The following is a 138928-nucleotide window of genomic DNA, read 5'->3' as shown; positions in this document are numbered from 1 at the left end:
TGATGCTTCCCTAGTTTAGTTGATCATGATGAACAAGTATACCATCAACCTGTTACTGTTAAACTATTGCAGGATTTAAAGAGTGCCTGCTCCCAATATGGGCCAACTGCCCCTTTTACTCAAGTAATATTGGAGGCCGCGTGTGCTGGTATTGCATGCCCAAATGACTGGAAGCGGCTTGCCAGAGCATGCCTTAGTGCAGGAGAGTACTTATTATGGGAGACAGAGTTCACTGCACAGTGTCGGGCTAAAATTGAAACAAATAGGTCTAAGAACCTGCCTTACACTTTTGATCAGTTGTTAGGAGAGGGAACCTATAAAAACACCGAAGATCAATTGGGTTATGCAAAGGAGGCCTATTTACAAATAAATGCTGCGGCGAGAGAGGCTTGGAAAAGGTTACATAACTCCAATCGTACAAAAAAATCTAGTAGAAGTTAAACAGGGACCGAATGAACCTTATCTAGAATTTTTGTCTCGATTAATGGAGACTGCAGACCGCCTAGTACAAGATGAGAATGCAAGGAAGATTATAGTTAGACACATAGCCTATGAAAATGCCAACGCCGCCTGTCAGGCGGCTATCAGACCCCATAGGAATAAGGGAGGAATCACGGACTTTATTTCACGGTGTGCTGATATTGGACCCTCCCATGTACAAGGCCTTACTTTAGCCGCCGCTCCTCAAGGAAAGACTGTTACTGAATTTCTAAAATATAGAGGTCAGGAACCTCATTTTATCTGTGTCCCATATAATCTACAACAACAAGATTGGCTATTCGCCCATTGCGATCCTTGGGCCATTGCTTGGGCCAATTATACGGGAAAAATTTTGCATCACTACCCGTCTAACAAATTTCTCCAATTTGCTGCGTGTCATACATTTCTATTTCCTTCCATAGTACAGGCCTCGCCTTTATCTTCTGCCGCTTTGGTATTTACAGATGGATCCTCTAATGGAACGGCTGCTTTGACCATTAATGGGAAAACTCAATCTTGGGTTACAGGTTTTTCCTCTGCCCAAGAGGTAGAATTAGAGGCTGTTTTACAAGCACTCGTCCTGTTACAAGACGAGCCCTTTAACTTATACTCAGACAGTCAATATGTAATTCGTGCTCTTCAAGTCATAGAAACTGTTCCCTTTATTGGAACTACTAACTCCAATATCCAGACCCAATTTCGCCAAGTACAAACTTTGCTTTGTTCTCGCAACCACCCTTGTTTTTTTGGCTTCGTTCGAGCTCACACTAATCTTCCTGGCCCTTTAAGTGAGGGTAACACAGTTACTGATTCTACCACCAGAGTTTATTTAACTCAAGTTGAACTTGCTAAGCAGTCACATGCCATCCATCATCAAAACAGCCAAGCCTTGCACCGACAGTTTAAATTATCTAGAGAAGTGGCACGTCAAATAGTTAAAACTTGCTCCAACTGTGTGCCCTTCTCACCAGCTCCTCATTTAGGTATAAATCCACGAGGACTGCTTTCTAATCATATTTGGCAGATGGATGTCACACATGTTCCATCATTTGGCCGATTAAAATATGTTCATGTTACTGTAGATACTTATTCTAATTTTATCCTGGCCACCCCCCTTGCTGGGGAAGCCACTAAACATTGTATTTCTCGCTGCATTCGATGTTTTGCTGTGATGGGGATTCCCTCACAAATAAAAACAGATAATGGCCCTGGCTATGCAGGCCGAGCATTTCAATCCTTCTGCCATTCCTATAATATCACTCATATTACAGGCATTCCTTACAATCCTCAAGGTCAAGGCATCATGGAGAGAGCTAAGGGATTATTAAAACATCACATTGCTAAAATACAGAAAGGAGAGTCGTATCCCGCTACCCCTGTGAATATACTTAATCATGCTTTATTTGTTTTAAATTTTTTGAATTTGGATTCAAATAATTTATCTGCTGCTCAGCGATTCTGGGAAAAAAGAGAGCAGCGTGCTTTTGCCTTAGTAAAGTGGAAGGATCCCCTAACTGGTGCTTGGCATGGACCCGATCCTGTTCTAACCTGGGGTCGAGGGCACGTATGTGTTTTTTCACAAGGAGAAAATGACGCCCGCTGGCTGCCTGAACGCTGCGTTTGGATTGTGGAGAATGACAGTGGCCATCCAAGCAGCGACTCACTGGGCCTACAGCCCCAACCCTCCAGTGGTGCATCCTGCGATGTGGGAAGGACCTGAGTTATTTGTGCATGTCAATTGGGACTGCTACTGATCCACTTGTTCCACACATTCATATGAGCTGTGTTTCTCCTCCTTTTACTATTATGTAGGGACCTTTTAACATATTCATTGACTCTACACAATTTAATATGTGACATTATTTTGTCTTTACCATCCCTCTTCTTAATAACCTTTTTTGTAAAAGATGCCCAGGTGAAAAGCAAAGGCCTCCAGAGGTAAGTAGAAGTCGGCCGACCCCCCTGTATGTCTGCGTTTTATTTTATTTTATTTTATTTTATTTTTGTTTGTTTGTTTGAAAAGGTGCACTGTGGGCCTAAAACAGAGGCCTGGGTGGTCAAGGGACGCCTTGACCCCCCCTCCCCTTCTGAGTTTCTTGTCGATAACAAGGCATACCTGAGAGTCCCACCAGCAAGACATGTCTAAATTTAAAAATAACTGTTTGGTGAAAACATTCATTTGAGCTCATGTTTTTTGTGTTAAGTGTATCTGATTGAGTCCAATTTTCTTGTTATATGTCAATGTCTGATTATTTAAAAGTCTCCGTTTCTGTCTTGTTCGTGTTACATATTTTTCCTTGTCCAGTTTTGTCTTTAAAATTGGTACCATTTCTAAGTATGGATCCTTATGGTTTTTCTGTGCGTACTCAAGCACACATCCTTGTTATTTATTTGAACATTTCTGGGCCTAGCATGGCCGCTCCCCCATGTCTGCAGTTGTAACAAGCCCTGGAAAAATAAATTCCAGCTAAGTTGCCTTGCAAAAAGTTTTGTTTTGAACCTGGTTCTCACCTGTAAGAGTAAAATTGGCAAAGCTCTCTTGACACAAACTTCTGGAAAATGAACGGCCGATATTAATTTTGCGTGCTTTATGATCTTTGAGTATGAATGTGTGTGAATGAGTGAGTGAACATGTTCAAGGTTAAATTGTCAGCATGCTGTATAAAACAATGGATAAATTTATACTTAAACACAAAGACAATTGGGTAAATCTAAGCTTAAAACTTCAAGAAAAATATTAGGTTTGAATGTTTTACAATGTCTCAAAGGATTATTACATTGGTTTAAAGAGAAATTGGTAAAAAGTACTTTTCTAAAGACCCGGGGGGGGGGGGGGGGGGGAAATCTGGTTTTGTAATACATAGAGCTGTTTACATTGTAAACATTGTATCCTGTTTAACCCAGAGGTATTAGGGAATTTGGGATTTATTACCTTTAAAGTTTGGAGACATGTATTAGAGATTTAAATGTAAAATTGTTCATTAATGTCAGAAACTTTGCCTATCTGTCTTTTCTTGCAGACTGACACTGGAAGTCTGATGATAACTTTTGGTGCACTGATGTTTGTAATTCTTGCATTAGGGAAAAACTGTTATTTGAGTTTAAACTGTTGATGGAGTTCTAGGCAGTAATAATCTAAACTGCAGAATACTACAAAAAGTCTCTTCAAAGGCAAAGGGAGTGACCTAGGCCCTAGGGGGCCTGGAGGCAAAGGGAGTTCCTTTAGCCTTAAAGGTTTTTCAAATGCAAATAAAGACCAAAGTGTTAAGAGTTTAAGTTAAAAAGTGTAAAAGTTTTAAAGAAAAGTAGAAATGGTTTCTGAACAAAATTTAAAAGTAAAGTTGTCCTAAAGTTTTGTTTCTAAAAAAGGAAACAAGGAAAATTAGGACTATCAAAATGGTTGCTTAATTGCTATTTCAGCTTACTCTTGTAAGTTACTTTATAGCAATCTCCAGCAGGCGCATGGAGAAGGACAGCAGATCCTCATTCAGATGTAAGTTTGGCCCTCATCAAGTTCTAGGTAGGCTCATGCTTAGAGACTATTTCTGAATTGACCACCTTGTTGCTTTAATTGGAGTAACGTGGCCTTTTGTAGGGCTCATTGATCTGAAAGCCGCAGCTTTGAGCCTGCCCGGGCAAAGCAAAGTCCCTGTGAGACTGTGGTGTCTAATCTGCCAGCAGAATGCTGGGACAGAGTTGCTTTGGAGCTTGAAGTGGCAGAGTGCTAGCTCTGAGCTGAAAAGCTGGGGGGAAGCACTCAAGCACCAAGCTCGGGACTCATAGTGGTAGGGTGCTAGCCTTGAGCTGGAGAGCTGAGAGACAGTGCCCAGGCCCCGAGTTCAAGTACAGCAACCAACAAAGTGAAATGCCAATGGCATGTTTATCCCTGTGTGGAGAGACACTACTGGGACACGAAAGCCTCTGCTTGGATGGCAGAGATGGTGTCAGATCTTAGTCACTTGTGCTTGGCCAATCAAATTAATCAGAGCCGGGAGGTCATAGAATAGTTTGTAAGCATGCCTTACTAATGCCCGTGCCTTTCATAACTGGGCAGGAACTTGTTAATCTTCTGTGATAGTGGGTAGTTTAAAGTCCTAATTGAGCAAAATTTTTATTTTGACACCAGCCACAAATTCAGGAAAAGTTTGTGGATCTGAGGCTTGTGTCTCTATTAATCTGTTTAGATCTGACAACTGAAGCATTGTTAAGGTTGCAGAAATTTAGTTCCCCAGACAATCAAGAAAAAGCCTTTGCAAATGGGTGCTATGTAAGCTACACTATTGTAGCCAAAGATGGTTTGTGCAGTTGTTAAATGTTAAATATGATCTCTAGTTTGGAGTAAATTATTGTTCCTAATATCTAATCCTTGCAACCCCTTGATAAAACAGGCTAGGCTTCTTAAGGTCCCTGGTCAAGCACAAAGACAACGCCCCTGAGTCAGCTTGAAGAAGTCACAGAAGCTGAATCTCCGCCCATCAATCCCCATTAGACGAAGGGACCAAAGTCATTTTTGGAAAATGTGACTGGATAAATTAGAGGTATAGGAAAGAGTAAAAATTGCACTTGTGTTTCTTTTAAAATAAAAACGGGGGATATGTTGGGAGCCAGAGTGGAATCAGACTGTACCTTGATTTGCATCAGACAATGGCTTTATTGTCTTATTGTTTTCTGGCCTTATTCTGTTTAAATGACCTGAGATTTACCATATGAATGTAACACCTGGAAGTTCCCTGGGTCTCAAGAAGGGAAGAAGCAGGAGTGGAAAATAAACGGGGCAGTCTTTACCTGGACTGCAGACATCCCGGACCCCGTGTGTCTGTCTCTCTTCTATTTCTTCCTAGTCCTTCCCCCCTATTTCAGGAACCCCAATCTGCGAACCCTGGTTTGCTGCCGGCTGGCCCCGGCAGTTATACTGGGGCAAGTAGGTTAAAACTGAACTGTATGGTATTTGCATTTAGGTTCGAAAGGAAAGAATCTGTAGAAAAATCTGTGCAACATATAGTTTGTCCAGATTTGTTTTCATTTAGAGAAAGGAGTTCTGAAGTATCTCTAAAGCAGTTTTTACTCAACAATTGAAAGTCCCCAAACAAAACTATTGGGAAATTATGGTGTGTGGTGGTGGAAAAGAAAAGCTCCCTCAGTTTTTGTAGGGAATAACTTTAAAAATACTTAAATGACTAAGTTTACTTGGTGCAGTTAAGATAAACTTGTCAATTTTAACATTGTTGTTACATCTCAAATAAACTTATGTGATGTTCTGGTAAAAAAAAAAAAAATGAGTAAGGAAGCCCTGGGTTTGATTCTTCAGTACCACATAAACAGAAAAGGCCAGAAGTGGTGCTATGGATCGAGTGTTTGGAGTGCTAGCCAGAGCAAAAGAAGCACAGAAACAGTATTAAGACCTGAGTTCAAACCTCAAGATTGGCAAAAAAAAAAAAAAAAAAAAGAGTAAGATGAGAACACCACTGTGGAAGCAGAGGCCTGACCCTTGCCAGAAGTTATGGCTGCAGGACCCTTGCTCTTGGACTTCACAGCTTCCTTACAGGAACTCTGCAAGGTTTTTATGTGATTATAGTTGTTTTCATCATGGATGGGAATCTGCTTTGTTCTCATCACTCTGTTGTTCCCATGGCTCAGCCCATTAACTACCCAGGGACCTTCCTGAAATTCTCCAGCCCAGGATCTTAATCAAAATGGGAAAACCCTCTTCCCCACCCCCACCCCTCTGAGGTCAGCTGATGTTCCTCATTTCAGGTCATTCCCATGAACTGGACATCCAAAAACTACTTGCAATTCTGCAGGTCCTTTCCACACTGCCCACAAAGGGCCTAACTTAGGGGCCCTCCTGCTAGCACCGGTGAGGCCTCCTGCCTCCAGGGTCTCCTCAGGTCACCATGGCAGCCCTCTTTAACTTTCCATTAAAGCTGATCTGGTCTGTTGAGGTCGTTTTCTGCTCTTTCCTTATTCTAATATCTTTGTGACTCAGTTTCCTAAAATTAAAAACTGTATAGAAAAAAAGAGCAATTAGAATTAATATTCACAAGCCGGGCGTGACGTGGCTCACGCCTGTAATCCTAGCTACTCAGGAGGCTGAGATCTGAGGATCAAAGTTCAAAGCCAGTCGGGCACAAAAGGAACTGAGACTCCAGTTAACCTCTGGAAAAATAGGAAGTGGGGCTGTGGCTCAAGGGGTAGTGCAGTAGCCTTGAGCTGAAGAGCTCAGGGACAGCGCCCAGGCCAGAGTTCAAACCCCATGACCATCCCCCCCCCCAAAAAAAAAACCGAATTAACATTCACAGTTAAATATTTCACTTATGAAAGATAGCAAAAAGAATTGGACAGGGAAGGGGGAAAACCAAGAGGGGGGGTGGGGGGAGGGTAATGGGGACCAAGACATGTGGAAGGATATCAATGTATGTGAATTAATGTACCTTCTATCTGGCAAATATCATGTAACCCTTTTTTAAGTACAATAAAAATTATAAAAAAAAGAAAGATAGCAAAAAGAATTTACAGTCATGACTGAATATTTTATTTTTACTTATTTTTTTGTTGGTCATGGGGCTTGAAGTCTGGGCCTTGGCCCTGTCTCTCAGCTTTTCAGCTCAAGGCTACCACCCTACCCTTGAGCCAAGCCCCCACTTCCCATTTTCTTTTTTCTTTTTGCTAGTCCCAGGGCTTGAGCTCAGGGCCTGAGCGCTGTCCTTGGACTTTCTCAAGGCTAGAGCTCTACCACTTGAGCTCCAGCACCACTTCTGGCTTTTTCTGTGTATGTGGTACTGAAGACTCGAACCCCGACTTCCTGCATGCTAGGCAAGCACTCTACCACTAGGCCATGCTCCCTGGCCCGTCTTTCTTTTGAGACAGAGACCATGTAGGATAGGCTGGTCTGGAACTCGGGATCCTTCTGCCTTAGCCTCGAGTGCTGGGATTACAGTGTGCACCGCCCGCCCCCTTGAAAAGTACATCTCAAATACAAGACAAATATTTTCTTTTACTTTAAAATAAGTGTTAAATCTAAAAACAGTGTGTTATATACAAAACAAGAGAAGCCTGGGCAGACCCGGCCGGGGGCCCTGGCTCCTCGGGCGGTGCTGCGGGGGCCCTGTCTCCTGTTTCCCCGAGTGGGAGCCGCAACTCCGCCCCCTGGCGGCGGGCTGCGTGAAGCGTCCCCTCCCCGTCACCGGAGCCCGGCCGCTCTCTGGCGCCCCCGTGTGGAGCACTGGCGTGTGGCTCAGCCCAACGCAAGGCTGGCAGGACAGTCCAGGCCCAAGGAAGCCTCGTGCTGGTTCCACAGAGACAAAGGTGGGGCTGAACTCCCATCCAGGATTAACCAGGTCTACCCTGCTTCGTTTCTACCTGTGTATGCTCATGCATGGGTACTAGGGCTTGAACTCAAGGCCTGGTCACTCCACACTACTTTTTGGTGTTGAACTGGAGATAAGTCTCCAAGACTTTCCTGCTAGGGTAGCTTTGAACACTCAGATCTCAGCCACCAGTGCTCAGATTCTTCCTTAGTTTCTACGAGCAAAGGAGAGCAAGCCTTCATAGGATGATCAGTGCAGCGACCAAACCAGAGCTGACTCCTGAAGAGCAAGCAGGCTTTCCTACACTGCTTTTCCCAGGCAAGGTCTCTTTAGAAAGGGAAGAGCTCTCAGGCTTAGAAAGCAGAAGCCTAGCTGTGCCATGGCTCACGCCTGTAATCCTAGCCACTCAGGAGGCTGAGATCTGAGGATCAAGGTTCAAGGTTCAAAACCAGCCTGGGCACTAAAGAACCTGAGACTCATCTCCAATTAACCTCTAGAAAATTGGGAAGTGGGGCTTGCTTGTCTCAAGGGTAGGGTAGTAGCCTTGAGCTGAAGAGCTCAGGGACAGTGCTCAGGCCCAGGAGTAGGACGATAGCCTTGAGCTGAAAAGCTTAAGGACAGCACCCAGGCAAGTTCAAGCTCCAAAACCCACAAAAAAAAAAAAAAAAAGGAAAAAAGAAAAGCAAGCAAGCAGAAGCCTATACCTCTGGCCTTGCCCTACAAACACTTTCTGACTGACCTTGGTAATTTCCTTGAGCTCTCCTTGTCTGTTTTGTTGTTGTTGTTGCTGTTGTTTAATCTATAAAATCAGCACATAGTCCTGGCCTTCTTCTACCTCATAGCTGCACAGTTGATAAGGCAATGCCATCCACATACTATTCTACTTCCTGTTTCTATGAACATGATGAGGTACTGCATGTATGAGTAATCACACAGCATATCTTCTTTGGAACTGTCTTTTTTTACTGAGCACAAAGTTCTCAAGATTACTCCATGTGGTAGCACATGTCATGATATACATTTTGTTTATTCATCTGGTTGCTTACATCTTTAGACTACTGAAAATAATGCCATCAAGAACATAGGTGTCTTTGGGATCCGGATATCACTTCTTTTAGGCATATGACCAAAGTGGACTTACTAGATCATATCATAATTTTATCTTGTGGCTGGGGACAATACTGGGGTTTGAACTCAGGGCCTCAAGTTACACACATACACTATTGCTTGAGCAATATGCCCAGCCCTTTTATTTTTCAAGTAGTGTCTCCTGTTTTTGCTTGAGTTAGCATGTATCACAATCCTCCTATTGAGACTTTCCTATAGCTGTGATAATAGACGATATCCCCACACCAGCAGTTAGTTAACAGAAGGGGTTTCACTAACATTTTTCCCAGTCTGGTCTTATACTGTGATCTTCCCAATTTCTACCTCCTGAATGGCTGGGATTACAGTCATGAGCTATCACACATGGTGGTAACTCTATTCTTTCAAAAATATTAAGAAACTTTCATACCATTTTCCAAAGTAGCTATAGGATATTGCATCCCCACTTATAATGCACAGGGTTTCAATTTCTCCACATCCTTGTCAGTGATGGGTATGTTCTGTCTTGTTTTGACAGAAGTCATCTTAATGGTTTAGTCCTGCTAAATGATTAGGACAAGACTACTGAGACAAGAAGTTTGGATATTTTGAAAAGAAATTCTTCTGTTAGGAAAAAAAAAAAAGCAATTTAATGAGACAGATTGGCTGCCCAGGCAATAAAGAGGCTGAGAAACCACACAGTACAAATCAATTAACACATTAATCTACGCTAGAGAAAATGGACGCACTACTAGTCCACTCTAAGGCTGCCAAGGGAATGCCTTGGTGGTCGAGGGAGCTGGGGAGGCAACTCACAGCAGAGACAGGGAAAATGGGTTCATTTTCCCATCAGTACCTCCCATTGGCCAAACCTATCTGGGAAAACCAGTGGGAAGGATGGAAATTCAGCCTGTGGAGGTCAGTGCGTGTTCCACTCCCATCACAGGAGAGAGGCAAGGACTGGCCCTCAGCTTCAAACATGCCTCAAATATGCACGTAACTTACTTGCATCACACTTTACATGACACAAAATATCGTCAAGCCGGGCATGGTGGCTCACACCTGTAATCCCAGCTACTCTGGAGGCTGAGATCTGAGGATCAAGGTTCAAAGCCAGCCCAGGCAATAAAGACCGTGAGACTTTTATCTCCAACTAAACTCTAGAAAATGGGAAGTGGAGCTGAGGCTCAAGGAGTAGGGCAGTAGCCTTGAACCGAAGAGCTCAGGGACCAAGCCCAGGATCCAAGTCCCAAGAACCACAAAAAAAAAAAAAAAAAAAAAATCAAATATCACACTCCTAAATTTGCAAACCACTTATAAAGTCTAGCAAATTAGGCTGAGTGGTTAGCCAGTGGCTTTAGAAAACATTTACGAAGACTTCCCAGGACACAGACTACACTAAAATGGACATCTGTATCTACCCATGTCATATACACTTGCTATATGACGGAGCAAGTTTAGCAGGTCCTAGGAAGGGGTGATAAGGAGATGCTGTCCACAGCAACGGCTGGCTCAGTTGTAAAGCAAGGCTCACCTCTTGTTGGAAAGTAGTACAAGCAGGCAGGCAGGGTAAGCCTTGGAGGGGTGTGGTTGGAAATGGCATTTTCACAAAGAGACTAAGGAGGTTGGTAGAAGAAAATGAATACTGTGTGTGGTTCTTGAATGTAACAGAGAAAGGAGTTTAAAGACAACTCGGGTAAAAGGCTGGCAAAAACTTTTATTAAGATTACACAGTGGGGAACAGGAAAATGTGAACACAGTCCAAGTGTTTGCAGTGTTAGGCACTAGAGTCAGTGGTCCTTTCACCTGACTTATTGATACCAGCTAAATGTTATAGCTAAATATGCTCTCCAAGAACCACTGGAGTCATCATAGACATGAGAATAAAGAATTGTCTCAGCAAAGCAGTTTACTTCTCTGCAGAAGGGTGCACCATCAGCCAAAAACCTAGCAAGCAAGCACACATACAGAGCAAGCTGGCATTTATCACTAACACAGCAGGCCCTGCCCTTCTGCTCAGATTGGTTGAGCACAGGTTCATAAATCTGTTCAAGACTGGCTAGACTGAATAGGGTAAAATGTATATACTAAGATGATTTCCAAATAAGATCAATAGTTTACAAGTAATCTCAAAATTCCCCCACCCTCTGCTATTTCTTTTCTTTCTTCTTTTTTTTTTTTTGGTTGGTTGTGGAGCTTGAATTCTGGGTTGGGGCACTGTCCCTGAGCTCTTCAGCTCAAGGCTAGTGCTCTACCACCTTGAGCCACAGAGCTACTTCAGTTTTCTGGTGGTTAATTGGAGATAAAAGTCTCACAGACTTTTCATGCTGAGCTGGCTTTGAACAGCAATCCTCAGATTTCAGACTCCTGATTAGCTAGGATTACAGGTGTGAGCCACCAGTGATAGAACGCTAGCCTTGAGAAAACCCAAGGACTAGCAAAAAAAAAAAAAAAAAAAGTCCTTTCTTATCCCAAAGCAGTGACTCTGACTCTTTTCCTTAACAAGAGCCAAACAAGCAGGCCGAAGCAGGAACTTTGGTAGAAAAGACAGTTTTTCTCTCACTGAAGTATGGAATTAAGCTTAAATTCTTCTCAAGGTAAGGCACCTGAGGATGTTTTTGTTTGCTTGCTTGATTTTATAGTAGCACTGGGGTTTGAACTCAGAGCCTCATGCCTGGCAGATAAGCACACTACCGCTGAATCATGCCTCCATCCCTTTTTTGCAATTGCCATTTTTTAGGTAGGGCCTCAGTGATTTGCCTGTTTTGGGCTTCCCATCACATGGGGGATGCCCGTGAGCACAACATGCCCAGCATGCCCAGCAAAACCTCACACTTCCGCCTGGACTTGCCTCAAACCCATATCCACCCCCTTTCAACCTCTGGGGCCTGGCCTACTTCCTTTTAGTCATTTTACCATTGCAATTTTTTTAATGTTTTTTTGTTTGTTTTGCCAGTCCTGGGCTTGAGCTCAGGGCCAGAGCACTGTCCTTGGGTTTTCTCAAGGCTAGAGCTCTACCACTTGAGCCTCAGCACCACTTTCAGTTTTTTTCTATGTATGTGGTACTGAGGAATCGAACCCAGGTCTTTGTGCATGTTAGGTAAGCACTCTACCACTAGGCCAAATTCCCAGCTCTACCATTGTAGTTTCAACAAGCATGTTTTAACCCAAGCATGAAAACTTTGATCTAGAGTGATCTTGTGGCAGGAGAGCCCATTTCTGATTACTTTCAGAAACATTCTTCTCATCAAAAGAATTGGTGCTCCAGCCATTCTTTTTGGTTGTTGTGACTTGAATTCAGGGCCTGATGCTGCCTCTTGGCTTCTTCTACTCAAGGCTGGCACTTGAATCCCAATGCCACTCCTGGTTTTTTGTTGGTTAACTGAAGTATCTCAGACTTTGGCTGCCTGGGCTCCTGGAAACATGATCCTTAAACCTCATTCACCTGAGTAGTTAGGATTATAGGTGTGAGCCACGCGGCCAGCCTATACCAGGCATTCTTCATTCTCAGGGAACAGTGTTTATGTGCAACAGCATCAGAAGAATTATTTCTCTACTGAATATTATAGCTAGTGAGGAAAAGTGTACTTTAAGGCATGTGAGTCTCCAGTGTTTTCTTAATATTCAACACAATGTTTTATTTTGCAGTTTGGCTTGGCTTGCCAAAATTCCCATGCCAACTACCAAACTCTAGCTTGCCTCTGAACTACAGCCTGGAGTTGTCAGAGAGCAGGACACTGGACAGGTCACAATGACCAAGACTCACCACACATGTGCCTGTGCTACAGGAAGCCAAACCAGAGACACGATGCACCACCACATCCTAGGCACAAACAAGAATTGAGTACTAGTGGTTCACACCTGTAATCGTAGCTACTCAGGAGGCTGAGATCTGAGGATCATGGTTCAAAGCCAGCACTGGGGGGAAAAGTCTCATGAGACTTTTTTTTTCTTTTTTTGCCAGTCCTAGGCTTAAGCTCAGGGCCTGAGCACTGTCCTTGGATTTTTCTCAAGGCTAGAACTCTACCACTTGAGCCTCAGCACCACTTCCGGCTTTTTCTAAGTATGTGGTACCAAGGAATCGAACCCGGGCCTTCATGCATGCTAGGCATGCAAACTCCCCGCCCCTCATGAGACTTTTATCTCCAGTTAATCAATCAAAAATCAGAAGTGGTGCTGTGGCTCCAGGAGTAGAGCGTTAGCCTTGAGCACAAAGGCCCTGAGTTCAAGCCCACAGCCAACTAAAAAAAAAAAGAAAGGGAGACGAGGGGCCAGGAGTGTGGCCTAGTGGTAGCCTGCTCACCTAGCATACACGAAGCCCTGGATTCAATTCCCCAGAACCACATATACAGAAGAAGCCGAAAGTGGTGCTGTGGCTCTAGTGGCAGAGTGCTAGCCTTGAGCAAAAACTGTCCAGGCTCAGAGTTGAAGGGCTGAAAAAACAAACAAACAAACAAAAACCCACCAAAGTACAACAACAGAAAAAAACACCTTTGTAATCTCAGCCATAGGAGGAAAAAACAAGAGTATCTCAACTGTAAAGCCTTCCCAGATAAAAGTATCGGAGGCCGTACTTTTTCTCTTTTAAAGGCCAGATGCCAGTGGCTCACAACTGTAATTCTTGCTACTCAAGAGGCTGAGATCTGAGGTTTGAGGTTCAAACATTGCTCAGGCAGGAAAGTCCATGAGATTCTTACCTCCAATTGGCAACTAAAAAGGTGGAAGTGGAGGTGTGGCTGAAGTCCCAGTGCTAGCCTTGAGTAAAAATACTCGGGAACAGCACGTAGGCCACGAGTTCAAGCTCGAGGACACACGGACACACACACACACACACGAGATGAAGCTCAAGTGGTACCGAGCATGCCGAGCACGCAGGAGACCGTGTTTTGATCTCTTCAGTATCAATATGTGGGAGGGCAGAAGAAAAAACCTGGATGGTTGCAATGGGATTTAAACCTTTATAACTAACTTTCCCAAGGAACTCGTCTATTTTCTGCAGTTCTGGGTGTTGCCAGAGATACCTGCAGAGATGCCCGCCCTTTGAGGCATCCAAGCGGGGCGCTGCGCCTGGTTTCAGACGCGGGCATCTCAGGAAACCACCGCGGATGTCGGGCCCACTGTGGACAGGCAGAAACGCAATACTCCCATCAAGATGGCTCTCGGGACGACCACCCCCCGCCAGCTGTTCCAATGCCGGCAGGCCTGCTGGGCCGCGCGAACGTGAGGGTCGAGTTACCGAAGGGCGACGGCTGCAGGCTGCGGAGAGCCGGCTTGAGGACCAGCCCGGCAAGGCCGCCCGGCTCCACCGAGGGACAGCCGGCACTTCCGCCTGCGTCACAGTGCCCGCCCCTTCCTCCGCGGCCGACCAACCGCCGCCCGCAGGCCGAGGAATGCCGGAAGCGGGTGGGAGCCGGCCCGTGCCCACCGCCGCCCCTGCAGGAATGGCGGACCTCCACCGCCAGCTGCAGGACTACCTGGCGCATGGGAAAGCGAGCAAGCCTGCGGATGGGGAGCCGCTGCTCGCCTCTGAGGCGGCGGAAGAGCCCGCGGGGGGGAACGGGCCGGCGGGGGCGTGGCTAGGCCGCGCCGGCCTGCGGTGGACGTGGAAACCGGGCCCTACAGAGCCGGAGGCCGCGCCGGCGTGTCTGCCGAGCGTGACGCGCGGGCAGCGTTGGGCGATGGGCGGCTGTTGCCTGTTGCTGGCCGCGCTCTGCTTCGGCCTGGCGGCACTCTACGCACCCGTGCTGCTCCTGCGCGCTCGCAAGTTCGCGCTACTGTGGTCGCTGGGCTCCGTGCTGGCGCTGGTAGGCGGAGCGCTACTGAGGGGCGGCGCGGCGTGCGGGCGCCTCCTGCGCGGCGAGGAGACGCCGTCGAAGCCCGCGCTGCTGTACGCGGCCGCGCTGGGCGCCACGCTGTACGGCGCGCTGGGCCTGCGCAGCACGCCGCTCACTGCGCTCGGCGCCTGCGCGCAGGTGGCCGCGCTGCTCTACGCGCTGGCAGGCCTGCTGCCCTGGGGCGGGGTCTCCGCGCTGCGTCTGGCGCTCGGCCGCTTGGGCCGCGGCGCCAGCCTGTCCGGCGCGTTGCCGGTGTGAGCACCCGAACCCGCCGCCTCCGGCCGGGCCGCGGGGTCGGCACCGGGGCCAGCCACTGGCCGAGCCAGGGACCGCAGCCGCCATCCGCCCCGCGGCGCCATCCGCCCCGCGGCGCCATCCGCCCCGCGGCGCCCGGGCGCACAGGCGAAGGCCTGGACCTGGACTGCAAACCAAAGCCGCAGACGGAACCGAAGCTCCCGGATCCCGCGTTCCCCGCAGCCCGAGCTCCGCAGGACGGACGCCGGCCACGCACCAGCGGAGCTGCGTCTGCACCGGCTGGCGTTCGAGTGTGTGGAGTTTAATCAGCTGCAGCTGTGGCCTTTCTCGACTTTGTCACTTGAAAAATCCAGTGGTGTATGCAGTTTGCATAGATCTTGATTTGGGGGTTCTTTTTGGCGATGCTCAAGATTTTATTTTCCCTGGTTCTGTGTAAATGAACATAAAAGAGTTATGAGATTAAATACTTGTAGCAGCTGGATTTTAAAAGGCAACAACGGCTTATCTCTCTTTTTGAAAAAAAAATAAATTGTTAACATGGTGCCTTTTAATGTCGAAAGAAAATTAGACAAAGAATGCCATGGACAGAAAGAGAAATTATCTGGTATTCAATACCAGGCATTCGACGCACGAAAAGCTCCTGGAGGTGTCTGCGGAACTGACCTGTGGAATCCCAAAGATAATTCTATATCCAGACTGCCCTGTCCGTAGTCTCATCAGATCCTGCAGTTCGTTTTCGAAAGCAGTTTGCCGTCTGCGGACAGGTCCTAATGCCGTAGAAAATACTTTTCCTTCCTTCTAACTTCAGAGGCTCGGCTTGGTTTTGTTTGGGTGGGGAGAGGAATTATTTTGTGGTGATGCTTTTACAAAGCCTACCTTTATTTATTGCCAGAAAGTATGGATCCAGTTACTGACAAGTCCAGAAAAACTACACATTTCGTCACTAACTATAAACTGCAAAATAAAACGTTTAGAATTTAATTATATGCCAGTAGTTCTCACTTGACTGGCATACTGCTTGAAGAGCCACACTTGGTTCACACATGCTAGGCAAGCACTCTACCACTAAGCCCCATTTCCAGCACCATATATATATATACTTAGGTTTTTATTTTTTTAAGCTACCCAGATGATTTCATGTTTGGCCAGAATTGAGAACTTTTTTTGGAGCACAGTTGTTCACTTATTGCCACTTCACTATATTGCTGGTTTACAAAACAAAAAAGTTTAAATAGTGATCCCCACCTATAGCAGGAATTCGTTCCAGAGACCTCAGTGACAGGATCAGGGCACTGGCATGCACAATGTTAAAGTCGTTGGTGTTGGTACCGGGTTCCAGTGTCTGCCTACCTCAGTAAATGCTGTATTTCCAAGAAGAGATTTTTGTTTCGTTTTTATGGGGAAAGTTTTTGTCGCTGGATACTTTTTTAGTCCCCCCTATCTGCAAACCAAAAATGATCCTGAGCATCTTATGTTTTCAATAGGGTATTGATGAATAATGCTTTTAATTCTGAAGTAAAATAAAAAGCTACATGAGCAGGGTGGCTAATGATCCTAATCCTGGGAGGCAGAAATGTGGAAGGATCACTGTTCCAGGCCAGTCCAGACAAAGCACTTCATGTTCAGGCATACTGGCACATACCTGTCACCCCAGCTACAGCAGGTAGTACAAATAGGAGGATCTTGGTTCATGTCTGTCTGGCCCAGAAGATAGTCTTTGTCTCAAAAGGGTTTAGGTCATGGCTGAAGCAGTGGAGTGCCTGCCTAGCAAATTCAAAGTCCTGAATTCAAACTGAGTAAATCGTTTACATTTGGTTCCATAATAGTCCACATGGTCAACATTTTCTCATTCTAAGGAAATAAGTTAGCAATTAATATTTTCCCATTAATAGGGCCCAACTCTGCCATTATCCCTTTTCCCAGCAACCACCAAGACTTCTAGTAAACCTGTATCCAATGCCAAACTGAAGCTGGCAATGCAGTGACTGTGCATTGTACTGGCTGGGCTGCCACAGACTAAGAAAAGTAAAAGCTTCCTTATAAAACAAAGTTTCAGCATCAGCATGGAAACTGGAAGTGGAGAGGGGGGTGTTTTATTTAAAACAAGATTATGTCATGGATAAGAACTTTCGTCTTACCATAAATTAGAACTAGCTTCAACATTGGTATTTCCACAAAGCTAGTAATAGAAAAGTAGGAGAGTATATTTTGAAGAATGTAAAGAGATCCCTTGTGTCATTAGCATCTATCTTATGGCACATTCCTTTCCTCATGGAAACAAAGCAGTGAGTCTAAAGTGAGATTACTAAAGATCCACCCAAAGCAAAGCTGGACAGCTAGAGGTCAAGTGATTTTGCATCTGCCACAGCTTGTGTGAGGCACTGAATGTGCTTCCAACTACATGAGTTATAATCCATTTAGAGGATAGCAGTTCCCATCAGATCTGAGCATGAACACCAACAGTAAGTAAACATGAAGCCCCAGCAAATCAGATATGATGGAAAGCAAGGGTCTTTTGCTTTGTTTTTGCCGGTCCTGGGGACTGACTTCAGGGCCTGAGCACTGTCCTTAGGCCAGTGCTCTACCACTTGAGCCACAGCACCACTTCTGGCTTTTCTATGTATGTGGTACCGAGGAATCAAACCTAGGTCTTCATGCATGCTAGGCAAACACTTTACCACTAGGCCAAACTCCCAGCCCCCAACCCCAGCAAGGGTTTTCTTAAGGCAAGCACTTGACAACCAGGTTTTTGTTTTTTGTGTTTTTTTTTTTCCTGTTAATTCTTGCGTAAATCACATTCTGTATTCATACAAAAACAATTTTTTTCTCTGACAAACTGTACATATAGAAACAAATTTCCAATTGGACATGAACTCAAATTTGTAGAGGTGCTCCATGTCTTGTATACTTAAAAAAAAAAAAGGATTCCAGCTTTTATCTTCACAAAACAAAACAGGAGTTGGAGCAATGAAGGTGGACAGGACAAAACAGAGCCAGTCACTCTAGGTGGCCAGCGGCAGTCTCTTCATCTCCAAGACCTCAGCAGGGCTCCTGGGACTTTCAGAAGAGTTCAGAGCTATATTGATGCAGGCTTCTTCTTGCTTTGCTTGAGAAGTCCACATGAATTCTTAAATACTGTCCAGAGAGGCCTAGGGTTACCTTCGGCCTCCACTTCTACCGACCCCTTCCTCCACCACCCCTTGAAGCACCTCTCCTTGGTGGCCCGGAGTTCATGTTACTCCCTCTACCCCAGTTACTGCCACTCCTACCCCCTCGAGAAGGGGTGCCACTGCCCGGGGGACCACCAAAAGGTTCATCTCTGTGGTATCCGTCGTGGTGGTCTCCATCCAAGGAGCTGGAGCGTCCAGATTTGGGCACTCTCTGGGAAGGTCCTGGGCCCCCTCGGCCTGAAATGAAACATTGATTTCACAAGTGACTTTTTCTGTTAGGGGTTTCTCAACTCCTAGTATTACAAGCTTTTACTGATTCCAATAGATCATTTCTGAGAGGTTCTAAAGAGATTCAGTACACTAAAGGGCAGGCCTCCATCCCTACTTCCTGACCTGCCCCTGCCCCATTACCAGCCTGGCATGTAGCCATGGCCCCGAACATTAACTAGGCTGCAGTTCCCTGTGGCTGTGGAGCAGAAGACAAAAAGCTAAGAGGAAACAATCACACTGGAACATGCCTTCTACCTAACATGCCCTTGCCATCTATTTTAAGGAAATGTTTCAAAAGCACTGGCTAGACTCTGGAAGCAATTACAATACACAAAAAGGCATCTAGTTATGTAAACACAATAGAATTTTAATTATCCATTAGAAAGAATGATATTGGGGGGGGGGAGGGTAAAAGGTACCAAGACATGTGAAAGGGTATCAATGTATGTGAATTAATACACCTTCTATATGGCAAATATCATGTAACCCTTTTATTAATTACAATAAAAAAAAGAAAGAATGATATTGTACCATTTGGGAAGAAATGGAAAGACCTGAAAAAATTATGTCCAGTCCAGAGAGAAAAAGGATACAGGTTTTTCCCTTATATGTAGAAACTACATTTAGTCTATAAATTTACAAGTAAATGTGTTGAGTGGAACTCAAGTGTGTACAAACGTATTCACTGAAATACAGTAAACCCAAAGGAGAACTCAGTGTAACTTCTTAGAAAGGCAAAGTTCAGCAAAATAAAACACCAGGACTGGGTACTTGAAAGGGGTGGCTTGGGGTCAAAGGAAAAGGGGTAAGCAAATGAAGAAAAGGATGTAGTCAAGAATCCAGTGATGGGGCTGGGATTGTGGTCTAGTGGTAGAGAGCTTTCCTAGCATGCACAAAGCTCTGGGTTCGATTCCTCAGTAATATACACACAGAAAAGGTCAGAAGTGGTACTGTGGCACCATTGGTAGAGCTGTAGCCTTGAGAAAGCCCAAGGACAGTACTCAGGCCCTGACATCAAGCCCCAGGACTGGCAAAAAAAAAAAAAAAGGCAACTGATGTAGGTTAGTGACAGGGTTCCATGTAGAACCAGAGTTTACTGTAACTATTCCATGACTATTTTGTGAGGTACTTTGGATTCCTTTTCCATTGTTTAAGGAAATAAAATATTTCTTGAAAAACCAAACCACAAAGAGAGCGAGAGAAAGAGAGAGAGAGCACACGCAAAACACACTGGCTTTCAGAATTACTTCTATTAGGTTTGGTTTAACTTGTTTTAGCCTTGGACAAATATGTTAATTTTATCTTTTTTTTTTTTTTCTGGTGAGTCATAGGGCTTGAACTGAGTCTGACATTGTCCCTGAGCTCTTCAGCTTAGGGCTATTCCCCTATCCCTTGAACCACAGACCTACTTCCTGTTTCAATTAACCACTTCTAGTGGTTAATTGGAGATAAGAGAAAGCCTGGGCAGGCTTTGAACCATGATCCTCAGATCTCAGCCTCTGGAGTAGCTAGGATTACAGGCTTGAGCCACTGCTCCCGGCGTAATTTTACCTTTTAAAAACATTTTCTCTGGCAAAAAGTTTGCCCTGGTGGTACACTGCTTACCTAGCATGCACAAAGACCTGGGCTGGATTCCTCAGTACCACATACATAGAGAAAGCCAGGGGTGGAGCTGTGGCTCAAGTTGTAAAGCTCTACCTTTGAGAAAAAGCCCAAGGAAGTGCTTAGGCCTTCAGTTCAAGCCCCAGGACAGGCAACCACCCTCCTCCCCCACCCCCCAACCCCCGCCACATACACACATTTTCTCGGCCAGGAAATGTAGTTTAGTGGCAGAGTGCTTGCCTAGCATGCATGAAGGCCTGGGTTGATTCCTCAGTACCACATAGAACCCTCCCACCTCACCCCCCCCCAAAAATAACCCCAAAACCAGAAGTGGTGATATGGCTCAAGTGGCATAGTGCTAGCCTTGAGGAAAGGAAACTCTGGGACAATGCCCAGGCCCTGAGTTCAAGTCCCAGAACTGGCAAAAAAACAAAAACAAAAAAAAACAAAACAGAAAAACTCAGCTAAAAGATATTGGCTCACACCTGTAATCCTAGCTACTCAGGAAGTTGAGATCTGAGGAGCACAGTTCAAAGCCAAAGCCAACCCGGATAAGAAAAATCTAAGATTTTTTTTTGTCTCTACCAAATACTTGGAAGTGGAACAGTGGCTCAAGTGGTAGAACATTAGGCTTGAGCAAGAAGTACAGGGACAGGGACAGGAGTTTGGCCTAGTGGTAGAGTGCTTGCCTAGCATGCACATACATAGAAAAAAGCTGGAAGTGGTGCTGTGGCTCTAGTGGTAAAGCACTAGCCTTGAGACAGCCCAAGGACAGTGCTCAGTGTCTGAGTTCAAGCCCCAGGAGGCCAAAAAAAAAAAAAAAAAAAAGAATGCAGGGACAGCACCCAGGCCCTGCATTCAAACATCAGGATTGGCACAAAAATAAAACAAAACAAGGGCCAGGAGTTTGGCCTAGTGGTAGAGTGCTTGCTTAATATGCAGGAAAAACCAGGTTCGATTCTTCGGTACCGCACATAGGAAAAAACAAAACAAAACAAAACAAAAAGCTGGAAGTGGTTCTGTGCCTCAAGTGGTAGAGCTCTAGCCTTGAGAAAGCCAAAGTGCTCTGGCACTGAGTTCATACACCAGGACTGGCAAAACAAAACAAAAATAAGAATACTTCTCAGGCAAATGATGTAGTTCAGTGGTACAGTGTTTTTCTCATGTGCATAAGGTCTTGGGTTTGATCTCTAGCACTAAAAAATAAATGAATACATAAATAATGACATATTTACCCATGAAATACGATTTGATTCCATCTATCATAATGTGGTATCAAAACACTTTTGCCAATTTGTGCTAAAATTTTTAATGGAAGCTAAAGTAAAGACATCAGGGGTGCTAGCCAAAGAACCTCTACTTTTCTCAAAGCACCTTAGACCAACCTACAAGTGCCAGGCAATTGCCAGCTAGTGCAAGATTTCTATGCTAGCCCGATGTCCTTGGCCAGGAGACTACAGGGCATGCTTAGTGACCAGTAAGTTGTCTAAAACCACAGCACACTGACAACAAAATGTACTTGGGTGAAGGAGGTCTCTTGGTGATATATCAGTCATTTCCGGAAGCATTGCAAATACACCACCAGTGAACTTGGTTCGTGCTGCACAAGTTGGAACACACAACAGCTGCATTTCTAGAGGCCCCCAAGCATCCAGTGCAAGGCATTGCCTAACCCAACCTGAGACCTGACCTGTAGTCAGTATCTGGTGGTTGCTATACCTGGCTCAAAATGCCACCTTTAATAAAATACAGTTTCCAAGTATAAATATACCCTACTGCCTCCCGTAGAAACACACCCTGAATACCACAACGTCTTGTGATCTGCTCACAAGCCGTGGTCCCAGTGGTCCGCTCAGGTTAGAAAAAGAAAAAGAAAATAAGGCAGCATAAGCAGGGTTCAAATGGCTACAACTGTAATCCTAGGTACTCAGGAGGCTGAGATATGAGGATTACGATTGGAAGCCAGCCCAGGAAAGTCTGTGAGACTCTTATCGTCAATTAGTCACCCAAAAACCTTAAGCTGTGACTCAAGAGGTAGAACAGCAGCCTTGAGTAAATAAGCTTAGTGACAATGCTCAAGCCCTAAGTTTAAGCTCTGGAGACAGCACAAAAATAAATAAATAAAAGCAGCACAGAAGTTGGGAGAAGGACAAGTCTTTCCCCGCTGAAGACAACTTCTAAAGCTCTAAGCAGTCACTGGTAGAGGACATGACTGCTGATGAGTCACCAGGAAGCAAGCATTGCAGAATGGAGGAGTTCTTTGCAATTTGAAGCATCAAACTGGAAACCCTGAGTAAACCTGGAATTTCTGGAAGCTGAGCTTGCCATTTCTGGGTACAGCTGCAGATACAGAATGAACCCAGAAGATGCCTAGGGCCCAGGAATAAAAGAGGCCTCCCTTCCACATTCAGCTCCTGCAACTATAACTGCTGGCCTCCTCCTACCTTTGCTTCCTCGGTCCTCAGAAGGGCCCCCTGGAGCCTCCATTTCTCTGTGGTCAGAAGTACCGGGCCCATCATGCCAGGGGCGCTTTCGAGGTGGTAGGGAAGCCATATCCATGCCTTGAAGAGAAGAAGACCGCTCTCGGCTGGCTGGGGAAGGGCCGTCGTGAGGGGGGTGATCGGGGCGAGGAGGGTCACGGAAATGTTCATGACCTGGCCCTGAAACAAGAGGCATATAATACTGTAGTTTCCAAAAGCCTGATAATACCATTCAAGTGTAGTGTGAAGGTAAACAGATGGAAAGAAGTTGTTGGGAGCAGGCTCTGCCCCATTAATGAGCAAAAGAATCAAACACAGAGTTAAGAGTCCCCATCTTGGACAAAATGAGAGGGGCATGGGGAAGAAAATAGAAGGAAATGACACAGAGAATACAGAACAAACAAGAATCGTTGACTCAGGAAACATCTGCCTAATAGTCCAGGTGTAAGTCACACTATGAACTCACAAAATTGTTGCACCTCCTGTAATAAGAGGCAGGTGCAGTCCAAAAATAGCTCTCAGTCATTTTAGTCTTTTTCTCCCACCTCCTAAATCTATTTTTTTTTTCAGGGGCTACTGGGGTTTACACTTAGAGTCTTGAACTTGCAACCAATACTCTACTATTGAACCTGTTTTCCATTGACTAGGATCTCACTTCCTGCCTGGGCATGGGTCTGGGCCTGTGTCTATTCTAGGCTTTCTGTTTTTGCTGGGATGATGACAAGATACGCTACTACACCCAGCTTCCCTCTATGAAGTCGGTGTCTGGAGAGGTATTTCTGCCCACACTGGCCCCAAACCATAGTGCTCCCAACCTCAGCCTGCCACACCGTTCAGGATGATGGATGCAAGTCACTGTGCCCAGCTATGGCTCAGAAGTGCCCTTCTGAACTTTGTTGATGGGGCTAAAGTTAAACCTCAATTCTGGGCCACTGGCACCAGGCTCAGGATGTTTTTATATTCTTCAGATTCTTCAAAATGCTCAGACAGGGCACTGGTGGCTCGTTCTTAAAATCCTAGTCACTCAGAAGGCTGAGATCTGAGGATCAGGGTTCAAAGACAGCCTGGGCAGGAAAGTCCATGAGACTCTTACCTATAGCTCAAAGAATCCTTGCCTTAAGGAAAAAAGCTCAGTGACAGTGCACAGGCCCTGAGTTCAAGCCCGCAACTAAAGAACAAGTAAATTACTGAGGATCCCAGAGAGATTCTAATCATAAAAACTGTATCTCCAAATACAGATAAAGAAAAGTTTAAGCTGGCAGAAAATTCCATGAGACTCTTATCTCCAACTAACCACCAAAAAGCTAGAAGTGGAGCTATGGCTCTAGGGGTAAAACACTAGCTTTGAGAAAAACTGCTTAGGGACAGTGCCCAGGGCCAAATTTCAAGCCTCAGAACCGGCACAACAAAAAGCATAATCAGTGAAAAGAATGGCATTATTTTAAAATTAGATTACCATCTGACTCGAAAGAAAAGGCTGAATTCGGTCATCTGCTTCTGAACTCCATTTCCTGTGGTGAACTGCTTTGGTAGAGGGACAAGAAGACAACCAGCCCCCCAAGAAAGGACCTGGTTGTGGTCCCTGGAACCCCAACTTTGTAAACTTCTAGCCTACCAGCTAAATATATGCCTGGAGAGATAGCACACATGCCTTTCTTTCTTACCTGGCTCTCGGTTCCCATCCCATGAGTCTGGTTTCCGTCCTCCTTCAAAACGAGGGAATTCATCAGGAGTTGGCAGTAGGCCCTTCCTTCCTCCTATGTGGAGGGCAGACAACACTGTCACAGGCTGTCCTGCTGCTCACAGCCACCCATGCCTCAGCACAGCCCCGCTTACCTCGTGGGGTACCCCGACCTCGGCCTCTGAGATCTCGTCCTCGGGCTGCTTCATCAGAAGCATCAAAACTCTCCTCTGGACCAAAGTCTTCAGGACCCGGGAAGCCATCCCTTCCCCTTGGGGGAGCTCGACTCTCATGTCTTGGGGGGGCTCCTCTCCTGAAGCTGTAAAGAAAGACCAGTGTGTCCACCTCCTGGAATACCCCATGATGCCAAGGACGCCAAAGGAGCAGGACAGGAAAGGCTGAGATACTAGATTCATGGGGAGGGGGGAAATATATACATATGCTATATTATATATATAAATATATATATATATATTTTCTAAGAATCCTAATATCAAAGAAACCAGAAGGACACCAAAATGTAAGGATGGTGCGCATTTTTAAGTGCTTGCATCATACCGAGTGCTTTCTATGTAGTGTTAGTTCTTCTTCTTACCTTACCATCTACAGCTGGTACTGTTCAGTGATTCTCTGAGGAGTATGCTGAAGATTGAAAACCCAAAGCCACATATAAAGTACAGATGGGATTTGAAATTCATTATCTCCCTCTCCCTCTCCCTCTCTCTCTGCCAGTTCTGGGGCTTGAACTCAGGGCCTGGGCACTGTCCCTGAGCTTCTTTGCTTTGTTCAAGGCTAGCATTTGAGCCACAGCACCACTTCTGGCCTATTCTGTTTATGTAGTACTGAGGAATTAACCCCAGGGCTTCATGCATGCTAAACAAGCACTCAATCACTGAGCCATATTCCCAGCCCGTTAAAGTACTCTTCTAGGTGAAAGAAGAGGGAAGTACACACATGCATGGTACTCAGGCAAGAATTCAGAGCCTAGAACTGTTCCCTCACACCACGTCAACCATAGCTCTGTTTTCCAGACTTTAATGGTTAGTTGAAGTGTCATGGACTTTCCTGCCTCAGCTGGATTTGAAAGGGGTCCTCAAATCTCAGCCTCCTGAGCAGCTAGGATTACAGGTGTGAGCCACCAGCACCAGCTATCTCCCAATACAGTTATTTAGGGCAGACCCCTTACCACTGTTTCCCAAATGCTTCTCAAGTATTTTTTTTTCCTTGTCCGTTGTGGAACTTGAACTCAGGTGCCTGGGCACACTGTCTCTGAGCCTCTTTGTGTTCAAGGCTAGTGCTCTACCAACTGAGCCACAGCTCTATTTCCAAATTGGTTGTTTTATTGAGACGGGGCCATTTCTAGGCTAGATGTCCCTAACAGGGCTCATCTTGCAAACTACTAGAAATGTGTGTGTATGCCCATATAATACAGGTATGTATATATAGAAAGAGACAGGGTGTAGAGTTCTATGCAAAAATTATACCATTATATATAAAGGATTTAAGCATCTTCAGATAGTTTTTTTCCTTTTTGGTAGGGTCATGGGGCTTTAACTCTGGGCCTGGGCTCTGTCCCTGAGCTCTTCAGCTTAAGGCTACTGCCCTACCCATTTGAGCCACAGCTCCACTTCCCGTTTTCTAGAGATTTGAAGATAAGAGTCTGAAGTCTTTAGTGCCTGGGCTGGCTTTGAGCTCAGATCCTCAGATCTCAGTTCCAGAGTAGCCAGGATTATGGGTGTGAGCCACCACGCCCAGCTTAGCATCTTCAGATTTTAGTATGTCCTGGACTCAATGCTTCTCAGATACTGACAGACATCCATACGTTAATGTCAGGCAGTGCTACATGTAAATATAAAGATGGGCAGAAGGTAACCTTTAACCAGAGTGGACCACACATCTGGAGAGGGTGTTCAAGGATCAAGTGTGTCTGAAGAGTAGCACAAAGTTGGGATAGCACAAGCCTAGGCAGGCTGAGGGCCTGTCATTGGTAAATGAAATACAATTCAATGAGATATAACCAAATGTGAGAATTTTGCACAAGATAATGACAGTTCTGCAGACACTAAGCTCTTGTAGCATTCGAGAGAATGCTTGAGTATTACTGCAAAGTCCTCAAGAAAACCAAGAGACCTTAAATGTTTTCTATTCGGTCCCCCTCTCACCAACAGTGTGCCCACTCAGCGAGAGAGAGAGACAGAGAGACAGAGAGACAGAGAGGCTCGGTGCAGGTGGCTCCCACCTATAATCCTAACTACTCAGGAGGCTGAGATCGGAGGATCAAATTCCGAGCCAGCCCAGGCAGGAAAGTCCATGAGACCCTTACCTTCAATAAACTACTCCAAAGATGGTGGTAGAGCTCTAGCCTTGAGCAAAATGGAAGCTCAGAGAATACTGCCCAAGCCCTGAGGTTCAAGCCCTAGGATGAGAGGGGGAAGGAAGGAGGGAAAGAGAGAGGGAGAGAGGGAGGGGGAGCGAGAGACTCTACTCTGCTACCTTACCCTTCCTAGACACTTATCAGTCATTCTTTTTCTTTTTTGGTGCTGGTAGGCTTGAACTCAGGCCTTTGGTGCTGTTTTTTGCTCGACTGGTACTCTTATCAATTCAGCCACAGCTCCACTTACAGGTTTGAAGTACAGGTATGGCTCAAGTGGCTTATAATGATTAACTAGAGATGAGAGTTCCACAGACTTTTCTGCTCAAGCTGCCTTCAAACTGCAATCCTCCAATGTCAAGCTTCTGAGTAACTAGGATTACAAGCATGAGCCACCAGCCCTTGGTTCGGCCACTGTTTTGAACACCATCTCCAGAGGGAGTGATGGTCAGTCGTGAGTGCATCATATACTGGCAACAGCAGAAGGAAATGTAGTAAGACAAGGGTTGGATGCCAGAAAAGCAGACAAGGCAGGAACACTGAAGGAAGGGGCCTTTCAACAATCACAGCCCTGGAATAGAAGAACTCAGCCCTGGTTGTCTACTCCCTGTTGAGAGAATGCTGATCATACTATCTACCAGATTTCTGGTACAAGTCAAAGAAGGCGACAGCAAGTGGCACAGAGTAAACAATTAAAGTCATCACTAGTTATTTTGAGTCTCACAACATTAAACCAGTTCATGGGGTTTAGGTAATTTGTCTAATTCTTCACATGTTCCAAGCAAACTGAGTGTTCATGTCTGTTCTAATCTTAACATGAAGACTGTGTTTCAGCTCAACTTGACTTGGTTAAGATCTAGTTAAGATCTTTACACAAGAACTATGTGCAAGAAGTAACTGTAACCCCTCTATACATTATCCCGCAATAAAATTTTTTAAAAAATTAAAAATTAAAAAAAAGAGATGAACCTGGAAATTTTACATCAGATTCAAGACATGGATCTAAGAGCCCCTTCCCCCCAAATGTTTTCTAAACAGCAAATCAAAAAGAACCATATAAAGCATAACTTTAAAATCTAAATGCAAAACCTCGAGATACTAGAGCTAGTAACTACTATCACTCTCTCCTTCAGCAAGAAAACACTGTTGTTGGAAGAACAGGAAACAACCCCAGAGAAGGGGCAGTGAGCCCAACACAGTGTGCTTCTCACCTTTCTTCTCTGCGCCCTCGAAAGCGTGGGTCTTCAGGATCCCGGGGAAATCGTTCATCTCCAGGTCTGCGGCCTTCCCAAGCCCCTGGCGGTCCTCGGGCTGCACCGCGGCCATCCCCCTCGCTGAATTCCCTGTGATCAGGGGGGAAAGGTGGCCCGGGCCCCCCTCGTCTCCACTTTTCTTCTTGTGGCAAAGGTCCCCCTCTTCCCTCAAACTCCCGTAATCTGTGGCCAAAGCGCTTGTCGGGATGGAAGTCATCTGGTCTGAAGTCGTCTGGGAAATCGGGGTGAGGGCCACGCCTGTCTGGGGGACCCCTGCAGTCCTGGCCACCCCGAAAAGGCCCTCTCTCAGGCCCATGGTCAGGGCCAACACTTTGCTCGTGCCGTCTTTCTGACATCGGGCCCAGGTGATGGTTGGGAGGGCCACGAGATTCACCTAAAGAAAACAAACAGACGGTTACACGGCTTCCAGGATGCCTGCAGGCCGGATCTGCAGAGCTTGCGTGGTTCAAAATGTAAACTCTTCCTCAGGAAGAGCTCTGGCTTCTCAGAACGCTAAGAAGACATGCCTGGCTGCATGGGAAGGATGGGAAGATCATGGCCCTTGGAGTAGATACTCTCTATCCCTTACCACCGTGTGACGAATCACTAACCTCCAGTCACACCAGCAGGCGCCACCTCCTACTACATGCTAAAAAGCATAAGCAAGTAGAAAACAAACAAATACAAATAAAAGGCTAAGCATTCTTGTATAGGAATCAGTGAGCTTCCCTTTCCTACCCCTCAGATTTCATTAGGCCCATTCTATCATTTGAGCCACAGTACCACTTACAGTTTTTCAGTGTATATGGTACCAAGGAATTAAATCCAGGGCTTTGTGCATAAGCAAGCATTCTACCACTAAGCCACAATCCTTGTCCCTGTCCAAAAATTCAGAGATAACTCTACTCTCTGAGAGACGAGACAAAGGCACCAGTAGCCTGCAGGCAGAGGAACAGCTTCCCTTCCCAGCAGTGGACAGGGAGGCTTGGGGCCCAAGCACCATGGCCAAGGCTGATCCAAGTAGCCTCTGTTTGGAGTGCATTTCTTATTTTCTCTGGCAAGCATTGTTGACTCCTCCTTAAGCATGTCTATAATAACATAAAATAAAGCCATGCCTTGCTTTTCCCTGTTGGTTCATGTGACCAGTTTGTCAATTATTTACCAACAACTACTTACATGAAATGCATACAACGGTGCTAGAATACAATCTCAGCCACAGCCAGCAATATTTACCTTTGTTAGGGCCAGGTCCTTGTCCAGGGTTCAGAGGGGGGATGCGGCCTTGTGCTCCCTGCTGCCCTAAGCCGGGTATCAGGGGTGGGGGACCTGAGCTCTGTCCTTCCTGGTGGGGAAAAATGGTTTTAAAGTAGGGTATGAAGTCACAGACTTGTGCTTTATGAAAAAAAAGTCTATGAGGTGACAAGATACAAATACTAGGCTGCCCCCAAAGCTAGCAGTACTAAATAATTAGCTAAAGACACTAAAAACTTATTCCTAAACGAATTCAAAGGAGATCTATTGCCATAATAAAATAAAAATCCCTTGTATCTTATACAGGATGACAGGTTTATGGAAAGCTATTATCTTTCCCCATAATGTCATATAAGAACATAATGTCAAATGAGAAACAGAAAACCAAGAACCAGCCCAGTAGCACCATCTCCTGTCACAGCGGACGAATGGCTGGCGCAAGGAAAGGCCTGGGGACTCCTCTTTGAGGTCACTCTCCAAATGGAATCTCCCTGCTTTCATCACTTCACTTTCACTTTCAATCACAGGAGCAGTTTACAAAAAATAAAAATAAAAATAGTCAGGTGCTGGTGGCTCACAACTGTAATCCTAGCTACTCAGGGGGCTGAGACCTGAAGAGTGCAGTTTGAAGCCAGCCAGGGAAAGAAAAATCCTTGTGAGACTCTCATTTCCAATTTACCACTCAAAAACTGGAAATGGCACTGTAGCTCAAGTGATAGAGCGCGAGCCTTGAGCACAAAGAGACTCAGAAGAGGGACAAGGTCCTGAGCTCAAGCCCCACACCCAACAAAAATAGATAAATGAAAATAAAGGCAAATCTGATTGTCATACTGATTACTGCCAGCAACAGAAAGTGAGCAACACTCTTAAGGTTCAGTTTCCATCCAACACAAATGTGCAACCCTGATCTCTTTGCTGTATGACCAGAATTCCAGAGTTCAACCCTAGTCATAATATTCTGGGTTTTTTTGGCCAGTCCTGGCCTCAGTATATTCTGTATTTTTATCTCCTGTGACTAAGTTTTATCTAACTGTGTCTGAGTTCCAATTTCCCACGCTGCCCAATGCAAGACTCTTAACAAGCAAGCAAATATCTGGCTTTTACTTCTTATAAAAACAAAAAGAAAAGCACATGGGCCGCGAGTTTGGCCTAGTGGTAGAGTGCTTGCCTAAAATGTACAGAGACCCAGGTTTGATTCCTTGGGACCACATACATAGAAAAAAAGCCTGAAGTGATGCTGAGGCTCAAGTGGTAGAGCACTAGCCTTGAGAAAGCCCAAGACAAAGATTAGGCCCTGAGTTCAAGCCCCAGGACTGGCCAAAAAAAAAAAAATTTTTTTTTTCAAAAAATATTGATCGCAAAATTATTCTCATGTCTCAAGCCAGTCACAAAAATAGTCCTGAGATGAGATATGAAACCATCAGTTTAAAACAGCCATCAGGTGGCTCATACCCATAAGTTCAGCAAGCCAAGAGGCTAAGGCAGAAGAATTAAGAGGATCATAACCAGGTAGGGCTGTGAAGGCACTTCAAGCCCTACTTGGCTACATGGTGAAATCCAAGTCAAAAAGAGGATGGGAGTTTTGAGGGAAATACTTCATTTCACAAATGTATATATTGGTTGGTTGTCAGGTACCTTTATCTCAAGACTGCTCTTACCAACATTTTTCTGCTACAACTTTAATAGCTGAAAGCAATTCTATCGTTACTTAATTAAAACAGTGAATCTTGTTTTAAATATACAGTCTAGTCAAAAATAAAGAACACTAAGATACCTTCAGGCCCTCAAGCTTGCCAGACAAGCCCTGTACCACTTCAGCAATGTGTCCAGCCTTTTCTTATTATTTTTCCCCCCAGTAAGAATCTCATCGTTTTGCTCAGAGTTAGCCTCAGATCTTCATCCTTTTACCTATGGCCTCCCACAAGATACCAAGGATAACAGGTATATCCACCATGCCTGGCTTATTAATGTAGACAAGATTATGATACCTCTTTGCCTGGGCAGACCTTGAACTGTAGCCTTTGCCCAGTACTTGGGATTGTGGGCATGAGCACCTGTGTCTAGTGCATCGGATTTCAGACTCTTATGAGGCAACTACAATTTTAGAACCATGCTTCTCACATGTAGTATCTTTTACTACATCACACAATAAAAACACAAAATGAATTGTCTTAGTACTGTAGACTTATTGTACTCCTGTCTGTGACATGTTTATAAATTCTTTTTTTTTTTTTTTTGGCCAGTCCCGGGGCTTGAATGCAGGGCCTGGGCACTATCCTTGGGCTTTCTCAAGGCTAGCACTCTACCACTTGAGCCACTGCACTACTTCTGTCTTTTTTTCTATGTATGTGGTACCAAGGAATCAAACCTGGATCTTCATACATGCTAGGCAAGCACTCTACCACTAGGCCACACTCCCAGCCTCTGACAGTTTTAATTTGTGGGAGATCCACTGAAAAATACAAGGCTATTGTTTTTAGCTTATAGCTTCAGTGATTTTTGATTAGAGTCCCATTTATGGTTTGAAAAACAGAACAGTGCTGGGGTGTAGCTCAGTGGTAGAGGGCTTGCCTAGAATGTGTGACGTCCTAGGTGCCATCAATTTCCAAAAGGAAAGATAAACCAGAATAAATTGCTTTCTTCATCAGTATGTGTAACCACTGCCATTCTCAGCTCACCTAGAGAGCCAATGTTAGCTAGCTTGCTCGCTCACTCACTCACTGAAATGAAAATAGTGAGGGGCAGTCTCCAATATATTGAGGATTAAATACCTTATACTACTTTTAAAAGCAAAGCCAACAAACAGGCTGGTGGCAGGCTGGTGGGAAATCCCCTGTTAACACCAGATAAAAGGGCCTCAAAATGGAAGCATGACAGTCTCAGAACCACAGGGCCCTTGTTCAAGGAAACAGGACTCTTGGAGCCTTAGGACAATTGTTTCTTTTCTGCTTTTTGTTTGCTTTCTTTTATAGAAGTACTAGGATTTCAACTCAAGTACTAGTGATTGCTTAGGTGGGTGCTCTATCACTTGGCCAGTCTAACTCTGGAACAATTTTAAACTATATTTGATTAAGAACTTATCTTTTCTGGAAGAACATCAGTCAAGATGATGATGATAAGAGAAGTAAAGACTAACATTGAAATCCCCTTCATGATGGTACAACCTAACTCTCTTCAATCTTATTCATTTCTTCAAGCTGGGATGCCATTAGCTTAGATCATCATCACTACTTGAGAAACAGCTACATCGAGCTGTGACTCCTTTCCAATTCCTCAGTGTGTGTGTTTTCCCAATGTGTCAAAGGCAGGAAATGCATAATACCTGATTGAAGGGGGCGCGGGGTCCATCACCCAGCAGAGGTGTTTTCTGCTGCTGGAATGGCATTGGCCCTTGTGGTGGGTGTGGCCCCCTTGCTGGGTTCTGCTGTCCCTGAGGTCCAGAGGGCCCTTGCATGCCGCCCTGGGGTGGCGGGCCCATGGAGCCCTGGGGTGGCCCCTGCTGTCCTTGTGAGCCAGGAGGTCCCCTTAGCTCCTGGGGAGGACCCAACATTGACCCCTGCGGTGGGGGCCCCTGCAGGCCTCGCATCTCCTGAGGACCTCTCATTTCCTGAGGGCCGTGTCCCAGCAGTCCACTTGGCGGGTGCGGTCCTCTCATCTCTTGAGGTGGGTGGCCCATCATCATGCCTTGAGGAGCAGGACCTTGATTTTCCCGGGGTCCTGGGGGCCCCTGCATTCCTCTTGGATTCAAACCCATCAGAGGTCCTTGAGACACAGGGCCTTGGATCCCCTGAGACCCTGGTCCACCTTGTATCCCATGAGGGTGAGGAGGTCCTTGCATGCCTCTGGGACCAGGTGGTCCCTGCAGTCCTTGAGTACCAGGAGGCCCCTGTGGGCCCAAGTGGCCTTGGGGACCAGGTGGACCCTGGGGGCCTATGTGACCCTGAGGGCCCATAGGGCCCTGAGGACCAGCACCACCCTGCGGTCCAGGTGGCCCTTGAGGTCCCAAAGGGCCATGAGGTCCGGGGTGCCTCTGCATTCCCTGGGGTCCATGCATATCCTGAGGCCGTGGCAGCCCCTGGGGTGGGCCCTGAGGCCCCTGTGGTCCCATGAATCCTTGTGGCCCCCCACCTCCCTGGTGCAGTGGAGGACCTTGTGGTCCCATTTGTCCCTGGGGTCCAGAGGGTCTAAACTGTCCCTGCGGGCCGGGAGGCCCCATTTGTGCCATGTTCATTGGTATCTGCTGAGACGGATGGGGCTGCTGAAAACCTTGAGGAATCTGAGACATTGGGCCTTGTCCAGGAAAGGGCTGGGGTCCGAGGAGCGGGGTGCCAGACGAGGGAGGAGGCTGAATCTGCTCAGCCTGTTTCTGTGCGAGTCTTTCAATTTTCAGTTGCTGGAAAGACAGAAAGAAAACAAAATGAGTATGCTAAAGAATCTAGAGCCCTTGCCGGGCTCACATTTATAATCCTAGCTACTCAGAAGGCTGAGATCTCAGGATCGAGATTCAAAGCCAGCTGGGGCACTAAAGTCTTTGAGACAATCTGGAAGTGGTTCTGTGGCTCAAGGGGTAGGGCAGTAGCCTTGAGTTGAAGAGCTCAGGGGCAGTGCCCAGCCCCAGAATTCAAGTCCCATGACCGACAAAAAACAATCTAGAGCCCTTGAAGATGGCAATATTGCTAATACTACTTTTTGTTCTTCACTTTTGTTTTGCTATATATGATACATATAAATACCTATAAATGCAGGGGGAGGGGGAGTGCCCATACAGAAGCTTGAATTCAGAACCTCAAGCTCTTGTTTTCACTTACAGCTAGTGCTCTACCACTTGAACCACACCTCAGCCTCTAGCATTTTGCTGATTAACTGATTGCTGATTAACTAGAATCTCTCTGATATGTCTGCCCAAGCTGGCTCTGAAGCACAATGCTCAGATTTTAGCACCCTAAGTAGCAAAGATTATAGACATGAGCCATCAGTGCCTGGCTAGTTTTTTGTTTGGTTTGTTTGTTGTTTAGTTTAATTTATTTTGTAGTGGTAAGGGTTGAAGTAGAGGCTTAAATTCTCTCCACTTGTGCCATGTTCCATTCCTTTGCTTTCACTTGTTTATCGAATAGGTCTTTCACTGTTGTCTGGTTGCCTTGACCATAATCATCCTATTTCAGCCTTTCAAGCAGATGGGATTCCAAGTGCGAAACACTACATAACCCTTACTTTGGGTTGAAATCAAATGAGCCTATTGTCCAGGCTGATCCTGAATTCCTGGGCTCAAGAAGTCACCCTGCAGCAGCCTGCACAGCAGGTGAGGCCACAGATACACAGATGTCACTGTCTTAACTTGGCTTTCTGTTTTTGACTAAAAAAATGCATACTTAATTAGCTCTACTTAGGGTTCCAAGGATGTGGTTTTAAAATTCTAAGAACAGGTTATTTATGAAACTAACTTCTTTACATAGTAAGAAAAGGTGTTGCTCATCAGAACTACCTGATGTCCTCTTCCCTTTTCCTTAAGAGCATAAGTTAAAAAAAAAAAGTTATCACTGCTTTCTTGACAGGGTGAGAAAACCATTCTACCTACTCAGCCTAATCTACCAAGCCATGTTCACTTTTCATTCTTTGTGACACACCTCCAAAAGCTGTGGATTAGTGTACTGCAGTGTAGCCATTTCTTGCTCAATTTCTGCTTGCGTTTTCTTCTTCTCTTCCAATTTAATGTCCTCTTTCCTGTCATTCAGAACCTCATTTGGAGCAGGAATTGGAACTTTATTTTGCATCCAAGCCTGAAAAAAAAAGATAAAATTAAAATATATTCCAAGCATGAAAATTGTAACAATCAGCTACAAAAAAAGGGGAAAAAAAACCCTCAAAATGTCATCTGCTCCATCCAACCTGCCTGTCTTTACTTCCAAGGCCTATTCTCCCTTTCTTTTTTTTTTCTTTTTTCATGCATGTGGAACCGAGGGCTTCATTCATGTTAGGCAAGCACTCTACCTCTAAGCCACATTCACAGCCCAAAGGCTTATTCCTTGCAACAAGAGGATAGAGGAGAATCTGTCCCCTAGAAGCTCATGTGTTAAAACGTCATCGATAGCTGATAGTGCCAATGGAAGGCAGTGGAAACATTAGGATTCAAAGGCCTTCTGGGGGTAAGTAGGTCAGAGGGAACACTGACTTGAACCTAGTCCTGCTGCCCTCTCTGCTCCTAGCTGCCAGAAAGTGAGCAACTTTATTCTATCATACACTTCCCACCAGGATGTTCTGCCTTGCCAAAGAAGCAAAGCAACAATGCAAGCAACAAACCTTTCCTTCTTTTCATGTGATTCTCTCAGGTATTTTGGCACAATGTCAGAAGGGGGACTAACTTTGCAACATATTGCATATTATTAAGAAAGCAGGGGCCGGGAGCTTGGCCTAGTGGTAGAGTGCTTGCCTAGCATGCATGAAGACCGAGGTTTGATTCCTTGGTACCACATACATAGAAAAAAAAAGCCAGAACTGGTGCTGAGGCTCAAGTGGTAGAGCTCTAGCCTTGAGAAAGTCCAAGGACAGTGCTCAGGCCCTGACTCAAGCCCAGGACTGGCAAAGAAAAGAAAAAAGAAAAAAGAAAGCAAGCTGGGCACGGTGGCTCATGTCTGTAATTTTAGCTACTCAGGAGGCTGAGATTTGAGGATTGCAGATCAAGGCCAGCCCAGGCACTAAAAACTCCATGAGACTCTTAGCTCCAATTAACCACCAGGAAACTGGAAGCTGTGCTATAGCTCAAGGGGTAGGGCAGTAGCCTTGAGCTGCAGAGCTCCAGGACAATGCCCAGGCCCAGAGCTCAAGCCACACAACCAACAGAAAGAAAGAAAGAAAGAAAGAAAGAAAGAAAGAAAGAAAGAAAGAAAGAAAGAAAGAAAGAAAGAAAGAAAGAAGAGAGAAAGAGAGAAAGAGAGAAAGAGAGAAAGAGAGAAAGAGAGAAAGAGAGAAAGAGAGAGAGAGAGAGAGAGAGAGAGAGAGAGAGAGAGAGAGAGAGAGAGAGAGAGAGAGAGAAAGAAAGAAAGAAAGGAAGGAAGGAAGGAAGGAAGGAAGGAAGGAAGGAAGGAAGGAAGGAAGGAAGGAAGGGAGGGAGGGAGGAAGGAAGGAAGGAAGGGAAGGAAGGAAGGAAAGAAGGAAGGAAGGAAAGAAGGAAGGAAGGAAAGAAGGGAGGGAAAAGCTGCCTATCTCCTATCCTCTTCAAAAAAGGCATCTCAGGGGCCAGGAGTTTGGCCTAGTGGTACAGTGCTTGCCTAGCATGCATGAAGAACCGGCTTCGATTCCTCAGTACCACATACATAGAAAAAAGCCTGAAGTGATGCTGAGACTCAAGCGGTAGAGCTCTAGCCTTGAGAAAGTCCAAGGACAGTGCTCAGACCCTGAGCTCAAGCCCAGGACTGGTTAAAAAAAAAAAAAAAGGCTTCTTAGTCGGGTACCAGTGGGTCAAATCTAGCTACTGCAGAGGCTGAGAGCTGAGGATCACAGTACAAAGCTAGTCTAGGTAGGAAAGTCCATGAGATTCTTACCTCCAATTAACCACCAAAAAGCCAGAAAGTGGATATGTGGTTCAAGTGGTAGAGTGCTAGCTTTTAGCAAAAACCACTCCACAATTCAAGCCCTAGGTTGTCAAAAGGCAACTTGTGTTGAGAAGATAAAGCAAAATCAGAAAAAGAATCGCAAAGACAGTCTTCTCTGTTCTGTGACTCTTTTTCTTCTCTGACGACTTATATGATATTAAGCAGATGAAGATAATAAAGATACACACAAAATTCAGGGCAAGCTCAATATAAAAGCAAGGCAGCAGATGGAAACTACACCAAAGAGCATATGAATATGGAAGGAGGCTCCAAAAGAATCTATAAGCATAAAACAGCCACCAACAGATGGGATGATCCAAGAGACATCTATTTCTGAATAACTCCAGTCTCTCAGTACAAGGATAAAGTGGGGCTCATGTCTAGTTACCTACCTGCTGGAACTGAGCAGGAATAGGTTTTGCATAAGGAACTTTCTTCTGAGGTACTTTTTTCTGGTCCTTTTGCATTACTTCCTCCATTCCCCAATCTAAACCAGGAATTGTCATTTCAATTTCATTTGATTCATCTTTCCCTGTAATCAGATAAAAAGCTCCTTAGTCTTGTACATAAAATAGGCCACTTGATTGATCAAGGAACATTTTTAGAATACATTTTTAAATATTACATGCTGTTTATATCATTTCCGCCAACACTGCTCAACATGTATCACATTAGCATTGATGTAATTTATCAAAGAAGGAATAAAAGCAAATTTGCCATGAAAATAAGATCCACAAAATTATTATGAAAACAGCTGGGTGCTCATGCCTGTAATTCTAGCTATTCAGGAGGTGGAGATCTAAGGCTCGTAATTTAAAGCCACTCCAGGCAGGAACATTTATGAGGTTTTAACTCCATTAATTACCAAAAGCCAGAAGTACATGTGTGGCTCAAGTGGCAGAGCTTTAACATTAAACAAAAAAGCTCAGTGACAGTGCTTAGATCCTGAAATCAAGCCCCAAGAATGCCACCCAAAAAATAAACAAACAATTATGAAAATGAGGGCTGGAAGCATAGCCTAGTGGTAGAATGTTCCCCTAGCATGCATGAAGCCCTGGGTTTGATTCCTTGGTACCACATACACAGAAAAAGCTAGAAGTGTTGCTGTGGCTCAAATGGTAGAGCTCTAGCCTTAAGAAAACCCAAGCTGAGATCCTGAGTTCAAGCCCCAAGACTGGCAATAAAAAAAATTCTGAAAATGAAAGGCAGCTGGTTGCTACTGGCTCACACCTATAATCTTAGCTAGTCAAGACGCTGCAATCTGAGGATCACGGTTCAAAGCCAGCTCAAGGAGGAGTCTTTATTTCCAATTAACCACCAGAAAACTGGAAGGGGCACTGTGGCTCAAAGTAGTAGAGTGCTAGCTTTCAGCGAAAAAGTTCATGAACAGAGTCTAGAACCTAAGCTCAAACCCCATGATGCACAGAAGAAGAAAAAGAAGGTTTAATGTGCCTTCTCTTACCCAGCTGTTCTTGTTCCATGGCTAATTTTAGTTGTTCTGGAATTCCCATTCCTGGAATTACTGCCAGGCTGTTAGGTTCAAGGTCGTCTAAAAGTAACAACATATTATTATCAATAATGAGAATGATGTTAATTGGTATGATGTAGTAACGGAAAAATTAACACTTAATAAAACTGAATGATATCACTGGTGACTTATATACCTTTAAATGACAAAATTAGCATTATTGTTTTCTTCTACTTTATTGTACTTCTTCATTTGGTGCTAAGAACTAAAACCAGGCCTTAAACATACTACACAAGCATTGTAATACTGAACTACATTACCAGTCCATAATTAGTTTTATAAACCTTTAATAATAATACTTGTGGACTATAATATCGAATTTCAAAGAAGGGCAAATAGGGGCCGGGAGTTTGGCCTAGTGGTAGATTGCTTGCCTAGCATGCACAAAGACCCCGGTTCGATTCTTCAGTATCACATATATAGACAAAAGCTGGAAGTGGTGCAATGGCTCAAGTGGTAGGGCTCTAGCCTTAAGAAAGTACAAAGACAATGCTCAGACCCTGAGTCCATGAACCAGGTCTGGCAAAAAACAAACAACAAAAAAGGAAAATATGAAACCTCACCATATTCTACTCCATCTTCAGACATTCCAGGTAACAGGTTTAGATTATATCGATCTCGCATTTTATCACCTGGTCGGTTTCGAGTCCAAAATTTGCTGTCAATAAAAGTAACAGAGGTGAAAGGGGGCAGTTTTAGTATTTTCTGGGCACCTATCAGAACTAACCAGTACATGGGTAAACACATCAAATTTTTACAGTGCCTTTCTTCCAAATATTTAAAATGCATTCATGGATTTTCTAAAATCAGAGAGAGCAAAATTCAAATAACCAAGGTCAAGAAACAATGGCCTTATGACAATGTAAGCATTTTTTACTAAACAGATCTTTTTAAAAGTGGTATGGTTAGGGGTTGGGGCTAGTGGTAGAGTGCTGGCCTAGCACTATTAATTAATTAATTAAAATAAAACAATATATTGACCAGTAAAAGTGTGTGTGTGTGTGTGTGTGTGTGTGTGTGTGTGTGTGTGTGCGTGCGCGCATGCATCTGCGTATGCATATGTGTGTGTATGCCCCCACACAGCAACTCCTTGTGCTCAGTACAGAGCTTACCTGGTGTGGTCATTTGAGCCTGAGCAGAGGATGTGTCCAAGAGGATGCCAGGCCAGACTCCAAATCATTCCTTCATGGGCCATCTCCATCCCACCCACCTCCTTCTCCACCCTGCAATGGCACCAAAGACTCTGTGTCACAGAAGTTTTAAAACACACAGCAACAGTAACAACAATCAAACATGTAAGCCTTAAGACACCATGATCAGCATCTATTACTTTGAATTAAATTAATTCCACAGGTTCCATGGTCCTGATTCATTATCATGAATCATTTTTTCATTCATAGATCAGAGAAAATTGCTTCAAGAATAATTTTGCGGGGGGTGGGGAGGGAGGGTAATGGGGACCAAGACATGTGGAAGGGTATCAATGTATGTGAATTAATGCACCTTCTATCTGGCAAATATCATGTAACCCTTCTATTAATTACAATAAAAAATATATGAAAAAAAGAATAATTTGTTGCTGTCAGAAAGAATGGCATCGCCCCATTTGTTAGGAAATGGAAAGACTTAGAAAAAATCATATTAAGTGAAGTAAGCCAGACTCAAAGGAACTTAGGCTCAATGGTTTCCCTCATTTGTCATAATCAGTAGAAACCTTGGGCTCTACTAGCAGAGATCTGCAATAGAGCAAAATCTTGATACATAAGGACATATAATGTGAAGCTAATTGAAAGGACCTCCAGGATATTGAAACAAAAGCCATATAACGAATGATTGTTGTCCTTAATGTACTATGTTGTCTCTCATCTCCTTTGCTGTCCCTTGGTTATCTCATATTGGTATAGTATCTCACTTTGTTATCTGATATATTGAATTTATTTGTATTTGGATATTTGAAATTTGATAGGGAAGGGGGGAAAACCAAGACGGGTGGGGGGTGGGGGGGAGGGAAATGGATACCAAGACATGTGAAAGGGTATCAATGTATGTGAATTAATGCACCTTCTATCTGGCAAATATCATGTAACCCTTTTACTAATTACAATAAAAAAAAATTAAAAAAGAAAAAAAGAAAAAAAGAATAATTTTACCAGTAAGCAGGAATGAATTGGATCATAATACATTATGTATGTATGTATAGAAATATCACAATGAGGGACCAGGAGTTTGGCCTAGTGGTATAGTGCTTGCCTAGCATGCACGAAGACCCGGGTTCAATTCCTCTGTACCCCACATACATAGCAAAAAGCCGGAAGTGGTACCGAGGCTCAAGTGATAGAGCTAATAAAAAATTGATTCAGGGGTTGGGAATTTAGCTCAGCGAAAGAGCCATTGCCTGGCAAGTGCAACACCCTGAGTTTGGTCCTCAGCTCTGAGGGGAAAAAAAAAAAAGCTATAAAAGACCAAAGAATTGATTCAAGGTTGAGAATGTGGCTTAGTGGTAAGGTGCATGCCTAGCATGCAAAAGGCCCTGGGTTCAATTCCTCAGTACCATATAAACAGAAAAGCCAGAAGTGGTAGAGTGCTAGCCTTGAGCACAAGAAGCTCAGGGACAATTGCCAGGCCCGAGTTCAACCCCCAGGACTGCCTCCACCCCCCAAAAAATATCATTTCACTGCTAAGAACTAGAAAATCTGAGCTGGGGGTAGTGGCTCATGCCTGTAATCCTAGCAGCTCAGGAGGCTGAGATCTGATGATTGAGGTTCAAAGCCAGCCTGGGCACAAAAGAACCTGAGACTCTTATCTCCAATTAACCTCTAAAAAATGAGAAGAGGGGCTTGGCTCCAGGGTAGGAAGGTAGCCTTGAGCTGAAGAGCTCAGGGACAGTGCCCAGGCCAAGTTCAAGCCCCATAACCCACACATACACACACACTCACACACAAAATATAATTAATTAATAAAAAAAATAAACTAGAAAATCTATTTTTTTCTCTCAATGTCCTTTGCATCCAAAAATGCAAGTACCTTGTTTTCTATCCCAAATGGAATATAAAGAATTGAGAGCTGCAGACATTCTCTAAAAAAGGACTATTACCACTCAAGGCTTGCCTAGCGTGCACGAAGCCCTGGGTCCCATTCCTCGGTGACACATACATAGAAATAAAAAAGCCGGAAGTGGTACTGTGGCTCAAGTGGTAGAGCACTAGCCTTCAGGAAAGCCCAAGGATAGCATTCAGGCCCTGAGTTCAAACCCCAGGACTAGCAAAAAAAAAAAAAAAAAAAAAAGGACTACTACCACTCAGAAAAAAAATACAAGACATTATCATGGTTGTATATAGTCAGAGGCTCCCTTCTTGAAATATACTATATCTAAGATTCATATTCTGGGTCACCAGAATATGCCTAAGTCACACTGAGGGACTTGGAAGCTAGGTCAGAATAGAGCAAACAGCTTTACCCAAGCAGAAAAAGAGTTGCACCATCTTTCTTCAAAAGCTCCCGGGGGGACACAGTAGCCATGCTTGGGGAGGTACAGCCTCGTAGAGGGGGAACATGGAGATGCTTTCAAAGACCATCCCTACCGGAGGCAGGACTTCACTCATTCTAGTGCCAACCACAGGTAGCTGGCAGCCCAAACAGTACAGAGCAGAGATGAAACACCTCTGTTATAATCTGTGTGTATATACATGACTCCTTTACATCATAAAAGTTACATACCCCACATGCCAAAATAACAAAGAACCATCAGATCCTCCACTGGCGAAAAGTCCTTCATGAACTGGATGCCAGGCTACCGCTAAGGAAAAAAAAAAAATTTAGTAGGATCTGAAAAAGAGGTAAAGTCAACAAAATAAGAAGCATATCACAGCCACTGACCTGTGGCTTCTTTCTTATGACCTCGAAATACTTGGAGCTCTTCTTTCAGGTTTCGGATATCAAATAGTTTACAGAGGTGGTCACGTGATGCTGTGAGCAGCCAATTGCCATTTAGGTTTAATTTAACTTCCATTACTGTGTTTTTATGGGCATGACTAGAAGCAAAGTACCAAGAAAACAATTGGTCAAAATCCTACAAAAACATTAAGAAATACAATAAATTTTGTTAAAAAGCACATAGGTTAAGATAGTAGCAAAAAATGTGGTCTAGAATAAAACATTTAACTTACATTACAGGATCATACTTACAAATACATTTGAGGACTGGGAATGTGGCTTAGTGGTAGAGTGCTTGCCTAGCATGAAGCCACAGGTTCAATTCCTCAGTACCACATAAACAGAAAGGCCAAAAGTGGTGCTGTGACTCAAGGCGCAGAATGCTAGCCATGAGCAAAAGAAGTCCAAGGACATTGCCCAGGCCCAGAGTTCAAGCCCCAAGACTGGGGAAGGAAGTGGGAGCAAACAGGAAGCCCTGAGTAAAACTCCTGATCACAAAATAAAAACAATCTAGGGTCCGGGAGTTTGGCCTAGTGGTACGGTGCTTGCATAGTATGCACGAATACCCAGGTTCCATTCCTCGGTACCACATACGTAGAAAAAAAACAGAAGTGGTGCTGTGGCTCAAGTGGTAGTACATTACCCTTGAGGGAAAAGCCCAAGAACAGTCCTCAGGCCCTGAGATCAAGACCCAGGACTGGCAAAAGTAAAAATAAATAATAATAACTTTTACCTAAGCATTGCTCTATCTGGAAAAATAGAAGCAGATTCTGCCAGAAAAGTTTATCTGTGAAGCACAGAAAGTAGGTAGAAGCATTCAACAGTCTATTTATTAGACTCTAATCCAATGATATTTCTCACGAAGATAAAGTTAGGTGCCAGTGACTTACACCTATAATCCTACTTACTCAGGAAGCTGAGATCTAGCGAATTTCAGTTAAAGCCAGCCCAAGCAGAAAATGTTCTGAAACATTGCTTCCAAAACAGTCAGCAAAAAGCTGAGCTGAGGTGGGTGCTGTGGCTCACACCAGTAATCCGAGCTACTCAGGAGGCTGAGATCTGAGGATCAAGGTTCAAAGCCAGCCTGGGCACAAAAGGACCTGAGACTTGTATCTCCAATTAAACTCCAGAATACAGGAAGCAGGGCTTGGCTCAAGGGTAGGGCGGTAGGTTTGAGCTGAAGCGCTCAGGGACAGTGTCCAGGCAGAGTTCAAGCCCCTTGACCCACCAAAAAAAAAAAGAAGAAGAAGAAAGCAAGCTGAGCTGAAGACTGGGAATGTGGCTTAGTGGTAGAGTGTTTGCCTAGGATTCAATTCCTCGGTACCACATAAACAGATGAAGCAAGAAGTGGCGCTGTGGCTCAAGTGGTAGAGTGCTAGACTTGAGCAAATGAAGCTCTGGAACAGTGGCCAGGCCCTCAATTCAAGCCTGAGGCCTGGCCAAAAAACAAAACAAAAAACGTGTTCTGGGCTAGGCATTAATGCCTCACACCTGAAATCCTAACTACTCAGGAGGCTGAGATATGAGGATTGCAGTTCAAAGCCAGCCAGGGCAGGAAAGTCTGTGAAGCCCTTATGGCCAATTAACCACCAGAAAATATGGCATTGTGGCTTATAGTGGTAGAGTAAAAAGAGCTCAGACACAGCTCCCAGGTCATGAGTTCAAACCCCATGATAGTCAAAAAAAAAAGGAGAAAAAAAAAAAAGCTGAGTTGAAGAAACAGCTTAAATGCCATGCCTGAGCCATGAGCAAAAAAGCCAAGCAAAAGGTTCTGAATTCAAAGCAAGCAAGGAAAGGAGGGGATGGAGGGAGGGAGGGAAAGGGGGAGGGGGGAGGAAGGCAGGCAGGCAGGCTGGCTGGCAGAGTGGTGCATGCCTATAATCTTAGTTTCTCAGGAGGATCACAATCTGAGGCCAGGTGGAGCAAAAAGTCCCGGAGACTCCCATCTTAATCAAGACTGGGTGGGGTGGCATACACCTGTCATCCCAGCTGTGCAGGTAGCATAAATAAGAAAATGGAGCTCCAGGCAGCCCAGGTATAAATTCAAGACCCGAATGGAAAAATAATTAAAGCAAAAAGGGCTGAATGCATGCCTGTTACAACTCCTGTTACAAGCAGGCCTTGAGTTCAAACTGTCAAATAAAAAAATGAAAATAAATTTAAAAAATGGAAACAACAACAACAACAAAAAAGTATTTAAAAGAAACAAGAGAAATACCAAAAGTGGGCATTAGTTTAGGGATAGTTTGAGGATTCATTGACATCATGCCCCAAGGCCTGTACAATACAATCTCCAAAGAACATTATTCCTAACACACTGGTGAAGTTATGCAACAAGACAACCTTGCACCAGCCAATGAGCTGTGGGAGGTTTACTTCGCAATTTAGACCAGGACACAGCAGCTTAAAATATGCCCTTCACCGCCACCCCTCAATGAGTACATTCACTGAATGCTTATAAATAATTCAAATGGAAAACTACACTATGCAGTTATATCATGTCAGATCAAAAAAAAAAGAGAGAAGAGAGAAATGTCTCAAAACAGGGGGGAGGGGCAGACACTATGATTATAATTACATCAAATGGGCAAAGAAAGTTGAGTTGTGACTAGTAAGAAGTACACACATTAACTATCTATGGACTAAGTTCCAAAAGGTATTCCCATGAGGCAAGAACAGAAAGAGCATGTATAAGCCGGGCACAGTGGCTCACGTCTGTAATTTTAGCTACTCAGGGGCTGAGATCTGAAGATTGCAGACCAAAGCCAGCCTGGGCACAAAAGGACCTGAGACTCTTATCTCCAATTAACCACTAGAAAACGGGAAGTGGGGCTTGGCTCGAGGGTACGGTGATAGCCTTGAACTGAGGAGCTCAACACCCAGGCTGAGTGACCCATGACCCACAAAAACAAAAAGGAAAACAAAACAAACAAAAAACAATTCATGTCTACCTCATCCTCCTGTCTGCCCAATCCGTTTAGGTAGAATACCAAGCCTTACTACATTAGGTATGTTGACATAAAATCATATTTAATGAATAAGAAGACCACTGATGTAGGTCCATCTATTGTCTACGCTACTTTTTCAGGAATACATGAGAATAGAGGAAGTTGAGGTTTAAAGGACACGGGCTGCATTGCTTCCTTTGTTCAGGGACAAGGCAGGATTCCCATCACTTACAGTGTTGCAAGACTCTGACCAGTCTTAGGATCCCAGAACTTGATTGGCTGTTGACTATCTTTACTTCCTGAAACAACTAACCCTTTGGTTGGATGCCAGTCTACACATTTCACATCAGCACCATGGCCTGTCAGAAACAAGTTAGGATAAAAACCTAATCAGTCATATGCATTGAGTTAAGATTCCACTCTAAACCAAAGCAGAAAAACTTATTAAATAATACTTTTAATAGTGCTCTGTGGATTCAAATATTCTAAAGGATTCTTCAGCCTTCATGTCTGAAAGTCTTTGGACCCATATGCTCCACTGTACACCATAACAGTCAGAAGCCACCCCTTAATCCCCGAAAGTAAGTAGAGCTAACCCACTACTTGCTGAAGATAAGCCAAAGCTTCTTGTAAGCTGCAATCTTCAAGCCCTAATGCATGAAGTTTTGAAAGCTTCTCATGCTAATCTCAACTATCCTCATTATTAGACCAGACTCTTCTCATTCACTTCACTTTTCCTGTTTTGTGGTCATTAGTCCGTACAAGTCAAAAGCTAAATCCAGGTTTAGACATCACAACTTCATAGATAGGAAGACAGTGAAAGTGTTTTAGATTTCTCTTTTGTCTCAAGTCTGTGCCTGAGTCACACACAGGATAGCACATACTACAAGTTACTAAAATCACAAATGTGAACATCAGAATTAACAGAACTGAAGCAAAAAGAAAAAAAAAAGATACTATTCAGACTTTCAAGAATATGTGCATGGAAAGCAAGGAAAGAATAACAACATGTCAAATAGCTATGCCCTGACATGGATCGAATCCAGCTCCAAGAAGAATTAGATGTCAGGAAAAAAGGGATAGTCCTGAAGGCATTGAGATGATGTGTATGGGAGACATCTTCACACAAGACTGGGCTCTAACAGCAAGCACTAAGGGAGACGTGCACCTCAAAAACAAGCATATTTAGTGACCCCATAACCCTTTCTCTAGGTTGAATACTGGATATACAGAAGGGTTTATCTACAGCATGTTTTGATGTATTATGTTTTTAAATTTCCTCCTGTATGATATAAATCCACCATAAAAATAATTGTAGTATGTCATTTGGATTCAAAGGAATGCAATGACTTCATTGTAAATAATACAGCATAGGTTGATTCGGTGGCGGCCAGTTACGAATATGCTGTCTGGAAATACCATCAGGTGTGCCATTACTGTAAAAGGCAAACATCAATTCCACAAGTGACTGTGTGCACAGCTGCACAGACGGAAAGGCAAGAAGCTCAGGCACAAAGCTGCAAATGGAAATAATATTAAGCTGGGAGATAGTGTTCTGGTGATTCTTCCTCCATGCTTTTCCTTTATGTCTTCTACCAATGAACATATTTTATAACTGAGATCTCATAACAGAAAAGACAAAGGGAAATTTGCTATTACTTTGTATTTTATGAAAAAAAATTGTAAGCGTTAATATAAAATACACTTTCATCATAGAAGCCCCTGACTCTAAAAAGATGTGCATAGGGATTTTTACAATCATGGTTCAAAGTATATTGTAATCATAAATTGACATATGGAACCGAAATGCCTTTGTATAACTATTTAGAGAATATAATGCCCTAATCACAAATGAAGGCATCTAATAATATATGTGCAAAAACTTACGTACCTCATGTTAACATTGGATAACCTAAAAAGGGATACTCACATAAGGAAACTCAAGAGCAGAAATATATACTTGCTCAAAACACACACTTATTCAAAAATGAATGAAATAATCCTGGAAGAATATACTAGGGCTAGAAGGGTAGCTCAGTGGTAAAGAACTTGCCTTTTAACCACTTGCTCTGAAGCCCTGAGTTGGATGCCCACCACTGAAGAAAAAAGAAAAAGAATTTGGCATTGCATCCAATAAAGTCACACTGGGTAGGGACAAGGACACGAGAATGAACTAATACCACTGGCTCTGCCATTATCCAAAAAAGAAAAGAAATGTATTCATTACCTGACTTATATAATTGTAACCCCTCTGTATATCTTTTTGTTGTTGTTTTTGGGTTTTTTTTCCCCAGTCCTGGGCTTGAACTCAGGACCTGAGCACTATCCTTGGGCTTTTCTCAAGGCTAGGGCTCTAACACTTGAGCCATACCACCACGTACGGCTTTTTCTGTGTATGTGGTACCAAGGAATCAAACCCAGGGCTTCATGCATGCTAGGCAAGCACTCTACCACTAGGCCATGCTCCTGGCTTGTACATCACTTTCACTGTAACAATTTAAAAATTTTTAATTAAGAAAAAAAAAAATCAGACATGTTGAATACTAATTTTAAAAGAAACAAAGAAAAAGTTTTAATTCTAAACAAAAACAAAAAAGAAAACTCTCCATTTCTCACTTAGTTATATTTCTACATTTTTTTAGGGGGGGGGAGGCCTGGGGAACTAACTCTGGGCCTGGGTGCTGTTCCTGAGCTTTTGTGCTCAAGCCAGAGCTCCAGTTTTGGCTTTTTGTACTTAGCTGGAAACAAGAGCGTCACAGACTTTCCAGCCTGGACTAGCTTCAAACCACAATCTTCAGATCTCAGCCTCCTCAGCAGGTGTGAACCACCAACATCTGGGCTAACCTAACAGAATTTAAGAGGATTTAAAAAACAACAACCAACTTTTACAAATACCCAAGTACAGTAACTACTATATGCCTGAAGTCCCGGCTGCTCCAGAAGTGAAGGTTTGATCATTTGTTTTGTTTTGTGCAAGTCCTGGGGTTTGAATTCAGGGCCTGAGCACTGTCCTTGGGCTTTCTCAAGGCTCTACCACTTGAGCCACAGCATCACTTCTGGCTTCTTCTGTGTATGTGGTAGTGAGGAATCAAACCCAGGTCTACATGTATGCTAAGCAAGCACTCTACCACTAGGCCACACTCTTGGCCCAAGGCAAGATCATTTGTGCCCAGGAATTCAATGCCAGCCCAGATAATACATCAAGGCTGGTCTTTAAAAACAAAACAAAAAGGAAAAGGAAAAAAATAAGTTTATATGTGTAAAAGATGGTATCAGAAAACAAATTTTAAAAGAGCAGTAAAGGCTGGGAGTTTGTCCTAGTGGTACAGTGCTTGCCTAGCATGCACGAAGACCTGGGTTCGACTCCTCAGTACCACATACATAGAAAAAAGCCAGAAATGGTGCTGAGGCTCAAGTGGTAGAGTACTAGCCTTGAGAAAGTCCAAGGACAGTGCTCAGGCCCTGAGCCCAGGACTGGCAAAAAAAAAAAAAAAAAAAGAGCAGTAAAATTAGTCAAACACCCTAAATGAACAATTAAAATGAAGGCCTTAGAAATAAAGAAAAAGGCTTATGAAATGATATATTAAAAATGAATAAATGAAACATAAAGTACATCTATTTTGAGGGCTATTAAATGTACAAAATTACAAAAATGCTGATAAGCAGAAAACAAAAATATATGTGGAAAGTCTTCTGTTCATATTTCTTCTAAGGTATTACTGCAGTTTTTTAAGAGTAAGTTAATGGGGCACCAGTGGCTCACCCCTGTAATCCAAGCTACTCAGGAAGCTGAGATATGAGGATCTGAGTTCAAAGACAGCCTGATCACAAAAGTCCAAGACTCTTTCTTTCTTTCTTTTTTTTTTTTTGCTGGTCCTGGGGCTTGAAATCAGGGCCTGAGCATTATCCTTGGGCTTTCTCAAGGCTAAAGCTCTACCACTTGCGCTGCAGCACCATTTCCGGCTTTTTTTCTGTATGTGGTACTGAGGAATTGAACCTGGGTCTTCATGCATACTAGGCAAGCACGCTACCGCTAGGCCAGACTCTCAGCCAAAAGTCCAAGAGACTCATCTCCAACTAACTGCCAGAAAACCGGAAGTGGCACTGTAGCTCAAAGTGGTAGCTCAAGGACAGAGCCCAGGCACAAAGTTCAAGCTCCCATGACCAAAAAAAGAAAGGAAAAATAAATTAGTATTTTGTACATGAATTCTTGGTTGGTATGTTGTTGTTGCTACTGCTGCTGCTGTTGTTGTTGTTGTTGTTGTTCTGTGCTGTCCTTTGGACTCAAAGCCTTGGCTAGCAAGCACTTTATCTCTTGGGCTTGCCTTAAGCCTTGGTTCAGTTTTTAATACAGTGGTCTGACACACCTACAAACATAACACCTTAGAGGCTAAGGGGAGTTTGAAACTCCAAAGTCAGCTACTAAAGTGATACCCAGCCAGGCCAAGGTGGCTCACATCACCTAGCTACTCAGGAGGCTGAGATCTGAGGATCGTAGTTCAAAGCCAGCCCGAGTACAAAGCGACATGAGACACTTATCTCCAATTAAGCATTAGAAAACTGGAAGTGGTGCTGTGGCTGAAGGGTAGGGCAGTAGCTGAAGAGCTCAGGGACAGTGGCCAGGTCCAGAGTCCAAGCCCAACAACTGACAAAAGACAATGACAGGCACTGGTGGCTCATAGATGATATCTGAGGACTGCAGCTGGAAGCAAGCCAGACAATAAAACCTTTGAGACTCTTACCTCCAATTAGCTAGCAAAAATCCAGAAGTGAAACTGTGGCTCATATGGTAGAATGCTAGCTTTGAGCAAAAAAAAAGCTTGGGAACAGCATCTGGCCTTAAGTTAATGCCCCAAGGCTGGAACAAAAATAAAATAGGACGAAAACAACACTGAACCTGTTACCTCATTAGGTTACATTCACTGCCAATTTAGCAATATATACACTTGGTGTTGCTCCATTTAAATAAGAGAGAATAAGACACTTTCTCATATCACTGTATCTTCATGGGGAGATTATTTGGCCATATCCATCAAAATCATTTTTATTCTGTGCTAATACATTAATAACTCACACTCAAGGCTGGTACTCTACCTTATCTCCACTTGAATTTATCTTCTCAGGCTGGTTTTGAACCAAGGTCCTCAGATGTCAGCCTCTTGAGTAACCAGTAGCTCACAGGCATGAGCCACCAGCACTGGCTCTATCAAAACCTTAAAAGGCACACAGTCTGTGATCCCGTAGCTGAAATTTATCCTAAGGCAGGGAGTTTGGTCTAATGGTAGAGTGCTTGCCTAGCATGCATGAAGATTCAGGTTCGGGTACCACATACATACAAAAGCTGGAAGTGGTGCTGTGGCTCAAGTGGTAGAGTACTAGCCTTGAGGAAAGGCCAAGGACAGTGCCCAGCCCTGAGTTCAAGCTCCAGGACCGGAAAAAAAAGAAAATAGAAATTTATCCTAAACTGCAAACACATCTCAGAATTTATGTACAAAGATACTTGCTGCACTATTTATAATATCAAAACTAAAATATGAATACTGCCAAAACTAAATATGAATTGAGAGATTATTTAGGAAAACTAATATAAACTCACATTAATTCAATACAATATAGTTGTTAAAACACCCAAGGCAGGGGCTGGGAGTTTGGCCTAGTGGTTAAAGTGCTTGCCTAGCATGCATGAAGACCCGGGTTCGATTCCTTGGTACCACATACATAGAAAAAAGCTGGAAGTGGTGCTGAGGCTCAAGTGGTAGAGCTCTAGCCTTGAGAAAGTCCAAGGACAGTGCTCAAGCCCTGAGCTCAAGCCCAAGACTGGCAAAAAAAAAAAAAAAAAACAAAAACACCCAAGGCAGGATTTGCGGATGTTGGGAATTTTCTGTGTCTTGTTTATAGTATGTTTATGTCAAAATCACAGGTCTAGACATCTACAAAATATCTATATTTTATACAAATTACGACTAATAACATAATGGTTTAGAGATTTTAAAAAAGTATCAAATTTAAAAGACACAACTCTCCTTTACTAGATAAAGTTGTCTCTCTTGTGTTTTGTACTACTTTAACATTAACTGCCTTTGGTTTCCCTCTATTCAGATATTACAGGAATGAATGTCAATCAGTTGTCACCTTTGCTTGCCAAGACAGAATTCAGCATTGCCTGTGGTCCCAAGAAGATGGTTCTCAGTGCAGAGAAGAGTTTTCACTGATAGACCTCAGAGTCAGTTTGGTTGAAGCAAAGTCTCATGAATACTTCTAAACTGGCAAGCCATATACAAAAACATGATCTTATATAACTTAAGCACTGATGGCTCATGTCTGTTATCCTAGCTACTCAGGATGCTGAGATCTGAGAATTGAAGTTCAAAGCTAGCCCAGATAAGAAAGGCAGTCTTACCCCCTACTCCACCCCACCCTCTCTCCATTGGACAGTCCTGGAGCTTGAATTCAGGTTCTGAGAACTGTCCCTGAGCTTCTTGTGCTTACGTCTAGCACTCTATCTCTTGAGCCAGAGTCACTTCTGGCTTTTTTTGTTTATGCAGTACTAAGGAATTGAACCCGGGGCATCATGCCTACTGGGCAAGCACTCTACCACTAAACCACATTCCCAGTGGTGCCCACCACCATTTCCCTCCTCTTATCTTCAATTAAACACCAGAAAACTGGAAGTGGAACTGTGGCTCAAAGTAGTAGAGCACTAGCCTTGAGCAAAAGAGCTCCAGGACAGCATGGAGGCCTGAATCCAAGCCCAACGGCCAACAATAAATTGATAAAAAAAAAAAAATGACAGGGCTCAGCGGAAGAGCGCTTGTCTGGCAAGTGCAAGGTCCTGTCTTTGGTCCCCAGCTCTAGGAAGAAAAAAAAATGACACATGGTTTATCAATTTTAAATATCATCCTTAAGAATACTTTTACACTAATCTTCATCATTTCTGAAAGCATGAAATTTCGAGATAGATAGTATCCCTTGATTACTACTAATGATGGGGAATTCACTCAGGGGTAACCATTTTTATAACCGCATGAATGAGATTTTTTAGTATTAAGAACATCTTGCTAATATGGTGAATGTTTATAGAACTAAAAATTTCTTGCCATCGAAAGACTAAGTACTTCTTACCAAACCTGCAACACTCTAATAAAGCCTACTGTAGAAACAAATTGTGTCCTACTGGAGCACAGCAGTCCACAGGCAAGGTACAGAACACAACTACAACCCTCAGGAGATGGCAGAGCATTAAAGAAGTTGGTGGCACATGCAGCTGGCTACCAGGAGGACCCTTGGAACCCTGGAAAAGGCCAAAGGACCTTAGCTGTTACTAAGTGAAATCAGAAGCAGCTTATAAAAAGATTATAACCATGAGACTGGAGGTATAATGGCAAATGTTCAGCATTTAAGAAATTCCTAGCCGGGCGCAGTGGCTCACACCTGTAATCCTAACTACTCAGGAGGCTGAGATCTGAGGATCAAGGTTCAAAGCCAGCCCGGGCACAAAAGGACCTGAGACACTGTTCAATTAACCTCTAGAAAATGGGATGTGGGGCTTCACTTAAGGGTAGGGTGGTAGCCTTGAGCTGAATAACTCAGGGACAAGCCCCATGACACACAGACACAGATATACACACACACACACACACACACACACACACACACACACACACACACACACACACACAGAGGAAATTCCTACTTTAACTTTTCTCAATCACAAATTTCATATAATGATTTAAAACATAAATACACAACACAATGAATAGTTAGTAGCTATTGGCCCCAGGTAGTTATTTGAATTTGCTTTAGTTCCATAAGCCTATTAGTTACATCTTAAGTAGTCAAGTCACATATGAGTAATAGCTACCATAACTAACAAGGCTATCCAAAGAGTCCTATTGGATAGTAACTAGCTATAAGTAATTTTTTTAAATTTTGATGTCAGTACTAGAGCTTCAACTCAAGACATGGATACCGTCCCTTAATGAAGGCTAGTGCTCTACCACTTGAGCCATACCTCCACTTCTGAATTTTTTTTTTCATGGTAAATGAGATCAAGAATCTCAGACTTTCCTACTCAAGCTGGCTTCAAACCATGATCTTCAGATCTCAGCATCCTGAGCAGCTAGGATTTTCTCTTTAAACTCATATATCTTTTATTTACTTACTCTTATTCTCTTAGTTACACAACAGCAAAAACTATAAAACAATATTATCTTTAACAATATTAGAACTAAGTACCAAATTAGCTTTAAAATTATCCAGCTTGCATTTTTTCTTACCAGTGAGAATAATGAGGTCTGAATTAACAGCCTAGCGGTAGCCCACCATCTTCATTCCCGAGCCAAATCTGTTTTTCTTTAACTAAACCTAACATCCAAATGAAGTAGCAGAATGGTTCCTTTCGTTTCAATTACAAAATGTCTCTACTTGCTCATTTGTAACTGGTTAGACTGTACCTAGTGACTTGTTTTTCATCTCGCAAAAACACTTAGGGGTAACACACCAAAAAGATGCAAATAAGAATTGTCTGAACTATTTTGAGAAGCAATCAGATTGATTCTGAAGAGCAGGGTCTTGCTAAGAATAAAGTTTGGCAATACCATCAAATGGTACTTCCCCACTTGGGTAACTGCTTTTTGCTGGTTATTCTGGAGTGGAATCTAGAAAACATTTCTACCCAGACTGGCTCTGAATCCATTTTCCAGACTTCAGCCTCTTTTAATATCTAATATTACAGGTATACACCCAGTGCTTAGCATCTTTTTCTTCCTTAAGCCTCCCTTTTTCCACGACATTTCATACGATCAAGGGTCTACAAATAATATTAAATATCATTTTTGAAACTAAGCAGTTCATGAATTGGTATGGTCTATACCCCTGTAAGAAAGACTGGGATTTCAGTTATTTTATTTATAGACTAAATGACTGTCAATAAACAAAACCATTGCTTTTAAAAAAAAATCTTTCTAGCTGGGCATAGTGGCTCACACCTATAATCCTAGCTACTCAGGCGACTGAGATATGAGGATCACCATTCAAAGCCAACCAAGGCACTCTTATCTTCATTTAATCACCAGAAAACTGAAGTTGTGCTGTGACTCAAGGAAGAGAGCAATAGCCTTGAGTTGAAGAGCTCAGGGACAATGTTCACAGAGTTGAAGCCCCACGACCGACCCCCCCCCAAAAAAAATACTGCCTTTCATATGCACTATTTGAATGTATGCAGTTGAAGTATCTGCCCCAGAAAAAAATTTTAACGTTCTATGCTATCATTATATGAAAGGAAAATATTTATCAAATATTTTCCAAAAAAAAAAATCCACCCAAGAGGGTCTACATTAATCACATTGGGTTATATTTGAAGTTGTTAAGCCTGAGGCCAAGGTACTTTTCATTAATTCTTAGCTAACTTAGACAGATCCTTCGGGACTGCAACTACATGAATAATGACAATATCCCTCAAAGGCAGGAGATACTGCTTTGTGTATGAAGGGTCACTAATACACCAGAAATTATGTTATGTTCAACTTATTATTTGTAGAAAGCAACCATTAATTGTATATTAAAACTGAAACCAAACATAATATAAGCAATGATTTCAAGTATTTCACGGGGTCACTTCTTAACATATTTGTTAATGTATTAGCCCACTCACTGATTAATTCAAAATTAGTGTGTTTAACACTAATAGTTATTGAGCTCCTTTGATGGGTGTTCAAACTCTATAATCATCAAAGAGAGGAAGAATAAAATGGATAGAATATTTGTAGGGATTATGAAACTTTGGAAAATTAAATTTCAAAAATAAAAAAGTTACAAAGTCTTCTAAATCAACTTCTAAAAAAAGACTAATGAGGTTTTTAGAGACATTTTACCCCCAAACAGGATGCCTCCTTCAAAATGTAACATAATTATGCCTTAAATAGCTAAGTGCAGAATGTAACTCTGAAAACTTTAATTTTCAGTTATACTCAATTCAGTTATATTTTTAATTTATAAATATAATGTATTCTTTCATGGTGTTTGAGGTTTTCATTTGTTGAAGTGCCATGCTAGACTTTTGCAGACAGGGAAGGCTTTCCACTCATTATTCCCCATCCCAGAAATGTCAGTGATCAAAAAAAAAAGAAAGAAAGAAAAAGGGGGGGGGGGGAAGAAAGGTGTGATGAAATCTAGAAGGCAGTAAGCACAAATGTGGGTTTGGACACTTCCTTTCAGAGGAGATTTCTGTGAGAATGTACTGCAGATGTTGTGTCCTTTGTACATTCCCAGGACCTCACCCCTCCTTCCACAACCTCATCCATCCTAATGCCTGCTCCCCACACAGGCAATAATCCTGCCTTAACACAGAAGATTGACCAAAGGCTCGGCAAACAGTCTGAAAACCAATGCATAATGAGCTTTTATTTGAAGGTCAAAAATAATGTCCATTTTCCCATTTTATTTTTCCTGGATCAGGTCATTATATGAACAAACGTTAAGAAATTTTTCTTTTATACATAACTTACAAAAAGTACCAAGATTTTCTAATACAGGAAGAGAAAAGGCAAACAGAATTCAAGTACCATCATGTACAATATTAATAGTTGAAGTGTCACTCAAGAAAATGTGTTAAAACATTTAACAGTAAACCCAGGCTACTGCCAGCTATGAAAACATAAATGTAACATCAATTGAAGGCACAGGGTAAGCAAAGCCATGGTCCATTAATAAGACAAGAAGACTAAAGAATTGGGAGAAATATGGAGCATGAAGAACTTGGGCACTGGCCAATATATGTGCAGATTATCAGCACTTTACCTTCTGTTTTTATTAATTATTCTTATCATGATCCAATAGTCAGTACCAACCAGGAGTGATTATTACTAGCATGTTTATCACCAAAACCTAGGAGGTTATATTAGAGAAAAACTGTAGGATTAAAACTCAATTCTAGAACAGATATGTCTACGCAGGCTTTTCACAAAGTATGTTCAAAGCAAAATCACACAGAACCATAGTAAAGATGTTTGGTGAAGGACTAAATTGGGTTATGATGAATTAGATTTCTTTTTCCACGTCTGAGAGCTTTCAAGTCTTGTAATATATGCTATAAATATCTGGGATAAATTGATGCTGAGTCTTCTTTTTGTCAAGAGTACCCCCACATTCATTATTACAGCAATTTAAGAAAGTGAAAATGCTATCTCAGTACTCTTTCTGTTAGGCAATAAGGAACCTAAATTCAGGAATAGGCACAAATGGAAAAGAATAATAAGGAATTGTGGAAGAGCACACAAAAGGAACTTTCTCTACCATGTCTGTACTGTGTTTCTCTGAAAAGAAGGAAAAAAAACCCACCAGGAATATGGTAGAATGTATTTGATTAGAACTAAGACTCAGGAGTGTTTATCACATTGATAAATAAATTTTGAAATACATAGTGTCAAACTTTAAAACTCAGTGATATAAAGAGATAGATGCATCAAAAGTGTTCCCAAATTACTACTTAAAACATACTTGTATAAGCAGATATGGTTTCTATGGTGTGCCAACTATGTATTTGAATGGAAATCTGACAGGGCTGTTTTACAAGAAACCGTCAAGTAGCTTACTGATATAAAGCATATAGTTCATAAGCTTTTAGTGCACGAAATTAAAGTTCTTTTGACATCAAAGTGAAAAACTTTCATTGAATGTATAATTAAACACCTAATGTGAATAAATTTTTTTTTAAAAAAACCCACAGGCATAAATTTTGCTGAAATTAGTCAGACTCCAGACAAGAGTACTATGCACAATGAGGATGAACACAACCTCCATTTCAGGCAAGTTGAATGACTAAACTTAGAAGATTATCCCAGAACTTTAAAATGATAGTCAGATGGAGAGTATCGTCAAAGATTAAGGGAAAGAAGGTAACAACCAAACACTCTTCAGCTGCACAGCGACTGTGTTGTTCCAATGGCTCCACTTTAAGAATGGTATCTTAAGGCAGTTAGTCATTTTTCTGAGATTGGAGAGATTTGTGTCCCACACATGAATAAGAAGTAACATCTAGCAAAGACTTCTATAGGGATCCTGACTGAATAGAAGCATGGGACTAAGAAGAAAAATAGAAACCACAATCATGACTTAAAACACTAGAGAAACATAAAAAGTATTTACAAAACTGATGGAAGTCTGATAAACAAAAATAGTACCAGGCACAGTGATAGCACCTGTAGTCCCAGCGATGGAGGAGGCTGAGACCGATGGATCACTTGAACCCATATACAAGGTCAATCTTGACAACAAAGTAAGACTAGTCCTTAAAAAGGCTAGAGTCCTGCAACTTGAGCCACAGCACCACATCAGCTTTTTCTGTGTATGTGGTACTAAGGAACCCAGGGCTTCATGCATGCCAGGCAAACACTCTGCCACTAGGCCACACTCCAGGCCCCAGTGGTCACGTCTTGAGTGAAAAGCAGCAGCAGCAACAACAACAACATAAAACAAGGTTCATAAGCAAATTTACAGAAAGCACTAAATGCTGCTAGAGAAACATGTACAAATTGTGACATTTGTAGTGGTTATTAATAGTTTTGTCTTGGGGAGGAAGTGAGTACCCTGTACTGGAGCTTGAACATCTGACATTCTACCACCTAAGCCATGTGTCCAGTACAACTTTACTGTTGGTTAACTGAAGGCAGAGTCTTCTCTGTCGGTTGGCTTCCAACCTCAACCCTCTGATCTCAAGGAGTCAGAATTATGGGCATTAGCCACAAGTGTTTATGTCTGATGAGATCTTTTGTTTTTGTTGTTTTGGTTAACAGTGGTGCTTAAACTCAGGGCCTGGGCAGTATCTCTTGAGTTTTTTGGTCAAGGCTAGTGCTTTACCACTCTGAGTCACAGCTTCACTTTGGGTTTTCTTGTGATTAATTGGAGACAAGAGTCTCACAGACTCTGCCTGGACTGGCTTTGAACCACAAAATGAGGCTTTCAACTGGATCTTCTGTTACAAGGCATGAATAGCTAAGAAAAATTCAACAATGAGATGATTATAAATTAGTTTCCATCATACTATAGTCCTGTAATATGACTATCCAGTCCACATTAAATAACTTAATAAATCAGATTAAAAGTCAAATCTCAATGCATAAGAATTACAAATAATTGGCATATTAAGAGTGGCAATTTGGGGGTGGTAATATGTGCCTGAAAAATTGATTGGTTGACAGACTTATTAATAGATACAAAAATCCCTGGAAAAGAGACTTTTCTGTGGATTAGGGAAGCAATTAAAAAAACTATTTCAAAGAATGCTGCATTGATGTCATGCACAAGTATTATCAAAACAAAAATGGGGAACCTTTTTTCTGAATACAGTCATTTGGATGTTTATAATATCATTTGAGGTTCACACAAAATTACTGGTAACCACTGAGCCAAGGACATCCATTACATGTCCTGTCATATACCAAAGGATTCATGGCTTTTATTTGGCCTGAAAGGAGCAAGAAATAAAATGTGTCTTGTGCTAATGTAAGGACTTAGGGATTACTGTGTAGTACCTTAGAAATTTAAGAGTCAAACCTTGGATTATCTAGCCGAGAGTTTGGTTCAGTGGTAGAGTGCTTGCCTAGCACGGGTTCAATTCCTCGATATCATATACATAAAAAAGGCAGAAGTGGTGCAGTGGCTCAAGTGGAAGAGCTTGAGGAAACCCCAAGGACAGTTCTCAGGCCCTGAGTTCAAACCCCAGAACTGACAAAAACAAAAAAACACCTTGAATTATCTGACACTAAGAAACTCCATATTGAATGACACCAATTAGTACTTTCAACCAACTATTGTATCAAAATTTTCCTTCTCATCAAAATAAATGCCACTAAAATCCTAAATCACATAGAGTATCTAAAAATGTGTAAGAAAATAGTTGTCAGATATGAAAAAGTTTAACTGAAACAAAAACTGAAAATGGATCTCAGCCTATTTTAATTAGTAGGCTCTTTTATATACTTCCATTATTGTTCTATCTACCTTTCAAAGTACAAATTTTTGCTGTATTTTTTCTAGCTGTTGGTGTTGAGACACGAACAATTCATGTGATTCCAGCTGTCCCCCACTTTTTAATTTATGTACAGTTTTAAATCTGAGGCTCAAGAATATTCTTATTTGCTTTTAATCATTTTTTCAGTAGCATGATAAGTATACCTGAGAATTATAAAAGGCTAGTTTATTTCACTGATCTACTCATGTATTTTAACAATCAATAACATTTCTAGCATGTTAACATAATCAAACCAACACCAACTCCTTTCTTAGAGCAAATCAAAAAAATATTAGGGGCTGAAAATGTGGCTCAGTGGTAGAGTGCTTGTGCAGCACACATGAAGCCCTGGATTCAATTCCTCAGTACCACATAAAGAAAAAGGCAGAAATGGCGCTCTGGCAAGTGGTAGAGTGCTAGCCTTGAGCAAAAGCAGCTCAGGGACAGTACCCAGGCTCAGAGTTCAATACCTGCAAAAAAACAACAACATGGACCGGGAGTTTGGCCTAATGGTAGAGTGCTTGCCTAGCACGCACAAAGACCTGGGTTTTGATTTCTTGGTACCATATACATAGAAAAAGGGCAAAAGTGGTGCCATGGGTCAAGTGGTAGAGCTCCAGCCATGAAAAAGCCCAAGGACAGTGTTCAGGCCCTTAGCACCAAAAACAAACCAAATAAATAACAAAACAAACAAACAAATATACAAAATTAAAAAATTAAAAAAAATCAGTATCAAGAGGAAGAAAGCTAGCCTGACAGCAGAATTTCTAGACAAATACCACCTCAAGCAGGTAATGAAGATCAACAAGTCACTTATGATGAAGAAGCACTTCTGTGATCTTTCTCCCCAGAACCCAGAGTATCAAGTCTGATCCTGAGAAAACTATCAAATTCATCTCAGCCAAGGAACACTTCACAAATATAAAGCGTCATAAATTCACTAGCTGCAAAAAGAGAATGGAACAAATTTTTTTTAATTATTTTATAGTGTGGTGGAGAAAAGATGTTGAATACAACATCTTCTAACTGGCCGAGGCTTTATTATACATGCAGAAATAAAATAAAACTACACACAAAATTTAAAATTCTTTGCTTATAAATTTCATTAAAAATCATTTTTCTATCAATGTGGAAGACAAGTGTAGCTTATTAAGAAAATAATAACTCACTCAGATTAACCTCATTATAAGCATTAATTTATCAGTATTCCCTTTAGAAGTGATTATAAATTGCCATCTTCTTCTTTATTAAATGAATGTGTAATTAAGGCCTAGAGAACAAAAAATGGAACTACAGATATTGTAATAAAAACAAAGTATTGGCTGGGAATGTAGCTCTGTGAGTAGAGCACCTACCTAGAGAAACCTACTAGGAAAGTGATTCCCAGCAATGCAAAAAGAAAAAAAAATGAATTCTTAAATAGTAAACTACAGTTTCCCTTCTATAAAGAAATAAGTGCCACATATGAGCACTTATAATCCTAGCACTTGAAAGGCTAAGACAGGAAAATCAAGAGTTTGAAGTCAGTCTACTCTACATAGCAAGAAGGGGGAAAATAAGAAGCTGGTGAAACTTGGGTACAGCTCAAGTGGTAGACTACATGACTAGAAATCAAAGGACCCTGAATTCAAATCTCAACACCACAAAAAAACAACTGTGGGAGACACAGCCAAGAGATTAAATTATTTTTCTTCAATAGAGCAATGTGTAATTAGTTACATCTGGAATAAAAGGACATGTTAAAATCTACACCCATACTGGTAATAAAAGATTATATGTATGCCCTATTTGTTTAAACCTCAGATTCACTTAATAGTTATATCCCTGTGCAAATTATTTAAATATCTGAAAATCCTTTGTGTAAAGATCACTATTATAATTTTAACTTACCTCCAAATCCTCCAATGCCAGGGATTACCTTAAGTTTCAATATATACTTAGGGGCCAGCAGTTTAATTACTGGTAGAGGGCTTGCCTAACATATGCAAGCATGTGGAATGTGGGCTCCATCCTCAAGGTGTATGATTAAAATGTTAATATGTAACGTTTCTTAAGTAGGAACACTAGAAGGGGGGAAGTTGGGGAAACCTCTACAAACTCACTCATGTGAAAGGGAACTGTGCTCTGAAATCACTCATGATCTCTGTACCATGTGAAATGATGGATTCAGGTCCTTTCCTAACTTACTTTCAACAGTTGGCTGTCCTAAGAAGGGACTGATACACACTGACTAGAAATTTTAGATAATTTTAGAAATGTTTCAACCTAAATATGGGCAATGTTCAAACAATAAGACTCTGATGAATAAACTATATCAAAGAGAAATTAACCTCAAAATAGACAGAAGGCCATCACTACTGGACCTCAAAAACACCCTAAATCCAGTGGCAGGTCTGTGTTACAGGCTGATTCTGCAGCACAGAGGGATGGTACCTCCTAATTCCCAGTATAACACAACAGATTCCCTCAGATATAGCCAGACAACTGCTTTCAAAGTTAAGCCAAAGTGAAGCAAGACTTAAGTGGAAAAAGCCTTAAGGAATAAAGAAGCTTGAAACTAGGGAACATGATCCTGTGAAATAGAAAAATGAAAAGAGAACAAAAATAAAAAGGGAAAGGGGGGGGGCAAGGAAATGGAAGAAAGAGAATGGCAGTCTACCCAGACCAAAATAAAATTAAGCAATTCACTTCAAAGTATAATACACTTAGTTTGGCAATTAGGGCAGAGACCAACAGTCAGACCAAAAGACTATGCTTTGCCATCTACCTCCTTCCACACACAAACATTTTCAAAAATAGTCTTCTAGATAAGTGGACTTAACTGCAAAAGAAACACAGACAGCCGAGCTAACAAATTATACCTACCTACCATTCGAATACATATCCAACCAAAGATTACTAACAAAGGATTTGAGAAGGAAAGAGAAAGCCTAGGAAAAAATCAATAGAATAAGTGGATCTAGGGAAAAAAATTAGAATACTAGAACAAATCAAATATACACTAATCACTGCAATGACTACACTGAAAGATTTAAGGAATACATTCACTAAACACAAATATAAAGAGCCAGTTCTATTTGCAATGGTGCAAAGGCTTATCTAACTTTGCTGAAGCCCTGAAATCCATCCTCAGCACTGAAAGAAATCCTGAAAAAAAGAAAAGGGGTGGGGGTAAAGGGAAGAACAGAACAGAACCAGTCACTATGTATTAATAAAAAAAAAAGTCTAGGGCTGGGAATGTGGCTTAGTGATAGAGTACTTGTATGGCATGTATGAAGCTCTGGATTTTATTTCTCAGTACCACATAAACAGAAAAGGCCCAAAGTAGCACTGTGACTCAGGTGGTAGAGTGCTAGCTTTGAGCAAAAGCTCAGAGATAGTGCCCAAGCCCTGAGTTCAAGCCCCAGGACTGGCCAAAAAGTTTGGCCAGAGCCAATGTTTCATGCCAGTAATCCAAAATACTTAGAGGTGATAACCATGAACCTCAAAGTTCAAAGCTAGCTTAAACTAAGTTTTCAAGACCAGTAGCTTGGAATAGTGGCATGAGCCTATCATCCAAGTTAAATAAGGATCATGGTTCCTGGCCAGCTAGAACAAAAGAAGTGCAATGGATCTCTTCTAACACAAGAGGCTGGGCATGGTTCCAGACAAAAAGCAAAATCCTATCTTTAAAAGGAGCCAGAACAATAAAGGATACAGGGGTGACTCAAGTAGTAGAGCCAGTGTGAATCCCAGGTTTTAAACGAAAGAAAGAAAGAAAGAAAGAAAGAAAGAAAGAAAGAAAGAAAGAAAGAAAGAAAGAAAGAAAGAAAGAAAGAAAGAAAGAAAGAAAGAAAGAAGAAGAAGAAGAAGGGAGGGAGGGAGGGAGGGAGGGAGGGAGGGAGGGAGGGAGGGAGGGAGGGAGGGAGGGAGGGAGGGAGGGAGGGAGGGAGGGAGGGAAAGAGAGAGAGAGAGAGAGAGAGAGAGAGAGAGAGAGAGAGAGAGAGAGAAAGAAAGAAAAGAAAAGAAAAATGGAAAGAAAGAAAAGAAAAATGGAAAGACTGGAGAAAGACTAAGAGTTGATGGAAATAAAATCTGTGATTTATAAAACAAAACTTCATCAGAATGCTAAATAAGACTGTGAGTGATTAAAGACTAAATTAGTGAAGATAGAGTGAAAAAAAGCATAAAATATGAAAAGGTAGCGTAAGACAGACATTACCAAAATGCCCAATATTGATCTGTTAAGAATTTCAGAAGGTAAACGGAAGAATGATAAACAGCAAAGAAGAAAAAGCCTTAGAATGACAGATGGCATTGACAAAGAAGAGCTGGGTGTCGGTGGCTCAACTAGCTACTCAGGACTGCAGTTTAAAGCCAACCTGGGCACTAAAATGCTAAGAAAGATGCTCAGATGACTTTAACCAAATTTATAATAAAAGAAAAAAATTTAAAGTACACAGAAAAAGGATAAAGAATGTTCAGAGGAAATCAAAAGGACTACAGTGGCATTGGATTTCTCATGAACGAGCCTGAGAGGAGCAATGTTTTCGATGTTTACAGTAAAGGACTTCAAAACAAGGACTCACAAATTAGACAAACCATGAGACAAATGTAATGACAAACTGAAGGCCTCTACAAACAAAAATCTTGAAACTTACCTTCCAAGTACTGTTTTTGAAGGGGGGGGGAATTGAAGATTAAACTTAAATAGTGGACTTATATCTCATCAAAAATCAGTAAACTGGGCCAGGAGTTTGACCTAGTGGTAGAGTAGTTGTCTAGCATGCACGAAGTTCCAGGTTCGATTCCTCGGTACCACATACATAGAAAAGTCAGAAGTGGTGCTGTGGTTCAAGTGGTAGAGCTCTAGCTTAAGAAAGCCCAAGGACAGTGCTCAGGCCGAGTTCCAGACCCAGGACTGGCAAAACAAACAAACAAACAAACTGCAGTCACAGCTACAGGAAAAAAAAAAGTCATTAAAAACAGAGAAGTCAAGCCAGGCGCCATGGCTCATGCCAGTAATCCTAGCTACTCAGAAGGCTGCGATCTGAGGATCAATGTTCAAAGCCAACCTGGGCACTAAAGTCCATGACTCTTACTTCCCAATTAACCACTTGAAAACTGGAAGTGGCACTATGGCTCAAGTAGGGCGGCAGCTTTGAGCTGAAGAGCTCAAGAACAGCACCCATGCCCAGAGTTCAAGCCCCATGACTAACAAAAAGAGAACGAGAGGGAGAGAAAGGGAAGGGAGAGGGAAAGGGAAAGGCAGAGAGATCAGGAAATTTGGTGAAATATACTCTCAAAGGCAAACTAATATCAGCTGAAAATTTTACAAAAGAAAACCTTTACGAAATAATTCAGTTTTCAGAAAAACAACAGAATGCTAAATATAGTAGCATGGTTTTCAACAGCAGACAAGGTGAGATTTAAGAAAATCTTAAAAAGACCTTCCTATTTCAACTTTCATAATTGAAAATTGGCAACTTACAAGGCTGGGAATGTGGCTTAGTGGTAGAGTGATTGCCTAGTGTGCAAGAAGCCCTGAGTTCAATTCCTTAGTACCACATACGTAGAAAAAGCTGGAAATGGCGATTTGGTTCAAGTGGAAGAGTGTGGCTAGCCTTGAGCAAAAAGAGCTCAGGGATAGTATCCAGGCCCCGAGTTCAAGCCCCAGGATTGTCACGTATACACACAAGCACACACACTTGTGCACACATACACAAAAGATTTAATGGTTTACATCCTTTGATCCACGGATTTATTGGCAGGAGTCCATCCTAAAGGAACGTACACAAGGAGACACAAATATAAAGTGCTACATGCACAACTTTGTCTTAACAAATCCCTCTGGCAAATTCTATCAATGAGGAATAGTAAGTTGTGGAAGCTACATACTATGGGATATTACAGAGAAATTTGTACTGGCATAAAAAAATGAAAAATCATGTAGTAAGCAAAAAAAATATGCATAAGACTCTTCCTGAGGTTTTTTTTTTTTAAATTGGATATGTGTAGGAGCTCTGGAAACATACACATAAAACCATTAAGAGTAGTGTTTACATCTGGATGTGAACTGAGGAAAAGAGACAGTGCAATTGACTTTTTAAATTCTAATTGTTTGAACTTTACAACGAATGTTTATTACCTTTGCAAAAGGTCGAAATCTTTAAGAAAAACAACTCCTCCATCCAGCCCACTCAATGTTTCCTTACCTTTCCACCCTCACATATCCCCAACACAGAGCTCAACCTTCCAGGCAGCACACAAGGTGAATCAACCTTACGACAATTCCCAAGCGATTCACAGAACAGAGAATACACTTGTTGCCTGGCATGGCTTCTGGGGAAAAAAATGCATCCTAGTGTTTCTTTTGGTCTTCAGCGTGGTTGGTGGAAAATGATAGCTCTAGTGAAGCTTGTTGTAAAAGTGAAGAATCCCAAAGGTTCAGGAATGTGACACAGCCTGCCTTCCCAATTATAGGCCACGACAAGGTAAGGTCTAAGTAGACTCATTTTAACCAAGTAGTGGGAACACATCTTTACAATCCATACTGAGAAAAGACATCAGTTGTGTGGTTATTGTGTTCTACAGAACACATCAGAGTATATGTGTCATTTTTATGAGGCAAGCACACAAAGAAATCTATACTGTGCTATTTCAGCAATGCTTCCCAGAGAGAAAATTACTGGTTAAGCTGGTATTTACAAGCAGAACTGCCTTTCTACTCCAGAAAATCTGTGTGATGTTGGGATGTGTGAACCACCAAGTTACCAGTTTGTGGTCTCATCTTCTCATCTTCAGTTAGCCCATTGAAAATAAATCAAACCACTGTGGCAGAATGAAGGACTTTTGTCTTCACTGTGCTTTAAAAAATGACTTTTCAGACTGAATGCAAGGGTTCACACATACAATCCCAATTACTCAGAAAACAGATGAAGGAAACCACAGTTCAAGGCCAGCGTTGGGCAAAAAAAAAAAAGTGAAATATTCCATCTCAACCAACAAAAACCTGGGCAACTGTAAAACACCTGTTACCCAAGTAATATGGGAAGCATAAATAGGAGAATCTTGCTCTAGGCCAGCATAAAAGCAAGACCTACCTGAAAAATGACCAGAGCATATTGTCTAAGGAATGGGAGTCACTGGACACATGACCACGCATGTATTTTCCAGCTCAGAAAAAGATACCAATAACTGCTGCCATTTTTAGTCTTTTACCCCCACTTCATGGAGAAAAAGAAATGTTTCTTATTTTTCCCTACTGTAATCCTGTTATATTAAAATCAATCCTTGAGGGAAAAATATTTAAATAAGCAAGAAAGGCTGGGAGCATGACTCAGGTAGTAAAACAGGTTTTTTTTCTCGGGGGGAGGTGGTGATGGTCAGGCTTGGTGCCTGAACTCTGGGGCTGGGGACTGTCCCTGAGCTTTTGCACTCTACCAATTGAGCCATAGCTCCATGTCAGACTTTATCTGTAGTTTAGTGGCTTCGAACCATAATCCTCAGATCACAGCCAACTGAACAGTTAGAATTATAAGCATGAGTCACAGGCACCTGGCTCACTATACGTGGTTTGAAACACCAATAATGAAAGGGAAAAAAATCAGACTCATGAAAAATAGACTATATGAGGGCTTAAAAAGCAATCAAATTTTAGGTTATACAAATATTCACAATGGAATTTTGATCTTGATCCAACTCAAAATTAAAATATCCATTAAATATGTTCAAGCAAGCAATTCACATCACAAAGATATACAAAACCCAATAATGGGTAGCACTGAAAAAAATATTCTGCTATAAAGCCAGTCACTGGTGGTTCACGCCTGTAATCCTAACTACTCAATAAGCTGAGATCAGAGGATCACAGCACGAAAATCCATGAGACTCTTATCTCTAAAAACATGAGTTGGTGCTGTGGCTCAAGATGGTAGAGCACTAGCCTTGGGCAAAAGTGTAGCGCTCAGTTCAAGCCCCACAACCAACCAAAAAAAAAAAAAAAATCTACATAATAATTCAGGGAAAAATAAATTCAGCAGACATGAATTTACCTATCTCAAACTCAAAAAAAAAAATAGTATGGGGCACCGGTTCTCAGGAAAGACTCAAATACATTATTTACAAAAATAATGAGGAGGCCGAGCACTGGTAGCTCATGCCTGTACTCCTAGCTACTCGGGAGCCTGAGACCTGAGGATCACAGTTCAAAGCCATCTGGAGCAGGAAAGTTCATAAGACTCCTATCTCCAATTAATCACCAGAAAACTAGAAGTAGTGCTGTGGCTCAAGTGATAGAGCACTAGCCTTAAGCTGAAGAGCTTAGGATCAGTACCTGGGCCCAGAGTTCAAGCCCCAGGACTGAAAATAAAAAGACAGACAGACAAAGCCAGGTATGGTAGAAAATGTCTGCCTATAATCCCAACGATCATGAGGATGGAGCAGAATGATCACCATTCAAAAATCATCCTTGACTACAGGGTGATTTCAAGGCCAGCATGGTGAATGTTGGGAGTGAAACTTTCCTTAGATAAGACTGAGGTGCAGAGTGGAGGTATGTGAGCTAGTGAAATTTGAAAGATTAAGTCATAGTTCCATTTTAAGACATTATTTATTTACATGTGACTTACATTAACAGTGAAGTTTATCCAACTCACTACTGAAAATAGTATCCAAACTTAATGCAATAATCTTATCCCAAAAATCAATCCTTATACTCATCATTTTCATCCTCCTCCTACATTAAACTAGACTGTACCTTGTTTGTTTGTGGCTTTATTGTATATGGGTTTGTCCAGCACACGCAAGATAACAGTAAACTAAAAAAGTCAAAAGAAATTCTAAAACCAAAAGTTGTTCATTCTCAAGCACATGTTACACGGCACAGTTGGTGTAGAGAGGCTCTGTCAGTTCAGCAATCATCAGATGTGTTTGTAGCACTGTGGGAACTGTCACAAGGGTTTCCCTACCCTTGATTTTGTAGGTATGCTGACCAAGAAGCAAATAGTACCCAAAAATGAGGCAAAATTCACTGTGATCCTCTCGAGCCTTTAAAAGAGGCAGGTAATGTGCTTAACTCAATCGATAAAGTGAAATTTTTAGTTTATAGGAAAATGGTATATGTTCAATGGAAGCTGGGCAATGTTATGATAAAAATGAATGAAGCAATCACAGTGCACCACTTAACTCTACATATCCCAAAAACTTCTCAAAGACAGTCTCCTTAGAACTATATTATCTATTCACCCATACCAAAAATGTACTTCATTATGTACTTTTCTTTTCTGTGATTCCTTTCCATTTCATTCTTTGACATGTACTATTTAAATAACACACATATGCTTCACCCAGGACTGTGTGGAGTGCCTTCTGTGCATGGTAGTACCATTAGTCCAGTTTTTAAACAAGGAGATGAAGCTGGGAAAGACTTGCCCAGTGGCAGGGCTAAGATTCAAAGCAGACTGCTGACTTTTGGTGAGTAGGTAGTACCTCATGTTTGCATAACAGAGTAAGAATGAAGATTATACCAAGTAGAAGCTATATACTGGGAGTTGTGGAAGAGCTTGAGTTGAACATTTTCTTTATCCTTATCACTGAACCATGATAAGCAGTAATTACTCCATCTTCTTTTGTCATTAAAATGTAAGGGCAGCATTGTAATAGTTTCCCTTCGTGCTCCCCCCCCCACACACACTTTTCCTTTGTTGTTTTTGTTTTGTTTTCCCTTGAGACAGGACCTTGCTATGTGGCCCAGAGCCTTAGCCTCTTCAGTGCTGGGGTTACAGGTGTGCACCATCACCATGCCCAACCTGATTTTTGTTCTGTTTTTAAGAAGTCGTCCTGTATTGTCCAGGCTAGCCATATCCCACCATTTCCACAAGAAAACAAGTCATATTAGAAATGGACTTGCATTGATTATTAACTATGATAAGATACAGCAAGCTGGTACTATTCTACAATAATCCTTCTCAGGAATTAGGGTCTAGCTCATGAAAGGGCATGACTCACCAAGAACTGATTGAAAACCTGAGCATACCACACTACATACACACACATACAGACCACACACAGACCTCCATCATATAAATGTACAAATTACAATACATGATAGGACCATTAAGATAATCACAGTAGGATTTTACTCAACACATACTTAGCTTCAAAATAGAAAATCTTGCCTAAACAGAGGATTATATAATCTGCAGTATCAATAGAATATACTATGGAGCTTAAAACCTGTATGTTAGTGGTAGAGTGTATGCTTGGCATGTATGAGCCTCTAGGTTTCATTCACCAAAACTGCAATCAAAACTTAGATCAAGCTGACTGTTGTTGGCTCACGCCAATAATTTAGCTACTTGGGAATGAATCCAACCCAGAGAGAAAAGTCCCCATGAAACTTTGTCTTCCATTAACAAAAACCAGGAGTGAAACTGTGGCTCAAAGAGGCAGAGCACCAGCCTTAAACAAAAGCTTTCAGGGACAGTGTCCAAGCCCTGAGTTCAAGACCCATGACTAAAAGGAGGGAGGGGGGAGAGAGAGACTAAAATGGGTTCTTACTATTCAGGAGGCTAAGAGTCAGGAGTTAAAGGCAATATATGAAGTCATGAAGCCTGGGCAAATATAATGAGATCTCCCATCTCACACGCACGCACACACACATGCAGCAGCTTTTATGGGCAAAATAATGAGATCTACCATCTCTCACACATATACGCATGCACACACACAGCAGCTTTTATGAGAGAAATACCTAATCCCTACCTAAGGCATTAGATTAAGTATATGCTAGCTATGAAAGTTCCTACTGCTTTCATTTTGGCTCTAAAAAATACCAGTTTAGAGCTTGTTGTAGGACCTAAAATACTGTCTTCAAAAGATTAATATTTTGTGCTACTCTCTCATCTTTGTGACATGCTTGAAGTTTTTCATAATACTCCTTTACAACAAAAATATCATTTTGTAGGTATCTGTAGGATTCTTTTTAGCTGCAAACAGAAAACTACCTACATTACTACATACTAGTGGTGCTGTATATAAAATGTTTCATACATTCATTACAATCTTTTCTTCTTTTTAATCCTGAAAATTAGTGAACTTTTATGATTTAAACTCATATTCCCCATCAGTATCATACTTGATAGGATAGAGCCACAGAGCCAAAGTAGAGCTAGTCCAAGTGGTAGAGCACTAACTTTGATCACAAGCTCAAGGACTGTGCATCCAGGGCCTAAATTGAAACTCCAGGACTGGCACCCTCTCCTCGCTGTCCACCCCTCCCTTACCCCACCACCACCCCCAAAAAATAAATAAAAGGAGATCTTAAAATCAATAGGTAAGTCTTGCCTATAATTCCGGTAGTTAGGAGGTTGAGAATGAGAAGATTAGGGTTTGAGGTCAGCCAAAGGAAAAGAGTTCACAGCTGGGTGTGGTGACATATACTTGTCATCCTGGCTACAAGGGAGACAAAGATCAGGAGAATTTATAGTTCTAGACCATTTCTGGGCATCCAAGCCCACAAGATTATGTCAATGGAAGAAATAAGGTGTGCTGGTGCCCACTTGTCATCTTAGCTACTAGAAAACATCTGAAACAGGCAGATTGTGGTCTAGGTGCGTGCCTGCCTGCCTGCCTGCCTACACAGAAACAACCAGTGCAAAAAAGAGCTGGAAGCACAGCATAGTTATAGAGGCACCATCCTAACTAGTCAATTTAAAACCCAATAACTGCTAACAACAACTAAAAAGGAATGCTTTTGTGTGAATTTAAAAGGAACAATTATAAATTCTATATACAAATCTGTTCACATTTTGACACTCACAATCTAAAATCAGAACAATTTTGTATTTCTATTTCTGGACTATGTGTAAACAATCTTGTTATCCTCAATAACAATCATCAAAAAACAAAGGAAAATTTTTCTTCCTTTTTTTTTGGGGGGGGGGGTCATGGGGCTTGAACTCCAGCCTGTGCACTGTCCCACTGTCCCACCCTTGAGCCAAGCCCCACTTCCCGTTTTCTAGAGGATTAACTGGAATCTCAGTTCCTTTTGTTCTTCAGGCTGGATTTGAACCATGACTCTCAGATCTCAGCCTCCTGAGTAGCTAGGATTATAGGCGTGAGCCACCACACCCGGCCCAAAGGAAACATTTTAAAAAGTCAATGATCTATAACTGTAACTTCAGACAAACACACTTGGGAAATTTTTTAACATAAACACACATGCTCTTTCCTTGTCCTTCTACCCTGAGCAATATAACAACTGTATTTAGCTGAGACCTCAGCACTAATAACAAAAAATAAAAAACACAAGTAATCCAGAGAGAGTTATGCAGGAACAAGACTACAGGTGAAAGATGGGGTATGCTTAGCATATTCAAGGCCTGAGTTTGGTCCCCGTCACCAAAGGAAACAAAGTAGATGAGAAGATATGGACAGGTTATATGTAACTACTACACCACTTTATATAAAGGACATGAGCTTCTACAAATTTAGGTATCAACAAGGGTCCTGCAATCCACCCCACACAGACCTGAAAGGATGAATATAGACTTCTGAAATAACCATTTTAATTCTAAAATAGCAATAGTTTAAATGTGTCTCAAGAATTAGCTAAATTTTCACAAGTCAATGAGGCTACTACTTAATACTAATCAGCATGTTATACATAAGGAAACAAACTGAACTTAATCCAGTGTTCAAAAATATAACTGTCATCCAAGTTCAAAAGCCTATATTTACCATCATATGAAATAATATCTCTTCATATACCTTTTCTTTTTCTTTTTTTTTCACAGTGGGGGTGGTGTGTGAAGTCTTGCTATGTAATCTAGGCTCCCTGAAAAACCCCCTCCTACATGAACAAACCACCATTCAAGAGCTTAATATATTAACTTCCATTGTGATTATTTTGTAGCAGGACACTACCAGCTAAAATTAATCAGAAAATAACACAGTGTTTTGTTTTTTTAAAAAAAGAGAGATAGAAAAAAAAAGAGAGATAGGAAAATCAGTAAGGGAAATTGAAACAATTCTACTCAATGGAAACTGAGAAAACAGAAACCACAAAAAAATCATCAACTTGAAAAAAAGCAGAGAAAAAGAATTTAATGAAAATATAACCAAAATCCTGTATTAACCTAAGGTTGAGAAGAGACAGGAAGAAATGTCTAGAGTAATGAAACACTTTACATCTTATCTAGAGGTACTTACATAAAAAACCACTTTAAGGGCAGGGAGCTTTGACAAGCATGAGCAAAAGGCCCAGGGTTCAATTCCTCAGTACCATATCCATAGAAAAAGCTGGAAGTGGTGCTGTGGCTCAAATGGTAGAGCATTAGCCTGGGAAAGCTGAAGGATAGTGCTCAGACCCTGAGCTCAACCCAGGGCTGGCAAAAAAAAAAAATCCTGTGTACTTTAATATATAACAACTACAAAGTAGTGTGTGTGTGTGTGTGTGTGTGTGTGTGTGTGTGTGTGTGATTATATATATATATATATATATATATATTTGTTTTAAGATTAGGATTCAAGGGGCCGGGAGTTTGGCCTAGTGGTTAAAAGTGCTTGCCTAGCATGCATGAAGACTCGGGTCCGATTTCTCGGTACCACATACATAGAAAAAAGCCAGAAGTGGTGCTGAGGCTCAAGTGGTAGAGGTCTAGCCTTGAGAAAGTCCAAGGACAGTGCTTAGGCCCTGAGCTCAAGCCCAGGACTGGCAAAAAAAAAAAAAAAAAAAAGATTAGGATTCAAGGAACTGCCATCTACTACTTGAAATAGGATAGATATTATCTAATTTCTCATCAAACAGAAGTGGGCCATATTTCCTACAATATGTATCTTATCTTACTCCTTCCAACCTTTTTATAGGTGCACCAGCTCAGGAGTTTGAATTCAGGGTCTGGGTACTCTGAACATTTTTACTCAGGACTAGCATTCCATTTCCAACATTTTGACATTTAATTGGAGATAAAGAGTCTCACAGAATTTTCTGTCCCATCTAGTTTTGAACTTAGATCCTCAAATCTCAGCCTTATGAATAGTTAGAATTACAGGCATGAGCCACTGATGACTGGCTGATTTCCTCTTTTTAATGAATATGTCCACATACTTTACTTCCAGATTTTAAGATCTGCCTTAAAACATGAAATTACGGTTCATAGAACACTTAATTCAAGTATTATTCAGTCCAACCATGCATCTAAAAATGAGACTGACTAACTTAAAAAACTTCATATAACTAAATCCAAGTATTATGTTACACATTCCTGTCCCCTGTATTCTAGACCTAAACAAGGTAAACTTTACCTCAACATAAAATTCTCTAAATATGGAGAAACACCTACAACTGTTTCTTAAGCACTGGAATTTGGGGTTGGGTTAAGTTTGGGAATTGCAGGCCTCAGAACTACAGTACCCAAATGATTCCTCCTGACTCAACCTCCTAAGCCTGTCCTATCAGACTAACATGCACAAGCTATTCTGCCTCTTGAGTCTCTTTTAGCCAGTATGACTAATAACCTCTTTACTGTTCCTGCTGATTTCCACTTTCTCCATTCTAATCTACAACTTTCAAAAATTAAGTTCCATCCAAGTATCTTTGAGAAGGACAAGACCTCTTGAGTTCACACCAATCATGCAAACCTCAGGATAATCTCTAACAAATCTTTCTAATAAATTTTCTAATTCAGATTAAAACCTCAAATATAAAATTCCCTGCATAATTACCTGACAGAAAACAAACATCCAATGAAAACTTACTTTGGATATGACTTTTTTTTTTAAGAGTTAAATTTGCTAGGCATGGCAGCTGACACCTGTAACCCTTGTTACTCAGGAGGCTGAGATCTGAGGATTACGGTTCAAAGCCAGCTGGGCACAAAAGACCCTGAGACTCTTATCTCCAATTAACCTCTAAAAAATGGGAAGGGGGGCTTGGCTCCGGGGCAGGGTGGCAGTCTTGAGCTGAAAAGCTCAAGACAAGTTCAAGCCCCATTTAAAATGAAATTAAAAAAAAAAAAAAAAAAGAGTTAAATTTATGTAATGATGTAGGAAATTTAAGGTTATCTATTTTTCCATCTATTTTGAAATAAATGAGTTAGTGGATGAACTAAAAATAAAAGGGGCCAGGAGCATAGCTTAGTGGAAGAGTGTTCATCAAACATACAGGAAGCCCTCAGTTTGATTTCTCGGTACCATATACTCAGAAAATGCCAGAAATGTCACTGTGGCTCAAGTGCCAGAGCATTAGCCTTAAGTAATAAGAGTCTTGAGGACAGTGCCTAGGCCCTGAGTTCAAGCCCTAGGATGGAGGGGTGGGGGAGTTCAAATAAAATAAAAACAGACTAGTTAATTACAGAGAATTCTATGTAGGACACTATCCTTGGTATTGACTGTCCACAGCAACAATAAACATGATGCAAATTTAAAACTTTCAAGCAAAATGCATTTACAGCCATGTTTATGCAATAAATAATCTGACAGCACTTCTAGGCCCAAGGCTATAAGGCGTGAAATGATAAAAGGACATCTTTTTGAAGGGATTTATGATGCATGAAAACACAACCCTCTGTGGCAGTGAACAGAAAATACTTTGACCTTATCTACTATGACTATTATATCCTCCTCAGGTATCAGCTTTTTTTTTTTTTTTTTCAATTGTAAAGGTGACGAGAGGGCTGGGAATGTGGTTTAGTGGTAGAATGCTTACCTAGCATACATGAAGCCCTGGGTTCAATTCCTCAGTAGCACATAAACAGAACAAGTGGTAAGTAGTGCTATCTTAGACAGGAAGATGCCTTAGACTCTACCTCCTGAATAGATGTCAATATAACTCCTTTCATTTACATAACCTAGTATGTACTTTTCTTTTCTTTTTTAACCAATCTGGGGGATTAAACTCAGGGCCTGAGCATTGTCCTTGGGCTTTTTTTCTCAAGGCTAGAGCTCTACCACTTGAGCCACAACACCACCTCCAGCTTTTTTTCCTATGTATATGGTACCAAGGAATTGAACCCAGGTCTTTATGCATGTTAGGCAAGCACTCTTAACACTAGGCCAAACTCCCAGCCTATACATAACCTAGTATATACTTTATAATCTACATGGTGTTTGAATGGTTCACTGTGGCTTAATATTCTTGTGGTTGTGTCATACATTCAAAACATACATTCAAAACCATCAAAGTAAGGCCAGGAGCTCTAAACCTCTAAAAAACATGAAGGGGAGCTTGGTTCAAGGGTAGGGCTGTAGCCTTGAGCTGAAGAACTCAGGGACAGCACCCAGACCAAGTTCAAGACCCATGACCCATAAAAAATAAAATAAAATAAAATAAAATAAAAGCAGAAAGGCTAGGAGTGTGGCTCAGGTAGAAATACCTAGAAAACATGAGGCTCTCCGTTAAAACTACAATATGAAATATGCTTTCTGCACCGAATCACTCACTGAACACCTAAAAGCTAAAAGACTACATAGAAAAGATGTACCTGCCTCATTTGAATATTTATGGACTGACATAAAGAAGAGATTTCACATAGGGAGAGGGAACATGTAAAGTTGCTAGTTAGGCTTTTTTTTTTTAATTTATTTTATTTTAATGTATAAAGGGGTTACAGTTATATTCGCCAGACAGAAGGTGCATCATTTCTCACACATCGATACCCCTTTGGTGTTGCTGTTTTTTGTCAGTCACAAGGCATGAACTAAGAACTTGGGCACTGTTCATGAGTCCTTTACTCATGGCTAGCACTCTGCTGCTTTGAGCCACAGCACCACTTACAGTTTTCTGATGGCTAATTAAAGTTAGGTAAATGACTTTCTCACAGACTTTCCTGCCTGGGCTGGCTTTACACTGTGATCCACAGATCTCAATTTCTTGAGTAGGCAGGGTTACAGACACAAGCCACTAGCACCCAGCATTTATTATTTATCATGATTATTTATAATTTACTTTTTTTTTTTTTTTTTTGGCCAGTCCTGGGCTTGAGCTCAGGGCCTGAGCACTGTCTTTGGACTTTCTCAAAGCTAGCACTCTACCACTTGAGCCTCAGCACCACTTCCAGTTTTTTCTATATATGTGTACCAAGGAATCGAACCCAGATCTTCGTGCATGCTAGGCAAGCACTTTAACCACTAGGCCAAACTCCTGGCCCCTACTGTTTATTTTTTTTATATTATATAAGGAATTTTGCCTAGTGGTTAAAGTGCTTGCCTAGCATGCATGAAGACCCGGGTTCGATTCCTCGGTCCCACATGCATCGAAAAAAGCTGGAAGTGGTGCTGAGGCTCAAGTGGTAGAGTGCTAGCCTTGAGAAAGTCCAAGGACAGTGCTCAGGCCCTGAGCTCAAGCCCAGGACTGGCAAAAAAAAAAAGGAAAAAAACAAGTTGTAGATACCAAATTACTGGTATAAAGGAGCTGTCAAAACCCTGAAAAGAATTTTTGTTTTTGGTCAGATGTGGGACTTGACCTCTGGGCCTGGGTGCCATCCCTGAGCTCTTCTGCCCAAAGCTACTGCCCTATCCCTTGAACCACAGTGCACCATGTCTGGTCTTTGGGTGGTTAATTGGAGATAGAAGAATCTCAGACTTTAGTGCCTGGGCTGGCTTTGAACCTTGATCCTCAGATCCAGCCTCCTGAGTAGCTAGGATTATAGGCGTGAGCCACCTTACCCAGCAACAACTAATTCTTTATGAGAACACTAGCTAGTAACAGATAGTAAAGAAACATGTGATAAAGAAGTAGACTATGATCACAAACTCATTGCCTAGAGTGTTCGTGGATCTTACTGCTTAAACTCAAAAGTAAAGATGTGAGGGGCCAGGAGTTTGGCCTAGTGGAAGACTGCTTGCCTAGCATGCACAAAGACCCGGGTTCGATTCCTCGGTACCACATACATAAAAAAAAAGCTGGAAGTGGTGCTGAGGCTCAATGGTAGAGCTCTAACCTTAAGAAAGTCCAAGGAGAGCGCTCAGGCCCTGAGCTCAAGCCCAGAACTGGCAAAAAAAAAAAAAAAAGATGTGATGCACAATACGAACAATACAAAGGAGTATAATTTCCTGCAGGTGCTAGAGTCTATGTGGGCTATACAAGTATAGGCCTGAATGAAGATAGAACAAAAGACACTTTAGAGGTTTGACTTTGGATCCAATTTTCATTCTCTGAGTAGTCTCTTCTGATTTTATATGACCAATTTCACAGTATCGCTGAGATAACTATCTTTTTGACTCCCAACTACAAATAGAAGTCAGAGATCATTCACTTTCAAGAAATGTAGAAAAGAATGAGAAAATGAGTAAATGGAATCTAACAACTTATGTACCACATGACAGTTGCTCTTAGTATGACTGCTTATACAACAGCTTAGTTTAATATAGTCATATTTATCTCATATACTAAGTACTAAGAAAACATTAAAAATATAAAGCAAGGGCCGGGAGTTTGGCCTAGTGCTAGAGTGCTTGCCTAGCAAGCACGAAGACCCGGGTTCGATTCCTCGGTACCACATACATAGCAAAAAGCCGGAAGTGGTGCTGAGGCTCAAGTGGTAGAGTGCTAGCCTTGAGAAAGTCCAAGGACAGTGCTCAAGCCCTGAGCCCAAGCCCAGGACTAGCAAAAAAAAAAAAAACATTTTCAAACCAGGCACTGGTGGCCCAAACCTGTTATCCTAGCTACACAGGGGGCTGAGATCTAAGGATCACAGGTCAAAGCCAGCCTTGGTAGGAAAGTCTGTGAAAGTCTTACGTCCAATTAACTACCAAAAAGCCCCAAAGAGCCGTGGCTCAACTGGTAGAATAAATGGTAGCCTTGAGTTCAGGTATAGCACTCAGACTCTGAACTGTATCCACAGGACCAACAGAAATTAAATGAACAAACAAACAAAAACATTACCAAAACTGAAGAGCTAAATAATGGAATTCATGCATTGGAAAAAAATGATCAAAAATGTTATCATATAATATTTTTGGGGGGTTCATGAGGCTTGAATTCTGGGCCTGGGCAGTCCCTGAGTTGTTCAGCTCAAGGTTACTGCCCTGTCCCTTGAATCTATTCTATTTTGAATGTATCCCATAAAACTATCTGGTCAAGGTGCTCATCTTTCCATCTGTGCTAAGGCTAACAAAATTAGAACTTTCACGGTGAATATATTACCTTCATATGACAGGTATTATATCCTTTCACTAGCCACAGTATTGGAAGACTGCAGAAGAACCCAAACAAAATGTGGGGTAAGAATGTTCAGGAAAATAGAAAGATACTGAGTTGAAATATGGATTACAATATGTAAAATTGTAACAAACTTTATTTCTCTCACTTTTTTTCCCCCAAGTACTAGGTTTGAACTTAGAACGTCTCACATTTCACACAGGTTTTCTACTACAAAGACATGTCCCCTGCCTGTCACTTGCATAGTAATTTCTACACATCTGTTATCTGTATGCCCATTCTCCCTCCCACCCTGAATGTGTATGTCAGATGAATGTGTATTACTTCTGTGGTATACTGGAACCATATGTATGAAAGTACTGTTCTGTTTATTAAACCAATATGGCCCAAGTTAAGCACTTAGGAATACTATATTCCTAATATATACTATATTAATATATATAGTATACATATAACTACTATAAATATCCTATATTCCTAATACATTTTTTCAAAAGCAGCTTGGAAATGTTTTTGTTGTGATGCTTACATTTGCATATACATAGCACATAGCTAAGTCCCAAACTTCTAACTACTGTTCACACAAATATTGTTGGTATCTTGTCAATATTTTAATAGCCTATTTTTAAAGCCTAATTATCTAAACAAATAACCTAAAATACTTCAAGAATTTTCTTTTTAGGGTAGGGATAATTCATAGGTTTATTTATAATTATGATATCAATAAAACAAGTAATCATCCTCAAACTACATATGGGCCACATAATACAAGTGTGGTACAATGAAAATCAAATTGCTTTTAGAAATGTAACACTGAGGAAAAATAGCTATTAGTACCTTATTTTGTCAGTTATTGTACATAAAAGGATTGGCAAAAGAATGTAAGTTAGCTAAATGAATTATGAAGGGTCAAATTTATTGGGAAAGGCTACCCCCCCCCTTTTTAAATCATTTACAGAGCTTGAACTCTAGACCTGGGCACTGTCCCTGAGCTCTTATGCTCAAGGCTAAGCACTCTACCACTTTGAGTCATAGCTCCACTTCCAGTTTTCTGGTGGTGAACTGGAGATCAAAGACTCAAGGACTTTTCCTGCCAAGATCGCTTTGAACCCTGATCCTCAGATCTCAGCCTCTAGAGTAGTTATGCTTACAGGCATAAGCTACCAGAGCCCAGTAGGAAAGGTATCTTGAGAATAAAACAGGAGAAGGAGTATTGCCCTAAGAGATCCATAAAACAAGCAAGTAAGGGGAAAGGAACTGTTGTATTTAATTTATAGCTAAGCACTGAAAGATAGTATTAGTAGTAAATTCTACAAAATGATTGTGAACTACATTCTTTGCTTCTTCAAAAGAGAGTCTCCTAGAGATGATGTGTAGGTAAAAAATTTGAATGGGGATGTAAGCCAGTATTGTGGTATTATGATGATTTAACCACAAATGCCTTTCCTATTTAAATATTCCAATCAGTACTGTTAGTACACATACCTCGGAGAATTCTTTCCTCATGGCAACGAAGAAAGTCCCAGATTCTAACAGTGCCGTCATCAGAGCATGTAGCAAATTTATTATCCGTGGGTGAGAAACTGTTACATGAAGACACACAGTAGGGGAAAGAAGTCAGCATTTAACAGATTATCTGTTCTTCTCAGACAGGGAAAAATAAAAACACTGTGCTGCATTATAAACAGGAGAGGAAAGTATCCAGTTGAAGGAGCCCTTAAAAAGAATGACTGTTGTCAGCTAACACAAGCATCTCACCAAAAGAAGATTTCTACAGAGTAGTTGTTTATCTTTGTGAGCATAAATACTAAAACTACCTATGCTACTTTCAGTAGTGTTCCGATCAGACCAGTAAAACAATGAGAGCTGTTAGTATTGTTGAAACAAAATGAATTCTATTTTTGCAACAATCCAGAAATGGATACTGTTCAAAAAAAAAAAATCATTGTTTTCTGCCTCAAGTTACATGCAATATAAGCCAAAGCATTTTAAGCAGGCAGTAAGAGTGATTCCTAAACATCTTTATATACAATGTTTCCATTCATTCAAAAATTCTGTGGGAAATTTTCACATCTTCTTCCTGCTATGAAACTATCCCATGAATGTAGCTACTGAAGAAAACTAAAATATGGATGTTTTGAATTATGTTCAAAGCCAAAAGTGAGAGCCTTTTTTTCCTTCCCAGCAGTGAAAGACTATCAAGTTTTTCATTTAACTGTAAAAACGCCCTTGAACTTTTGAACTTATGACTAAGTACAAACCAACTTTGAAAAAAGACAAAAAGACCAAAAAAAAAAAAAAAAAAGTAGAGTAGGGCAATATGGCCAAGTCCATAAATTAGCAGAAGCACATATATCCAACAGTTTCTGTTGATTGTGAAAGAAACAAGTGACTTTAGTGAACAGTATTTCTAGAGACAACCTCCCACACATGGGTGGCACAACCTTAAAGAACGCTGCTTCGCTTTATTCTGAGGCTGTAGCAATTCTTCAGGATTGTTCTTGTAACTTATCCCCAGTTGACTATGCATATCTCATTGATATGTAAAAACATACAACTCACTGAAAATATTTCAACTCCACTTATTATACATGTGCATAACGGATATTATCAACCGTGAATCAGTCTTCTTGACAAAGGTCTGCTTACAGCTGGAAAGCATGTAGAACCCATTCAATCATTCAATAATCCGTTAATGTTTGCCACATCCAGGGAGTTATTTGTGAGGGTTTCAGGTCCTATATTTTCTTTTTGAAGTCATGGCATAACCAAGCCAACCAGGTCTTCACTTAAGCCTTTTCTTCCCTTGTATTTTGTGTGCATTCTGAAGTGTTTTCTGTAGGCTTTAGATTTTATTCAGTTGTATAATTAAAGACTGAATGCTTTATTTAGAATAAAATATTCTTGTCTTACACAGTAGATAAAAAAGTAGTAACGTATATACATTATTAACCATAAATATAAAGAGAAAACCAGTGCAAAATGTGGCAGACAATACATCTCTAACACATTGCAAAGGCTGATACCCGGAACACACTACTTCAGAAAGGGGCCAGTAAAATGGTGAATGTGTGAAAACAAAGAAAAATACCGTGTTTATAGGGTGCAGAAAGCTTCCCAGAACCTGACAGAGCCCATGCATCTCTGCACCCAGAGTACACTTAGAGAATAGTTTAACCATGACAATAGGGACTACAGAAAATGGTATATTGTGTATAAACCTGGCCTCTCTAATCGCCTCCTTATGTGCCTGGAACATCTTGACGTTGTTCATGTTCGACTGCCAGTACTTCACGTATCCTCCGTGGTCAGCTGTCAACATCCACATGTCATTATGTGACCAAGTCATGGCCCTCACTGGGCTATCATGAGCCTAGGAAAACAGAAAACTTTTGTAAGGTATTAACTCAAAGAACACATGATTCAGTTACAGGAGCCTATATAAACCCACAGCAATAAACAGGATTATTTACTATTACCTGCAAAATGGTTTCAAAATTGAAAGTGAGTCCATTCCACAAGGTGAACTCTCCACTAGAAGCTCCAGTGACCAAGCGCCTTCCTTCTGGAGTCCACTGAATAAAGAAAAGGACAAGTTACACAGGGCACAGTCCTCTGACTTAATCAATTCTGAAAACATTCACCAAGTTACTACTATACAATATCCAAGAGTCATTAAGAAGACAATACTAACTTAAAAATATAGCTCAGTTCTATAATTAATTTTTTTCTCAGAAAAGAACACAACACAACAGAGGGAAGGCACTAGTGCTCTACCCCATAAACTCACTTTCTTTTCTTCCTTTTTCTTTTGTTTTCTTTTTTTTTTTCTGCCAGTCCTGGGGCTTAAACTCAGGCCTGGCACTGCCTTTGGGCATTCTCAAGGCTAGAGCTCTACCCCTTGAGCCACTGAGTGATGTCCCGCTTTTTCTGTGTATATGGTATCGAGGATTCAAACCCCGGTCTTCGCCCTTTACCACTAGGCCATACACCCGGTCATTAACTAATTTTCTGTTAAAGTACACAAAAGCAGACTGGGAGTGTCCAAGGACAGTGCTCAGGCATTGAACTCAAGCCCAGGACTGGCCAAAAAAAAAAAAGTACATAAAAACCAGGTATAGGGCCGGGAGTTTGGCCTAGCGGTAGAGCGCTTGCCTAGCATGCACGAAGACCCGGGTTTGATTCCTTGGTACCACATACACAGAAAAGGCCAGAACTGGTTCTGTGGCTCAAGTGGTAGAACACTAACCTTGAGGAAAGCCCAAGGACAGTGCTCAGGCTCTGAGTTCAGTCCCCAGGACTGGCAAGCAAGCAAGCAAGCAAGAAATAAATAAATAAATAAATAAATAAGCCAGCCAGCCAGCCAGCCAGCCAGCCAGCCAGCCAGGCAGTGGCCAGGAGTTTGGCCACGTGCTTGCCTAGTATGCACGAAGACCTGGGTTCGATTCCTCAGTACCATATACATAGAAAAAAGCCAGAAATGATGCTGTGGCTCAAGTGGTAGCACCCTACCCTTGAGAAAGCCCAAAGCCAGTGCTCAGGCCCTGAGCTCAAAGTCCAGGACTGGCCAAAAAAAAAAAAAAAAAAAACCAAACAGACATAGTTGCACACACCTAGCTACTCAGGAGGCTGAGATCTGAAGATCGTGGTTCACAGCCAGCCCAGGAACAAAAGTCCGTGAGACTCATCTCCAATTAACCACTAGATAACTAGAAATGGCGCTGTGGCTAAAGGGACAGGACAGTAGCCTTGAACTGAAGAGCTCAGGGACAAGGCCCAGAGTTCAAGCCCCACAATTGACCCCCACCAACCAAAAAAAGTACATAAAAGTACACACCTACTCAATAATCATTTCAAACAAAATATGTAAAGATCTCATTTCTTTAAGGTTATATGGTAAACTAATGTAAATAACCAGTGCAGTCCTCAAAAAAGTCAGAAGAATGAGTAAAGGATTTAAGACCTTATAATGACTATTGGACAATGTCAGACTTAACTTAAAATACAAGCTGTACACTGGTGACTTATAATCCTAGCTACTCGGGAGGCTGAGTTCTGAGAACTGAGTTTCAAAACCAGCCAGGTAGAAAATCCCTAAGAGTCTTGTCTCCAATATAACACTCCAAAGTCAAAGTGGAAGTGATGGAGCACCAGCCCTGAGTGAAAAAGCTCGTTTAATACCCATGCTGTGAATTCTAGAAAGCCCCACAACCCCCACAAAAGGGGGGGAAATTTTTTATTTAAAAAAAAAAAAAAGTTATGCCAAGCCAGGCACCTGTAATCCTAGCTACTCAGGAGACTGAGATCAGAGGATGGTGATTCAAAATCAGCCTGGGAACTAAAGTCTGTGAAACTCTTATCTCCAATTAAACCATTAAACCACCAGAAAACCACAAGTGATGCTGTGGTTCAAGCAGTATAGTGCTAGCCTTGAGGTGAAGAGCTCAGGGACAACACCCAGGCCCACAGCTAGCAAAAAAGAAAAGTACACACGTACACACGTGCGCACTCCAAGCTCCAGTGCTTCATGCCTGTAATTCTAGATACTCAGGAGGCTGAAACCTAAAGATCCCAGTTCAAAGCCAGCCCAGACAAAAAAGTCCCTATTAGACTCTTATCTGCAATTACCTATTCAAAAACTGGAAGTGGAGTTGTGACTAAAGTGGTAGAGTACTCACCTTGAGCAAAAGAGCTCAAGGTCAGCACCCAGGCCCCATGTTCAAGTCCCACCATTGGACTCCCCCCCCAAAAAAAAATTACATTTGCAGACAAACTCAGGATACATTTTTCCGCACAAAAATACCCAACCGAATACTTACTCTGACAACAAATACTGGACACTTTACTTTATTGGTTGATGTCCGAACAAATTTTGTTGTTACTGCATTCATAGGGTTACTCAACATTCCTATAGGTGGGACTAGCTACAATAAAATGAAAATTGAATTGTTAAAGCTCCTGACAACCCCAAGAGGGAAGAAGCCAGAAACATGGCAAGATAATTATTTCAACATCTAAATTCAGAACTATACATCTTTCTTTAAAAATTACTTTAAAATTGAGATGAAAACTTACCAAAGACTTAAATAACATTACTATATAAATAAGAAAAATCAATTTCTAAACTGAGTATCAGATTTCATTAATTACTTCTGAATTCAATACAAAGAAACATGTTCACAATAAGCCATGTTTAAAGTTAACTTTCCTGCTGAGCACAGTGACTCACACCTGTAATCCTAGCTACTCAGGAAGCTGAGATCTGAGGATCACAGTTCAAAGCCAATGTGGGCACTAAAGACCATGAGGCTCTTATCTCCAATTAATCACTAGAAAGGAGGGGTTGTGGCTCCAGGGATAGGGCAGTAGTCTTGAACTGAAGAACTCAGGGACAATACCCAGGCTAAGTTCAAGACCCATGACTTAGATAGATAGATAGATAGATAGATAGATAGATAGATAGATAGATAGATATAAAGTTAACTTCCATATTAAAAGACTTAAGTAGTTCTATCTGTATCTTGACAAAAGTTTATTGAAAAAGTTGAACTAGCATTAGATCAAAAGGAACGTCTAAGGAAAAATTACTGCATATTTCAAAGTTGTACTACACTATAACTCTGGAAATATTTTAGTTATCAAAATGAAAAAAGACCATTTTGAACTTGTATTCACTTATTTCTAGGACTATTAAACCAAGAGGACATTTACTAAAACAGTATGACATACTTGTACTTACATCGTTATAATAACCTGCATCAGGCTGAATAGCCCGCATATCTCTCTGGTCTCTTTGCCATATTCTATTCTGTTAAAAGATAAATCAATTAATTAATGAGTGTACAGTTTAATCAGTGTGAAATTAAGTTATTAACAAAACATAAGGTACATAGAAGAAAATGAGATTCAAAAAGATTGTTTTCTAAAACTAATTCCAGTTCTTAACAATAATTTCTATTTTCCTACTGATATTGCTTAGAATCTCCCCCCTTCATTATTTGCCTCCACTCTACTCACAGAAAATACAGTTGACCCAAAACATTCTCACCAACCACACTTTAATAAAAGTAACAAGGAAGAGAGTACACAGGCATTCTGAATTCCTCCAAAACCCTTTGCACAAAGCATTTCTTTATATCTTCCTTATATCTTTCTTTCTTTTCTTTTTTTGGGGGGAGTGGGGGAAGTATTGGACCTGGGGCTTGAACTTAAAGAGACTGAGCGCTGTCCTTGAGTTATTTTGCCACCTTGAGCCACAGTTGGTTTTCTGGTGGTTAACTGGAAATAAGAGTTTCAGGGACTTCCTGCCTACGTTGGCTTTAAACTATGATCCTGAGATCTCATCCTGAATAGCTAAGATTACAGACATGAGCATCAGCATCCAGCTTGTTTGGCTTTCTTGATTCTTTCCATATCCTCCTAGCGTTTTACTCTGGTTTCACAACTGAAATTTCTAGGACAATCTCAATTTGCTCTTATTTCTAACTATCATGTGCAAACAAGACTCTAATCAGGCCTAAGTACCAACAGATTCTGACCTAAAAGGTCTAGGATAACAAAAATAGACAAATCCAATGAATGGAAGAACCAATGAAAAGAAGAGAAACAATACTGAGAATATTTGAGACAGATCCCTATTCCTTTACTTACCATCTTGAGTTGCTTCCATCCTATAGGGCTGTAGTAGTTGTCTTTGAATAAGCAGAATTTTTTCCCAGACTGAAGAGCTTCCTACCACTAAGAGTTTGGAAATGGTAGAATCAATGTTCCCAGCACCACTATCTAACAGAAATATTGCTATGCTGGTAGTCTTTTATGATTTCACATAGAATATAGATTAAACAAGACCCTAACACTTAAATTAGGGATTAAAATACCCTCTTCTAATTTGCTGTGGAACTTTAAAACAAATTCTCTATTTCTAAACTGAAGTCTGATTTTCATCATTTTTCACAAAGGCAATATGAGGGTTGCCTGAATTATCAACTACTCAGGAGGGTGAGGTAAAATGATCACTTAAGTAAACCCAAGAGTTCAAGGCTAGACTGAGCAACATAACAAAACTTTATCTCAAAAACAGTAACTCTCAGCTATGCTCACTGGCTCCCAGCTTAGACTGAAAATGGGAGGATCACGGTCCAAGCCAATCCAGATGGAAAGGTGCATAACGCTTTTCAATCCATAGCTGGATGCAATATCCATGTCTGTCACCCTCAGCTACATGGGAGATTGAGATGGGGAGTATCGTGGCTCTACTTAACCCAGAAGAAGACTCCATCTCAACAGAGGAAAGCTAGATACATGTCTCGGCACATGTCTGTCCAGAAACTAATGGAAGCCTACAATGGGGAAACTACAAACCACGCATCACAGAGAAAGTGAGACTTCCATCTTAAAAATAATCAGCAAGCAGGACCGGGAGTTTGGCCTAGTGGTAGAGTGCTTGCCTAACATGCATGAATACCTAGGTTCGATTCCTCAGTACCACATACATAGAAAAAAGCCGGAAGTGGTGCTGAGGCTCAAGCAGTAGAGCTCTAGCCTTGAGAAAGTCCAAGGACAGTGCTCAGGCCCTGAGTTCAAGCCCAGGACTGGCAAAATAATAATAATAATAATAATAATAATAATAATAATAATAATCAGCAAGCCAGGCACAAGTGGCTCATACCTGTAATCCTAGCTACTCAGGAGGACAAGATCTGAGGATAAGGTTCAAAGTTAGACCAGGCATGAAAATCCATGATACTCTTATCTCTAATTAACCAACAGAAAACTGGAAGTGGTACTGTAGCTCAAAGTGGTGGAGCACGAGCTGTCACTCCCCCCCCCCCCCCCCGAAAAAAAGAAAGCTCAAGGACAGTGCCCAAGTCCTGAGTTCAAGCTCCATGACTGACAATCAACCAACTAATCAATCCATCAATAATAACAGTAATAGTCAGCAATGGGCTAGAGGTACAGCTCAAGTGATAGTAAGTGTGAAATCCTAAATCCAAACTCCAGTACTGCAATTATAATTTCTCAGAAAATTATATATGCAGAGAAAAATAGAAAGTACACAGTCCTGCTTAAATAGCCTCATCTGAAATTAACTCCACCAATTTAAGCAATACACATATACTCAATACCCTTCATTTAGAAAACTATCAAACCTGATATAAAGGCAAACACCTATACTCAGAAGGCAGTATAAGAGGCTGCAAATTTGGCCTTGTGGTACAGTGCTTGCCTAGCATGCACTAAGACCCAGGTTCGATTCCTACGTACCATATACATAGAAAAAGCTGGAAATGGTGCTGTGGTTCAAGCACTAGCCTTGAGGAAAGCCCAAAGACCATGCTCAGAACCTAAGCAGAACTGGCCAAAAAAAAAAAAAAAAAAAAGCAGTATAAGAGATCTCAAATTAACCAGGGCCCTGTAGCTCACACCTGTAATCCTAGCCACTCACAGGCTAAGATCTGAGGATGACAGTTCAAAACCAGCCAGGGCACTAAAGTCCAGGAGACTCTTATCAACAATTAGCATCCAGAAAACCAGAAGTGGCTCTATGGCTCAAGGAGTAGGGAAGTAAGTAGTCTTGAGCTGAAGAAGTCAGGGATAAGGCCTAAGCCCAGAATTCTACTACCATGACACAGAGGGAGGGTAGAGAGGGTAGAGAGAGTAGAGAGGAGGGAGAGGAGGGAGAGGAGGGAGAGGGGGAGAGGTGGGAGGGAAGGAGAGGTGAGAGGGAGAGGGAGGGGAGGGAAGGAGAGGTGAGAGGGAGAGGGAGGGGAGGGAAGGAGAGGTGAGAGGGAGAGGGAGGGGAGGAAGGGAGGGAGGGAGGGAGGGAGGGGTGGGGAGAACCTCAAATTCCAAAGCCACTTAGGACAAAGTTCATGAGATTCTACCTCAAAAACAAAACACAGGGTTGGGAATGTGGCTTAGTAGTAGAGTACTTGCCTAGCAAGCATAGAGCTTTAGGTTCAATTTCTAAGTAACAGAAAAAAATGGAAGTAGCCAGCGTGGTGGCTCACACTTGTAATCCTAGCTACTCAGGAGGCTGAGATCTGAGGATCAAGGTTCAAAGCTACCCTCAGTACAAAAGTACCTGAAACTCTCCTATTAACTCTACAAAATGGGAAGTGGGGCTTGGCTGAAAGGCAGAGTTGTGGCCTTGACTGAAGAGCTCAGGGACAGCACCCAGGACAAGTTCGAGTCCCATGACCCTCCACCCCCCCAAAAAAAGCTAGAAGTGGCACTGTGGCTCAAGTAGCAGAGTGCTAGCCTTGAGCAAAGCTCAAGGACAGTGCCCAGACCCAGAGTTCAAGCTCTAAGACCTCCAAAAATATTTTAAAAAGCTGAGTGGGTGGAGCTCAAGTTTATCATGTGTGAGGTTCTTAGTTTGTTCTATTAAAAAAGAACAGAGCCATATCTACAAGGAACTTGAGAAACTAATCCCCCCCAAACCCAACAAACCAATCACTAAATGGTTAAGGGAACAAAAGAGAGACTTATCTAAAGAGGCTAAAGTGGCAGAAAAACATGAGAAAATGCTCATCATCCATGTCCATAAAGGAAATGCAAATAAACAACCCTAAGATACCACCTTAACTCAATTAGAATGCCCGATATTCTGAACTCAGACAACAATGAATGCTGGTGGGGTTTTGGAGAAAGAGGAATCCTACTGCACTGCTGGCGGGTATGTAAACTAGTTCAGCCACTCTGGAAAGCGGTTTGGAGGTTTCTTAAAGAACTGAAAGTAGACCTTCCCTACAGTCCTGCCATACCACTCCTGGGCATCTATCCTGAGCATCATAACCCAGGATATGATAAGGATACCTGCAGAGCTATGTTCATCTGTGCACTATTCACAATAGCCAAGCAATGGAAACAACCCAGATGTCCTACTGCAGATGAATGGATACAAAAAATGTGGTATATATACACAATAGAATTCTACATAGCCGGGGGGCCGGGAGTTTGGCCTAATGGTAGAGTGCTTGCCTAGCATGCACGAAGACCTGGGTTCGATTCCTCGGTACCCCACATACATAGCAAAAAGCCAGAAGTGGTGCTGAGGCTCAAGTGGTAGAGTGCTAGCCTTGAGAAAGTCCAAGGACAGTGCTCAAGCCCTGAGCCCAAGCCCAAGACTGGCAAAAAAAAAAAAAAAAAAGAATTCTACATAGCCAACAGACAAGATAAAATAATGAAATTCACTGGAAAGTGGATGAAACTAGAAGGAATCATGTTGAGTGAGACCAAAAGAAAAGGTGCATGGTATCCTTAATATGTGGCTATTAGATCCAAACAGTACAAGAGCAATGACTCAATATTTGGGTACTCAATGTTATGAACATGGTCTTGGAGATAGAAACATAACTACATAGACATAAAAATATATGATGGGCTATATACTCTACAGGCATATGTTTTATTACATACATTAACATGTACCTATGACATACAAGCCAGAAACGGCTCACGGCTGTAATCCCAGTTACTCAGGACGCTGAGATCTGAGGATAGGGGTTAAGCCAGCCCAGGCACTAAAGACCAGGAGACTCTTATCTCCAATTAATCACTAGAAAATGAGAAGTGGGGCTGTGGCTCAAGGTGTAGGGCAGTAGGCTTGAGCTGAAGAACTCAAGGACAGCGCTCAGGCCCAGAGTTCAGGCCCCATGCCCGCCCCCCCCCCCCCCCAAAAAAAAAACTTGGTAGAGTGCTTGCCTTGCATGCACCAGGCTCTGGCTTCGATTCCTCCATACCACATACACAGAAAAGGCTGTGGCTCAGGTGGCAAGCACTAGCATTGAACAAAGTGTCAAAGGACAGTGCACAGACCCTGAAGTTAAAGCCCAACTAGCAAAATAAAACAAAACAAAAACAGAACAAACATATTATCTGAAATATGTTAACTAAACTTACCTCCAGATACTTAATTACAGATGGATTGTAGTCTATGGTTTTTCGGTTTACAGCTTTTCTCATTCGCTTCCCATCAAACGTAAGCTGCTGCATTGCTTGCTGCTGTGCAAAATCAGGTCGCTTATAAAACAGTTGTCGAGGTGCTTGGTGCTGGAATCTTGGCATATGGAAAAATCGTGGAGGAGAGCCAATTTCTGTAGCCATCGTGATGTTTTCCTTCTAGAGCACTAGGAGAAGAAAGAAGTATTTTCATCACAAATCTCAGCACTATAAAATTACCAATGATCTTTTTTTTATTTATATGCAGTGCTTCTATCTTACACTCATGATACTTACAGAATCAACTACAAAGGCTGGGGTTGTAGACTCAATGTTACAGAGCTCATTTAGGATACATGAGGCACCAGGTCCAATCCCCAGCATCAAAACAAGAAAAAGAAATTTGAAAAGTGCTAACTCAGAGCATAAGTATTATTAAAAGGCATTTCTTATAAAACAGCAGGATTCTACAAGAGTTTGAGATTGCACACGTGCGCGCGCGCGTGTGTGTGTGTGTGCGTGTGTGTGTGTGTGTGTAAGAATAAGCAAATATAGCCATGCCTTTGATTTTAGCTACTCAGGAGGCTGAGATCTGAGGATTGAGGTTCAAAGCCAGCCCAGGCACTAAAGAATTTGAGACTTTTATCTCCAATTAATCACTAGAAAACTGGAAGTGGGGCTGTGGCTCCAGGGGTAGGGCAGTAGGCTTGAGCTGAAGAACTCAGAAACAGCACCCAGGCCCAGAATTCAAGCCTCATGACCCACCAAAAAAAAAAAGAGTGGACTCAAGGCCGAAGTAGTAGAATGACAGCCTTCAATGGGAGAAGCCAAGCAAGATTAAGAGGCTGGCTGAGTTCAAGCCCTAGAACTGGCACCTCCCTCTCCCACCGCCCCTCCAAAAAAGCAAGATCTTAAAGTTTATCATCGTCAATGTTCTACACTTAAATTTATCTGCTAATATTGTAAGTATGCTTTTTGTTTTTGTTTATCCAGTATGTGGGGAGGGGGAGGACTTAGCTCAGAAACATATACAAATGATTTCAATGAGTAGCTATACACATAGTCAAATATACATGATTCTAAAGTCATTATTTTTATATTATACAGAGTAAAACCATTTTTAACTTAAAAATGTAAAAGAACGCATTTTCTTTGGCAGTAGTGAGATTTTCTTAAATTTACTTCTCAGAGATCGCAAAGCATGCACTCTTACTACTGCCATGCCACCAGCCCGAATTTTGCTCACTATTTCCAAGATATGCTGGTTCGCTAAACCCACCTACGTTAAGTTCCCAATAGCTACAATACCAAGTCTGCAGTATCCATGGTGTGCAGTGTCCAACTCATCATTCATTGAGAAGCAGTCTTTCAAACTGCTCTGCCTGAGCTGTGACCCCAACAATTAGTTTTCTAAGTAGCTAGAATTACAGGTAGGAACCATCAGAACCAGAAAAGTACTTAAAAATATATGTGCATATATACATACATACATATACATTCTCATTCTCTCTCTCTCTCTCTCTCTCTCTCTCTCTCTCTCTCTCTCTCTCTCTCTCATTAAAAAACACAGGAAGACAGCACTGTGGCTCACACCTGTAATCTTACCTACTCAGAGATCTGTGGATCAAGGTTCAAAGCCAGCCCAGGCACAAAAGGAACTGAAACTCCAATTAACCTCTACTAAACGGGAAGTAGGGCATGACTCAAGGGTAGTGTGGTAGACAGCACAGGCCTGAGTTCAAGCCCCATGATCCACAAAAAAAAAAAAAAAAAAAGGAAGAAAAACTTTCCTTTGTTTTTTTGATGAACTATAGGATTATGGAAATGAAGTGTAGGAGAGAGGAAAAGAAAGATGGCTGACAAATAACATCAAATTACAATGTAATTGTGTTTGAAAAAGGCACAAGGAATATGAAAGCTAAATATGGGAGGAGGGACAATAGAGAGAAGATTATTCTGAATACAACATAATATAAGGGAGTTTGGCCTAGTGCGCGCAAAGACCCTGGTTCAATTCCTCGGGACCACATACATACAAAAAGCTGGAAAGTGGTGCTGTGCCTCAAGTGGTAGAGCTGTAGCCTTGAGAAAGTCCAAGGACAATACTCAGGCCCTGAGTTCAATTCCTGTGACTGGCAAAAAAAAAAAAAAAAAAAAAAAAAAAAACCACTATAATATAGGGGTAGGAATGTGGCTTCGTGGTAGAGTCTAGAATACATGAAACCCTGGGTTCAATTCCTCAATACCACATAAAACAGAAAGATCCGAAAGTGGTACTGTGGCTCAACTGGTAGAATGCTAGTCTTGAGCAAAAGAAGCTCAGGGAAAGTGCCCAAGCCCTGAGTTCAAGCCCCAGGAGTGGCAAAAGAAAAAGAAACCTGCTGAAATTGTCTTAAGAAGGGGATAAGAGGGGGAGCCGGGAGGGCAGCTAACCAAGCTGGTAATCAGAGCTACTTATGAGGCTGAGATCTGAGGATCAAGGTTCAAAGCCAGCCAGGGCACAAAAGGACCTGAGCCTCTTATCTTCAATTAACCTCTAGAAAAAATGGGCAGTGGGCCTTGGCTCAAGGATAGGGTGGTAGCCTTGAGCTGAAGAGCTCAGGGACAGTGCTCAAGTGGAGATCAAGCCCCATGACCCACAAAAAAGAAGGGGAGAGAACCAGGGAGGTAGCTCATGCCTATAAGCCAGCTATTCAGAAGGCTGAGATCTGAGGATCTAGATTCAAAGCCAGGAGGGCACTAAAGTCCAAAGCCCATGAGATTCTTATCTCTAGTTAACCACCAGAAAACCAGAAGTAGTGCTGGAGCTGAAAGGGTAGGGTGGTAGTCCTAAACTGAAGAGCTCAGGGATAATGCCCAGGACCAGAGTTTACGCTCCATGACCAATGAAAAAAACAAGAAGGAGAGGGAATATGATGAGAGACAGCTGATTTACTTTGTCTTTTTCCTACACACAAATCTTCATGAGCAATTTTGCATCAAGTGCTTACTTTACATTCTTAAATATATAAAACTCTGTAAACACATACTAAACATTCAAGTTTTCATTTATTCACCAAGTCAGTCCACTTTGCTACACCTACTTTGTCATATGAATCAAGTGTATTTATTTCTATTGTGTTTTTGTGAGATACAGTTGCACAAAATTAAAGACAGAGAAAAACCTCACCAACTCACACAACTATTTAAACACACCTAAAAATAATAGAATTAAGAGTTTCTCCACATTAACAGAACTGCATAATGCAAGTGCAATTTTTTTTGTTTTAAAGTTGTTGGGGTTTTTTTTTTGTTTGTTTTGGTGGTTGGGCAGTCCTGGGGTTTGAACTCAGGGCCTGGCACTTTCCTTGAACACTTTCTGCTCAAGTATAGTGCTCTGTCTGCCACTTGAGCCACAGTGCCACTTCCAGCTTTTCCATGTATGTGATAACCAAAGAATCTACCACAGGGCTTCATGCATGCTAGACCAGTACTCTACCACTGGGCCACATTCCTGGTCCCCAAGTTTTTGATTTTTTAAATTGTTTTTCGCTGACCTTGGTCAAAACTGCATGTGGCCAGGCATCAATGGCTCACAACTATACTACTAGATACTGTGAAGGCTAAAATTTTAAGATCATGGTTCAAAGCCAGCCCAAACAGGGAAGTCCATGAGTCTCTTATCTATAACCACCAAAACTCTGGAAGGGGAACAGTGGTTCAAATGGCAAAGCACTAGCCTTGAGTGCAAAAATTAAAAGACAGACCTCAAGCCAAGAACAAGTCCCAACGCATGCACACATGCATGCATGCATAAGTACACACACATATGCACATATACCCCAAAGAAAAAGCAAGTTGAAAATCTACAATCAAGATGAGCTTACTGTAATTCTGTTTCTTGTCCCAACTGCTCACATAGTATCTTCATTTATAATCTTAGTCACGTGATGCAACCAAAACTATAGTTGAAGACAAAAGCAGATAGGGAAAAATATAAAAGTTTATCTTAAAAAAGTTATGACAAATTTCACATTTTAGAACAGTGCTACACAGTAACTTATTTACAGGAACTACAAATATAGTAAGAAAGAGGATATATAAGGGTTAGCAAAACTTTTAAAATTAGAGCAACAATAAATAGCAGAATTGAATTTTACACAGATTTACCAATTGATGGTATTATGAACAGCAACCAATAAAATAAGCAGATATTAGTAGCCACATACTTAAGTCTTACCAAATAGTTGAAAACCTCCTGTGACAAAGAGATATAGAATAAGAAATGCATTTATGTCCAGAACTAATCACTTAGGAGTTGAAACATGTAACCCTAGCTACCTGAGAAGGTGAGAATTAAAGGTCACGGTTCAAAGCCAGCATGGGCAGAAATGCTAGAGGGGAGGTGTGAACCCAGTGGTAAGTACATTGAGAGCACAAAGACATATACAACACCCTCTACCCTTGAGTGTGTGTGAGTGAGTGTGTGTGTGTGTGTGTGTGTGTGTGTCCACATACACAAAGCTAAGGTAAAAAATCCTCAGATCTGTAATTCCAGATCTGTAATTTGGGAGGTTGAGTCACAGGAATGAAGAATTCCAGACTAGAACAGGTTACACAGCAAGATACTCTCTAAAAAAGAAACCACACACATTTGTAAAGAAATGTAAAGACTTGGAAAAAATCATATTAAGTGAAGTAAGCCAGACCCAAAGGAACATAGCCTCAATGGTTTCTCTCATTTGTAATAATTAGTACACACTTAGGACTCTCCTAGTAGAGGAAAACCTAGGCCATATAGGATGAGGATAAATCAAAGGAACTCCAGGCTATGAAAACAAGAGCTTTATTTTGTGTGATTGTTGTTCTTAATATACTATGGTATTTCTCTTCTCTTTTGTTGCCCTTTGGCTAATCTCCTTTTGTTACAGTTTCTGACTTTGTTACAAGGCATATTGTGTTTATATATATATATATATATATATATATATATATATATATATAAGTTTATTTGAAATAGAAAAGGAAAGGAGGGAAAATAAGATGACTGGGAGGGGTAAGGTTAGGGAAATGGGAACAAAAATATGAAAAGGGGTATCAATGTGTGAGAAGTAATATACCTACTATCTGAATATAACTGTAATCCCTCTATACATTACAATAAAAAATTAAAAAATTAAAGCTTTTTAAAAGCCAGGCACAATGGTTCATGCCTATAATTCTAGTTACTCAGGAGGCAGAAATCTGACGATCAAGGTTCAAAGCCAGCCTAGGCAAGAAAGTCCATGAGACTCTTATCTGCAATTAAACACTAGAAAATGATAAGTGGGGGCTGTGACTCAAGGGTAGGGCAGTAGCCTTGAGCTGAAGAGCTCAAGAACAGCACCCAGGTCAGAATTCCAAGACTCATGACCAATCAATCAATCAATCAATCAGTCAATAAATTGGAAGCTGGGTTTGGTGGCCTGTAATCCTACCTACCCAGGAAGCAGAGATCTAAGGATCAAGACTCAAAGCCAGCCAGGGCACAAAAGGACCTGAGACTTGTATCTCCAGTTAACCCCTAGAAAACAGAAGTGGGGCTTGGCTCAATGTTAGGGCTGTAGCCTTGAGCTGAAGATCTCAGGGACAGCACCCAGGCCCAGTTCAAGCCCTATAAACCGCACCCCCCCACACACACACACACAAAAAAAATTAGTCAGGGGCCGGGAGTTTGGCTTAGTGCTAAAGTGCTTGCCTAGCATGCACAAAGACCCAGATTCAATTCTTCGGAACCACATACATAGAAAAAAGACAGAAGGGGTGCTATGGCTCAAATGATAGAGTCTTAACCTTGAGAAAACCCAAGGACAGTGCTCAGTCCCTCAGCCCAAGCCCAGGAATGGCAAAAAAAAAAAAAAAGAAAACAAACCCACATTAGTCAAAGGGCATCAAGAGAAGAAGGTAGGCCCAGGGTTCAAGTCCCACAACTGACCAAAAAAAAAAAAAAAAGGGAAAGTTAATGAAAATGAAAACTGTTCTAAAAAATGGAAAGATCACGGTGGGGAGCTTGTCCTAAGTGGTAGAGTGCTTGCCTGGCATGCAGGAAAACCTGGGTTTGATTCCTTGGTACTACATACATAGAAAAAGCCAGAAGTGGTGCTGGGGCTCAAATGGTAGAGCTCTAGCCCTGAGAAAGGCCAAGGACAGTGTCAGGCCCTGAGTACAAGCCCCATGACCCACACCTCACCTCCCAAAAAAAAGGCACGATGAGCAGTGATTCATTCATGCCTGTAATCCTAGCTACTTAGGAAGGGAAGATCTGAGAAATGGTTCAAAGCCAGTCTAGGCAGGAAAGCCCATGAGACTAATATCCAAAAAGCCAGAAATAAAGCTGTGACTCAAGTAGTAGAGCATTAGCCTTGACAAATCTAATGCACAACTCCTGCATCCAAGCCCTAAGACCAGGATACCACACACACACACACACACACACACACACACACACACACACACACACACACAAAACCTCTGAAGAGGGGAGTTTAAAGTGATAGGAAAAAGACATTTGAAGGAAACAAAGAACAGTTCTTTCTCATTCATCTTTCCACTAACCAACACAATCAAAAGCTGGGTCTGTAATTTAACTACTGATAAAGTCTCAAAAATTCCATTCAAAGCCAGCATAGACAAAAGTAAGAGACTCTTATCTCTAGTGTACCATCAAAAACCTGAAGTGAAGTTGTGACTCAATTGGAGAGCATGAGTCTTAAGCCAAAAAGCTAAGCAAGGGTGAGAGACCCTGAGGTTCAAGTCTCTGTACCAGGACACAAATAATAATAATCCAAAATATTATCTATTCTTTAACAAAATATCTCACATAATAAAACAAATATTTTACCATACTGTATCTCCAACTAGAACTCAAGAAAAGGGTATCTTTCTTATAGGAAAATGGCCGATCTAAAGCTCAACAAATTTCACAAATTAAATCCAAAGACAATTCACTAAACTATTCATACAACTAAGTAAAATGAGCTTCAAACTAAGATTCAGAAGTTTATAGAGGTGAGGCTCTGGCATTAAAACCCAGGCCAGGTAAAGTAGTTCACTCTGGTAATCCCAACAACTCAGGAAGCAGAGACCAGGAGAATCTTAGTTTGAGGCCAGATGGAACAAAAATAGCAAGACTCCATCTGAATAAGCCAATCAGGCAGAACTGACAGGTACCTGCAATCCTAGCTGTATGAAAGGCCACGAAAGATCATGGTATAAGGTCTGTCTAGGTCAAAAATGTTAAGATCCTACCCAAAACTAAACCTGAACAACAAAGGGCTGAAGGCTTGGCTCAAGTAACAGAGCAATAACTGGAAATACGAAAAAAAATCCACTAAAAACCAAACCATGCCCTGAAGGAACACCAACAGGCCTATAGTGGGTTTTTTTGTCCTAACACTATATATATCACATCTTATTGGTTGTCACTGCAATCAATAGGACTAACAAACAATATAAATTTTAAAGACTATAAAAACCAGAATGTAGCCAGGCACAGCGGCTCACATCTCTAAATTATCTTCAGAACACTAGGCTCTAGGCTAAAGGATTAAACCTAAAAGTTTTTACACCTCCCCGCCCCCCCCCCAAAAAGCTGGGTGTGAGCCACCACACCCATAATCCTAGCTACTCAGGAGACTGAGACCTGAGGATCAAGGTTCAAAGCCAGCACAAAAGAACCTGAGACTCTCATCTCCAATTAATACCTAGAAAACAGGAAGTGAGACTTGGCTCAAGGGTAGAGCGATAAGCCATGAGCTGAAGAGCTCAGGGACAAGCCTAGGCCCAAGAGTAGGGTGATAGCCTTAAGCTAAAGAGCTCAGGGACAGCACCCAGGCCCAGTTCAAGCCCCATGACCCCCCCCTAAAAAAAATTGGGGGAACACTTAGGCATGACTCAGTTGGTAGAATGTTAATAGCATCACATACCAATCCTGAGCTTAAGCTGAAAAAAAATGTATTTTTTAAAGAATTTTCCCACAAAGATCTGATATAAAATCTACACCTAAACTTTGAAAAGATCTACATGCCTAGAAGACTGGATCAGTAAGTCTTTCTCTTTATTGTCCTAACCTTAATAAAAAGTACTGCTGGACAAATCATCAGAATTTCTAGAAACTAAAAGGATAAACAAGGCCTGCATTAAGCCATTTTTTCATGTTCTCATGACTCTGTATCTTTTCTTTTTTTTTTTTTTTTTTTTTTTTTTTGCCAGTCCTGGGCTTGAGCTCAGGGCCTGAGCAATGTCCTTGGACTTTCCCAAGGCTAGAGCTCTACCACTTGAGCCTCTGCGCCACTTCCGGCTTTTTTCTATGTATGTGGTACCAAGGAATAGAACCCGGGTCTTCATGCATGCTAGGCAAGCACTTTAACCACTAGGCCAAACTCCCAGCCCATGACTCTGTATCTTGACTGGAGTAGTAGATATCTAAGCTTTTGACATAACAAAATGATAGGCATGGAAAAGACTTGTGGTGAGACAGGGGGTTGTATGTGGTTACAAAACGGGGTTCCCTTGTAGAAATGTACTGTTGCTTGACTATACAAATATATAATATAATAATGCATAATACACATAACTGTAGCACACTATGCATATATATACACAAATTAATACAAGTAAAATGAAAGAAAATCTGATATTTTGTTCCTTCTACTGTCTATGTTCATTATACCCTTCTTGTAATTTTGTTTCCTTTTATTCAGAGTTAAAAATCCAGGAACTCATACAGCCAGCCCCCAACCACTGACCTATCACTAAGTTTTAACAATCTTTCAAGGATATTACCACTGGGAGAAACTGGATAGATAGAAGCCAAGAGTTTGGCCTAGTGGTACAGTGTTTGCCTAGCATAGACGAAGACCAGGCTTCAATCCCTCATCTCATACATACAAAAAGCTGGAAGTGGTGCTATGGTTCAAGTGGTAAAGAGAGTTCCAGCCTTGAGAAAGTCCAAGGACATTGCTCCTGCCCTGAGTTCAAGCCACAGGACTGGCAAAAAAAAAATTTTAATGGATTTGTATATCATGTAAAAATCAATGTTATTAAATTATTTAATAAAAATGGATTTCTTTTTTTTTTTCTAAAAAAATGCATCTGAATCTCGTTTTCAATATATTTTCACAAGCCAGGCACTGGTGGCTCGTGGCTATAATGCTACCTACTCAGCAGGCTGAAATTTGAGAGTCACCATTCAAAGCCTGCCCTAAATTTAATCCCTCATATCCAACAAAAAATAAAATTTCACTTAAAACATTAAGTTGTGGGAAAAAAAATATTAAGTTGTGGCCAGGAGCATAGTCTAGTGGTAGAGTGCTTGCCTAGCCCCAGGTTCGATTCCATGGCACCACATATTTAGAAAATGCTGGAAGTGGTGCTGTGGCTCAAGTGGCAGGGGGCCAGTCCTGTGGCTTGAACTCAGGGCCTGGGCACTGTCCTTGGACACATTTTGCTTAAGACTAGCCACAATATCTACAGGGAACTCAAATCCGGGGAACTAAAGAGAGACTTGTCAAAAGAAGAGGTTAAAATGGGAAAGGAAAAAAAAACCAAAAACAAAAAACATGAGAAAATGCACATCATCCATGGTCATAAAGGAAATGCAAATAAACAACCCTAAGATACCACCTTACATCAATTAGAATGCCCAATATTCTGAACTCAGACAATGAGAAATGATGAAGGGGCTGTGGACAGAGAGGAACCCTACTGCACTGTTGGTGAGAATGTAAACTAGTACAGCTGCTCTGGAAGGCACTTTGGAGGTTTCTTAAAGAACTGAAAAAAGACCTTCCCTACCATCCTGTCATACCACTCCTGGGCATCTACCCAGAGCATCATAACCCAGGATATGGTAAGGGCATCTGGTCAGCCATGTTCATCGCTGCACTATTCACAATAGCCAAGAGATGGAAACAACCCAGATGCCCCATTATAGATGAATAGGTATGAAAAATGTGATACACACACACACACACACACACACACACACACACACACACACGCAATGGAACTCTACATAGCCACCAGATATCCACTTCCCTGGGAAGTGGATGAAACCAGAGCAAATCATGTTGAGATTAAGTCAAGACCAAAGGTGCATGGTCTCCTTGATATGTGGTATTAGATCCAAACAGTACAAGAGCAATGACTCAATACTTGGGTACCCATGGTTATGGACATGGCTTTGGAGATATAAACCTAACTACATAGACATACAAATCTATGATGGGATATATACTCTATACACATAATGTTTTATTATATAGATTAATATGAATCTATGACATATAAACCCACAGCTTAATTTTAATTATGTTCTAAAATCTATGTGCCAGGGATTGCATATAGATTCCCTTCTTGAATACTTGTTTGTTAAACATGACATTTGAAATATGATGTAAAAATCAGTGTTAATAAAATCTTTAAATTAAAAAAGCCAGAAATAGAGCTGTGTTTTAAGTTGTAGAGGACTAGTCTTGAGCAAAAGAAGCTTCCGGGCTAAATGCAAGTTCAAGACCCAGGACAAATTCCCCCCATCCCCCAAAAACATTAAATTAAGGGCTGGGAGTTTGGCCTAGTGGTGGAATGCTTGCCTAGCATGCAGGAAGATCTGGGTTTGATTCCTAGGCATCACATATATAGAAAAGGTTGGAAGGGGTGAGATGGCTTAAGTGGTAGGGCTTTTAGCCTTGAAAAAGCTCAAGGACAGTGCTCAGGGCCCTGAGTTCAGTCCCCAGGACTAGCAAAAAAATAATAATAATAATTAAATTAAATTAAGGGCTGGGATTATGGCTTAAATAGTCAAGTGTCTGCCTAACAAGGATCAAGGCCTTTTACTTCAAACCCAGTGCCAACAAAAAGGTTAAAAACAAATTTTAAATAAAAAATACATAAATAAAAGGGCTTTCAGAATAGATTTGCCCAAGTCTAATTGCCCAAATGAAAACACAGAATTTATCTCCTCCAGAGGATGCAGCACTAGCCATTACCTTAGAAGCAGAGACTAGTCTTCATGAGATACTACAGGTATTCTACTGATCTTCCAGTATTTCCTAAGACTGTGAGAGGTGAATTCCTATTATAGTCATGCTCTACTTAACAAGAGGGTATAAGCTGTAAGAATGTACTGAGGTAACTTCATGTTTTGTGTGATTATTGGAGTGTTTTTACATACTACAGTATACATAAGCGAATTTATACATTAGGGTATACCATATGACTCTCTCTACATGTCCTCTCGAAGGAATCCAGATATTTAGGGAGCCAGTGACTCATATCTATAATCTCCGCTACTCAGGACTGAGACCTAGAAGATTAAGGTTCAAAGTCATTCTGGGAGAAAAGTCTTTGAGATTCCAATACCAATTAGCCAGCAAAAAGCCAAGCCAAGGGAGTGTGGTGGCTCACACCTGTAATCCTAGCTAGTGTAGAGATTCTTATCTCCAATTAACAGCAGAAAACCGGAAGTGGGACTGTGGCTAAAGGGGTAGAGTTGTAGCCTTGAGCTGAAGAACTCAAGGACAACGCCAAGGCTGAGAGTTCAAGTCCTGGGACCTACCAAAAACAAAAATAAAAAACACATGCTAGATGCCTACAGTTCACTTCTTGTTACCTAGTGATTCAAGAGGCTGAGAGCTGATGATCGCAGTTGAAAGCCAACTACAACAAGAAAGAACACCATACTCTTCAAATTAACCAGCAAAAGGCCAGAAGTAGACCTGTGGCTCAAGTGGTAGAACACAAGCCTTGAGTCAGGTGCCAGTGGCTCAGACTTGTAATCCTAGCTACTCAAGATGATGAAATCTGAGGACCATGGCTCGATGCCAAGCCAGGAAAAAAAGTCCCTCTTATCTCCAATTAAGCACTCACAAACCCAAAGTGGTGCTGTGGCTCAATGTGGTAGAACACATACCTTGAGTGAAAAGGAGCTCAGAAGGCCAGGAGTGTGCCCTAGTGGTGGAGTGCTTGCTTATCATGCATGAAGCCCTAGGTCTGATTCTTCAGTGCTGCATACACAAAAAGCCAGAAGTGGTGCTGTGGCTGAACTGGTAGAGTACTAGCCTTGGGCAAAAGAAGCTCAGGGATAAAGCCAAGGCCCTGAGTTCAAGTCCCAGGACTGCTCGCCCAAAAAAAAAAAAAAAATGGATAGGAGTTTGGCCTGGGTTTGATTCCTCAGTACCACAGACACAGAAAAACGCCAGAAGTGGTTCTGTGGCTCAAGTGTCTACCACTTGAGCTCTACACTCTAGCCTTAAGAAAGCCCAGGCCAAGTTCAAACCCATGACTAACATGGGAGGGGGGAGGGCACAAGAGAGGGGAAGGAGGGGGAGGAGGAGAGCAGTACCCAAGCACTTTTTCACATTACTGGGGTTTGAACTCAAGTGTTTCAGGCTGGCTAGAAAAGAGCTCTACACTTTGAAGCTGAATGAACCTCACCTCCCACTTTCAGTTGAGAGCTGAGAATGTGGCTTAGTGGTAGAATGCTTGCCTAGCATGCATGAAGACCTGGGTATGATTCTTCAGTACCACATACTTAGAAAAAGTCTAAAGTGGGGGCCAGGAGTTTGGCCTAGTGGTAGGGTGCTTGCCTAGCATGCACAAGGACCCGGGTTCAATTCCTTGGTACTATATATATATAGAAAAAATGCCATGGCTCAAGTGGTAGAGCTGTAGCCTTCAGAAAACCCAAGGACAGGGCTCAGGCCCTGAGCCAAGCCCAAGACTGGCAAAAAAAAGGAAAGAAAAGAAAAAGTCAGAAGTGGTGCTGCAGCTCAAGTCGACGAGCTCTAGCCTTGAGAAAACCTAAGGACAGTGCTCAGTGAGTTCAAGCATGAGGACTGGCAAAAAAAAAAGGTAGATGTGGCACTGTGGCTCAAGTGGTAAAGTGCTAGCCTTGAGCAAAGCTCAGGGACAGTGCCTAGGCCCTGAGTTCAAGCCCCAGGACTTGAAGAAGTAATTTATTGCTGGGTGCCAGTAGCTCATGCCAGTAATCCTACTTACTCAGGTGGCTGAGAATTACAGTTCTAAGAAAGCCCATGAGACTTACTTCCAACTAAGTGCCCCCCAAAAAAGCAGGAAGTAGATATGTGGTTCAAGTGGTAGAGCATTGGCCTTGAGCAGAAAAGCTCAGTAACAAAGCCAGACTCTGAGGTCAAGCCTCAGGACCAGCATAAACAAACAAAAAATCATATCATCTACAAATAGAAGCAATTTTTTCTTTCCTACTCTAAGTGCATTTTTAGCCAGGTGCCAGGGGCTAGCTCATCTGGAGGACAAGGATCTGAGGCTTGGGATTCAAAGCCAGACTGGGCAGGAAAAAAAAAAAAATAGTTGAAACTCCTATCTCCAATTAACTATCAAAAAAGCCTGAATGGGAAACAAGGCTCAGCACTAGATTTAAGTAAAAGAGCTCAGGGACAGCACCCAGTTCCTGATTTCAAGCCCTAGACCTGGTACCCTAACTCCCACCTCCTAAAAAAAGGGACCTTTTTTTGGGGGGGGGGGTCTTTCACTAACTTTTTTTTTTGGCCAGTCCTCGTGCTTGAGCTCAGGGCCTGAACACTGTCCTTGGGTTTTCTCAAGGCTAGAGCTTGAGCTGCTTGAGCTGTAGCACCACTTCCGACTTTTTCTTTTCTTTCCTTTTTTTGCCAGTCTTGGGCTTGGCTCAGGGCCTGAGCCCTGTCCTTGGGTTTTCTGAAGGCTACAGCTCTACCACTTGAGCCACGGCATTGTTTCTATATATATGGTACCCAAGGAATTGAACCCGGGTCTTCGTGCATGCTAGGCAAGCACTCTATCACCTATCACTAGGTCAAACTCCCGGTCTTTCACTAACTTTTTCTAAAACAAAACAACAACAACAACAAAAAACTGAAAGCGGAAATGGAAAGATTTGGAAAAAAAATCATATTAAGTGAAGTGAGCCAGACCCAAAGGAACATAGGCTCAATGGTTTCTCTCATTTGTCATAATCAGTATAAACCTTGGACTCTCCTAGCAGAGGTTTACAATAGAAAAAAAAAAAACCTAGATACATAAGGCCATATAGGATGAGGCTAAATGAAAGGACCTCCAGGATATGGAAACAAGAGCCATATAATGTGTGATTCTTATTCTTAATGTACTGTTATTTCTCCTCTTTAATTGTCCCATGGTTATCTCATATTGTTACAGCATCATACCCTGTTATCTGGTACATTGTACATCTGTTTGTTTATTTGAAATAGGATTGGGAAGGAGGGAAAACAAGATGAGGGGAGGGGTGGGAGGAGGGAAATGGGGACCAAAACATGAGAAGGGGTATCAGTGTTTGTGAAGAAATGCACCTTCTATCTGGCAAATATAATGTAACCCTTCTATTAATTATAATAAAAAAAAGAAGAAGAGGAGGAGGAGGAGGAAGAAGAAGAGGAGGAGGAGGAGGAGGAGGAGGAAGAAAGAAAACTATATCTCCTATACTAGTTACTGGGGTTTTTTCTGGATAGGCCTTGGGGTTGAACTCAGGGCCTGAGCAGTCCTTTTACATGTGTTAACCAATAACAATGTATTTGAAGAGGAAGTGTTGAGTTAAGTGGGAGGAAAAAGGGAGACTATGAAAGAGGTGCTACCCAGTCAAAATGCATTGAACTTATAAAATGATTTGTTGAATGATAGTCCCTTAGTACACCTTCTTAAAAGTAATGATAAACATGTTAAACAATGCCGGAGCCGGGAGTTTGGCCTAGTGGTATAGTGCTTGCCTAGCATGCAGGAAGACATGGGTTTGATTCCTTAGTACCATATACATAGAAAAAGCCAAAAGTGGTGTTGTGGCTCAAGTGGTAGAAATCTAACCTTGAGAAAGCCCAAGGACAGTGCTCAGACCTAAGATAGGTGCAAAAAATAAAATAAAATACGGGCCTGGAGTTTAGCCTAGTGGTAGAGTGCTTGCCTAGCATGCATGAGGACCTGGATTCAATTCCTTAGTACCACATATCCAGAAAAAAGCCAGAAGTGGTGTGGTGGCTCAAGTGGTAGCCTTGAGAAAGTCCAAGGACCGTGCTCAGGCCCTGAGTTCATGGCCCAGGACTGGCAAAAAAATAAATTAAATTAAAAAAATAAAATAATGCCGGACACTGGTGGCTCACAAATTCAAAGCCAGCTTGAGCAGGAAAGTCCAGGAGACTCTTATCTAATTAACCAGAAAGCTAGAAGTGGTGCCATGGATCAAATTGGTAGAGCACTAGCCTTGAGCAAAAAGAGCCCAGGCCTAGAGTTCAAGTCCCAAGACCAACAACAACAACTAGGAAAAATAATCTACTATGATTTCCTAAATTAACTTTATATAAGTTTCAGAAAGTAGCTGGCCACCTGTGGCTTGAGCCTATAGTACTTGCTATTAAGGAGGCTGAAATCTGATGGGCATGCTTTGTAACCAACCCAGGCAGAAATATCTGTGACAATCTCTTCTCCAATTAATCAGCAAAAAGCAAGAAATGCGGTACAAAGACCTGGGTTCAATACCTCAGTACCACACACAGAGAAAAAGCCAGAAGTGGTGCTGAGGCTCAAGTGGTAGAACTCTAACCTTGAGAAAGCCCAAGGGTAGTGCTTAGACACTGAGTTCAAGCCCCAGGACAGGCAAAAAAAAAAAAAAAACCTGGGACATCTTTACCAACAGTATATCAGACAAGGGCCTAATAACCAAAATATACAAGGAGCTGAAGAAACTAACTCCCTTCTAAAGATAATAAACCAATAGTGGAATTGGATATTGCTCAGTGGCAAAGCCCTTGCCTAGCAAGTGCAATATTCTGGGTTCAATCCCCAGTACCAAAAAAGAAAAGACAAAAAATGAATTAAAAGGGCCAGAAGGGCTGGAGTTTGGCCTAGTGGTAGAGTGCTTGCCTAGCATGCACAAAGATCCAGGTTACTAGGTACCATATATATATAGAAAAAGCTGGAAGTGGTAGAGCTCTAGCCTTGAGAAAGCCGAAGAACAGTGCTCAGGCCCTGAGCTCAAGGCCAGGGAAAGGCAAAAAAAAAAAAAAAAAGGGGGGGGGGGGCAGGAGTTAGGTCTAGTGATAGGCTTAGTGGTACCCAGGTTCCTTAGCCAGAAGTGGTGCTGTGGCTCAAGTGATAGAGCTCTAGCCTTGGGAAAACCCAAGGACAGTACTCAGTCCCTAAGTTCAAGCCCTGTGACTGGCAAAAGTAAATGAATTATTTTTTTTAAAGATCTCTTAATGGGCAAAGGAGCTAAGGACCAACTTCTCAAAAGAGGTAAGAACAGCAAGCACATGAGGAAATGCTCATCATCCCTGGCCATAAAAGAAATATAAATCAAAACAACTCAAGAGATTCCACCTCACCAGTTAGATTGCCCAACATTATAAAATCAAACAACAAATGTTGGCAGGGATATGGGGATAAAGGAACCCTACTGGGAATGTAAACCAGTACAACCTCTTTGGACAATAGTCTGGAAGCTCCTCCCCCCACCAAAGAAGAAGAAGAAGGAGAAGGAGAAGGAGGAGAAGGAGGAGAAGCAGGAAAAGCAGAAGCAGCAGAAGCAGCAGCAGCAAAAAAACTAGCTGGACACAGTGGCTCACACCTGTAATCTTAGCTACTCAGGATGCTGAGCTCTTAAGATGGAAATTCAAAGCCAGCCCAGGCTCTAAAGTCTGGCAAACTCATATCCATTTAACTACTAGAAAACTGGAAGTGGCGCTGTGGCTCCAGGGGTAGGGCAGTAGCCTTGAGCTCAGGGACAGCACTCAGGCCCAGTGTTCAAGCCTCATAACTAACAAAAATAAGTAAATAAAATCTTCCCATGATACAGTCATAACACACTCATAGATATCTCCCCTGAACAACATGAGCCACTACACTATAAAGACACCTGCACATCTCGTTCACTGCTGCACCCAAAATATGGAAATAGCCCAGATGCTCCACATAGATGAGTTGATCCAAAAAATGTGGAACCTATATACAATGAAATTTTTCACAACAATTAGAAAGAATAAAATATCATTTGCAAGGAATGGATGAAAGTAGAATAAATCATGATAAGTGAAGTAAGCCAAGCTCAGAGAGACAAAGGGCACATATTCTCTCTGATGTGAGAGAAATTAGGTCTAAAATATACTGTGGTATGATAAATTATACAGGATTCTAGATACAGCAAAACCAAAAGAGGATAAATTTGAAGGAGAAAACACAAAAGCACAATGCCAAAGCACTTCTTCATATTTATATAAAGTAATATATATCCACTCAAACTACAACATACATAAACAAGAAACCTTTTATTTGTGGTTTTGGCTTTTATATTTTTATTTTTATTTTTTTTGCCAGTCCTGGGCTTGAGCTCAGGGCCTGAGCACTGTCCTTGGACTTTCTCAAGGCTAGAGCTCTACCACTTGAGCCTCAGCACCACTTCCGGCTTTTTTCTATGTATGTGGTACTGAGGAATTGAACCCAGGTCTTCGTGCATGCTAGGCAAGCACTGTACCACTAGACCAAACTCCCGGCCCGGGCTTTTATTTTTTTGATGATTCTTTTCCTTAGACATGGTGTAGGTTGGGGGATGGCACAGAAGTCAAGGGGGAAAAGTGCAGCAGTGGAGCTCACTGGACATTGATAAAAGTAAAACTATAGCAGGGCAAATGCAGTAGCTCACGACTGTAATCCTAGCTACTCAGGAGACTGAGATCTGTGGATCATGGTTCAAAGCCAGCCTGGGCACTAAAGTCTGTGAGACCCTTACCTCCAATTAACCAGTAGAAAACCGGAAGTGGCACTGTGGCTCAATGGAAGAGCAGTAGCCTTGAGCTGAAGAGCTCAGGGACAGTGCCTAGGCCCAAAGTCCAAGCCCCACGACCAACCCCCAAAAAAGAAAAAGAAAAAGAAAGGTGGGCAAAGTGACTCATGCCTGTAATCAAGCCCAATGATCCACTAAAAGGGGGCGAGGGGGGGGAGAGAAGTGACCTATATTAAAACTCATAGGTTAATTCTTAAATATTTGATTCTTTTGGAGGACTATTGCAAATGGAATCATTTTCTTAGATTTCTCCTTCTGTTTGTGTATTGTTGGTGTACAGAAACGCTACTGACTTTTGAATAATTTTGTCTCCTGCCACTTTGCCAAAATGGTTTATTAGTTCTAAGAGTTTGGGGGTGGAATTTACTGGGTCATTCAGGTATATGATTATGTCATCTGCGAATAGGGATAGTTTAATTTTTTCTTTCCCTATGTAGATCTCTTTGATGTCCTTCTCTTGCCTTACTGCTCTGGATAAATGTTCCAGCACTATAATGAAGAGAAGTGGAGAGAGTGGGCATCCATGTCAAGTACCTGATTTTAAGGTAAATGGTTCTAGTCTCTCCATTTAGTATGATACTAGCTGTAGGTCTGTCGTATATGGCTTTAATTATTTTAAAGAATGTCCCTTCTATTCCTATTTTCTCTAGTACTTTCAACGTGAATGGATGCTCTATTTTGTCAAATGCATTCTCAGCATCCAGAGAAATTATCATTATTCCTACCCTTAGCTCTAGTAATATGACGTATTGCATTAATTGATCTGTATATGTTGAACCAGCCTTGGAACTGTGGGATGAAGCCCACTTGATCATAGTGTATAATTTTGTTCTTTTTAAATCTGTCTCTGGATTCTGTTGGCTAGTATTTTATTGAGGAGTTTTGTGTCTGTGTACATTGGAGAGATTGGTCTGTAATTCTTTTTTCTTTGTTAGGGCCTTCCTTGGTTTGGTGATGAATGTGTTATTAGTTTCATAGAGTTTGGGATAGCTCCCTTTGCTTTTATTCCTTGGAAGAGTTTCAAGAGTATAGATATTAACTCATCTTTAAAAGTCTTATAGAATTCCACAGTGAAACTATCTGGGCCTCAGCTTTTCTTAGTTGACATGTTTCTCATTGTTTCCGCTATCTCATTGTATGAAATTGGTTTGTGGTACATAGATACAAGGGACTTCTACATAGCCACCAGACAAAATAAAATAATGGCCTTTGCTGGGAAGTAGATGGAACTAGAGCAAACCATGTTGAGTGAAATTAATCCAAGACCAAAGGAATAAAAGGTACTTGGTCTCCTTGATATGTGAATATTAAATACAAACAGCACAAGAGTGATGACTCAATACTTAGGTACTCAAGGTCATTGAGATGAACTTGGAAATATAACTATATAGACATATAAATATGATGGGACAAATATTCTATAAACATATTGATCTATTATATAGATCATATTGCTTTATTATCTAGATCAATATGTATCTATGACACAAAATCTTAGCTTAATTTTAATCTTGTTCTTAAACTTATGCGCCAGTGATTGCATAGACTCCATTCTTGAAAACTTATTTGTTAAACTTGACATCTGAAATATGTAAAAAAAATCAGTGTTAAATTCTTTTAATTTTAACATTTTATTAGATTCATTGAACAATATGCCACATCACTTGCAACGTAAGTAAAAAAAAAACTGAGATGCTTGATAGTCACACTATAGCTGTTCTGTAATAGTGCATATTATTTTGCAGTACATTTTTCCACTATAGGATCTTTCCATTTGTTCTAATATTTTTTTTTCAAAACTGTCAGGTTTTAGTAACCTTTTTCATAGTCTGTACTCCTTTTTCATTTCAGTGTACTACCATCATAGTATATTAAAAGACAAATGTGAAATTTTTTTTAAAAATCAAGTTAAAAAATTTTTGAAATATGTATTTTTTATTCAGTGCCAGCAGAGGGATGTAGCATCTTAAGTTTGGTGATTGGGTGCTTTGTATGTGTCTTGAACTCAGGGCGTAGACATTGTCCCTGAGCCCATTTTTGCTCAAGGATTGCACCCAACAGCTTGTGCCACAGTACCACTCTGGTTTTTGAGTGATTGGTTGGAGTCAAGTGTCTCTTGGAACTATGATCCTCAGATCCCAGCCTCTAAGATTCGTGGGTGGAGACAAGAGGGAAAAACCAAGAGAAAGTGAGGGGACAGAAGGCACTGTACCAAAGGAAAATACTCAATACCTGACTCATGTAACTGAAATCCCTCTGTACATCAACTCTAAAATAGCAATAAAGTAACTTTATAAAAAAAATAGCAGTGGGGATGGGAATGTGGCTTAATGGTAGAGTGCTTGCCTAGCATGCATGAGCCCCTAGATTGATTCCTCAGTACCACATACATAAATAAACTGAGAAGTGGCACTGTGGCTTAAGTGATAAAGTAAAAGAAGCTCAGGGACAGTGCCCAGGCCGTGAGCTCAAGGACTAGGGCTGGCAAAAAAAAAAAAAAAAAAATTGCCAGGAGTGTAGTCTAATGGTAGCATGCTTTCCTAGCACGCACAAAGCCATGGGTTCAATTCCTCAGTACCACATACTCAGAAAAAGCCACAAGTGGAGCTGTGGCTCAAGTAGTAGAATGCTACCCTTGAGCAAAAAGTGTCAAATGACAGTGCCCAGGCCCTGAGTTCAAGCCCATGACTGGCCAAAAAAGAAAAAAAAAAAGAAAAAAAAAGAAAAGCAGTAATGTTTCTGTATTTCTGATCACAGACTAAACAAAAACTCAAAACTTCATTGGAGGGGCCGAGAGTTTGGCCTAGTGGTAGAGTGCTTGCCTAGCATACACGAATACCCAGGTTCGATTCCTTGGTACCACATACATAGCAAAAAGCCGGAAGTGGTGCTGAGGCTCAAGTGGTACAGCTCTAGCCTTGGACAGTGCTCAAGCCCTGAGCCCAAGCCCAGGACTGGCAAAAAAAAAAAAAAAACTTCATTGGAATTAAATTCAAGCACTATACAACATATAAAGCTTACTTTTATAAGTAATACTTGGCCTGATGCAAAAAGACTTTAAGCATATGAAACTAAAAAAAAATTTGTTTTGACCACTTCTGGGGCTTGAACTCAGGGCCCAGGCACTGTCCTTGGGTTTTCTCAAGACTAGAGGTCTACCACTTGAGCCATAGCACTGTTTCCAGCTTTTTGCTATGTATGTGGTATTGAAGAATCCAACCCAGGTCTTCGTGCATGCTAGGCAAGCACTCTACCACTAGGCTAAACTTCCAGCCCAGAGGCACAGAAAGGGTGAACAAATATCCAACATACTCACTAAATACTATACAAGTTGTGGGCGAAAATGAGAGAGAAAAAAAACGTGAAGAGAGGAAGAAAGGGTTGATACTGTCCAAATTAAAGGTTTTTTGGGGGTTTGGGGTTTGTTTGTTTTTTTTTTTTTTGCCAGTCCTGGGGCTTGAACTCAGGGCCTGAGCACTATCCTTGGGCTTTTTCCTTAAGGCTAGCACTCTGCCACTTGAGCCACAGCACCATTTCTGGCTTTTTTTTATGCATGTGGTACTGAGGAATCGAGTCCGATCTTCGTGCATGCTAGGCAAGCACTCTACCACTTTGCTCAAGGCTAGCACCCCACCACTGAGTCACTATGCCACTTCTGACTATTTCTCTTTATGTCATATTGATAATCAAAAGCTAGGCAAGGACTCTACCACTAAACCACATTCCTAGCCCTATAGTAGTAATAATTTCAAAAATTAGAAAGAGGCCAAGAGTTAAGGAGAGAGGGGGAGGAAGAGAGGGAGAGAGAGAGGGAGAGAGGGAGGGAGGGAGAGAGGGAGGGAGAGAGGGAGGGAGGGAGAGAGGGAGAGAGGGAGAGAGGGAGAGGAGAGAGAGAGAGAGAGAGAGAGAGAGAGAGAGAGAGAGAGAGAGAGAGAGAGAAATGAAGAGAGAAAGAGAAGTACATGAAAAATAAAGTATACCTGGTAATTATTGTAAATTTCCATTTCCTGTGTAGGTAATTCCTAAAATAACTTTGATTTGGCATTTAAGCCACCACTACTAAACCATGTTCTGACATATAGGATGAGACTAAGTGAAAGGAACTCTAGGATATGGAAACAAGAGCTTTATCTTGTGTGATTGTTGTTCTTAATGTACTATGTTATTTCTCTTCTCTTTTTTTGCCCTAATGGTTAATCTCATATTGTTATTGTATCTGACTTTCTTACCTGGTATATTGTTTATACATTTATTTATTTGAAGGAGGGAAGGAGGGAAAATAAGATGATTGGGAGGGAGTAGGAGGAAGGAAATGGGGACAAAAACTTGAGAGGGGGTATCAATGTGTGAGAAGTAATGCACCTACTACTACCTGATAAATGTAACTGTAACCCCTCTGTACATTATCCCGACAATAAAAGATAAATAATAACAATAAATAATAATAAACATGTTCTGAAACAGCTCTAATTCTAATCACCAGAAAAGGCCTAGAAGCAAAGACACCCCTCACTAGTAGATAGGATTAGACACATGCCACTATACCCAACTTAGTACCCAAATTTTGGTCATTAAGTACCATTTTCTAAGAGTTAATGGCCCTACCTATAATTCTAGGCTCAGGAGGCTTAGATCTGAGGATCACAGTTGAAAGCCAGCACAGAAACTAAAGACCATGAGACTGTTATATCCAATTAACCTCCAGAAAACCAGAAGTGGCTATGAGGCTCAAGTGGTAGATTGGTAGCCTTGAGCAAAAGAAGCTCAGGGAAGGGCCAAGGAGCTTGGCCTAGTGGTACAGTGCTTACCTAGCATGCTTGAAGACCCGGGTTTGGTTCCTTTGTACCACATATATAGAAAAGGGCTGGAAATGGTGCTGTGGCTCCAGTGGTAGAATGCTAGCCTTGAAAAAGCCCAGGGACAGTACTCAGGTCCTGAGTTCAAGGCCCAGGACTGGCATAAATAAATAAACAAACAAAGGGGAAGGGGCTGGGAATTTGGCCTACTGGTAGCGCTTGCCTAGCACGCATGAAAGCCACATTTGATTCCTCAGTACCCCATACATAGAAAAAAAACTACAAGTGGTGCTGTGGCTCAAGTGATAAAGCAATCTACTAAATGATACAGACAAGCAGAGAAGAGCAGGGAGTAAAGAGCAAGTGTCTTGTAACAAACTCACAAACTCAAAGGCAATTTTGAACATCAACTCACTCATAATGCTACTATGGGACATGAAGTACCAGCAGGTGCACAGATCCTAGACTGACTAAAGACAGGTTATAAATAAAAGACTTGCTGGAGGCATGGCCTGAGTGCTATAATTCCAGCTGTGAGCAAAAAAAAATTAAAAAAAAAAAAAAAAAGAAAAGAAAGAAAGTCAGACCCAGTGGCCCTAAGTTGAAAACAGAACAGAACAGAAATAGAAGTTTCAGCTTGGCATAGGTGGCTCAAACCTGTAATCCTAGCTACTTAAGAGGCTGAGATCTGAAGATCACAGTTCAAAGCCAGCCCGGACACAAAAGTCTAAGAAACTCTTATCTTCAATTAATCACCAGAAAATCAAACGTCGAGCTATAGCTCAAGTGGTAGAGCACTATCCTTGAGCTAAAGAGCTCAGGGACAGAGCTCAGGGACAGTGCCCAGTCCCAGAATTCAAGCCCCATGACTGAACAAAAAAAAAAAAAAAGAAAAAGAAAAAGAAAAGAAAAATAAAAACAGAACTATCATTAAAGACCTTATCAATGGGGTAAGATTTAGCTGGATTCCTTTTTTTTGCTGGTCCTGAGGCTTGAAGTCAAGGCCTGGTCACTTTGTGCTCAAGGTTAGTGTTCTGCCACTTGAGCCACAGTACCACTTCCTGCTTTTTCTGTTTATGTGGTACTGAGAAATCCAACCCACGGCTTCATGCAGGCTAGGTAAGCACTCTACCACTAGGCTACACTCCCAGCCCTTAGCTGGATTTATGGGTAATTAACAGGATATAAATGTGTGGCCTAAAAGAAGACAGTCTAGGTAAGGTCACTAGGGAAGACATAAACATGGTCAGTGTGAATACAGACTTGAACAGAAGCCAGAAATTTGTAAGAATTTAATTCATCCCTCAATTTGTATGACTAGATTTTAGGAATAAAAAAAGTATAAAGTAGGACTGGGAATGTGGCTTAGTGGCAGAGTACTTGCCTAGCAAGCATGAAGTGTGATTCCCCAGTACTACATAAACAAGAAAAGCTGGAAGTAATGCTATGGCTCAAGTGGTAGAGTGCCAGCCTTGAGTACAGAGAGGCTCAGAGAAAGCATCCAGGCCGTGTTCAAGCCCAGTACAGAGAAAAAATAAAAAAGTACAAAGTAGAGCCAGGCACTGGTGGCTCAAGCCTGTAATTACAGCTACTCAGGAGGCTGAGATCTAGGACCACAGTTCAAAGCCGACCCAGGTAGGAAAGTCCATGAGATTCCTGTCTCCAATTAATCCACCAGATGGCTGGGAATGTGGCCTAGTGGTAGTGTTCACCTAGCATGCATTAAGTCCTGGGTTTGATTCCTCAGTACCACATACACCAAAAAAGCCAAAAGTGGTGCTGTGGCTACCACTTGGTAGAGTACAAGCTTTGCAAAAAAGCCCAAGGACAGTGCCCAGGCCCCAAGTTCAAACCCCAGGACTGGCAAAATAATAATAATAGTAATAGAGAAAACAGAAGTGGAGCTATAGGCCAAAGTAGTAGAGTACCAGGCTTGAGTTCAGGGACAACACATAGGCCCTGAATTTAAGAACTATGACTGACCCAAAAAAGAAAAAAAAAAAAAAAAGGAAAGATCCTGGCACTGTGGTTCACGCCTGTAATCCTAGCTACTCAGGAAGCTGAGATATGAGGATCAAGGTTCAAAGCCAGCCCCAGCACAAAAGGACCTGAGACAGCTTATCTCCAATTAACTTCTAGAAAATGTGAAGTGGGGCTTGGCTCAAGGGTAGGGCAGTAGCCTGGAGCTGAAGAGCTCAGGGACAGTGCCCAGGCCCAGAGTTCAAGCCCCATGACTCACAAAAAATTAAAAAAAATGTTTTTTAAATTTAAAAAAAAAGGAAGGCAGGAAGGCAGGCAGGCAGACAGGCAGACAGACTTTGAGTAAATCCCTAAGTGGTTAGTAAAAATGCGATGAAATGCTGAGATCAAGATAAAGCTGTGATGGACACTTAGCATTTTTTAACCAAAAGAATAGACAGTAAATTAATCTGTGGTCTTTAGAGATTTCAGAGATTTCTTCTTCCCTAATACAGTGTGATGTAAGTCAACTTTCCACTGACATTATTCCCAGGAGTGGGTGGTTGGAGAATAAAAATTTCCTCCCATTTCTAAGAAATTGCTTAAATATGGATCTGTTTTTTTTTTGGGGGGGGGGGAGTTTGGCCAAATGGTAAGAGTGCTTACCTAGCATGCAGAAGACCTGGGTTCAATTCCTCAGTACCACATAAATATTAAAAGCAGAAAGTGATGCTGTGGCTCACGTGGTACAGTGTTAATCTTGAGAAAGCCCAAGGACAGTGCCCAGGCCCTGAGTTCAAGAAAAAAAAAATAATATATACATGGAACTTTTTAGCACAAACTCAAATCTATGTAATATTTACCTTCTACAGAGCAAAGAGAACAGCTAAAAAATGGGAAAAGTACCTTACACCACAGCTGGTGGCTCTCATTCTTAATCCTAGCTGCTAAGGAGGCTAAACTTTAGAAAACAAATATTCCAAACCAGTCCTAGCAGAAAAGTCAATGAGACTCCCTCTCCAAAATAACCAGCAAAAAAGCAGGGTTGGAGGTGTCTCTCAAGTGGTAGACAGCCAGCCCAGTAAGTGGAAGGCCCTGAATTCAAACTCCACAGCACACACAAAAAAAAAAAAACGAAAGAAAAAACAATTCTCATAGTAAGAAAATTAGGAAGCTGGGTACTGGTGGTTCACAACTGCAATTCTACTAAGGAGGCTAAGCTCTATGGATCTTTTTTCCAAGCTAGTCAGGACAGAAGTCTGTGATTTTCTCACTGCCAAGCCAATGCATGGGGTGGTTCAAATAGTACAGCCCCAGTCTTGAGGGAAATAACATACGGGGCAGCACTCAGGCCCTAAATTGACCAAGCATCAAAAAAAATTTTTAAATGAAAGAAAATGCAGACCGGAAGTAATCAGCATTTTTTTTTTTTTGCCTGTTCTGGGGCTTGAACTCAGGACCTGAGCATAGTCCTTGGGCTTCCTCAAGGCTAGAACTCTATCACTTGAGCCACAGCACCACTTCTGGCTTTTTCTATATTTGTGGTACCGAAGAATTGAACCCAGGTCGGTCTTCCTGAGTGCTAGGCAAGTACTCTACACACGAGGCCAAACTCCTGGCCCCCAGGAGTTTTGTCCGAGTTAGATCTACCACTGTGCCACTTTCAAAGACAATGAAAGTTCTGTGCGCATTGTAGCTCTAAAGTGTGCTTAAATTAAGCTGTGCTCCCAAAAGATGTACCTGTCCACACCAGCATCTTGTTCATACACTGTCTTCCAAATTTCTTACACGGGTAACTTAATTTCTGAGTAGAAAACTACTTAAAAGCATTCTTGTTGTAAGCTGTAATCTTTGTACTTACAAAGACCCGAGTTGGAAGCCAGGTACAACTACACACCGAGACTTTGTCTCAAAAGAAAACAAAATTTGACATTCTTTCTATAAGTAATCTGTAACTGTTTAGCTTTGGGTTACGGAATCAAATTAATTACAGAATTCCCCGTGATCCTGCCTCTTTCTTACTTGGAAGAATCGCTTAGCCACAAAGGTTACAACTAAGTATCAACATTTATGTTATCGCAGAAATGCTGGCCCTAGTCGGCGGCGCACACTAGTAAACCCGCTCCCACAGCCCCAGCTACTCGAAAGCCTGAGATTCAGAATTTTCAGGTCAACCGGAGACAGTCCAAACCCCGTCTCCAAGGGGGTGCGGGGGAGAACAAAACGGAAAATATTTTATAAAGTCCTAAATATCGAGTAGGTAGAAAGCGATTTTTTGTTTTGTTTTGCAGCTGCCAAAAGGCAACCGAAAACTGGAGATAGGGAGTTATGAGAGAAACAATACAACTACTCCAAAGAAACAGAGATGTTATTCCCGCGAGAACCGCCGATTCCGAGCCACGAACACGCTGGCCGCGCTCGGCCGCCCGAGGTGTTTAAACGCCTTCCGTCCTCCCAGCTTCAGTGCCACCCGGCCCGCGGGACCACCGTCCCCTCCGGGCCGCGGCCGTCCCCTGCGGGGCCTCCACTGCCCTCCTCCTCCGGCCGGCCTCCAGGCTCCACTCCTCTCCGCTACGGCTCCCGGCAGTCCCGATCAACCCTCCGGACACCGCTCCTTCCCGCCGGCCCTCTCCGCCGGTCCCCCAAAGCACGCAACCGCCGGGCCTGAAAATGGCGGAGCTCAGCCGCCCGCTGCCGGCGCGCAGTCCCGCGCCGCGGCCGCACTCACCGGCTGGCGCGAAGCGGAGCTCCTAAAGGCACGCAAAACGTTCGTCTTCGCCGTTAGGGAACACCTCCTCTGCCCGGCCCCTCTTCTTCTCCCCTCTCAACCCCTCTCCTGCAAAGGAGCGGCCGCCATCTTCCCCGACGAGGCTCCGAGCGCACGCTCTTGCGTCATCACGCGCCGCTGTACGGCGCTGCGTCACGCTCGGCTACGCCACGGGCCCCGGTAGGCGGCGGTCAGCGCGCGTGCGTCTTGGGGGGCGGGACCGGCGTGGGCCCGCCGAGCTCCGATCCTACGGGAGGTGGGCCGGTCGTTCCTTTGTTCCGCCGCGGTTCCCCCTGCCGCTTCCCGGAGCACCCTTGAGGCTGGGCTCTGAACCACCCGCTTTGGGGAGAACGATGGGACGGGTGCCGTGGAGTATTGTGAACTGGAGTAGTGGTAGGCCTCCGAAGCACCCCAGCCAGATCTGTGAAATGAAGGAAAGCCCGCCGCGGAGTCAGGCACACACTGGACTTCCCCATCCTCCCAGGTAAATGTTTGTGCCTGGAGATTATTTTCTTAGACGGACACACGCCCTCTCAAGATACAGGCTCACGCCTAGAATCCTGTCTACTCAGGAGGCTGAGAGCTGAGGATCTCCCTTGGAGGTCAGCCCAGACAAGACAGCCCTTGAGACTCCAGCTAGCCATCAAAAAGCTGTACAATGGAGTTGTGACTCTGATAGGCGTTAGCTGCGAGCAAAAAAAACCAAAACAAAACAAAAAAAAAAGCTTAGGGGCAGAACCCAGGTCCTGAGTTCAAGCCCCACTAACCAGCTTAAAAAGAAATAAATGTTCAGACTTAATGGAGTGAGCTGGGAATGTGGCTTAGTGGTAGAGTGCTCGCCTAATGTGCATGAAGCCCTGGGTTCGACTCCTCAGTACCACATAAAAAGGGTTAGAAGTGGTGCTGTGGCTCAAGTGGTAGAGCTGTAGCCTTGAGGAAAGCTCAAGGACAGTGCTCAGGCCCTGAGTTCAAGCCCCAACTGGAAAAACAAAAAATTTAAAACTGCTCCAGCAAAGAACTTAAATAGCTTTTCTACCAAATATAATGAACTCCATTACAAAAGAAGAGTAAAGGAGATTGGACTAATTCGAATCCTTACACTCCCATGAAATGAGGATAGCAATAACTTCTGTAGGAGAAATAGTTTTTGTTTTTTACAAGTCCTGGGCCTTGCACTCAGGGTCTGGGCTCTGTCCTTGGGCTTTCTGAAGGCTAGAGCTCTACCACTTGAGCCACAGCACCATTTCTGGCCTTTTTCTATATATGTGGTACTGAGGAATCGAACCCCAGTCTTCGTGTATGCTAGGCAAGCACTCTACCCGCAGCCCCTGTGGGAGAATTAGGACTGAGATGAAGGTTAATGAGATCCACCTGGTTAGCCTTGAGAAAATGGTGCTGCCATCACCTCTGTTCACCAGAACACACTTGAGACTTGAACTGTCTAATTTTGTCCTAATTCGTCTGTCCTAATTCTTTGTCTCTGTAAACCGAAAGTTCCTTGCTCAATTTTCCCTCTCTGCCCTTCACCATTGTCTTCTTTTTATTTAGCGTATAATTATGTTTGGCTCCATACCACTCTTCTGAAAAATCTATCCTAATGATGATCTCAGAAATGTTAGAAAACTTTCATTGAGGTCTTAGTGGTAGCAGCCCACTGAGATATTAATAGCGAAGAAAAAAAAAGAAACATGTTTAGCGTGAGAGAATAACTAAATAATAGCACATCGGGAATTTTTTATTATTTGTCATTCATGGATAGTTGAGGATGGGCCAAAAAAAGAAAAAAAAAGGAATGTATCTAGGAGCTGTGAAGGTAGCTTAGTTGTAGAATGTTTGCCTAGCATAAATGAAGCCCTGGGTTTGATTCCTCACTGAAAAAGCAGGAAGCCTTGAGTAAAAGAAGCCAGAAATGGGGCTGGGAGTTTGGCCTAGTGGTTAAAGTGCTTTGCCTCGCATGCACAAAGACCCGGGTTCGATTCCTCGATACCACATACATACAAAAAAGCTGGAGTGGTGCTGAGGCTCCAGTGGTAGAGCTCTAGCCTTGAGAAAGTCCAAGTACAGTGCTCAGGGCCCTGAGCTCAAGCCCAGGACTGGAAAAAAAATAAAATAAAATGGGTGACAATTTAAAAAAAAAAAAAAAGAAGCCAGAAATGTGCCAGACACCGTGGCTCACTCCTGTAAGCTACTCAGGAGGCTGAGATCTGAGGATTGAGGTTCAAAGCCAGCTCGGGCACTAAAGACCGAGAGACTCTTATCTTATCTCCAATTAACCACCAGAAAACTGGAAGTGGCACTCTGGCTTTAGGGCTATGGCAGTAGCATGTGGTAGCCTTGAGCTGAAGAGTTCAGGGACAGCACCCAGGCCCAGAATCCATGTTCCTGACTGACAAAAAAAAAAAAGCCAGAAGTGGTCCTGTGGCTCAAGTGGTAGAGGCTTGAAAATGCCCAAAGACAGTGCTAAGCCCTGAGTTCAAGCCCCAAGGGGAAAAAAAAATTAAGTGATGAAACGAAAGATAGCTATTCATTTCAAGGACTATATATGTTTTGCTTCTGTAATAGCGGGGGGGGGGGGGGGGGGGAAGGAAGATATGGTTGTTCTTTATTTGTTTTGTGCCTTCCTGTGGCTTGAACTCAAGGCCTAGGTGTTGTCTGGGTGACTTTGTGATCAAGGCTAGCACTCTGCTGCTTCAGATCCTCAGATCTCAGCCTCCAGAGTAGCTGAGATGAGAGGCTTGAGCCGCTGGGCTGCACAGCTTACTTCCTGCTTTTTGAGGGTTAATTGAAGATAAGAGACTCCAAGCTTGGCATTGTGACCCTCACATCTCAGCCTCTTGAGTAGCTAGGGTTAACAGGTTTAAGGCACTGGCACCTGCCTCATATGCATCTTGTGACAGTTCCGATATGTTAAGGCTTGTTGATTGTTGCACATCATGAGACTTTTTCTTTCTATTTTTCCATTTATTCGAATCCAATTTAGAAAATCCTGGGCATTAGTAAGAAACAAAAAGTTAATACTTTTTTGTTAAGCACGTCATCTGAAATATGATGTAAATCAACGTTAATAAATTCTTTAATAAAAAAACAAAAAGGAAGAATTTTATGTTTATTCCTTGGTTTCTAGGAAAACGGAGATTACTTTATACTTGGAAACGACCAGCAAATATTTGGGATGGCACAAATTTTACTCCAATCAAGGACATGTCAATTTGCCTAATCCTATAAGTGTGGTAGATGGTTGGAGATGAGGGGAAACTGGGAGAGAGGGGCTGGGAGTATAGCCTACTGATAAGAGTGCTTACCTAGATGGGCTTGGTGGCTCACCCCTGTACTTCTAGCTACTCAGGAGGCTGAGATCCGAAGATCATGGTTCAAAGCCAGCCCAGGCACTAAAGACCGAGAAACTCTTTATCTCCAACTAATCACTAGAACTGGGGCTGTGGCTCCAGGGGTAGGGAGGTGGCCTTGAGCTCAAGAGCTAAGGGACAACCCAGGCCCATGGGTTAGGGCAGTAGCTTTGAGCTGAAGAGCTCAGGGACAGCACCCAGGCCCAGAGTTCAGGCCCCATGACCTGCAAAAAAAGGAAGAAAAGAAAAGAAAGAAAGCTCACCTAGCATGCATGAAGCCCTCAGTTCCTCAGTACCACATACTCAGAAAAAGCTGGAAGTGGTGCTGTGGCTCAAGTGGCAGGGTGCTAGCATTGAGCAAAAATGTGTTCAGGGACAGTGCCCAGGCCCTGATTTCAAGCCCCAGGAATGGCAAAAAAAAAAAAGAGGAAGTGTGAGGAAAGGGGTGACATTGTCCAAAAAGAAATATACTTTTTGTTTGTTTGTTTTTGGTCAGTTGTAGGGCTTGGACATAGGGCCTGGGCGCTATCCCTGAGCCTCTTTGTAATCATGGCTAGGACTCTACCTCTTGAGCCAGAGGTCTACTTCCTGTTTTTGAATGGTTAATTGTAGCTAAGAGTTTCACTAAGACTTTTCTGATAGGGTTGGCTTTGAATTGTAATCCTCAGATCTCAGCTGCCTGAGTAGCTAGGATTACAGATGTAAGCCACCAGTGCCCAGCAAGAAATGTACTTTTTACTTGAATCCTGTAACAGTAATCTCTCTATTCACTACCTTATAGGAACAATAAGAAAATTTAAGAGACCCGATAGGCAAGGTGGCTCACATGGTAGTAGCTTTGAGCTGAAGAGCACCCAGGCCCAGGGTTCAAGCCCCATGACCCACAAAAAAATAAATAAATAAATGAAGAGTGGTAGGAGCCAGGCACCAGTGGCTCACCCCTCTAATCCTAGCTACTCAGAATGCTAAGATCTGAGGATAATGGTTTGAAGCCAGCCTGGGCAAGAAGGTCCTTGAGACTCTTATCTCCAGTTAATTACAGAAAAGCTAGAAGTGGTGCTGGGGCCAAGTGGTAAAGTGCCAGCTTTGAGCAAAAAGAGCCAGCAGACAGTGCCCAGGCCCAGAGTTCATTCCCCCAAGACCAACAATATAAAAGTATGGTATGAGCAGGCATGGGAGAATAGTGGGATGGAAGAACCTATAACTCAACCCCAGTACCCCCAATCATGTTACACTTGGCCATGCTTTGCATTTCTCCTAACTTTGGGTACTGCATAAACCCAAGTTCTAAGAGTTCCTTACAGTAAAAGAGACAACTGTTCCATGCATCAAGTGCAGAATAGCAAGACAGGAATCCTGTGACCAAAGTTGGACAGGTAAGATGGAAGCCCTGGGTTCAATTCCTCAGTACCATATAAACTGAAAAAGCCACTCAATAGGCTGAGATCTGACGATCAAAGTTCAAAGCCAGCCCACACAAAAAAGACTTTGATTAACCACTAGAAAACTGGGAGTGGTGCTATTGCTCAAGGGATAAGGCAGGAGCCGTGAGCTGAAGAGCTCAGGAACAGCACCCAGATCCACACACACAAAAACAAACAGAAAGCCAGATGTGATTCTGTGACTCAAGTGGTAGAGTGCTAGCTTTCAGCAAAAGAAATTCAGAAAAAAAGAAAGACTCAGGGACAGTGTGCAGACTCTAAGTTCAAGCCCCAGGACTGGCAAAAAAAAAAAAAAAAAGTGGAGGTATGGTTCAAGTGAGCAGAAAAAATTATGGGCCCAAAGCCAGGGCCAAGAATTCAACCCTTAGTAAGGACACTAAACAAAGAAAAACAAAAGCAAACGTGACCAATTCTCACTGCCAATAGTATATTCAAGTATATACCTAAAGTCTAGTATATACCTGCAGTCAAATTAAGAATACATTTTCCTGGTGCCAGGAGTTTAGCCTAGTGGTAGAGTGCTTGCCTAGCATGCACCAAGACCTGGGTTCAATTCCTCCGTACCACATACATAGAAAAAAAGCCAGAAGTGGTGCTGAGACTCAAGTGGTAGAATTCTAGCCTTGAGAAAATCCAAGGAAATTTCTGAGGCCCTGAGCTCAAGTCAGGGACTGGCAAAAAAAAAAAAAAAAGAATGCATTTTCCTGTCAATGGCCCTATTAATATTACCCTTTGAAATCCGGGAAGATGGACTTTGAAAAGCCAGTCAGAAGCCTTTGTGTCTATTCCATTGTGGATCATATGATTCTATCAGGCTTGTATAACCTAAGGGCAGGACATTACCCATTTTTAGAAGGATTGTGTTTGAAAGATTGAGAGAAGCTGGCCTCTAATGGTTCAAGTTTGTAATCCTAGCTATTCATGAGGCTGAAATATAAGATCCCAGAGCACAGTTGACCAAGTCAGACAAATCTAATAGACTCTTGTCCCCAATTGTCCATCAAAAAGTCAGAAGTAGGCCAGGAGTTTGGCCTAGTGGTAGAGTGCTTGCCTAGCATGCACAAATACCGGGGTTCGATTCCTTGATACCACATACATAGAAAAAAAAAAAAAGCTGGAAGTGGTGCTGAGGCTCAAGTGGTAGAGTTCTATCCTTGAGAAAGTCCAAGGACAGTGTTCAGGCCCTGAGTGCAAACCCAGGACTGGCACCAAAAAAAAAAAAAAAAAAATCAGAAGTAGAGGAGCTAGGAATGTGGCCTACGGGTTGAGTGCTTGCCTAGCATTCATGAAGTTCTGGGTTTGATTCCTCCATAACACATGCATAGAAAAAGCCCCAAGTAGTGCTATGTATTGTTAACCTTGAGAAAGCCCAAGGAGGCACTGAGTTCAAGCCAGGACTGGTCAAAAAAAAGAAAGAAAAAAAAATCTCACAGACTCCTGCATGGGTAAGGTTTGAACCTTCTAGTAGCTAAAATGACAGCTGTGAACACCAATATCCAGCATTTTTTTTTTTTTTTTTTTTTGCCATTCCTGGGCTTAAACTCAGGGCCTGAGCACTATCCTTGAGCTCTCTCAATGCTAGCATTCTATCACTTGAGCCACTGCACCAACTCGGGCTTTTTTCTGTGTACGTGGTACTAGGAAATCAAAACCTGGGCTTCATGCATGCTAGGCAGGCACTTTACCAATAGGGCACAATCCAAGCCTTCAGCATTATTTTTTTGTGGGTCGTGGGTCTTGAGCTCTGTGCCTGGGCATTGTCCCTGAGCTCTTCAGCTCAAAGCTAGTGCTCTATCACTTGAGCCACAGTGCCACTTTTGGTTTTCTAGTGATTAACTGGAGATAAGAGTCTCATGGACTTTCTTATGTGGTGTGGCTTTGAACCATGATCCTCAGAACTCAGCCTCCGGAGTAGCTAGGATTACAGGCATGAGGCACCAGTGCCCGGCACCCAGCATTATTATTATTATTATTATTATTATTATTACTATTGCTAGTCCTGGAGCTTGAACTCAGGGCCTGAGCACTGTCCTTGGGCTCTCTCAAGGCTAGTGGTATGCCACTTGAGCCACAGCACTACTTCCAGCTTCTTCTATGTATGTGGTACCGAGGAATCAAATGGGTCTTCATACATGCTAGACAAGCACTCCACTAGGGCCAACTCCTGGTCTGTCCCTAGCATTATTTTTTACACATATATTTTCCTTTTTTTTTGTCAGTCTTGGGACTTGAACTCAGGGCCTGCACACTGTCCTTGGGCTATCTCAAGGCTAGAGCTCTACCACCGGAGGTACAGTACCACTTCAGGCTTTTTTCTGTGTATGTAGTACCAAGGAATCAAACCCAGTGCTTTGTGCATGCTAAGTAATCACTCTACCACTAGGCCATGCTCTCAGCTCCAACTGTTATTTTTTTAATTATTATTATTTGATTTTTTTATTAAAGAATTTATTAACATTGATTTTTACATCATATTTCAAATGACAAGTTTAACAAGTGTTCAAGATGGGAATCTCTATATACAATCACTGGGACTTAGTTTTTAGAACTTAATCCAAATTAGGCTAAGGGTTTGTATGTCATAGAAACATATTAATTTATGAAATAAAACATTATGTCTATAGAGTCATAGGTTTTTATGTCATGTTTATATTTCCATTACCATGTCCATAGCATTGGGTATGCAAATATTGAGTCCTCGCTCTTGTACTCTTTGGATTTAATAGCCACATATTAAGGATACCATGCGCCTTTTGTTCCTTAGGTCTTGACTTGTCTCACTCAACGTGATTCACTCTAGAGTCATCCATTTCCCTGTGAATGCCATTATTTTATCTTGTCTCTTGGCTATGTAGAATTCCATTGTGTATATATACCACATTTTCTGTATCCATTCCTCTGCAGTAGGGCATCTGGATTGTTTCCATCGCCTGGCTATGGTGAATAGTGCAGAGATGAACATAGCTGAGCAGGTGTCCTTATCATATTTTGGGTTATGATGTTCAGGGGGGTAGGTGCCCAGAAGTGGTATGGCGGGATCATAGGGAAGGTCTATTTTCACTTCTTTAAGAAACCTCCACACTGCTTTCCAGAGTGGCTTAATTATTATTTTTTATTTTTTGCCAGTCCTGGGCTTGGGCTCAAGGCCTACGCACTCTCCTTGAACTTTCTCAAGGCTAGAGATCTACCACTTGAGCCTCAGCATCACTTCCGGCTTTTTTCTATGTATGTGGTACTGAGGAATTGATCCCGGGTCTTCGTGCATATTAGGCAAGCACTCTACCACTAGGCCAAACTCCCGGCCCCCTAATTATTATTTTTAAGTGTTTTACAAAGGTGTTATCATTCAACAAATCACTTTATAAGTTCAATGCATTTTGACTGATACCTCCTCTTTCATCATTCTCCCTGTCCCTCCCAACTTAACCCTACCTCTCAAAATACTTTGTTAAATGCTGTGAAATAAATGCTGTGGAAAGGACAGCTGTCTTTTTTGGTTGTTTTTCGATTGGTTGTGGTGCTGGAACTAAGGGCCTGGGCACAGTCACAAAGCTTTTGCTCAAGGCTAGCACTCAACCACTTTGAGCCAACAGATCCACTTCCCATTGTTGGTAGTTAATTGGAGAAGAGGGTCGCATAGACTTTCTTGGTCAGGCTTACTTTGAACTGTGATCCTCAGAACTCAGAAACCTGAGTAGCTAGGATTATAGGGGTGAGCCACCACCACCTGATTCTACTTTATTCTTTTTTCTTTTTTTTGTCATTTTTTTATTGTTATTGTAAAGGTGACATACAGAAAGGTTACAGTTGCATAAGTTAGGTAAAAAGCATGTTTCTTTTAAAACAATGTTACCCTTGGCTGGTTGGGGTGCCTCTCCATTTGTAAGCCTAGCTACTCAGGAGGCTGAGATCTGAGTATCAAGGTTCAAAGACAGCCTGGGCACAAAAGGACCTGAGATTTATCTCCAATTAACCTCTAGAAAATGGGAAGTGGGGCTTGGCTCAAGCGTAGGGCGGTAGCCTTGAGCTGAGGAGCTCAGGGACAGCACCCAGACCCAGAGTTCAAGCCTCATGACTCACAAAAAAAAAATAAAAATTATAAAAAAAAATGTTACCCAGGGCCAGGAGTTTGGTGTAGTGGTAGAGTGCTTGCCTAGCATGCACTAAGACCTGGGTTCTATTCCTCAGTTCCACATATATAGAAAAAGCTGGAAGTGGTGAAGTGGCCCAAGTGGTAGAGTGCTAGCCTTGAGAAAAGCCCAAGGACAGTGCTCAGGCCCTGAGTTCAAGCCCCACGACTAGCAAAAAAAAAAAAAATTACCCTTTCTATTGTTTTTTTTTTTGCCCAAAATAGCTTTTTATTTGAATAGCAAGACATACAGGAAATTCTCATTGTTCAAGAACAGCTTCAATCCTTAGCTCATTTGAAAAGACCCTTTCTATTGTTATTTTAGTTTCTCTACCACTCAACTCTGCTTACTACACTACAGCCACAATGTTTCAAGCAACAATCAGATTTCCTGGGTGTGGCTCTGAATGGCTCAGGCCTGTAATCTTACTTATATAGGAAGGTGAGACCCAGTGGATATTCAGAGAGGACTCAGGCAGAAATCCATGGGACTTTGCCTTCAGAATAACTAGCAAAAAGCTGAGCTGGAGGTATAATTCAAGTGGAAGAACACTAGCTGAGTGAGTTTGAGGCCCTATCCGAGTAGTCATAAAACTAAAATTGATGTACTTTATTTTTCTGATCTGCCAGTCTTAGGGACTGAACTCCAGGCCTGGGTACCATTCCTGAGCTGCTTTTGCTCAAGGCTAGAACTCTACCACTTGAGCCATTGTACCACTTCTGGCTATGTGGTACTGAGAAATCGAACCCAGAGCTTCATGCTTGTTAGATAAGCACTCTAGTACTAAGCCCATTCCTAACCCCTTATTACTCTTTTTTGTTTCCAAATACCTTGCCAGTGTACCATATAAAATCTATACCTCTCTCAACATAACCCAGATCTGATTATATCTGAAACTTCAGATCTTGCCATTTTTAAAATCTGAATCAAAATTTTTTCTTTAATTTTTTTGCCTGTCCTGGGGTTTGAAGTCAGGACCTGGGCACTCCTCAGGCTTTCTCAAGGCTAACACTACAACTTGAGCCACAGTGCTACTATTCCTGGCTTTTTCTGTGTATGTGGTACTAAGGAATTGAACCCAGGAATTCATGCATGCTAGGCAAGCACTCTACTGCTAGGCTACAATCCTAGCCCGTGTTTTTCTTTTTCAAATTACCTATTTTTTATTGTAATTAATAGAAGGGTTATAGTTATATTCGCCAGATAGAAGTTGCATTACTTTACATTGATACCCCTTTTCCCTTCCCCCTCTCCACCTGTTCCCCCCCCCCCAATGGGCTTGAACTCTGGGTCTGAATGCTGTGCCTGAGCAGTTCAGGTCAAGGCTACTGCTTCTACCACTTGAACCACAGAATTTTCTGGTGGTTAATTGGAGATAAGAGTCTCATGGACTTCCATGATGGGCGGGCTTTGAACCGGACTAGCTTTTTTTTCCCCCAGTCCTGGGGCTTAAACCCAGGGTCTGAGCACCATCCATGGACTTTTCTCAAGGTTAGAGCTCTACCATTTGAGCCATTGTACCACTTCTGGCCTTTTCTGTATATGTGATACCAAGGAATCAAACCCCAGGACTTTGTGCATGCTAGGCAAGTACTCCAACACTAGGCCAAAGTCCCAGCTCTCCTGGCCAGAGTGCTTGGATTACAGGCACGTGTCCCTGGTGCCTGGCTTATTTTTTGTTTTTACATGTTGAAGAAAATATACAAAATACAGAAGTTTGATGGGGATTGCATTAAATTTGTAGATCATTTTTGGCAACATGGGTATTTTCACAAGTCTACATATCCATGAATGTGGAGAGCCTTTCCATTTCCCAGTGTCTTTGATTTCCTTAAGGTTATAAAATTTTTGCCATAAAGATCTTTTGCTCCCTTGGTTAGGTTTATTCGTATGTAACTTAATGTAACTTTATTCTTTTTTGCCAGTTCTGGGCTTGAGCAATCCTTGGGTTTTTTAAGGTTAGAGGTCTACCACTTAAGCCACAGAACCACTTCCAGCTTTTTTCTATGTATGTGGTACCAAGGAATCGAATATGGGTCTTTGTGCATGCTAGGCAAGCACTCTACCACAAGACCAAACTCCTGGCCCCAACTGTGATTCTTACATCCCAGCCTCTGTTTGCCTAGGATTACAGGTATGAGCTACCAGCACCTGGCAATCATGACTCATTCAAAGCAAAAGTTGTTCTTTTCTTAGTATTTGCTGAGTATGTACAAGAGTACCAGAATGCACGAATGACTTAATAAATGAAAAACTGAGCCCAAGTTGTGAGGAAACATTTATTTCCCTTCAGAAAAATCAAAGCCAAAATGTTTAGATATTTTCATCTCCCCACCCTGCATTTAGCAACTACAGTTGTTAAAACAAGAGCACACCCTCCCTCCAAATCACACAACACCTGCAGCAGGACATAGGTAAAGACTAGATGACACATGGGAGGAAACTTCAAAGTGTTTACATCTTTTAGCTGGCTTATGAAGGAAAAATCTGAACCTGAGAATAACAACAAAACAAGTGCTTCAGGGCCACTCCAAATCTACATTATGTTGCAAGACAGCCAAAGAAGTAAAATATTTGTACTTCAAGGCTAAGGGCCCAGGGTCCATCATCCTACCACACTTCCAAAGATCGGCTTCCTTTTTATCTCCTGCATTAGTCACAGTGACAGAACATCATGCTTGTCCTTTTCAATAATGAAATTAGCTGTGTTTAACCCTTCCTTTTCCCCCATGTAAGAGTATTCTTACCGTAAAACACTTTGTGTTCTTTAAGCATTGTTTAAAAACTATAAAACTGAAATTAATGTGAATTGTTAGGGATAAAAATAACAAGGGATCCACAAAACACAGTATGAGGTAGTCAATTCTGAGGCTTACCCTTCGCTCTGCTGCAACCTCTGTAGTTAGTGGAATACTTAGGTAGCTCTGCAGACACTTGCAAAACCACAGCAAAATTCCATGTTTCTCAGGGTCAAACAGCCACACATGGAATAGAAAACTAGGAGGTCCTATCCAGAAGAAGCTCAACTTTCTTCCACAATACAATTTCTGGGTCAGGCAGACCTAGCCCCGGAAGGTGGAGTTTTGTTGTTTTTTTTTTGGGGGGGGGGGTCATAGGGCTTGAACTTGGCCTGGGCACTGTCCCTGAGCTCTTCAGCTCAAAGCTACCACCCTACCCTTGAGCCAAGCCCCACTTCCCATTTTCTAGAGGTTAAGGGAGATAAAGAGTCTCAGGTCCTTTTGTGCCCAGGCTGGCTTTGAACCTTGATCCTCAGATCTCAGCCTCCAGAGTAGCTAGGATTAACAGGCCCAGCTGTGGAACTTTTCAGAGAACATTGTTGCACACAGGAGCAAAGTGGTATCTGGAGATTAATACTGAAAACTGCGTTTGGTCTGGATATCATCAAGAATTTGCTGTAGCTCCTCATCTTCAAACCGACCCTCTAGGCTGCAGGATCAGAAGACAAGTGATTAAGTAACTTGCAATTTTACACTTTTTTTTTTTTTTTTTTTTTTGCCAGTGCTGGGCTTGAGCTCAGGGCCTGAGCACTGCCCTTGGACTTTCTCAAGGTTAGAGCTCTACCACTTGAGCCTCAGCACCACTTCCGGCTTTTTTGTATGTATGTGGTACCAAGGAATCGAACCTGGGCCTTCGTGCATGCTAGGCAAGCACTTTAACCACTAGGCCAAACTCCCAGCCAATTTCACACATTTTTATTTGAGGCATGCATCTATCTGACCACCTACTTGTAATTTACATTAAGCTTTACATTTCTAATGTACTTCTTTTCTATGGCTCCTTTACTAAAACATGCAAAATGTTCAAATATAACAAAATACAAAGATTCCACAGCTCTACTCAATTTAGGATAACCCTTTCTTTCTTGCCAGTACAGAGGTTTCAACTTAGGCACTGAGCTCTTTTAGCTTTGTTGCCCTCCTATCTCCAACTTAATTGTTGGGCCACAACTCCAGTCCCTAGATTTAATAACTATAACAGAAACAACTGATAGCCCAGTCCAATATTTCCTTTCTTTGCCTAGAAGTTACCCCAGTCCTAAATTTGGAATTTGTCACAGACACACACATAGATTCAGTGATGGGGCTTGAACACTGGGCCTGGGCACTGGCCCTGAGCGATTCAGCTTAAGGCTAGTGTCCTACTCTTTGAGCTACAGCACTACTTCCGATTTTCTGGCAGTTAATTGGAGATAAGAGACTCATGGACTTTACTATCCAGGCTGGCTTTGAACTACAATCCTCAGATCTCAGCCTCCTGAGTAGCTAGGATTACATGCGTGAACCATGGCATCTGGCTTCCCACACATATTTTTAATACTATATGTAATACACATCTTATGTTTTTATAACAAATGATGTCTACCATGGAAGCTCACATCTATAATCAGTTAATCCATACTAGTTAGAAGGCAGAGATCAAGAGATTGCTGTTCGAGGCTATCCCTTGCAAAAAAGTTTAAAATTCTATCTCAAATAATAATAATAATAATAAAAAGTAGGTGTGGTAGCCTACCTAAGAGCATAGATGGTTCAAAGCCAACACCAGGCTCTAAAGTCCATGAGACTTATCTCCAATTAACTACTAAAAAAGGGGGGGGGGGGAATTTGGCCTATAGATAGAGTGCTTGTCTCACATACACAAAAATCCAGGGCTCAATTCCTCAGTACCACATAGATAGAAAAAGCCTGAAGTGGTGCTGTGGCTCAAGAGGTAAGGTGGTCAGGGAGAGTGCTCAAGCCCAGAATTCAAGCTCCAGGACGGATAAGAAAATAACAGATGTGAGATCCCATAAAAAAAAAAATAAAGGGCTGGGAGTATGACCTAGTCATAGAATGATTGGCCATCATGCATGAAGCTCCAGTTTCTCAGTACCATGTATACAGAAAAAGCCAGAAGTGGTACTGTGACTCAAGTGGCACAGCAGTAGCCTTGGGCAAAAAGTCTAAGGACAGTGCCCAGGCTCTGAGTTCAAGCCACCAGACTAGCAAAATAAAAAAAAAAAAAAAACCACCAGTGTTAGTATGGCCAAAGTGATAGGGCACTTGCCTGGCAAAACCCTGAGTTCTGACTCCAGTATTATACAGAAGAAAAAAAGGCCCAGCACTGATAGCTTAATCCTAGCTGCTCAGAAGGCTAAGATCTGAGAATCTCAGTTCAAAGCAAGCCTGGGAAAACATTCTCGCAAAACTTCTTATGTACAATTAATTATAAAAAAGCTGGAAGTCGGGCCGGGGGTTTGGCCTAGTGGTAGAGTGCTTGCTAGCATGCACGAAGACCCCCGTTCAATTCCTCGGTTCCACATATATAGAAAAAAGCCGGAAGTGGTGCTGAGGCTCAAGTGGTAGTGCTCCAGCTTTGAGAAAGTCCAAGGACAGTGCTCAGGCCCTGAGCTCAAGCCCAGGACTGGCAAAAAAAAAAAAAAAAGCTGGAAGTAGCCAGGTGTGGTAGCTCATGCTTATAACCCTAGCTACTCAGGAGGCTGAGATCTGAGGATAGATCTGAGGATCAAGGTTCAAAGCCAGCCTAAGCACAAAAGGACCTGAGACCCTTTTCACCAATAAACCCCTAGAATACAGGAAGTAGGGCTTGACTCAAGGGTAGGGTGATAGCCTTGAGCTGAAGAGCTCAGGGACAGCGCCCAGGCCACTAAGTTCAAGCCCCAAGACCCACAAAAAAAAAAAAAAAAAAAAAAAAAAAGAAAAGAAGCTCATGGTTGAATTTCATGCTACTCAAGAATTTGAGAGCAGAGGGTTCCAAACAGGCTAAAGGCAGGAGAAAAAAGAAAAAAAGCAAGATCTTATCTTCAATTAAACACCAAAAAGTAAAAATCGGAGCTGTGGCAGAAAGTCAGCCTTAAGCAGAAAGGCTAAAGAACAGTGTCCAGATTATGAATTCAACCCCTAGTATTGGCATGGTGGGGAAAGAAGGAACATTATGCAGTATGATTCCTGCAATTGTTTTTCTGAAAAAATTTATTTTGGAAATCTAGGCACCAGTAATCCTAGCTACTCAGGAGGCTGAGATTTAAGGATCACAATTCAAAGCCAGTCCTACCAGGAAAACACGTAAAACTCCCCCTGTGGCTCAAGTGGTGGAATGCTAGCCTTGAGCAAAAAAAGCTCAGGAACAGTGCCCAGGCCCTTAGTTTAAGTCCCAGGACTGGTAAAAAAAAAAAACTTATTCTACATTGGCACAATATCTATCTATATAAATACAGGCCTTATCACAAATGGAACTAACCTCGGGATCAGAGCTTTGGATTCTTCAGCAGTTTCTGGGCAAAGGTTGGCCAAACAGGCCAACTCAAACTTATGTAGCTTTTTCTGAAGAAGCAAGCTGGAAAAGGGGAAAAAAAAAAAACAAAGTATGTTGAACAGGAAAAAAAAAGAGACCAAATGTCTACCAAGGAAGAAAAAAACAAAAGCGTTTCCCCCCAGTCTTCAGGCATTTTGAGTTGTAGAATCCCCCTTTCACATCTTCCTAAAAACAGAAAATTCTGACTGTGTTTGTAGGTGGACAAGGACATTGAAAAAGTATATGCTACTCAGCTCATGAAAATCTTTTATGAGCTTTAAGACTATACAACCTTTCCTAGAGGAATTGACTTAGTTGTTCTCTGCTGTTACTCTTCCTTAGCCTTGCTCACTTTATATCAAACACATGCAGCTGGCTGTCCCAAAGTACTAAGTACTGTGACATGGGATTCATTTTCCACACTGTAGAACAGAGCTCATTATGTTGTGCCCAGAGCTTGAATTCAAGCCTCATGATCCAGAATAAAAGAGCTCAAAAAAAAAAAAATTTTTTTTTGATTGTGGGGCTTGAACTGGACTTTTCTCAAGGCTAGAGCTCTACCACTTGAGCCACAGCACAACTTCCAGCTTTTTTCTATTTATGTAGTACCGAGGAATCAAACCCAGGCCTTTGTGCATGCGAGGCAAGCACTCTAGCACTCTACCACTAGGCCAAACTCCCGGCCCTTTGTTTTGTTCTTTTCTGTGCATTGATGGCTCTCTCCTATAACCCTAGCCACACATCAGGTTTCGAGATACTAATCTGGGCAAAAAGTTCACAAGACACTTGCGGTAAAGCTCAAGTGGTAGAATGAGCAAAAAAGCAAAATGAGCCCTCAAAAAGCCCTGAGTTCCCACATGGTATCCTTAATATGTGGCTATTAGATCCAAACACTACAAGAGTGAGGACTCCAATATTTGAGTACCCAATGCTATGGACATGGTATTGAAAATATAAACACTACATAGACATAAAAATTTATGACTATAGACATAATGTTTTATTATACAGATTAATATGTATCTATGACATACAAATCCTCAGCCTAATTTTAATTATGTTCTAAGATCTAAATGTCAATGATTGTATATACAGAATCCCTTCTCTATATACTTGTTTGTTAAACAAGAATACTTGTTAAACATGTCATTTGAAATATGATGTAAAAATCAATATTAATAAATTCTTTAATTAAAAAAAAAAACCCTGAGTTCCAACCTCAGCATTGGCACAATGAAATTTCTATTTTCTAGCTTAAGTGTGGTGGTACACAGCTGTTATTCCAGCACTTAGAAGACAGAGGCAGTGGCATCAAATATTTAACACTGGTCTGGGTTACATAGTGAGAGCCAGTTTTCTGATTTTCTGGTGGTTAACTGAGACAAGAATCTCAAAGGCTTTCCTGATGCAGTTGGCTTTTTATTTTTTTTCAGTTGTGGGGCTTGAACTCTGGACCTGGGTGTTTTCCCTGAGCTCTTCAGCTCAAGGCTACGGCCCTAACCCTTGAGCCACAGCACCACTTCCAGTTTTCTGGTGATTAATAGGAGATAAGGGTCTCATGGACTTTTTATAGGGCTGGCTTTGAACCTTGATCCTCAGATCTCAGCCTTCTGAGTAGTTAGGATTACAGGTGTGAGGCACTGCGTCTGCTTTCCTTCCAATTTTTAACAAAAACATTTTACTTGGATGATGCTTCAGAAAGATGTCCAGAGAACAAACTATTGCAGATGCCCACAAATCTGGATTAATAAATGTTTTCATTTGGTACTTACCTGCGGACACTAGCGATGGTCTCTCTGTTTTTGAAGCGACTGAAACGAGCTGTATAGTTTAACGTTTTCATGAAGACCTCTGAGAGCTCCTGTTCGTCCTCTGCACTCTCATTCTGCTGCTTTCGGTGCTCCAGAAGCATATGAACTTCTGAATTCAGAAGTGTCTCAGCTGTTTCGAACTCTGTGAAAAACATTATTATCAGAAAATAATCTTCCTTTATTTGTTCATTTGCATTGAATAGTTCTCCACTTCCGCAGAAATTCAGGTGTATTTTATGACACATCTTTGCTTTTACCCACACTTGTTCACCACACACAATATAACCAAAGTCATGACATAGTAAAATTTAACACCAAAGATTCTGACCTAGACACACTGTCAAAATTACAACAGTTAATAATTCCAAATTTGACCATCAACAATTACTTTTCTGTAATCTTCAAAGGGTTTATTACTTTTAGCGCTACTATGTACATATACGTATGTTTTTTGAGGAGGAGGATGCATTTACTAAAGGCATTTAGAAGCTTTCAGTCAACCCCGATTTTTCCCCACCCCTCAACAAATTATATGCATATCCAAACATCATTCATGTTTACTTCTCACATAAAACCTTGTCTAATTTTTTTCAGTATTCACTGTTACTTCTATATGTTTCTATATACCCTAATATTTAAAAATACATACTAGCTGGGCTCACGCCTAGAATCCATCTTCGCTACTCAGGAAGATCAGAGGATCGAGGCTCAAAGCCTCTAACAAAAAGTCTGTTACTAACGTCCAGGCCCTGGATTTAAGCCCGAGGATCAACGCGCGTGCGCGCGCAGTAATCTATACTAGACCTCTTCTTACGGGTTCCCTCCCCATCCTTCCTCACCCTGCTTTAAAACAGGAGGCGGTTCTGTAGAAAGGAGAGTCGGGTTTAGTTCACTCCAGACTCTTCTCCTGAGGCAGAATTACTGTTTAGTCCATGCTGACCATTTGAACTAGCTGGTTTACTGACAGTCATCTACTCATGAGGTGAGTGAGGGCCGCTCCCGGCAGAGGGAGCTGGCCGACCAGGCCCCCCGAGGACGGCGGCCCGGTCCTCAGCGCGCGCAAACGGCGCTGGCCTGCCGTGCGCGTACGTGGACAAGCCCTGGTCTCACCTTTGGGAAAGATGAGCTGCGAGGCATCCTCCTCCACGTCGCCAGCGCGAGGATCACTGCCGGCCGCCGCCATCGCCACTGAGCACCGCCACAGAAACAAGCAGGAGCGGAAGCAACGGGCAGCTCGCCGCGCCGGAAGAGGCGGGGCCGGGGCGCGAGCCGGCCGGAAGCTCCGGGGAGGCGGCGGGTGGGTCGCGGCGCACCGGGACGCGAGGTGAGACTTAGGCTCTGGTCGGTGGGTTTGGAGACTCACTGTTCTTGCTCCTCGCCGTGCGCCGAGACGGTCTTTTTTAAGAGGAGAAAAGCACTAGGTGAGATGCAAGCATAAGCCGAGTTACTGACAAAAAAATGTGTGTGGAACTGCGTGGGTGACCATAGTGGACTCTGCTCCAATGACTTGAGTATTTAAACATTTGATTTCCAGTGGATTATCCAACTATTTCTTCCCTCTTCCTCTTTTTTCTTTTTGTCGGTGGTGGGGACTGAACTCTGGGCCTTGGCACTGCCCCCGAGCCCTTGAGCTCAAGGCCTCTCCACCGCTCTTGGAGGCACAGCGTCACTTCCGGTTTTCTGGTAGGTAACTGGAGGTTCACGGACTTTAGTGCCCTGGCTGGCTTCGAACCGGGATCCTCGGATCTCAGCCTGCTGAACAGGATTTCAGGCATGAGCCACCGGCATCCAGCTTATCCATCACTTCTGGGATTGAGACTATTAATATAGAAACGACTGTAATACCTATCTGTTGAACCCCTTGGATAATAATTAGAAAATTAGAAAAAGAATTAGAAAATTAGGCGTAAAGAATCATTGTTCCAACCACCGGAGAACGGTAGTAAGCGGCTGCTTTAATGAAAAAGGAACTAATGTGAGACACTTTTTCTCCGGCGCTGCTAATTGGTCTTACGGGGATATTTTCCATATCCCCTAAAGTTTTTCAAACAGGGTCTTGGATGTTAGGTAGCTCAGGCTGGCCCAGAAGTTATGGTTCTCCTGACTCTGCCTCCTGAGGATTCGGATTACAGTGGTGCACCAACACTCACACCATCAAGACTGGGACTTTTTCTGGGATTGTGGCTTAGTGGCAGAGTGCTTGCCTAGCATGTACAGAAGTCCTGAGCTTGATTCCTCAGTACCACATAAACAGAAAAAGCCAGAAGTGGCACTGTGGCTCAAGTGATGGAGCACTAGACTTGAGCAAAAAAAAAATCAAGGTCAGAGCCCAGGCCCAGAGTTCAAGCCCCAGGACTGGCACAAACAAAAACAAAAAAACAAAACAACAGAAACCTGGAACTTCATATCTGATGCTTCAAGATCATTGGCAGGCACACCTCCAACCCAGTAACTATTTTTTTTGCATTGTAAACCTAATTCACATAACATTAATTCCTTCCTCTTTGTATTTGTAGAAGGAATGTACTGGATGCGGTGAACAGGCAAAGTATTTCACGAATAGGCAGGTAACAGTGCAACACTTTGATTTAACATAATTTAGCAGAGTGAACACTTCACATAATTACCATATCCTAATCCTAGCCTGCCAATCTATCACATCCACTGGACTCACCTTTTAGAGCCAAAATAGATCAGGTCTTTGGATACAGCTCTGAGTTTTGTAGTGCAGTGAGCTCCAAGCTGAGTGAGTCTCTCCTTGGTTCTGTAGGGCAAGGAGCAACCTTTGCAGGTCAAAGCCTCAAACTGCAGCCTCAGTTCAGGCCAGTTCTTGGCTCCGCTTTCCACATTTACGACTGGTTATACCCTGCCCAAAACTCTACCTTGCTTGATTCAGATTGGTTACCCACAGGCATAGGCTGGTGGCTTACATGTCTTCCAGCTGTATCCATGGGTACTCTTATCTCTGCCTTAAGCTGCTTATCTCTAAGGCCTTAGGCCTTCAGGCTCAAGTTTACATTATCAATATATCTGGCATATATTAATTTATAATATATTAATTATATAATTAATATGTAATCTATTTAATATATATAGCTGTGCTTCATTCCATTGCTTTTTACTCTAAATCACGTTGGGGGCTCTTAGTATTTTTACATATCATTACCCACTGTACTACTTTCACATTATTATTTTTTGCCAGTCCTGGCACTTGAACTTAAAACCTGAGTACTATCCTTGGGCTTCCTCTCAAGTCTAGAGCTCTACTACTTGAGCCACAGCACCATTTCCAGCTTTTTCTATGTATGTGGTACTGAAGAATCAAATCCAGGTCTTCGTGCATGCGAGGCAAGCAGTCTAGTACTAGGCCAAACTCCTGGCCCATACGTTCACATCTTTATGTCCATAACACTGGATAAAATAGTATATGTAAAGGCAGGGCACTGGTGGATCATGTCTATAATCCTAGCTCAGGAGGCTGAGCTCTGAGGATCTTGGTTCAAACCCAGCCTGAGCACAAAGTTAGTGAGACTCTTATCCCTAATTAACCACCAGAAAACCAGAAGTGGCACTGTGGCTCCAAGTATACAGCACTAGCTTTGAGCTGAAGAGCTTAGGGACAGCAAAGAGGGGTGCACAGAAATGGAGGGACAGGGGCTAGGAGTGTGGCCTATTGGTAGAGTGCTTGCTTACCATTGCTTAGCATGCATGAAGCCTCACTACCATGTACATGGGGGGTGGGGGGGAACACACAGAAGTGGTGCAGTGGCTCAAGTGGTAGAGCACTAGGTCAAGGACAGTGCTGAGGCCCTAAGTTCAAGCCCCAGAACTGGCAAAAGAATGGAGGCAGCAATGTAAACCAGACACTAGGCACTATTGAAAATGAACTATACAACTTGTGGGTGTGGAAGAGAGGGAACAACTGGGAGAGTTGTGGAGCCACAATGATAGGCCTGAGAATAACAAATTGTCACAGCAAAGCAGTTTACTTCTCTGCAGAAGGGTGCACCATCAGCCAAAAACCTGGCACGCAAGCACACATACAGAACAATCTGGTATTTAACACTAACACAGCCGGCCCTGCCCTTCTGCTCAGATTGGTTTAGCACAGGTTCATAAATCTGTTCAAGACTGGCTAGATTGAATAGGACAATTGTTTTTACATAGATGATTTGGAAATAAGATGAATAGTTCACAAGTAATCTCAAAACATACCCACACCTTCTGCTATTTTATTTTTTTGTGGGTAATGGGACTTCAGTTCTGGGCCTGGCTGCTGCCCTTCCCCTGGAGCCACAGCCCCACTACCCCTTTTCTAGTGATTATTTGGAAATAAGAGTCTTACAGACTGGCTTTGAACTCTGATCCTCAGATCTCAGCCTCCTGAGTAGCTAGTATTAGAGGCATGAGCTA

The 138928-nt window shown here is 42.1% G+C and overlaps 3 protein-coding genes and 1 pseudogene across 7 annotated transcripts in view; 2 read left to right on the top strand and 2 right to left on the bottom strand.

The window, feature by feature from the left end:
- The first annotated feature begins 14245 nt into the window (after positions 1 to 14245).
- Positions 14246 to 15037, top strand: Sft2d3 (SFT2 domain containing 3). The gene has a single exon (XM_090342470.1). It carries the CDS (start codon positions 14264 to 14266, stop codon positions 14963 to 14965), a length of 702 nt encoding a protein of 233 aa, XP_090198596.1. The 5' UTR covers positions 14246 to 14263; the 3' UTR covers positions 14966 to 15037.
- Positions 15038 to 17561: 2524 nt separating this feature from the next.
- On the bottom strand, positions 17562 to 117575 carry Wdr33 (WD repeat domain 33). 3 transcript variants are annotated; one of them, XM_090343020.1, is made up of 24 exons: positions 117432 to 117575; positions 115370 to 115493; positions 93997 to 94071; positions 90092 to 90318; positions 84927 to 84995; positions 84007 to 84111; positions 81667 to 81762; positions 81409 to 81560; positions 79673 to 79770; positions 45271 to 45397; positions 42034 to 42188; positions 41875 to 41953; positions 39270 to 39380; positions 38721 to 38815; positions 38092 to 38178; positions 37022 to 37161; positions 34665 to 34817; positions 32363 to 33433; positions 29023 to 29131; positions 27748 to 28183; positions 24321 to 24484; positions 24149 to 24241; positions 22449 to 22664; positions 17562 to 18369 (listed from the first exon to the last, which is right to left on the bottom strand). In XM_090343020.1, the coding sequence occupies exons 4-24, from the start codon at positions 90293 to 90295 to the stop codon at positions 18137 to 18139; spliced, it is 3993 nt and encodes a 1330-aa protein (XP_090199146.1). In that variant the 5' UTR covers positions 90296 to 90318; positions 93997 to 94071; positions 115370 to 115493; positions 117432 to 117575; the 3' UTR covers positions 17562 to 18136. The 3 variants fall into 3 exon arrangements, with proteins under 3 accessions (XP_090199146.1, XP_090199145.1, XP_090199147.1); XM_090343019.1 differs by lacking the exon at positions 115370 to 115493; XM_090343021.1 differs by lacking the exons at positions 93997 to 94071; positions 115370 to 115493.
- An 11411-nt stretch (positions 117576 to 128986) lies between these two features.
- Positions 128987 to 135805, bottom strand: Polr2d (RNA polymerase II subunit D). 2 transcript variants are annotated; one of them, XM_090343017.1, is made up of 4 exons: positions 135626 to 135784; positions 134477 to 134657; positions 132651 to 132746; positions 128987 to 129836 (listed from the first exon to the last, which is right to left on the bottom strand). In XM_090343017.1, exons 1-4 carry the CDS (start codon positions 135696 to 135698, stop codon positions 129758 to 129760), a joined length of 429 nt encoding a protein of 142 aa, XP_090199143.1. In that variant the 5' UTR covers positions 135699 to 135784; the 3' UTR covers positions 128987 to 129757. The 2 variants fall into 2 exon arrangements, with proteins under 2 accessions (XP_090199143.1, XP_090199144.1); XM_090343018.1 differs by lacking the exon at positions 132651 to 132746 and having other exon boundaries at positions 135626 to 135805.
- Positions 135804 to 138928, top strand: part of LOC150056578 (small ribosomal subunit protein bS16m-like) — a 4359-nt pseudogene continuing 1234 nt past the window's right edge. The window contains exon 1 of the transcript XR_016537241.1: positions 135804 to 135936. The product of XR_016537241.1 is annotated as a small ribosomal subunit protein bS16m-like (transcript). The remainder of the gene's footprint in view (positions 135937 to 138928) is intronic.

This window comes from Megascapheus bottae, chromosome 12 (assembly GCF_031878675.1).
Source record: "Megascapheus bottae isolate mThoBot1 chromosome 12, mThoBot2.hap1, whole genome shotgun sequence".
Lineage (NCBI taxonomy): Eukaryota > Metazoa > Chordata > Mammalia > Rodentia > Geomyidae > Megascapheus > Megascapheus bottae.
The sequence above is the reverse complement of the archived record's forward strand: the minus strand, read 5'-3'. Positions and strand labels throughout refer to the sequence as shown.

Excerpts from the sequence above, each read along its gene's own strand:
- Sft2d3 (XM_090342470.1), top strand. The coding sequence starts at position 14,264 with ATGCCGGAAGCGGGTGGGAGCCGGCCCGTGCCCACCGCCGCCCCTGCA.
- Wdr33 (XM_090343020.1), bottom strand. The coding sequence starts at position 90,295 with ATGGCTACAGAAATTGGCTCTCCTCCACGATTTTTCCATATGCCAAGA. Across the intron at positions 84,112-84,926 it reads ATGCAGGTTATTATAACGAT|CTAGTCCCACCTATAGGAAT; the intron begins GTAAGTACAAGT and ends ATTTTATTGTAG. Across the intron at positions 22,665-24,148 it reads GGATGGGAACCGAGAGCCAG|GGCCAGGTCATGAACATTTC; the intron begins GTAAGAAAGAAA and ends CTCTTGTTTCAG.
- Polr2d (XM_090343017.1), bottom strand. The coding sequence starts at position 135,698 with ATGGCGGCGGCCGGCAGTGATCCTCGCGCTGGCGACGTGGAGGAGGAT. Across the intron at positions 132,747-134,476 it reads ACCATCGCTAGTGTCCGCAG|CTTGCTTCTTCAGAAAAAGC; the intron begins GTAAGTACCAAA and ends CCCCTTTTCCAG. Across the intron at positions 129,837-132,650 it reads TCCAAAGCTCTGATCCCGAG|CCTAGAGGGTCGGTTTGAAG; the intron begins GTTAGTTCCATT and ends CTGATCCTGCAG.